Consider the following 121,896-nt stretch of genomic DNA (forward strand, 5'->3'; position numbering starts at 1 on the left):
TTTGGATGGGGAACTCACTTTTTGGACAAAAAAAGCGGATGGCTTGAGGGAAGGGGGGACTTGAACTTAATGCCTCCCGGAAAAAAAAAACTGACGCAACACTCTTCTCCTCTTCACAAAGCTCTCCAGCGCTTTCATGCTTGAGTGTCACTGTGTTCCCACAACACACACACACACACACACACGCACACACACACACGCTTTCAGCATCCCCACTGTCATTCCCACTTCTACTTGGACACTGCAGAGACTCTCGGAGAAGAGAACCAAGCCGGTGCAACATGGAAGAATCAGCACAAAAAAAAACAACAACAATAACAAAAAAGCTTCTTGTCGTCTGTCTTTACACATCCACGCACACACTCCAAAAATGCACATGTTGCACCAGCTGATGTGACGTCTTTTTGGGTTGAGATGACGGCATCGGAGCAAGAACAGTGGACTTGCTGTGCAAATATGAAGATGACAGCTTTAAAACACATGGGGGGGGGGGGGATAAAAGGGAGTGTTAATCACTGTTTCAGGATGTGTGTCTGCGTGTGTGTGAATTGTTGTTTCTGAGTTTCTGAATTTCTTTCGATTTGATTTTATTCTCCCATCATGTGACGCTCGGGGGGGTATTGTTTTTTTGTTTGTTTGTTTTCGAAGTTTGAGTTTGACGCATGCGCACAGAAAGCATCTTCGTTAATCGCGACGCGCACCATTGTGTGTTTATATTTTTTTAAATGAATTTTGTACATGTAAAACAAATTCAAAGTGGCCGAGCTTTGACTCCAATGGATCGGGCTGATGTACACACATGCACACATGTTTGTACTCCTCATGTATTATTTAAAGTTTCCAGCCAGCCAGCAGCCTCCAGCACTCTGTCACACGTTTTAATGCCTCTCTGGTGAGTGAATAAATGGTCATTGTTAAACTGTGTGCCTATGGCCCTATTTTATTTTATTTTTTTGTACAGCAAGTACAGAATTAAAAAATATATATGCTGAATATTATTGTCATACTAAGTACATATTTGCACGAGCTGATATGTAATTTAATTTAGGATATAAAAATGTATTTGGTCTTTATTCGATAGAAATACAAGAATATTCTGTTTTTAAATGAAATAACATCAAGCATTTTACAATCTGTTAATTTCATTCATTTTTAAAAAAATTAATTTTCCAAACCGCTCATTGACATTTTTGGTAAATAACCATTTAAAATATTTTGTACATAAAACCATTCATTGTAGTTACACACCGGAGCCTCCAACAAATTCGTCAATCTCAGTTGAACAGCGAGGCTCATTAAAAGTAGTCTAAACTTTTCTAACAATTTAAAGATGAACGAAATTAGCCACGATAACAATGGCCATTGGGAAACGTGAAAAATGAAGGGAAATAAGATCAAACGGGGGGAAAGGGACAAGGAAAAAAAAAGAACCGTGGCACGTTGTCGAGAAGTATCCTGGCCACACGGGGGCACTGTGGTTCGCTCCACGTCCTTAAGATAACCGGATGTAAAGAGCGTCGACATGGCGGATTTTCTACTACCGTCGTAATGGCTTTTTTGTATGTGTTCAACGAAAGCAAGTATTGATTCGGAAATTAATTCAAAAACGTGGATGTTGTTTTGAAAACGTACAGCATTTCTGGCACCGGAGTGACGGTTTTGCCCAAGCCGATCACTGTGCTGTCCAGTTCGGTGTGGTGAGTTTACATCTCCTCGTTCTCCATCGTATGGATTTGATCTTATTGACCCAAGCACCTCTTTCTCTCTTTTACATCCTAGTTTGGACTGGATGATTTTGCAGTCCCCTATTTTGGTATATGATTTCACAAGTATCAATCGAATTGCTGTGTTTGTGGATTTAAAGAGGTGGTTCAGCAAATCGCGGAGTGAGGACACAGTGCTCGTGGGCACTTTCAAACGAAGAGGCCAACCATTCCTCAAAAATGTAATACACATTACTGATTTTGCTGTGACGTGCAATGATGCTACTGATAAGCAACTACTCAGTGCAATAAACAAGGATTGTGGGAACATATGACAGGCTTGGACTGGGGCAGGGGCTGGGACCTGGCATTTTTGGCCAAGCCTGGCTCTTGAATAATTAGTGGAGCATTGGGTTTTGTCAATTCAATATCCTGAGGTTAAATGTTATGTAAATAAAAGGCTCATACTCATGCATGACACCACCCAAGATAATTTAAAAAAAAAGGGGGCGAAGTTGGCTTCAGCCATGCTTAGAAACAAATGAATAATAGCATTTTCTTATAGTGTTTTTTTTAAAAGAATTATTGTAGTATTATTGTCATGTAAAACACTTCAAGGTTAAGGAGGCTTTCTCAAGTGCTCTCAGTCTGGATGTGAAGTCATTCGTTTATCTAAATTACTTTAATTTCCAGTTTGCATGTTCCCTCCGTGCCTGTGTGGGTTTTTCCGGGTACTCCGTTTTCTTTCCATATTCCAAAAACATGCATGGCTGGTTAATGGAACACTCGAAATTGTCCTTCGGTGTGATTCTGAGCACGAAGAGTTGTTTCTCTATGTGTGCCCTGCGATTGGCTGGCAACCGGTTCAGGGTGCCCCCCGCCTACTGCCCGAAGACGGCTGGGATAGGCTCCAGCACCCCCCGCAACCCTTGTGAGGATAAAGCGGATCAGAAAATGGATGGATGAATATACATTATACCCACATTTGCAATAACTTAGTCTAGTTATTTTAAAAAAGTGGCTGGGAAGTGTCGTTGACAGTGCCGAAAGGTCATCAGGGGTGATTTTACTGATGTCTCCCAGGTTTACAGTGCCTTGCATAAGTATTAGTCCCCTTGAACTTTTTGCTACAATTCCAAAACCAAACTGCCATTGAACATTTTGTTCCGATTCTTCATCTACTTTTCTTCCTTGTACTTCTACGACTACTACTTCTTTTATTCTTTGACTTATTTTTGTTCTTCTTGGGCTTGTTTTGTTAACATGAATCAACTTTTTTGTGTTTTGTTAGTGTCCTGCCATCAATCCGACTGCGAGGAGTCGTCAGCAAACCAGAGTGGAAGTTGTATTGTTGAAAAGCTTCAAAAAGGGAGCAGTAAAGATGTGTGAAGTGACTCCCGTGGATGAGTTGATGAGGAAAGTCCTCCTTCCGGAGCCACAGCTCATCATTTTGGCCCTGCCACCCCCTTTTCTGCCAACGGCCGATGAACCGAGCATCGTTTGGCCCAAGTGGCTCATTGCCTTCGAACGCTACCTGGACGCACTCGACGACGAGAAGCTGACTGACGCCAGTAAATGTATGCTTCTGCACAACTGTCTGGGCCCAGAGGGTCAGCGCGTCTTCGCCACGCTGGTCCCGCGGGAAAAGTCGTACGTGTCGGCCGTCTCGGCGCTGACCGCCTACTTCAGCGCCGGCCGCAACACTCGGGCGCGTTTGCTCCGATTCCACCAAAGGACTCAGATGGACGGTGAGAGCACGGATGACTTTGTGGCGGCGTTGGAGGCGCTGCTGGCGCCCGGCGACCGCACGGGCGAGGAACTGATCCTAACTCAGCTGACTGAAAAAACCAATCTGCCGCAGCTCAGGGAGCGTCTGCGCTCGCAAAGGGAAACCCTCACGCTCGCCGCCGCCCTGCGCATCGCAAACGAGGTGGAGTCTGGAGTCGTCAACGGGCCTGACTTCGAGCCTCTTGTGCAACAACGCAAAGGAGGAAGGCCTCGGCGTGGGGAGAGAGTTGCGGTTGCAACCCGAAGGTCCAAACGCAAAGTCACCTGTAGCCCTCGCGAAAACAACCCGACGGATGATAACGTCGATGATGATTGCGATGATGATGACAACGGTCGCGCCTCATCGTCGCCCTTCAAACTGGAGGAATTCTTGGACGAGCCAAGTACGGAAGGCAACGCAAAGATGCGTAAAACGTTTGCCTGCGCCATCTGCATCGACAGACACTTCGTCAGCGCGCACAAGCTGGCGCGACACATGAGGACGCACACGCAGGAGAAGCCCTTCCGCTGCCCCGTCTGCCCCACCGTCTTCAGCCAGTCGTACCACCTGACGCGGCACATGCGAGTGCAGCACAACGCCGCCCAGCACGTGTGCTCGACGTGCTGCGACAGCTTCGGGAGCGCCGAGGAGCTCAAGAGCCACAAGAAGGCGCACGTGGCGCAGTTCCTGCTGTGTCCCTACTGTCCTGAGAGGTCGCCCAACGACGCGGCTTTTTTACGCCACCTCGCGTATCACGAGGAGCACCGACGGGGAACCGCTGAGGCAACACCGGGGAAGGACGTCCAAGCCAATACGGAGGAAATCCAGACCGACACGACGGAGTCATTGATGGACTATGTCGGAAGCGTTGCCGGTGGCGGCTCCGATGAAAATAAGGAATCCGACGTTCGCGTCGAGACGGAAACGACGCCGACTTGCCGCGAAGGGGTAAGCGGCGCGAGCGTCCCCTGCAAGAAAACCCACGTGTGCCCCGTGTGCAACGTGACCTTACCCTACGCCGGCAAGCTCAAGCGGCACATGCGCACGCACACCAAAGAGAAGCCCTTCCGGTGCACGGTGTGCTCGCTGGCTTTCAGCCAGTCGTACCACCGCAACCGCCACATGAAGAAACAGCACGGCGTGCGGCAGCTCGGCTGCCGCAGGTGCGGAAAGACAATGGCGAGCTGGGCCAAGCTGAAGCAGCACCGGAAGACGCACGCGGGCAAAGAGCTGACGTGCCCCGCCTGCAACAAGAGCTTCAAGGAGAAAGCCCACCTGGAGAGCCACCTCAAGTTCCATAAGAAGATCCCGCGCAGCCCTCACTCGCTCATCTGCGAAGAGTGCGGCAAAGTGTTCGGACGCAGGTACCACCTGAAGAGGCACGTTCTGGTGCATTGCCGGGCCGCCAACAACGAGCGCTACACCTGCGCCGAGTGTCACAAGAACTACGCCTCGGCGGAGGACCTGAAGAAGCACCTGATCAATCACGCCAAGGAGAAGAGCGGAACGTGCCCGCGCTGCGACCGGAACTTCGGCAGCCGCGAGGAGCTGGAGGCGCACGCGGCGGCACACAGCACCTCCTACCTGTGCAGCGTCTGCGGTAAGAAGTTCAAGGTGGAGGCGGTGCTGAAGAAGCACGAGGAGAAGCACAAGGGCCAGCACTACCACTGCGCCGTGTGCAGCAAGCACTTCGGCGACCTGGCGCAGTACCGGCGGCACGCGGAGATGCACGACCGGCGCGAGAGCAAATGCCCGCACTGCGAATGCGTCTTCCTCAAGCACACCACCTTCAAGTATCACCTCCAAACGCACACCGAGGAGAGACCCCACCGGTGCGACTACTGCACGGACACCTTCGTGGACAACGAGGAGCTGGAGCGCCACCGCCTCAAGCACAGGAAGTTCCGCAAGGAGCGCCCGTACAACTGCACGCGCTGCGACGCCGCCTTCGCCGCGCTGGCCGAGCTGACGGCGCACTTGGAGGGCCACAAGGGCGAGGCTCCGCACAGCTGCGACATCTGCGGCCGCACCTTCCTCAACGCCGGCAAGCTGGAGAAGCACCTGAGCATCCACACGGGCGAGCGGCCCCACCTGTGCCCGCACTGCGGAAACGGCTTCCCGACGGCCGCCAACCTCAAGCAGCACATTTACTCGCACACGGGCGAGAAGCCCTTCGCCTGCTCCGAGTGCAGCAAGACCTTCCGCTCGGCCAGCGGCCTGCGGCTGCACGGCCGGCGGCACATGGACGCGCCGCCCAGCTTTCGGTGCGCCGACTGCGGCAGGACTTACGGCCGCATGACCGAGCTGAGGATGCACCAGCGCTACCACACGGGGGACAGGCCCTACACGTGCGTCAGCTGCACCAAAACCTTCGTCAGCAAGCACAAGCTGATGGTGCACGCTCGCATACACACGGGAGAGAGGCCGTACTCGTGTCCCTACTGCAAGCAGACCTTCAGACAGACGGGAGACAGAAACAGACACATCAATAAGTTCCACTCGAAAGATTCGGAACTGCTTTCGACTCCGGGGTGGTGATGGCTGTGTCGTTTCAGGAAATGGCGTCATCCTGCCAGTGGCGGTTCTGGGGGGGGCCAATGGGGGCCCAGTGCCCCTGTTGCACCGATTCTGGCCACCCCTGTGCCCCCCCCCCTCCGAGCGTAGATTACGCAGTCGTGCCGAGTCGCTGATGCGAAAGGTGGAACCAAAGTGCGTGATTTAACATTCTAGTCGGACCCTTTAGTGCGCTGCGCCACTTAAAAATGAGCGGGAAAATGAGAAGCAGTCCGCAGAGAAGGAAATTACCACGACACGAGTGCTATTTGCGTGTGTGTGTGTGTGTGTGTACCTTTTTTTAGTCTCCCTTTTTATTTTAACTTTTATTTAACAGGATCAATATATAAGACATTGCCTCTTAAAATTTGGATAATTATATGCATGTAAAACATCTAGCTTCAGTGTATTTGCATTTTTTGTCCCCGGCAGGCTGGTACCATATCATCCCCTGGCTTGAATATTCTCAACAGATTGACACGGCGTATTGTTACGCTTGCAGACATTTTAGCCTTCCTAATACTGTTTTTTTCTCATCGCTGTAATGTTATGACTACAATTTCAAAGTCTGAAGAAATAAAAAGTCAAATAAGATTTCAAATCTGTCTTTTTAGCCCTGGGTTGAATGTGCCCCCCCCCATCAAAACCCCTGGCCCCAGCCCGGCCCCCTCAGTGAAATTGATCCAGAACCGCCACTGCATCCTGCAGCAGCAATGACAGAATCGGCCCAAAGCCATGTTTCCACCCAGCGCTCCCATTCACTCACGGTAGGGTTAAGATCAGTCAAACAAGAAGATTTTGGTGGTCTCGTTTTCAAATCCTGTTTGTCAGCAGACTAGGGTGTCTAAATTTCACTCTCTGTTTTGTGATACAGTGAAACTCCTCTACAACGAAATCATGTTTGTGACGAGATTTTTCACAACAGGGGTTTTTTCACTGTAGCAAATTTGATCTCAGATGTAAACACACACTGACACACACAAAAACGTACGTGTATACACACACACACACAAACGTATGTGTACTCTTTATTTTTATTCCAATAGCTCGTCTTGCAAACCACTGAGCTCAGCGAGCCCCCATCGCCTGCCTCGTTGCACCTTGAGTAAGTACGAGCGATAATGTGATAAAGTATGACAACAGTTGTCATATCAGTTTTATTTTAAAACTTGTGGTGTTTTCAAGAAACAGGCTTGCATTTCTTTATACTCACTTTTGTTTGTATTTTATTTGTTTTTTATTTTTATTTTTTTAAGTGAAACGAGGCAAGCCTGACAAAAAAGGGCAGTTGGGTTTTGGAACGTTGGCCGTAACAAGTTGTTACCGGTACTGTAAAAAGTGTTATATTTGAGTGAAGCTTATGCCATAATCAAGAGAAGTGTGTTTTTGAACAATATTTGCTTGGAATGAAACATTCAACACAGTCTCAAAACGTACTGGTATTATTCAGTACACGTATTAATAAAGGTTTTCTTATCTTATCTTATTCAATATTGGCGACTACTCAAATGTAAATACTTGTGCTCGGCCTGAATAAAAAGTTATATCATTCATCCCTCACCCAAACTAAATGTGCCAAGCATTCAAGTGTTTTTTTACTGAGACAGGGATTGAAGTGTGAATAAAATGTCAAATAAATGGAACTCGTTTATATTATGTACAGTCGGTTCAACAAACGTCATTGTAACATTGAGATTGTAAAAATAAACTGTTGTCTTGTAAAAAAATACGGTTTTTTTTCATTAGTTTGTATATTGTATATAGTTTTGTGTCAAATTCGGAGCGCGATGAATTTGACGCACTTACAGTAAAGCAGCAGTTTTAATGAACGTGTATCAAAACACGTGTGGGGGGGCGTGAATAATAATTAAAACTAGATTTATATTTCTAATTTTTTTTGGGCAATTTGGTATTCCTACGTATATTCATATTTTTTCATGTGTATATTTTAATTTTGAAAAAATAAAAATGTGCTTTTCGAGTGTTTGTACACGTGCTCGTGTGTTGAATTTGACACGCTCATTGCAAGTCGCCTCTAATCCTTTTTGGGGCAGCCCCCATCTGTGTTGTTACCACGACCACCTTTATTACTTTAAGAAGAAGAAATTGTTCAGCGTGATGATGTTTATGTCCTGCTCTCAACCAATCACGAAGGCATGACGAAACATTTCTGTTATTTGGGGGATTTTGTAATTACATTTTGAGCACGTTTTGCTCTTCCTCGGTAGGGGGCAGCACTCAATATTGACCAGCGTAACGCAACTACATTTTAGTAACCTACGAGGAAACAAAAACATGCAAACGCTCGTCAACAGCTTCGCGTTGCGGGTTTCTTCACTTATTTCCATGCTAATATGACGTTGACGTGTGTGAATATCGTAATTTTGGCAGTAAATTGACGTCTTTAAAAACTCATTGAGTTTAGAGTACTCAGTGTTAAGATAGATCAGTAACATCGCTTCTTTACGTTAGCGACGCATTGTCGCTTTCGTTGAACTACAGTATAGCTAGTTTAATCGTACAAATCTCGAAAAGTGAAGAGTTACACGCAGTGTCATTCAACGACGCTGTCTAAAAAACGACTCTTAATTCCCGAGAAAAGTGTTAGCTAATGCTATGTTAGCTTGTTGTCAGGCGTAACGTTCGTGTCATACTTAATAACATGCATAACAAATTGTCTCACGGGGTATGTAAAATCAGATAGTGGAGTTATTCCGTCACAATGGCTGCATTGGGTTTTACCCTTGCCAGAAAACAGGACATTTTCAGCATCGAGGCGTTTGAGTCATCACCTTCCCAAACAAGCAGCACCTCTGGCGGACAAGAGGCCAGACAATTCTATGAAAACCTCCTCAAAGATGATCAAGTGACTTTGAAAAGACAATGTGAACAGAATCGTCGAAATAAAGAAACGAAGAGGCGATCCAGCAAAAGGGACAGTAGAAGGAGGACTGATACGGATGCCGTGGTGGCAGAAAGAGCGGCCGGAGGAGGAGAAGGCACCCGAATAAGAGAGACGTCAGGCGGGTACGTCAACTCTGAAATGTCGTCAGAGCTTCAGGGTCTCAAGCTGCTGCGCTTTGCCCAAGATGGAGACCTCACTGGGCTGAAAGACTTGCTGTCGAAGGGGGTGGACATCAACTTTCAGGTAGGTTACGTTCTTACTAGTGACGAGCGAAGTAACGATATGAACATTACACAAATAACCAACCAGGTGCACGCTCTGATTAAGATTTTGACCGGTTTTGTTTTGAATTTAATAAACATTTTAACCGTATAGATTTTTTTGTTGAATAAATTCTAAACAGCAACAACCAAAGGGAAGCACAGCTGTTTTTCTATGTAGTTAGCTTTAATTCGTTTTTTGAGCAACGTTACTTATTATTTCAGTACATGCAATATTTGGTGAAGTCAAAACTTTACTCAATACTGTGTGATAAAGTAAACTACAAGTCTCAAACGGTTGCTGGACGTCCTTCTTCTGGACACAGGCTTCTTCTGGTGTTTCTACTTGAGAGTCAACAAGACCCAGCTCTGTCTGCAACCTGAGTGCTGTCTTCAGCAATAACTAAACTTCAAGGCTAATTGCCCATTTTTGCTACAGTTCAGGAATAAGTGGACACTCTTCATTGGTTTTCCAGGATACCTTTTTTTGGACAGGTCTGATGTGCGCAAGCTGGTCTGGACAAAGAGCCGCTGTGAGGCTCCTGCTGGAGCAAGGCGCCGCCTGGGTGGGCGTTGTCGACACTCAGGGCAGGGATGCCAAAGATCTCGCATCGGAGGGTATGTAAACATCCGCCTCATGTTGATTTCATGACATATTGGTCAGGTGACCTATCACTCGGCTCCTCCTCAGCGGGCCAAAGCGGTGTGTTGGAGGAGCTGGAGAACTACTGCAGGAGTCCAAAGAGACAAACTGACACCAGGTTAGTTAGCCTTCCTTACTGATGTGCGAGAGCTGACCCAGACATCCAAAGTTAGTGTAGAGCCCTGCACAAAGGGAGGTGATGTTTGTGTATTTTCAAGTGAACCGTCCACAGTGAAAATTACTGTAGAGTGGAGGCGATTGTAACGTTGCCTTTTGTGTGTCCGCAGCTCGGTGCAGCCTCAGCGGTGCGGCGTGTGCGGTGTGGACCACACAAGCAGCCCATCATCACACCTCTCCTCCACACTGCATCAGTTCAATATGAAAAGACCCCCACCAAGCCCTTATTACTGTCTCCCTCCCTCCGCCAACGGTTACAAGATGATGCTCAACTGCGGCTGGCAGCCCGGCAGAGGGCTGGGTCCGGAGGGCCGGGGTTCCAAGCGACCTGTGACCACAGTCCTGAAGAGGGACCAGAAAGGCCTCGGCTACGGGGCGAGGGTGAGAGCCAGAGTGACTCACTTCAAAGCGGGGGATCGGAGTGCGGTGAAAGCAGCGCATACAGAGAAAGCGGGGCAGGGACAGAAGGGAACGACCAAAGAGGAAAGTCGGAGGAAAGAACAACAAGAGAAGGACTGGGAAAGGGACTTCCGTGTCTCTTTTTATCTGTGACGCCAACAATGCTTGTGTTATTTCACACTTGTAACACATACAAGAGCTGAAAATGCACATGTGAGTGAGAGAGAGAAAATAAAATTTTATTTTATGCTAATTTAATTTTGGTTGTAGAGTACTCTAATTACAATAACAGGTTTGCAAAGCAATGCTCCGGAATTGGGTGGCAACCCGTTCAGGGTGCCTGAAGTCAGCTGGGATCGGCTTCAACACACCTGCGATCCTCATGGGAATGAAGCGATTCAGGTAATGGATGGTTGCTCACGTCGAGAAATTTTGCTGAACAGCGTGCTAGCTGAGTTAGCTGCAATGCTCGCTTGTCAAGAACGTGCTTAGCTGTCGGAAAAGAACATTCTGGTAATATGCATCACAGGGAGTAGGAGTAGTAATATCTTAACCATGGATCGATCACCTTTATTGGTGTTTGACTTACCGGCGCCATGTTTGCAGTTCCTCACTTGGCCGCAGAAACAAGATGGCGTCAAAGTTCCATATGGTGTAAAATAGCGAGCCAACTATGTTTTTTGGTGTAAAATGGCTTGTCATAGCCTTGTATCCATACTCTTGAACAAGAAGACACCCAGTCCAGGCATATTTCAGCCTGCATTTCCTCTGTCGAAATAACAGGTAAAAAATTGATGTTTCTTCACTGTCGCCGGCGTCTATCCTTTTCGTATTTGCTAGCTAACTTCCACTCTTGTTTACTTCTCACTCGTTCCAATGGGAGATGCTAAAATGGCAATCATCATCACGTGCGTGGCAACTACGACGATTCATATGTGATATGTGGCTGTTCCTGCGGATTACTGTGCTCGATGCTCGCTGTCGTTTAGCTTTAGCAACATTAGCATGCTAGTGGATTAACCTTCAGACCATCTACTAGGAACTAACGCGATGCTTAAAATCAATATTGTGCGCTTGCTCTTTGCATATTCTGAATGTAGTTGCTGGACAAAAACGTAATTTACAAGAAGTAAACTTCCAGCGTGTTGTCAAGGTCATGTTCTTATACAATCAATATCCGATTAAATACTAAACTATCAATACGTTAAACACGTTTCGGGAATGAATCGATTGCATACATTGTTTAGTGTTTTTAGCTTTATTCACCACGTGAAGCCTCATAAAAGAAATTGAATGGCTGTTTTAAACATAACGTATGGCAGTGGAGTGTGCTTTCTCTTTTAAAAAAAATGTTACAATTACATACATATTACGTGTACATTAATATTTGAATCCTGTAATGTACATTTTCTATCCTCTACTAGGTGGTGACACACCACGTGATTAGCGGAAAGGTTGGGCAGCTACTCAAGAGACTCACCATTTGTATACATACAGCAAGCAATTAACAAAGAGACGATCACATCTCCCCATTAATACTTACGAGGCATTGTCATTTCACCTCGACAGGACTGTACCAGACTTTGGATGGAGTCAGCATCCCGTTTGTCTTTTTGTGCCGTCACAACAAGTGACTGCACGTTGACGCATCAGTGGGACCACAGACAGGACAACAATGGTCAAGTACTTTACTACCAAATGTGACATTAATGCCGCCTGGGATCATGTCGTGTCGGCATTTTGGCAGCGCTATCCCAATCCCTTCAGGTAACACAAGACACCGTCGTATCAAGTCACGTTTGTACGTCTAAGCGCTTGAAGCGTCATCGTTGTTGTCCAGCTCTCACGTTCTCACGGAGGACGTCGTGTACCGCGAAGTGACCACAGACCACAGGCTCCTCTCCAGACGTCTGCTCACCAAGACCAACCGGCTGCCTCGATGGGCCGAGCGCTTCTTCCTTGCTGGAATGTCACGCTCCGTGTACATTGTGGAGGACTCCATCGTGGACCCGATCAGCCGCAGTCTGACAACCTATACCTGGAACCTCAACCACACAACTCTCATGGTCAGAAGGCCTTTCTTGCTTTGTATGCAAGATCTGCGTTAATATTGTAGAACAACTTCATCCATTTGTCAATTTAAAATGTGTCCCAGACACTGAAAAAAAAAAGTTAAAAAAATTCGGCAAATCAAATGAAGAAAATAAAAACAAGTGTGATTTTGAAAAAATACTCGTCTGCCATACCAAAGAAGGAAGGTCAGTGGTTTGGTTATTGTCGTTGACTTAATTGCACAATACTTATTGTGACCTTATTTTAATGTTTCACTCAACAAAATACCGGAACAACAATGATAAATTATTTTGATGTACTGTATACTCAAATCATTAGGGTTTCGTGTCAAAAGATGAGTATGAGACAAACGTTCAGAACTCTAGCTTTTATACAATGGTATTTACATCGAGATGTGTTTATTTTTTGTCTTTTCAATTGAGCAAAATTATTGGAACGGACATTGTTAAATTAACTTAAAGTGACTAACATTTAATATTAAGTGGCATAACCCTCACTTGCATCAAGCCTGCGACCCTTTTGACTTCAGCAGAATGTTGTATTCTTCAGTTGAAATGCTTTTCCAGGCCTTTACTGCTGCCCTTTTTCAGTTCTGGACTCTTTCTTTTTTTTTATTTCAGTAACATTTGAATTTCAACAGTCATATCTAGTTCTAGGGGTCGCGGGGGGTGCTGGAGCCTATCCCAGCTGTCTTCGGGCAGTAGGCGGGGGACACCCTGAATCGGTTGCCAGCCAATCGCAGGGCACACAGAGACGAACAACCATCCACGCTCACATTCACACCTAGGGACAATTTAGAGCGTTCAATCAGCCTGCCACGCATGTTTTTGGAATGTGGGAGGAAACCGGAGTACCCGGAGAAAACCCACGCGACCCTAGTGAGGATCAAGCGGTTCGGAAAATGGATGGATGGATGGATATCTAGTTCTCAAGTTAATTAACTTCCATGAAACTTGACATGTGAAAACCTTATCTTACAGGGAAGATTTCCAATAGTGGCCTCTAGGTGGCAGTAATGGCCTTTTTTACAGGTGCATGTTTACAAAAGTGTTTTGTCGGACTTGTCTTTTTCTGTGTTCCCTCGCCAGTCCGTGGAGGAGCGATGTGTTTTCCGAGACTCGGCAGAACAGCCGGGCGTCACCCAGCTGAAACGAGAGGCCTGGATCACCTCCGGCATTTACGGCTTCTCCAGACCCATCCAGGTGCCTCCGTGTCTTTTTGTCCCTTTTATTTACAGCGAGGTCATAAGCACGTGCGTAAAACTCCACATCTTATTTGGGTTGTTGACACGCAGTCAACGGGTTTGTGCAAGAAAGTCCAAGTGAATTGTTCTCCGCGGGAGAACAATTCACTGTTCAAAACGGGAAGTTGTGTCCTTCATATCTTTCTTCCATGTAAAGCCGTTTCCTGTCGTCCCCCCCCCCCCCCCCCCCCGTCCGGCGCACTCAGGAGTTTGGATTGGCGCGCTTCAAAAGCAACCAAGTGAGAGCCATGAAAGGACTGGAATACGCGCTGTCGAACCTTCAAGGTGGGTCCGCGCAACGAAATGCAGTTAAAAAAACGACACACAGCGTCTAATTGGGAAACATTACTGGAGGAAAAGCTCCTCGTTCGTCCAGTCGACAAGTGAGCGATTAGTACTAGTGCAAGGGTGTCAAACTCATTTTTTGTTGCGGGCCACTTCGGAGTTACGGCTTCCCTCGGAGGGCCGATGCAAAATCTCAATGTTATTTATTACCCGTGACAGTTTGACATTACGGTACAGATTTCAGCAAGGACCATGAGAGTTGACGCACATGATTTGCTCCCGCGGGTCACATAAAATGACATGGCGGGCCGGATCTGGCCCCCGGGCGTTGACTTTGACACCTGTGTTCTAGTGAGTACAATTAGGTAGTTTCACACAGCATTTTTTGGACGGCGCAAACGTGAATGTGAGGATATTTCCTAACCGTCAAGTCAAATGTTCGATGCGAGTGCATGGAGGAGGCGGCCAGTGAAGGGCAGCGCAGTCAACCACAATTTCAATCACTTTATTTTTTTTTTTTGTCATTCATCCACTGTGTATTAGACACTGTGCAAAACACCCGAAACAAAAGCGCGTGTCGGGATAGTCCAGTGAAACATCCCTGTGAAATGTCATCGCCAATTCATTCATACTGCTGGGTCAAAAGTAACCCAAAATTGGATGAGATAGCTCACCCAGTGCTAGTCAATGCTAATTTATTGGGTCGAGGATTTCACATTGGGTCAAGGTTTTGAAACAATGAAGCGTAACCCCCCCCCCCCCCCCCCCCACATACACACTTATGAGTTACCGTGAGCAAAAAAAGCGGGTGAGCCAGTTGTCAGTCTAGCTGTGGTGACGAATCATGCTAATTTAATCGCTGACATTTTCAAGGAATATTGAATTTACTTAAACATAGTCAGGGATGGCTCCAGGTTTTTTTTTCTCTTCCAGCGCTAAAGTGGCTTGACTGATACACGGGGGAGGAGATGTTCTAAATATATTTTTGAATCTCAAATAAGATGCTGGAGGGGTTTAACTGAGGCTAAACAGATTTCTGACGCGGGTGTCGCACCCCTAGCCCCGGTGTAGTGCCTGATCTGCATTCCATTTATTTATTTAAGTAGCTTGTGACTAGAGCACATGTGACCAATATTTCCTGACACGTAGCTAAAATGTATGTGTGAATGTGGTACGCCTCCGTATTATTCAGAAAAACAAATACAAATACATGTTTTTTGAACTAGCTGTTTGGGACCCAACCAAAGTGGGTACCTGATCTGTTGTAGCGGCATGTTGTCCAACATGGCGGGTGCTTTCAGGTCAGGTCAGACACGAATACAATGCAACGTGTCTGAAACTGGCGTCAAAGTCACACCCAGCGTTTTTGGTTTTGTGCATTTGCGTGTACGCAGGAGAGACGCTGCAACGGCTGCTCCGGGGATCGGTGAAGGAAACCTCCGACGTGGCGAAAGGAGCCCCTCAGAGCCTGGCCTCCACCGCTTCGACCACGCAGAACCCTCAGCATTACGTTTGACGGAGGAGCGATTGAATGATCACAACGCTTCTCTTCTTCGTCATCATCCAGTTTGAAGGGTCTGCAAGGTTTGGACCAGCAGCGCATTTCACCGCGGCGACCATCATTTCAGCACAGTATCATAAGCTACAATTATCTCTTTTGATGGTGAATGATCATATTCTTCCTTCGTACTTTGTGATATCGTTTCCCCACTTTTGAATGTCTTAAAAAAACAAACCCATTTGACGTCACAAAAGCATGCGGCGACGGCAATCAACCCGCAGGCAAAGCTCATTATTTACTTATGCCTGAAAAAAACACTTTCGTCGAGTGGGTGTGCAAGGCTGGAATCCTGTTTACACAGCACAAGAAAAAAGTGAAAAATGACGCACGCGGGCGACGGTCCTGGTGCATCGAGGCCTGCTGATGTCATTACGATGGCACATATCAATGACTGCAAAGGTGTAATGGTCACAGGCAAAATTGTTGCTGGTTATGACCGGTTTTGCCAATTAATTATGTTTGTGTAGGCTATTTAGGGTATTGAGAATCTACTGTCGATCGACTTGGTCTTTTCTTTCATTTCGCCCTTTATATAAAAGTGGGTTCTTTTTGTAGGCTTCGTGTGGGGGCTGAAATGCTTTAAAAATGCTGGAATTTCAATGTTGGTCAATGTTTAAAAAGATGTTCCATTTTTCACAAGGATTAATGTCATGTATTTCTTTCGCAGTAAAAAAAAATTGAGGGAGAAATTGAATAAAATGTGCATACATATGTGTTTTCTTTACATTCCCTACACAGGACTTAAATTATATAAAACACTGATGGAAAACGTCATTTGTTTTTTAAAGGACCTTTTCTAAGAATAAAGGCATGGCAAAATAAGTTATATTGTGAGGGGAAACAATATAAAGTCACGGAAAATGACCATTTCTAACAAATCCGTGAGAAGTGAGCTGTGCAACCAAGTCTTGTTAGGAATGAAATTGGAATTTTTATGAAAGAATAGCCCAAAATATTAAACAAAAAAAATCTAATAAATTGACACCAAGGCAATAATGAAGCGAGGCGATGTTTTAAGTATAAAACATTGTAATTATATCACAATGAGAACGTACACATTATACCTTCAAGTGTTTGCTCAAATGTAGCCAGCACCAGGTACTCGTGCACACGCACACATTCGCGCGCACAGTCAATCATGCATCCACGCACACACACACAAACGTTTTATAACATCTCGTTGAACACGTAATACACATCTGCTATCAGGAACATCCTCACAGGTCTCTGACACAGAACGCTACCCCGACTAGCCAGCCGCCGAAACGCTCCTACGGACGAGTGAACTGCTAGTGCGGAGTCAACATTTTGGGACTTGGCGAAGTCGTTTGAGCGGAGAACGAAGTTGTTTGAATGTATCCGTCGGGCAAACATATCTGGTCAAACATCAAGTAAATGCTTCAAATAAAGCACTTCTGTTCCTACGTGTTTTGCCAAACGCGTTCAACCAAATTTTACGAAATGCATTCCAACAATTATATCGTTACGTTAAAAGGTTTCATGAGGACGCTCGAATGACTTCGCCAAGTCGTCCAGTCGACTTTGCACGGTGTTTGAGCGGCAAGAGTCAACTCAAAAATATTTACTCCACTTTGGCGGTTTCATATGGAAGCGTGGAATCAAAATCTTTTGACCGGAAAATACATTAGAACGCACTTGCGAATAAATACGTTCAAACGTAGTTGCAGGCTAAATGCTATCACGTTGCCGTAATGCTATGATGCGCATTTTTTTTCTTTTTAGCATTTGGCCAGTGCGTTCAAAAATTAAATAAGCGTTCGTTCATAGTTTCACGGTTGTCTGTAGGGCCTGATTCCTGTTCAGCATGTTTTCGCATAATGCATGCGCAAGTCAGTACTCCACGGGATTGTGGGAAAATTCTACGTTTGTAGCATTTAGCCTACAAGTACGTACAAACGTACTTGCCGGTCAACATTTTTTTAAACGCCACGCTGGCAGCTCCAAGCTTCCGTGGTTTTTCACGCTCGCGCGTGCACACCCCGTCTCCTCTTCTGTGTCCTCTGTTCATATTTCAATCTACTCGAAAGGCTTTAAAGCTACTCAGAATTACAAACATTTGACAAGCTACTCGAGCACGGCGAGGGTGTTCAAAAGTGACTTTTGTATTTGGCAGGAATATTGATTTTGACAGCACGGTGCACAGGAGACGACGAATGTTGGTCATCAGGGTCACACTGTGTTTTGCGTTCAATCTCTGTGCAAGAGCGACACCACACCAAGCCGTCACAGCTTCCAATTTGCATTTCCAAGCAGATACAGTGGAGAATCGCTGGCTGATTATGACCGGCATAATTTCTATTTTTAAAATTAAATCACGCGAAGAAAATACTTTTTTTTTTTAAACAAGGCACGTCATGAAAAGGGTTTTCCCTCGCTGCTGACAATGGGGATCACACATTTTAAAAAGATGAGTTTTATGTAGTACTTTTACAACTTCTCGTCCTAATATTCTGACTGCTGTGATAAAACTGCAATGAAGTTTATTTATTAGATTTTTTTAATACAATTGCTTTTTTGTCAGAATTCCCTCTCCAAACTTTACAAGAAAATTCCCCAAAAATGTTTTTTTTTTCTTAGAATGCTTTTGGTCCTACAATTTAGAATAGATTTTCCTCATAACATTTTAACTTGAAACAACACAGGATATTTCTTCAGCATAAGTTTAGGACTTTTTGAAAATGTTGGGGTTTTTTTCTTTTATCTTGCCTGTGGTAATTGTCTTTGGCAAACAATCACCACCGAATCATCTTGGTCTAATGGTCTTATCTCACGTGTGGCCCACAAATCGCCTCGCTCACTCCATCCTCATCCCGACAGGGAGGTTCTGTGCAAGAGATCTTTTTTTAATCAAAGTGTATCGCTGCCACATGAAAAAAAAAGGCTCAGTATTTATTACAAAAAATTCAAAGAATCTGAAAATATGCTCCTTCTGGTAAGCACACCATGACCACCTGGGGGCAGTGTAAGACAGACAGACGGCTGCACTGAGGCGTAATGAAGAATCCCACTTAAGTTCTCGGCATTCCTTGCATCTTTGCAGCAGCCAATGATACTGCAATGCCACGTATCCCACGATTCATAGTAATATATCAATTACGCTTTGAGCTCATCAGTACGGCACTAATATTGGTCGTCCTACCCAGAGGATAAAGAAAACATGATTACTGTTGTGTTGTCAGGCATACAGTTGCTGAAACATTTGTGTTTAATCTGTTTCTTAAAGGATTAAAGCACAGCAACATAGATGCTAATTAGCTTTAGCATTATGTTAGCGAGGCCTAACGATACAACGGGACAGGTGAGCCTGGACGGGGAGTGGGGGGGTTCCAAGAGACGGCTGCTTATGGTCTATATCAGCGAACAATGACAGGTCGAGATTCAGAAATCTCCCTCCCTACTGCTTTGTTTGTGTCAATTATTTGAGAGGCAATCGCTTTACTCATCCATTGTGCTTGTTTCTGCTTGAATGGCGGGAGGTCTTTCTTGTTTAGAAACTCCACAGATTACCACAAACGTTTCATGTCATGATTTGATACTGAGCCTTTTTTTGTGTGTGTGTATGTGTGGCAACAATCCACAAGCAAACTTTTTTTTACACTAACAGACTAAAAAGAACACTACAAACAGTCGTGTTTAAATTCTCGACATGAATGTAAACCGTCAAAGACGACAAAAAAAAAAGCTTTTTTTTTTGTTTCATTTTAAATCTCCATTTTTTTTTGTCTTGGCCCTCCTGCAGTGTTTGAAGAGAGTGCAGATAGGAGGTCGTCAAGAGTTGGTCACCATTAAATGCACCACAGAGTCATAAGCGAAAAAAAATACAACAAAAAAACCACCTGCTTGTCTTCCAAGAGAAAACGCAAGTGAAAAAAAACAAATCTAAACAAAAAACATAGAAAACAACCCTGGCCGCCCTTGCTAAACGCACACGATGGTCATATTGCTGTGTCAGGGTGGAAGCTAACAAACAAACACTGATGTTGGGACGTCGGGGAGACGATCACCCCGCAAAGCTGCCATTGGGTCAATTATTCTTTGAAATCGCTCCGCTCCCGGCCACGCCCGCTCAACTAACACAAAGTCTTTGAAAATAAAACAAAACCAAAAAAAAGTATTCGCATAAAACAAGCTTCAAGCCTGAAAGGTTCCAGCCCCCGGTGGTGACCATTTTTAGGGGGGGCCGACGAGAAGCTGCCGTGGGGCGTTACCAGTGTGGAGGATGGGAGCGACAGGGGTCGGAGGTCGTGGGGGCGGGGTGGGGTGCACGGACCTTTTTGGCACGCCCCCTGCTGGTTGGAAGTGTTTTTGGTTGATGTTTGGAGTGGATGGGTGAGAGGGGGGCAGTGGCAGGGGAGGCAACCTGAGTGGGGGACCGGGCTTTGGGGGCAGGGGCGGGGTCAAGGCACAGAACACAGCAGGAGAGTCTGCCCCCTTCCACAAGTCTCTCTCGACATCGATCCATCTTTCCATGACTAAACAAAGCGATACATACACGCGGCGGCCACTACATTAGGTACACCTGCACAATCTAAGGAGACTGCATCCACGAGTTGGCCTTTACAGAGATAATTGCTCTCAGTTGCCGGCGGTTTTCATGAAGCCCGATTGCACAGTATCATGTTGGGAAACTTTGGAGTGGTAATAGTACAAGAAAAAATGGCATTTCAGTATGACATTTTAAGTGCGTGAAGTCATTTTTTTAGGGGGCTGGGGGGTCAATTTAGAAGAAAACTCAGGGAGGGGAAAAAGTGAAAAATGACAAGGAAAAAAAGTCCCAAACTTATTAGAATTTCTGTTCAATGTTCGGAAAAGGTCATAACATCATTTGTTGTGAATTTTCTTTTCATATCATGAGAGTTATTTATAGCCCAATTTTGAAGAGAGAAAATGGATGTCTTTTTTTATGGAACTAAACGAGATAAGCGATCATAAAAACATGACATTTTATGGGACAAACAAAAAGTCTGTGCAAGAAATTTTGTGCCATTTCACCAAATAAAACCACTTGGAACAACATTATCATCTCTGTAAAGGCTTTTGTATTGTATTTGTGTATACATCCATACCGAGTCAGTTTTGCATATTATATATACAAACATTTGTATGTACCGTATTTTCCACACTAAAATGCGCACTGGATTATGAGGCGCACCTTCAATGAATAGCCTATTTTGTCTTTTTTTTTCATATATTGGACACATCCCATTATAAGACGCAATCTACAATGCATCCACTAGATAGAGCTACGCTCAAGGAAATGCCAACATAACACGACACGACACAACACCCTGATTTATATAGCGTTGATCAGATGTCAGTAAAACTTATTTAATAAAGCAGCGACACAGTTCACGTTACCAACAGCAAGTTATAACATTGACTCGTTAACGTTGAACTCTCTTGCCACTGCTCTATTTCCGTGTTCAACTGCAAAACCGATCGCCTTAAGTTTGAACTCTGCGTTGTAAGCGTGTCTCTAGCGAGGAGCCAATTTGGGGTTGACATATTACCGTAATAACCACACACAAGACGCAACGGATTTTAAGGCGTGCTGTGAGCTTTTCAGAAAATGGAAGGCTTTCAGGTGCGCCTTTTAGTGCGGAAAATATGGTATGTGCACACACACACACAAAAAAAGTGAGTGTGTGTATATATTTTGTCCATATGTAAATAAATATATATATATATATATATATATATATATGTGTGTGTGTGTGTGTGTGTAACTCACTTTTTTTTAAAAGAGCACATGTAGGAAAATAGAATACAAAATGTAATGCAAGAAATAGACTACACTGGCGAATATAGTGATTTTTTGTGTGGGTTTGAAATATTTTGAGCCTTTTATCTCATTTTTTGTTCTTTTATTTATCATTTTTTTTAATAAGGCCTAACATAATGGACCTTTTTTTTTTTCCACAAAGATGTTGCCTGAAGTGGCCAACAGAAGCGCCTCGTCCGTCAACAGTGACTGTCGTTCGTAACCTTCACGTAGGTTAGGAAAAAGATTGTTCTTACAAATGTGAGTACTGTGAAGAGAAAAAAAAAAACGATGGGAGTTGGCCATCTTGAGGGGATGTTCAACACAGAGCTGCTGCAGAGGAATTCCGATTCTGACATTTTGGTGGTTTGACATTAAGAAAATAAAATAAAATGTGAGGCGCAAGTCTCCGGTGGCGCCTTGCGGTCCCGTAGGAACCTTTTGAAACACTCGGGAGGAAGCACCCTCCTCCTGCATGCTCTGCTACATCGCTTCGCTACTGAGCAAATAGAGTTGCGAAAAGGCCATAGTAGTCCATCCACACCATAGGGTGTTATAGTGTAGTGGTCAGTAGTGTGGAATAGTGGTGAGGCAAAAGAAAAAAGAAAAAAAAGGGGGGGCGGGGACAATAAATAATCAAATTGCTCATTTTCTCTGCGGCAGTTCTTTTTGAACTTAATTTTTTTTTTTTTAACACGCTACTGTTATTTTGAACACAGCTTTAGCTTCTATGATGAATAGGCAGTATACAAAAGAAACGATATTTCATGGAAACTTGCGGTGCCAGTGCACCGCATTTTCCGTTGTTTCATTGTTAGAACCGGGCCAACTGGTTCTCCTTCCCCAATCCGGTGCTAAGACAAAAATGTTTCCTGATTCTGGCGTGGGAAAACTATTGATCTTTTCCTCACCCACAAGTGTCTTGACTATTGCTTGTACTGTGTGGCAGGCTAATGAGGTCCTAGTTGTGTACAGACTGCGGAATAACCTGCGGAGGTGGTTTGCATACTTGAAGGCCTTTGTCTGCGTGTTATTGCCATGTGGAAATGACACGGAGCTTTTTTGTTGCGTTATTGTCTGACGCGCGCACACACACATACACGCACATACACACTGACTCCCAAATCCTGATGAACAAGTTAAAGCTATCCATCTCACCACAGAAGTCCCCCACTGCTGTGAGCCTGCAGCGACGCGGGCTAAAGGGCCGGCTGGTTGGGTGGGTACTTACTTGACTGGTTGTTGATTTTTGTTATTTTTTGATTGGTTGCTTGGTCAGTTGGTTGGCTCTTTGTACTCATTGATTGGCTGGCTGGCTGCTTGGTTTGTTGGTGGGTTGGTAAATTATTTGGACTTTTGTTTGTTTGGGACATGACAGATGAGGGTGAAGTAGGGTCAGGGAGGGAGAGCTGCGTGGCGTCCATCGGGTACCGCCTGTGTGGACTGCTCTGATGTGGGTCGTAGTGGTGGTCTGGAGGTGAGGGCGGGTCGAAGAAGCTGTATCGTCTGGTCACGGGAGTCTAACAGTGGTGCGGCTGCAGTCTGTGGGAATGTGGTGCCGTGTAGCTGGTGTCGCTGGAGCTGCTCTGGAGGCTGTAGTGGTCCTCCTCCTCCTCTTCCTCCTCTTCCTCGGGGTCACTGAGGCTCCCCACGCTGTCGACCTCGACAGGGGTGAACTCCATACCCTCAATGTCCACCTCTGCACACACACACACAAAAAAACAAAGAACGCAAACTCATATACCAATACGCCATCACAATCCCAATAGGTTTGCCACGTAAAGTGAGGATTTGCCAAGGTGGGACCGAATGCTTTCTTAAATATGTTTCCACCTGCAAAAGACCAATGAGGAAATCCACCACACGAATGGGCTTGAACCAGAAATTCAGATTTTTTTTTCCCATACATATGTTTTAGGCGGATTGCAAAGTGGTTTTGGCATCACCTGAGGATAGATTTGAGCCTAATTATCATGTGGTTTTCCATTAAGATCACAGTGAGGTCCACGGGACAGAGACTAGGCAGAGGAATACAACTAAGTTGTTGAAACAAACAACATGGGGTCAAGGGTTAGGGTTGGGTGTGGGTTAGGGATGTAGTTGGGTTTGGGTTTAGGGTTAGGGTCAGGGTCAGGGGTTAGGTATGGGGTTGGGCTTAGGGTTGCGGTTAGGGTTGGGGTTAGGCTCTGGGTTCGGGGTTAATGTGAGGGTCGGGTTAGCGTTGGGGTTCAGGTTGGGGTTAGGGTTGGGTCTGAGTTAGGGTTGGGTTAGGGTTTAGGGTCAGGGTTAGGCCTAGGTTTTAGGGTTGGGGTTTAGGGGGTTAGGGGTTAGGGGTAGGGGGTTAGGGGGTTAGAGTTGGGGTTAGGGGTTCGGGGGTTAGGGTTAAGGTTAGGGGTTAGGGTTTGGATTAGGTTTAGGGTTTAGGATTTAGGGTTATGGTTAGTGTTTGGGGTTAGGGTTAGGTTAGAATTTAGGGTTAGGGTTCAGGGTTCAAGTTAGGGTGAGGGTTTAGGGATAGGGTGTGAACATGTGTGTCAGGCCTCTCTAGATCATGACCGAGTGGAAGAGCACACGGAGTTGCGGCTCAGACCACGGTTTTGCTGAATGTACAACCAACACTGCTGCCAAAAAACTTTCTCTTCCAGCTTTATGTACAGTGTTGCTGAGTCATCTTTAATCTTCACACACAAAGTCGCTGTTCCTGGATTGCTCTACTGCACGGGTAATAAATTAAAGTAAATTTACCAATTATTTCGATTTTTTGTGTGCGTGTGTGTGTGTGTGTTACTGATTGTGTCGGTCTACCCACACAGGGTATGTGAATTGTTGTCTCATTGTGTGATTGGTGAGGCTTATTTTCCACCATCCTACATGCCAGTCAGCAAGTCCGTCGGTCAGACACCCCCGCTGTTTGAAGCACAGCAGTAATGTATCCTAGGTCAGCGTACCTTGCTCAGAGTCGGTGGAGATGGTGGAGCCCATGCTGTCAGTGCGAATGCGCTCCACAGAACCAGAGACCGAGAGTTGCTCGAGGCGGCGTTTGAGGTAGCGATGCTCTCTCTGCAGCTGCTCCTTCATGTTTAAAGCCTTCCTGTCCTGCTCTTCCAGCTTCTGCAAACATATACAGACAAAGGCCACTGATGTTGGATCCATGCTAATTTGCATCAGAAATGGAGGCAAAATTTCACTCGGGTACTCATCTCCTCATCTCATGCATGTGATATTCAATGTAAGCTACTAACGACACAAGAGATACGACCGTACAAAAAAAATGGTTGCCAGTTGAGTCATCCCACAAGTCGAACTCTCAGTTTAAGATGGTGACCGATAATATGAAAAATATTCAAGCGAGAAGAAAAAAAAAACTTGGCAGAAAAACCAAAACTGAAAGTCTAGCAAACCCGTTTTATTTTCACTCCAACTAGGCCAAGGTACAAAATGTTTAACAAGTGCATTTCAACATCTATGAAGGAAGTGGCCAGATTCTTCTCTTTTTTAGTGTCGGATTAACGAGAAGTTTCACACCAAAGAGGCTCTTCTCTGGTCAGACAACATGACACGAATCAGACTGTAATGTTTGCACAGAGACGGCTTGCACAATAAATAGGAAATGAAGGGTTAAAACGGAATTTTCCACCGACCACATGGCACTGCTTCGGCTGCTCATAAACAGAACAAACATTGTTACTTCAGCTTTGCTTTGAAGGAGACATCTGAAAATTCTCACCCCCCCCCCCACCCCAAAAAAAACATGGTTATTTGGAACTCCTCTGTTTGAAGTCTTACTACCTTGACTTCCCACTTCATGTCTCCCAGGACATGAAGTGGGAAGTCAACACCATCTCCATCCTGAAAAGGGCCCTGCAGAGGATGTACTTCCTGAGGCTGCTGAGGAAGCATGGCCTGCCACAGGAGGTGCTACGACAGTTCTACACGGCAGTCATCGAATCAATCCTGTGTTCTTCCATCACGGTTTGGTTTGGGGCCGCCACAAAAAAGGACAAAATCCGACTTCAACGGACAGTTAGGACGGCGGAAAAAATCGTTGGCACCGCCCTACCCACTCTTGAGGACTTGCACACTGCAAGAATCAAGACAAGGGCACGGAAAATCCTCCTGGATCCCCCGCACCCTGCCCACCACCTTTTCCAGCTACTCCCCTCAGGCAGACGCTACAGATCCCTGCGCACCAAATCCAGTAGACACTTAAACAGCTTCTTCCCTCTAGCCATTAACTCCTTAAACAGTCACTGACGTAGTCACTCTTCTTGTACTACAAATACTGCTACTGGTTACTCTAAAATGGTTCAATGATTTGTTGTTTACGATGATACTAATGCAGCGTGTTATACCGGAGACAAATTCCTTGTGTGTTCTACATACTTGGCCAATAAAGATGATTCTGATTCTGATTCTGATTCTGACCTTGAGCAAAGCTCCAGCTAAAGAAAAACAAGCTCAAAGCAACATGCTTCACCCTGGGCATGGTGTTGTTCTTGTTTACGCTTCTTGTGGAAGTGTGTCATGAAGTTAGTCCTTCATATCGTCAACCCGTAAGACATTTTCTGCAAAAACAACACTGTGCATCCCCAGAAGAACCGACAAAATCAGATCGAAGGAAGGGATCTAGCCAACCTTTGGCTGACAAACTAAAAGGATCATCTTTTGCATCTCGTTTGAGAAGCGTCCTTGAATACCTTGATGTGCATCTTGGCCCTTTTCAGCAAGCTCAGTGTGGTGTGTCTGGTGCTGTCTGGACCCAAAGGCACCAACTTCTTCAACTGCTCCAAGTACAGCCGTAGTTTGGCACGCCTGAAAGCACACAAGTGGAGTGTGAGTGGGCGACTATCCAAAAGCAGTAAATTGTGAGACGTCGTGACCTTGAAGGGCCTTTGCAAATACTTCTGTTCCAAGACTCACTGTTCTTGTCTTGGGAGAGAAAATTAAATTTAAAAAAAACATCCACGGAGAAAGAGAGACTCGTTACTACACGATCAGGAATGATTCCCTGCGGATTTGCATGCTTGTCATTAAAATGCATGGACCTCACCTGCACTTCCCGACCTGTGTTAAGTGTGCTTTTGCGCGCCTGTACAATGGCACCTTTACTCACGAAATTAATTGGTTCCGGAAAAAATTTCTTAACTAGAAAATTGTGTAAGTCGAGACGCGTTTTCCATGTAAATGCCCTAATCCGTTCCAAGCCCCCCCCCCCCACCCCAATTAAGACATAAATATTTTCTAAAGCATAGAAATGCATCAAAAAATGGAACAAATACACGTTACAATTAGATTAGTGCACAATAAATGAGCGTTGTGCATAATGTTAAAAAAAAAAAAAGAATAAAGAATAAAAATGTTGGTCATTTAACTTTTAACTGCGTCCTCATCGTCTCGTTTTTTTTTTTGTTTGTTTGTTTGTTTTGTTTTTGCCCTCTTTAGTTCATGTTCTCGCTCAGAAGTGTTTTTTTTTTCTTGGCGTTTTGTAAAGAACTGATCCAAGGATGTTTGCTTTTGTCGGCTTTTAACAGTCTTTCGAAAATGTCTAAGGCAAACATCAGCATCGTCAGCGATCGCCGGACTGGTGAACACTTTTTCTGGGTGATTAACATTTACGTAAAACTATCGGAACGCCACATGGCATGAGGGGCGAATGACGAGGACGCTGCATAGACACATATCTATTTATCTACACGCATACACATACGGTAGAGGTCCCTCTTAGCCAATGGGATGCCAGGAAGATGATCGGTAATAGCCAATGGCAGAGCAGCTGGAAGTATGTTGCGTTCAGGAAACTCTGAGCTGCAGTGAGCAGCCCATACTGTATTTTTTCCTTTGGTCTCTTGAAATTTCTTTCGCAAGAAGAGGCAATATTTTCCTGTTGAGGCATTTCGTAACTTGAAAATTTCGAATAAAGAGACGTTCGTAAGTAGAGCTAGCACTGTATCAGACGTTCTTTGGTCAGAATCCGTTAATGGGTTTGTAAACCTGATCCATTTCCTCCCGTGATTCATTTTGTCCTGTACATTTACCAAAATGTGTCACGACAAACTACAAGGCAGCTCTCTCTTTCTTCTCTTATTTGGTCAGCGGCAGATGCAAGGTTCATCTGTTTGCACATACCTTTGTGAATTCACTATTCGGCATCATTTGGTTGTTTACGTTCATTTGTCACACGCATGGCTGTGAATGATGAACTGTGTTTAAAGTGTTTTCTCGGCACAATCATAGGGAACAATAATTAGAATTCAATCATTGGCTTCATACTTGGCAAAAGAAAAACAGACCAAGCCAAGGGGGAAGCAAACTCCATTTCAACAAACTAAACCGGGCATAAGTGGGAAACCACGCCATGGGTTCAGGGGCCGCCTTGTTGAACAGCTAAAAGGATCTGTCGTAGGCTCCTGGAGCGTCGCGGCATAGAGAAACTTGGAGCAAATGTTATTGTGGACTAAAATGACAGGCATGGGAAGTTCCCCCTCGTACGAGCTGAACTCGAGAGACAAACTGCGGCCTCAAAAAGCCTTGCGTTGGAGCCAAGTCTCCCCCTTGCCAAGCTAATGTCCCTGAACCCGTAAGTCAACATCTCTGTACATGCACATGTGCAGGTCTAATTCCACGATGGTGACAAAATAAAGCATCACCGCACAGATGGGCTTGTCTGTATTATCCAACGGGCTACTTTGATGCTGAAAAAAAAGATCTCGGTGGATTAACTCTCTGTCTGTCCTTGGTCCGTTCTAATTTGTTCATGAGGGCCTTTCAATCCTCCATTAGTCAAGCTTGTCCATGAACCATTTCTTTGTTCTGCGTAACCCCCCCCCCCCCCCCCCCGCGCCCAGCCAGTCCCTCGTTCCTTTGGCTAACTCCTTCTGAATAGTAAGCAAACCCCAACAATGGAAGGTCTCCACTGAACATTGCTGCAACCACAATAAACCTTATCAGGGAGATGAAGCTCTCTCCGAAGGGCAACATTTGGACGAGCTCTCACTCCTGACACAAGCACAGCCCTTTTCCCTATTTCGTCTTCAGGAAGGGCGTTGCCAGTGCGTTGTACACAAGACCTTCTTAGAAGCCTGTTTCATCTTGAGGTCAGCCAGGGACCACCAGCTAGTCTCGGCGACCTCCTACCCACATCTCAAGTCCGCTCCAATTTTAAAAGGAAATGAAAACTTGCTCAATGTCCTTTAAACAGACTTTACCTCTCTACAGGTGCATTTGGCATTCCCTGGAAAGGGCGTGTGAAAGTTCTCTGGTTCTTTTATTTCCTCTTGTCCCAAGGGGCAGTCGCAATCCCCCCCTATATCCGCGGACCCCACCGCCTCACCCCTTTGCTCCACTCTGCCAACACCAACACATCCTCGTCCCGTCGGAAAACAAGTGTCTTCAGAGGACAAGGGCGGGGACTCCACCTCCAACCTGCCCCAGTCACCAGCCACATGAAGCACTTGGACCTTGTCCAGGGGAAGCAGGCAGGAAAGAGCTGGGGTCTGCAGCAAGGGGGGGGGGGGGGGGGGGTATTGGTGTCTTTCTGGAAGGGAGCGGGCTCCGAGCGAGTGGATGACTTTCTCTCGGTTTGAAAAAAAAAAGGGCTCTTTGAGCGCAGTGTGCTCAGCTGCACCAGGCAGCGCTCCACACACATCATCCAAAGGGTAACTTGAGCCAATGGGCAAGATTCTTGCACCCCACTTCCCCCGTCTGCCTCTCTTGTTCTGAAAAACAAAAACAAGGCGTTGCCTCGTACACTCGCCTGACTACCCGCTTCTGCCCCCAAGAAAATGGACATTTTTTGACGACTTACTCACTGAAACACCTAATCGGTAACCGCATAATTTAGCTGGCATGTAACAACTAGAAATGTGTATACAGATGCACTCCCTTCATTACTTTTAGGCACAGATGGGCAAATGGCGGCTACATTTGCTTGATCCACGACAGGATGAACACTCTTTGTGGGAGGATCACTCTTCTCTTGTTCATGGAAACACCAGTTTTCATGCAAGTGTCGCCCTGAGCAGATTAATGTTGTGATAGTGGAGCTATGAATGGAGCTAGACATCATGTTGATGTTCTGTGCAGCTCCCGATTCAAGAGATAGAGTGAGCCAGAAAGCTATGGATGATGCCAGCCACTGATTCGTTCGGAGGTACTCGAATGGGATTCCTGTATGTGAAGCCAGTGACTGAAAAATTTTCAAGGTCAATTTTTTGGAAAAACTGGACATCACTTGTCGCGGGCTGGCTTGTTTTGACACAATTAGGTGTTCATTCGCCACTTACACAGTGGCAACAACTAAGTAGCCCTATTTTCCTAAGTCGAGCGCTAAGTGCAAACAAATCCAGACGTCAGCGTACAAGATTTTGAGCCAAAAGAGATGGGATGCTATTAGAATATTTTAACAATGGTAATGATTGTAATTGGTCCAAAGAGTTGATTTGTACAATGATTCAATGGAAATGTTCAACACTGATGTCATAATTATGAATGAAATCCAGTGCTTTGCACCACAAATTTCAGCAGAGCAAAGAATCTGTCATCCAGCACCTCGATTAAAAACACCAAAATCCTGTTAGACCAACTGTGCTGCAAAAGAAACTAGCTTTTGAAAAATCAAAAATGTAGTCTTTTTTTTTTTTTGGTGACCAAATTTGCAGATGCGCTGGGGGCGAGGCAGAAACGCCCACTATCAAATTCACAAACATGCTGAATTAGTCCATTGCCCCGACATGAAAATGACGAGGCGCCCGTTTTTACGTTGAGCGCAGACTACTTTCTGTTACCAAATTGTTGGATGATTCAGAGGCGACGCCACTACGTGTGCCGAAACGCCCAAATGGTCACAACGCGGCTGGCTCCGAAGATGCTAGACTAGACTTGCATTGCCACGAAAATGAAGTTACGCCCGTTTTTAGGCCGAGCGCATGAGAGCCAGTCTACCGAAAGAGGGCCCCTGGAGTTGAATGTTGTAATGGAAGATAAAAAAGTTGAATTGCTTCACAATTCTAACGTAACACAACATAATCAATAAATATAAAGCTTCTTCTAGACGGGGGGGGGGGGGGGGAGACATGGTGCGACAATAAACCACATTTACAGTGTCTAATGGGAGCACTAAAAAGACACCTTGACAAGACATTCGGGTTAGAATTTGTTTACCCTCCACGAAGAAGTGTAAAATAACGAGTCATAATTAGCCCCACGATGGGCAGCAGTGGTTCAGTCTGGAAGGTGTTGGTTTGGGTGCCGGAAGAACATAGACTTGGTTAATAGCCCAAACGTCTGCTGTTGAGGTGTCCTTGTGACATCTCTGCACGATGGAGCTTTATGGGGTTGCTGTTACAGTGTGCTTTTTATCCTGTGTGATTATAAAAGGAGTAAACATCGAAGTATGCCTCAGGGGGGCCAGCCTCTTCTCAACAATCTCGGGCCCAATGCTGTTCTGCAGCTTTAAATAATATCACACGATCTTCATCAGCAGATCTGGCCAAGTCGTCATGGTAATATGATTGCTACGTTTAAAAAAAAAAAAAGGAGAGACTGCAAAATCTACCAATAATCTGAATGTTCATTCTTAATGGAAAATGAACTTGAAAAAGAGTTGAATGATTCTGGTAAAAGGTTTAGCATTTTGCCTTTTTCAAATTTCTTTCCTGCACTTTTTCCTTCTGGAAAACATGAAACCAGTTACAGTGGAAACCAACAATCAGTCTCCTGGAGTACCTTAGTGGTGCAGATTGTCTCTTAAGGCTCCAAGTGTAAGTCAAAAGATGTCTTCCTTTACATCCAAAGAGTTGTTTTGGGCCTCGCATTACACTCTTGTTTTACCATTGACATTCTGCATCCTGACTTCCAACAGGTCTGGGCAAGACCTTCCTCAAGCACTACATGTTTTGTTTGCGGTGTTATTGTGACTGTGTCGAAGAAAAGCTCGCAATGCATCAGACAGGGCCAGGTCAAAACTGGCGAAGGATCACCGAAGCACGTGCTTACCCAATGAGGAGACGCACACTCGTATTTAGCACAGTTCATTTATAGGGGGATGTGACTCCGACTCCCTCCCACCCTGCCTCACTCACTTGTGTTATTCCCAAGTCAAGCCCTGGTCACGCTATGTTTATCAGATGGCCCAAAACAGCCAAGCAAAGTGTGGCACCACAAAGTTGTGCACATGAAGGAGAGCGGACAGATTGCAGCGTCTGGTATGTAGGGGTCTGAATCACATCACATTTTCCAATTTGTCTGGCTTCAACAGTGGATGCTCTTTGATTCGGAGGTCATAAATACTGTCGCAGTCAGAAACGGCGTTTACAAGAGTTAGCGAAAGATGTAATAGGATAAGAATTTCTTGGGGCTTTTGTTTGAAGAAACATTTGAAAATGGTTCCCGGTGTGGTAGTTTTTAAAAAGGATAGGGGTGTCGTCTCATTTGAGTCGTGGGCCAATTTGGAGTCATGTCTTCCCTCAGAGGGCCTCTATGACAGTGAAACCACAAAATTATTACTTGTCCACAAAAAACTGATGACTAGTTCTGAAATCAGTCAAGTCAATTATAATAGTTTGTTCGATTATTGTTCAAGTGAGTGTAAACTGGGGAGCAAATTTATTGCAAAATCTCAACGTTATTTATTACACATGACAATTTGACATTTCGGTACAGATTTTAGCAAGTTGACACACTTGATGATTTGCTTTTGCGGGCTACATAAAATGACCTGGAGGGCCGGATCTGGCGTCCCGGGCCTTGAGTTTGACACCTGCGGTCTAAACGCTAAACAACAGTTGCAGAAGCGTGCATTGTTTCACCTGCAAAAGAAAAATCCAAGACGTTGGCTTAAGTCTGCAATTCAATTTGACGTGGAGTCACGTCTGCAGGGAGGCAACCACCTGACTGCTCTCACGTGCGTAGTACCACGGGATGAGTTGTGTCTGATCTCTGGCCTTCCCTCACCGCCTTCCTCCATGAGAGGCTGAGTGCCAAAACAAAGCCAAAGCAGAGAGCGGAAAAGGAACTTCAACAAAAAAAATTACTGAAACTGGAGCAAGCTATTTAAACTGCTGACTTGCGCTCCAAGGTTACGCGGGTCCGGCTCGGGCCGTTCTCACAAGATTCCCTTGGTCGACAAACAACAATGACTATTTTAAGTCAACGGCAAATGCTGTGTTTGTGTGAGCTGTACCAGAGATGTCACGTGAACATGGCTGGTCTGACACTATCCTGGAGACAACAGCTCTTTCTAGCAGGGACATATGAGTGCACAAAGGGGGGGCAGGTTATGAGAAGGCCAGCCAGTGCAAACAACAAACCCTCAACCCTCACTCGCTCGTTCGCTGCGCCGCTAATGAGGCTGCTGCGGCCCAGCAAATTCCTCAGGCCGTATGCAGAGGAATGAGTGGCTTGATTGGCACACAGCCAATCCGGCTATATGAAGGTCAACAGTCATCAGGAGACCCCCACCCCCACCCCACCCCACCCGCCCCCCTTTTCCAGTGTTTCCTCAAACCGCTCGCTCTTGCGGAGAAAAGAAAAATTCCAGGTCTGTGGGGTTTGAGCCCACAAAATAACATTTTAGTATGAGGATCATCTTGGCAGCTGTAAAAGCACCTGAACTTTACACCGTCATGGCACGAGATGCCAGTTGGGCTCAGCTAATAATGTTATGATTGGCCACCTTTATCTGATTAAGACAGAAGAAACTGCATAAACCGCGTAACATCATAGCAGCGTGACAAGGTCAGCCCCGCCAATGGATTCAACAAAGACAAACATAGAATCTGTTGAAGAAAAGGCATCGTGTCGTGTGATAGTTCTGTGTCAGGCAATCAGCGAAATGCATGTCCGCCCCATCGATAACATGAAGTCAGTATCAAATCACAGGATGACAAAAATCCATGGATGTGCTGAGCAGAATCGTACCACCGAGGTGAACATTTTTGTTTTGACAAATCATCCATCCATCCATCCATTCATTTTCTGATCGGCTTATCTTCACGAGGGTGGCGGGCGTGCTGGCTTCGGGCAGCTGCTATCCCAGCTGCCTTCGGGCAGTAGGCAGGGCACACCCTGAACCGGTTGCCAGCCAATCGCAGGGTACACACAGATGAACAACTATGCAGGCTCACACTCACACCTCCGGACAAGTCACAGTGTTCCATTAACCTGGTGAAAACATCCCTCATGATATGCTGCCACCTATTGGTCTGGAGGGGGAAATACATAAAGACAGAGTGTAATTACACCGACAATGGAAAACGAATTTGTAAAGAAGTCGGAAGAGAACGGAGGTATTCGATCATAATCATCTGCGAATGCAGTTGTGAAGTCCTAATGACGGTAAATATTTGATTATGCCATAAATATACAGTACAACAAGCAAATGAAAAACAGCAGGTATGGGGGTAACTCTGCCTGCCTTCCAGTGCTGCGTGGCAACCTATTCTTACGCCAGTCGGTAGTCTTCACTAAACTGCGGCATAATTCAAAGCCGGACTTCCTCATTTGATGAGGCAAAATTTGCTGATGTCTTACTTAAGATGAACCGTGGGAAAGAAAATATAAAGCACGGTACTTTGTCCTTGAGGCTTTCTTCCAATCATGTTATCCTACTGCGGTACGAAAATGTTGTTTTTGGCTTTCAAACAGAAACTGCTCCGCCTCCCGCACCCCACCCCCGCACTCGGCCTCCTCTAGCCTATTTAGCAGTCAAAGTGAATCACCTCGCGTGAGTGTGAATCACCACGGTGCGACTGGTGTGATTTAGGCTAGCCTAGCTGTGGTGGCTCCACATCTGGCCGGCTGGTCTCCGGTGTGCACGCGGCACATTTGTGCGGAGGAGGGCTCAGGGCTGGTGAAGGAACCTACCCCGGGGCCAAGTAGCCAATAGCCATCCAAACACGTATACAGTGGGCCTTTCAGCAACTCCTCATCAGTCTCCCTGTCGCCCTGCCCTCAACGTGTTTACATTTAACTCACATCACATGTGCTGCCTGTGAAAACAAGCGTGGACGTGAGAGTGGCCATGTATCCCACATGCACGCGAGAGGTGCAGCGTGAGAGGCCTCTCTCGCCTTGATATGAAATGTCAGTCACACAGGGACAAGACGTGCTTGTTTTCTGTCATCCGCGCCCTCCCCCACTCCCCCCCGCCCCCGCGACCATCTCTCAGACCAGCGACAACTGCAAGACGAGACAGACGTGTACGCGTCCCCCATAAACACCATCTCTTGACGGCGGCAACATGACGCCGGCGTTCTCACATGACTGTGCGCTGACACGCAAGAGGCGTTTACTTCACTCAGCACTCGAAACTCGGCCATTGAACAACAGGAAAGCGAAGCGTGCCTGTGTTTCAAAAGGAGTATTTCCATTGCCGCGTGCTTGGGAATGCCATGTGAGCGCAGATCATTTGACTTATTTTTTTTTTTCCACCTTGAACATACAATCCCTGTGTGAACACGGATCATGACAAAATCCCTTCCTCAGCGCAGGCTGCTTACACTGGTCTTAAGAGGAAAGCAGATGTCAAATAGAAGCTAAAGAGGAGCGCGTGCAAAGCAAAAAGAAAAGCAGATCAGAAAGGAGAGGAGGACACTAAAGAAAGGCTACCCTGTGTGCCTCACAATCATTTCAGCACAATGTCAAATGACAGATTTGGACGGTAATTGCCTTCCGCTGTGAGCTCGCAGGAGGTACATGTTCCACATGTCGGGACGGACTAGCACGGACAAGTTCCGAGAGCTCAATAAACACATTCCCCTGACATGGACGCGCTCGGCTTTTTCGAATGTAGCCCTGTCAATGATTAGCACACAGGAATCCTGTGGCATGACAGAAGAGCTCAGCATCGATGTTTACTGTAACGCAGGATTAGGAACAGTGGTGTGGGCGCCACCCAACCGAGCGGAGGAGCGGAACAAATTTGGAAGGTAAAGCGAAGGCACAGTACATACAGCCACTGAAGTTGAGTGCACTGAAGTTGTATGAGTAACCTTTTTTTTTTTTTTAAAATATAATAATAATAGCCTTTTGAAAATAGCCAAACATTTTGAGCCCATTATGAAACCTCAGTTCAGCGAGCATCAGGGGTGTGCCCCTCTCTAGTAAAAGATGATTCGATACGTAACTTTGATACATATACATGACATTTAAAGAACGCATCGGGTCCATTCGGCGGGATTGCAATTAGATTGGATTTGGGACGGCTCAGTTTGAGACGGTCTAATGCGATGAGTTTCCTGTTATCTCACAGACGACTCAATTCATATCGTGATACATTTCAAAGTGGAACAATTCGATTCGGAATCAATTTGATGCGCTTGTATCTTTTAAGTCAAGACCGATTTTGCGATTCATTTTGTTTTTTTGTCACATTCGTATGCATTAAAGACTTTGGCCTTATTTGATGGCGTTTTGGTTTTGTTTTGCCTCAGGTATTACAATAAAAATGGAACGCCATTCTTTTCGAGACCTCTACTGAGTATCGTTTCCTGTATACTTTTGTGTTTGTGGACCACCATCATGCACAAAGTCAGGCAAGATTTCAGAAAATCTAGAAAGACCATACCATGCCTCATGAGTTTGTGTTTCCTTTTTCCTTGGCTTTTGGGGGGGGGAAGACAAGTATGCTTCATAAAGACGTTTTAACCGGAAACACATTTTGCTGTTTTGACCTTTGCAAAACACAAGAGCTGCAAACAAGTAATCCGGAAGAGATTGCGTTCCACCTCACAAGGTTCACATTTCTTTTTGTGATTTTTTTTTCACCTTCCTGAACAACAGAAAACGTTCTGTGGCCATCGAGTTTTGCAGTAATTGTCAGCCTTGGTGACTTCCCGCAAAAAAAACCTCTCCCTGCTGCAAAAGGCCCCTCTTACTTAACACTGCATTCTCGCGTCTGTGTGCATACTCTGCTGACCTAAATTTCAGGCTGGCTGCTCCACACACAGCGGCCACATCCCTCCCTATGGCAACGCTCAAGAATGTCTCAGCCTCCGCCTGCATGCAAAGCAGCCAGCTTGCTTTCCTCCCTGTTGTTAACCTCATGTGTTCTTTCATTGTTTTCCTGCCACTCCAACACACTCCTATGCAAAGCTTGCGCCTAATTAAAGTAAAATCACTTTTACCCCCTTTTTTACAAGCATCAGCTGTTTGGCGAACGTTTTGCTACCCGCACAGCTAAAGTGCTGTGCCATGGAGCGGTTACACCTGAGAAGCACCAGGAGCGGATTGCTGATTTTTTGCAGATTTTGTTTTTGTTTGTTTACACTTTGGCCTTGTGCCAGACTGTCCTCCAGGCTTTGACCTGACAAAACCAATGAAAAAAGTCTTTAAAAAGATTTTTTGGTGATGAAATTCCCAGTAGCATGGATAAGTGCATCGCACATCTAAGACTTAACTTTGCACGTATAAGCAAGATGACAAAAAGAGTTTACAGAAGCGATAGGCACGATGCAGCGCTAACAGGCTAGCGCTAGCTGCTACCTGCTACTGTACATGCATTGTCATATGTGTCAAAGGTGAACAGCTTTATTGGTTTTATAATTGACTATTCATATTGTGCAACCTTTGACGCAGCAAATTACAGCGTGACTCATAACATCACTTTTATGATTCCTAGATCAAGTTGAGTCTCAGTGTTACGCTCTACCAATAGCAGGACTTGTGGTTAGCATGTCTGGCACGCAGCTCTGTTGTTCAGGGGTTCAAGTCTCAGCTCCATCCTTGTGTTTTTCAGTTCTCTTTGGGTACGCTGGCTTCCTCCCACGTTTAAAATACAGGCGTGTTATGCTAGCTTCCTCAAGGACTTTCTATTGTCCATCAATGTGAAGGTGAGGGTGAAAAGGCTGTTATGTGATTCGCTGCAACTTGTCCAAATTCACTTGGCTGTAGCTCACCTGCAACCCTAATCAGGACAAGTGCTTTGGAAAATAGAAGATGGATCAGTACATTCCTCATTTCATAGGTGGCGAAGTGAGCAAATTGGAAGTGGGCCAGTCTCCTGCAGCAGATTGCATTTGGCCTCATAGAGTCCATCTGTTTTAAGATTTAAAAACAAAAACAGGAAACACATATTGAATGTGTCACTATTCATTTCATGCATTTTAGCCCTCTGTGACAGTACACTTGGATATAAAAATCAACCTAAAGACAGCCATCTTAGCCTCTGGGAACGCAACCAGCACGTACGAAATGTTTCTCAAAGGCATGTTTTTTTTTTTTCCCCCCCAAACAAGTGCGTGCAGCTGCATTTCTTTGTTGTGTGCGCAGCTGCATGAAATTTGAAGCAGGATTCTCCCACTGTTTAACCGTTCTTCGTCGAGCTGTCACTCACAGTGACTTTGATTGTCCATAAATCTGTGGATCATACCCTTGATGAATTGTTTGCCGTGTAGAAAGGAGACGGCGCATATGTTTCTTTTCTCTTCCCGGCTTATGTTTTACAATGTCCACAAATCATTTGCCAAGTGGCAGACTTTACATTTCAACCGACGAAAAGTAGGGCCAACTATTTATGAAGCTGTTTTTCAGTGCAATGCGATGCATCGTAAGATTGGGGATGTTTTGCGCATAGCACATGACTTTGTCTGCGGGTCACTACACCCTCATGAGGAATGTATGTGACAGTGTGGCATTTTGAGGAAGTTAAACACAAAGGCCAGATGCAGTAATGAGCCACATAAATGTTCTCCCCTACCCGCCCCCCAAAAAAAAGAAAAAGAAAAAAAATGTCTGGAATATCACTGTGCTGCTGTAACATCTCTTCATGACACAAGTCCTGAAATGACCTCGACTGCATTCCCATAGCGGGATGCAATCTTCATTTAAACTGTCCGACCAGCCACCTTCCACATCAACAGTGGGTCACAAGAGAGGATTTATAACTTCACAAGAAGAGCGACTGGCACAGATGAGTGTTGGCATAGAAGCCGGATAACAGCGATAAAGGCCCTCTGTGAGAGAAGGGAGGATTGAAGGGTGTGCGGGGTGGGGGTGCTGCTCTCCCTCTCCATACCGCCTCAGGTTTCTGCTGACTCAGTGACTTTTACGGGGTGAAAAAGTAGAGGTGGAATGAGGAGAAGGTAACAGAAAAAGCAGATGTGGCCTGTAGAGATAGAAAAAGAGCACAAATGAAGGCGGTCGAGTAGCCATCACGCCATAACTCAAACACATGCTTGCATTCATGAGGCCGGCTTCACTCAAGAGGAAAAGAGCCCCCCATCCCCTCTTCCCTCCCCTTCCCAAAGCCAAATAAGTCATTTATCACAGCTGGGAGCGCAGGACACCGGGAGAGTAAATTTAATTAGAGGGAAGCTTAGAGCGTGGCCAAGTGCACTCAAAAGTAAATTTAAATTGAAAGCCCAACAGTTGCTGCACAGTTGCTGTGGCGGGATGTACAGTGGTACCCTCGATTTGTGCAATTCATAAACTGAGCAAAATACATGGGGGGGGGGGGGGGCTTTAAAAGTCACACAAATACTTGGAGGTCAAACTGGCATCATGAGTGATGTCAAGTGATAAGTCAGCATCCATTTTTCCATCCATCCATTTTCTGATCCGCTTTATCCTCACAAGGGTTGCGGGGGGTGCTGGAGCCTATCCCAGCATTCTTCGGGCAGTAAGCGGGGGACACCCTGAATCGGTTGCACACACAGACGAACAACCATCCACGCTCATACTCACACCTAGGGACAATTTAGAGGGTTCAATCAGCCTGCCATGCATGTTTTTGGAATGTGGGAGGAAACCGGAGTATCCGGAGAAAACCCACGCAGGCCCGGGGAGAACATGCAAACTCCACACAGGCAGGCCGCAGCTGGAATTACCTCTGCACTGTGAGGTCGACGCGCTAACCACTGGACCACCGGCCATTCAAAATTTGTTGAAATATTGAAAGACCACAACTTTTTATCTTTTATATCTTTTATTACGGGTATGAAGTGAATCCCTTCATGTTAATGGTACAGTAAATATCGCAAAATCACATTAACATCCTTGTAAAATTAGAATGAAAGTATTTCTGAATATTTCTTTAGCTAAGCTAAATTGAGAAAAATTAAGTTAAAACAACAAGGAAAAACAAAGATTTGTGTCATTTTGAGAGCATTTATTGTACAGATCTCAAAACTCAAAATTAAAACTCAGCAGTCTAGCGTGCAAATTATTGCAAACACAAATAACCTTTGTGTTTGCAATATATAATATTAAATATTTATTCTAACCCAGATAGAATAAATATATAATGTACTATTATTATGATTATTATTATACTTTTGATTATATAAGCTTTTCATGGCTGATGTATGAGCTATCTTCTTGATTAACTTCTGGTTTGCTGTCGTATGAGTGCTTGCTAATTAAGCTGTGGTATTATTTTCTCTCTCGACACTTATTATTTTCTCTCCCAATTAACTGTTCATGCTTGACTAGTCTCCGCTGTAATGCGGCGACTTCTTTTCAACGTGTGCTGTACAACCAAGGCACTCATTAATATGTGACGTGCCTCTCCGTTTCGCCATAGTTTGGCGGTTAGCATGGCTTCTCTGTCTTCTCCTGTGTGTCACATGAATAGCTACTCCTTGTCCTCCTTTCATGATAATGATATTTATCACAAGTGCATCTTATTTGTTGCCACGGAAGCGAGGATTCGTGATTTAGAGGAAGAGAAGGCTTCGTACCCTGGAAGGGCAGGCTTTAACTGTACTAGCTAGCCAGCCGTAGCTCCTAGCCGGTGGCGCAACTTTGCTTGTTCCTGAGCCATCGGGAAAGCAGGGAGGATCCGTGACTATTTGACATGGACACACCGTCTTTTTAAGCAGCTGGTTTAAAAAAAAATTTAAAAAACAAGAGCTGGAGGAGGTGCTGCCAGCGAGCGTTGTTTTTTTGGGGGGGCAGACATGCATGAAGCATGATGCGACACAAATAAAAAACATTGGTTTAAAGTACACGTTGAAAGACACGCTACACTTGAGTGGCGATTGTCATGTGAGATGCTAGCATACCACAGAAAAAAAAATACCTGCATGTTTTCATTTTTCCAACCAGTCCCAATGTCAAATTTAGAGTGCTTTATTGTTTTCACGTTTTATCTTACATTGGTGTAATAATTCATTTCAAATCACAAGATTACTCATTTAAATTCAAAGAGCGTTTAACGAGTGTTTACCATACAGTATCAATGTAACTGAGGTTAACTTTGTTACACGTTTATGCCTTTTATAGTTCGATAAGATAGGAGTAATATATGATGGTATGACATGAGAACAGCTTCAGGTCAACCAGTGTCCTGTCACGGATTAGGTTCAACCTTTAAAAGGCTCGAGTGTATACCCAGAGGATAATGAAACTTGCTGGACAAACTTTGGACATCCCGCTTGTCATGTGCGCTGTGAGAAATGAAACCAAGAGCAAACATGGGCGGAGATAAAAATAAAGGCGTAAATCCGAGAGTCAATTGAGGGAAGCATGCACAAACAAAGCAGACCTTCAGCTGCACGCGAGTGGACTCACATTTCCAGTAAACAGGTGACATATTCGAAAACAACCTCTGCAACTTCACCGTGTCTTGATGTCACAAGAAAAAAAAAAAAAAAAGGAAGCATGCAGGGAGGACAAATTGTCAGCCCAAGTCAGAAATAGGAAGGAAGCCAACCAGTAGAGACAAGCCACATGGCATTTTGGTTTCACAGCAATATGTAAGTTCTTGCTCATGCAGGCCTGTTCCAAAAAAGAAAAAGCAGCAGCAAAGTCACAGATGAGAGAGTCTAAAGCGAGAGCATCACAGCTGCACTCGGGCTGCAGCAGATAAGCAGGTCGCATCAGGACACAGGGCCCTGTCGGACGCTGCTGGCACCCACCCAGATAACAGGACATAAATACAAGCAGCCCGCCTCTTAAACAGCAGACAGCTTGGTGAGAGCCAGCCAGTTTGCTATTAATAATGTCAAGAAAATATTTGCAGAAGCACCTTTGAAGGGGGGGGACCACACTTCCGCGAGCATAAAATCTTCAAGGAGTGCTTTCAGTTGAATGATTGTTCAGTTATAAATGTATCCTAAATTTAAGATGAATGACAGGTTAAAACTGAAAGGATAGCTATCTTCCAGAATTGTATCATGGGAAAGCAGATAAAAATGTCACATGCTCATGGCAAAATGGACAAAATCCCCCAACAATTCAAATTGAGCTTATCATCTTCCTTTGGAGGCTCACTTCCTGGATCCATCCATGCAGCCATCCGCCCATTCATTTTCTATACCGCGTGTCCTCCTTTCGGGTCATGGTTAACCAGAGCCTATCACAGCCTGGCTTTGGGTGAGAGGCAGAGTACGCCCTCAACTGGTCACAAGCCAACTGCAGGGCACATGAGGACCAACAAGCAATCACACTCACATTCACGCCTACAAACAAATTAAAGTCTTTAATTAACCGAGCATTCATTTGGGCATTGAACCACTACTACCACGACTGCCTTGTGGCATGTCAAGTCGATCTCCAGTTGTCACCTTGCCAACCACGTGAACGTCGAGTACAAGGATACCTCAATGTGACCGAACAAAGGCGGTGAGTCAGGACTCAAATAGCAACGCCACCCTGGAGTGCATCCGAAAGCCTGAGGGTCAGGCGATTGAGGTTTTATTTGGAAACGATACCGGCCAGGCAGCAGATTAATCTCGGGTGGCCAAATACTTATGGAGCACGTTGAACAGGAAAGCTGACATCTTACAATGTGTTTATGAATCAACAACTGACTGATAACATCGACGGAGGCATTACGTTGATTTGTTTTATTATCTGCGAGACTCATCAAAGACTCATTCTACTTTGTTTGAGTCATTTTTGCTTCAAAGGTATATTTATTTATATATGTATATCAAGTCAAGTACAACTTTATTGTCAAATGTGATGAAAGTTCCTCCCTCTTAAAAAGACAACAGACAACAAGCGGAGCTGCTGCGGGTGCCAAACTGAATAATGCAATAATCAGGTCAATAATGCTTCTGACGCAACACAGGCTTTTACAGCTGTCCTGTCAAATAGTGGGCTTGATTTCAATTTCTGCCTGCATGTTGGCCACTGTTGTCTGAGGTTACATCTACAGACAGTTGGATGAAGAGCGTTAGGAAGTATTTGGACAGGACTTCCTTTCCTAATGCTCTTGATGTGAAGAAAAATACAGAGGCAGAAGGAAATTTAAAATGAAACACATTTTTGGTCTTTTTTGGGGGGGGGGGAAACAAAGGTCAGGCTAAAGCTATTTCATTTTTACTGAGTGTGTTGACTGGCAAAATACAGCCTTTTTTTGCAGGTGAGACCGATTACCATTTTTTTGGTATGTTTCTTCGTTATTTAGCAAAATTACGCAAAAAGTACAACATAACCTTTTCACAAACTGAAAAAAAACAAACATTTTCTTCACCTTGGCGAAGGTCTACAGATTCCCAAGTGCCTCTGATTGGTCATTTCAGTTTGCTGCTATCGTGCCACCTGTTACTTTGGCATGTCCTTAATACTCTACGGACTTTGAACTTTGTTTTGGACTCTGGAGTGGGCATAAAAATAACATTTTAATAATACCGATGTGCATGTCGTCAGAGCGATAGTGACGATAAGGAAAATGTTTCAAGGGGGTATTACTGGTATGCGTTGGCTTGCGTGTGGACGTCATACAGCTTTTGTCCATAACCACACCCGCGGTCGGACATGAGGTAACCCTTGTGTCTCAACATCTGCAGCGTAATCACACTTCTCTGTCTTGTCTCGAGGTGGAATATGCCCATGCATGTTCTTCTCCGTTCAGCACGTCCACTCACAGACATGTGACTTACTAATCCTTCAACGTGCATGACTGTGCTTCACATACGCGCACAAACACTCGACCTCACACACCCATTGCTGCCTCGGCTCACATGTTGATAGTCACATCAGCTGTTTCCTAAATCCTCTTGGCCAGGCTTTTTTTTTCTTCTTAAGAGTCAATGAAAGCAGCTCGGGGTTGACCTTGACACAAAAGAAAAAAAGCAGCACTAATAGAGGCAATTTCATGACTTCATTTTTCTCTTCAATGGAGCAGCATTTCGATTTACACTCATTACAGGGTTACCTTTATTTCTATACAAGGAAGTGAAACCAAGACATATCTTATCAGTATGACAGCCAACTGTTTGAGAACTTATGATCTGTTTGTTTTTCTGCTTCACACAAAAAAATGGAATTCTTTGAAGAAGACGTCTGTGGCACCTGCAGCAATCTACTCTACTGGAGTGTGTGGAACTTGCAACTGTTGGCTGAAGAGACGCACGTACGCACGCACACACGTGCACACAAACACACAACACAGTCAAACCTGAAATGCAGCCATACCTGTGTTTCTCCAGCTCGTTGTGTGACGATCTGAAAGAAAAGAGACAAAAGATGAAGATGAGTCTCAAAATACGATGTGCATGTTTTGGCAGACTGCACCCTGAACTGAAGTCAGTCAGTCACAGTGTGACTGTGAAAAAGATATTGATTGGGAATTGATTCTGCACTAGCTCGGTAAATCACTATGTATGGTCAATATGGACCAATTCAGAGTCGTAGAAAATTTGGACTGATCACGCTTTATGTTTGGCCATTGCTGTTCCTGTTAAGCACCGTAGAGAAGACACCACCTGTCCATCTCTGACAACATAAAAGGCTTCTTTGAATATTTTGTTGATCATCTGACCCAAAGACTCTAAAAGTCATCACAAGTGAAGTGAGTTTGGAAAACTGAGCCCCTACTTTGCTTTCAATTGACTTTCTTATATAACAGAAATGCATCCACGTCCCACTCAATTTGTAATTGGACCCAATTCAAATGTGAGTAAAACCACTCCCCACACTCTTGCAACAAAATGCAAGCTCGGTGAAGACAAAAATATCATAGCTCAGTCTGATGTGGCATGTGTCCAAAAAAAAACTCATTTCAGGATACCCCTGCCTTGCCCACACAAACAAATGGCATGCATGCTGATCGTACAGCAGTGTGGATAACAACACGCCCCTCAAACGTCTGGAGGCCTAGACGCTGCAGAATTCCACAGCGTGAGGGTTATTCCGAGGAGACCCCCCCCCCCCCCCCCCCCGTTATGATATGCAGACCCGGGAACAGCAAGGACACTGCGGGGCCTCTTGTTGATGCGGCTGTCATGGATACCGTGGCAATAAAAACAAAAACAGGGACAACAAAAGTGTGGAGTGGGAAGGGGGGGGGGGGGGGGCGGGAGCAGGCACACAACAAGCCCTTTCACATTTCGCAAACGGTTTGAGGGCCCCTGTTCTGGCGAAGCAGTGGTTCCCACAGCTGTGTCGTCGTGCGAAAGGCATCTGTATGGCGACGCACCATGGATGCAAGTGACATGTAGAAAAAGTAGTCTGTTGAAAGGGGAAGTCGACTGAAACACTTTTTTCACAAAAACTTGTTCTGAGTGGCCCCACTCGTCTAAACACACGATTTGGATGAATATTATGTTTGTGGAATATGAATTAAGCAGCAAAATCCACCTGTTTTCATCCATCTCAGGGGGCGGCCATTTTGACACTTGGTGTCGACTGAAAATGACATCACAGTTGAGCAGGGCTCGGGTATTGACCAATCACGCCTCCGACTACAGTGTTAAGGCTCGTGGATCCGCATAAAACATATTGTAAAAAAAAAAATCCTTGACTTCCTCTTTAAAGTCATTAGCAAGTCCCATCGCTCACACATACCTTGAAAGGTTAATACACAGATAGTGTGACATTTTATGTAAAAAAAAAAGAATTGGTTGCAAATGGACAAGTGAACTGCTGTCATAAACCTAGATCAGTCAGCCCCCATTTTTTTCATGTCAGGCATTTCTGGTTTTGATTCCACAACCAGTGCGACCGAGATGGAGGTATGATTTTGTCATCGTTGCATTATGGGGAACAATAGCCTCTTGCGCAGCGATCCCACACAATTGCAGCATCAGAGCCTTGATAGAAGATCTGGAATTGATCTGTGTTACACAGAACCCGACAAAGGTGGGATATTGCTGCAGCTTATTCGTATTTCATAGATCAGAATGGTATCAAAAATTGAATTTTAGTTTTTCGCGTTTCCCTTTCACATTGGCGAGGGACGAGTGGGCTGGTGTTTGCTCCCAAGTGCGTAGGTAGGTGTCTGTTTCAGCCACCACACCCACCTGCCACTTTGCCATGCATGCCCCTCACCCAGCTGCGCACATAATTGTGCTATGTTGTTAGACAGTTCCAGAGGAATGTGGAAGAGCATAGATTGTAAGACAAAGCTAGCGGGTTAAAGTGGACGAAACTACACTCCTCCGAGTGCAACAGTAGAGTTGTGTGCGTGCATGCTTTGACACAGGGTGACGAGAGAATGCTAAATGTCAATACTAAAAGCAAAAATACTATAAATAACAATAATAAATAAAATACAAACAATAAAGCATATCCCAGCTAACTTTGGGTGACAGAAGGCATCAACAAGCAGACCAACAGCCATTCACAGTCACATTCACACCTATGGACAAGTTAGTCAAAAACCCTAACAAGCATGATTTTGGAACGTGTCAACAAGTCGGAGTAACTGGAAGAAACCCACACAAGCACAAGCGACGGCATGCAAAATCATTCAATATTTTTATAAAAGCATTGCATTATAATTCTCCACCAATCCACTTTCTATACAGCTAATCCTCAACGTATGCCAGCTGATGTCAGGTGAGCAGTGAGGTACACCGCGGATGGGTCGCCGACCAATCACAGGACTATAGACAAACAACCATTCACTCTCACATTCTCATGGACAACTTAAGAGTCTTCAGTGAACCTAACATGCATGTTATTAAAATGCACGTACAGTTGTTCTAATACTTGACACACCCTGACAGAATTTGAGAGATGTGCACCATTATTTAAAGATAACCCGAGTGGTCGGGCAAAACACAATAATCTTATCAAAAATGTGTCAATATTTCACAATTCTACAGAAGTATGTAAATTTTGGAGCACATATGGATATGTGAGAATTTTGATGTGGGGTAAGTTATGATCTATTTTAAGTCAAGTCAAGTCAAGTCAAGTCAACAGTATTTATAGAGCACTTTCAAACAGCCATCGCTGCATACAAAGTGCTGTACATGGAGCAATTTAACATGCACAATAAACAGTAAGACAAATCGGTAATAAAGGCGGTAGAAAGCACCAAACAGTAAAACCAAGAACAAATCTATGTCATGCTGAGTCGAATGCCAAAGAATACAAGTGAGTTTTGACGAGGGTTTTGAAGATGGGCAGCGAGGAGGCTTGCCGAATGTTTAGTGGGAGGTCATTCCAGAGAGAGGGACCAGCAACAGAAAAGGCTCGATCCCCTCTGAGCCTCAGTTTAGTTCTTGGTACTTCTAATAAAGTCTGGTCCACAGACCTGAGGCAACAACAAGTGCACAATCAGCATCAAGGGAGGACGGGAGTCCCTACCGTCGGAACCCCCAATCGCCGAACTCGCAACCACCCCCAACCCCCAAAGGACTGTACAGTACTTGAATTCAGCCTGCACATACAGTAGAACCCCACGTGAAAGGAGAGGTGCGGAAATTAAAGGATTGCAGGTCCTCTGCATGCGGGGGTAGGTGTGCGTGTATGGGTGTCTAAAAAGAAGGGGGCTGCAGAGAGCCTTTTAGCCCATTTTGAGTTGACAGTGTACGCGTGGCAGTGTTTATTAGAAACCAAAACAGAGAGCCCAGCCCAGCCCCAGGCAGCAGAGAGATGGCAGTGTGCAGGAAAACAGCGACTCCTCCCCTCCTCCTCCCCCCGGCCTGCAGCAGCAGCCCTCACACCGACATGCGAAGAAGAAGGAGGACAAAAAGAAAAACACAGAAGAAGAGGAGCGCTCAGATGTACCTATTGTTCGGACTTTTTCTGCTTATTGTTGAGCTTTTCGTCTTCTTCCCGGAGTAGTCGCTACTGTACGGTACAACCGAGGCATATCCGTGTTCTGCCTCTGTAGACACAAACAAATACAAGCGTGCATTTTTTTTTGCAAAAGTGATGCAGAATAGAGTAAATACGTGAGCTGTCAATTAGTCTTGATATTGTCTTACTAAAACACAAACACACGCGCACACAAACGCCCCGTCATTTTTGCATCTGTCATGATGTTACAAGCTGATGTCACTGTTGTTTACCCACTTCTCCTCCAAAATAATAGAACTCTGCAACACATAATACCCGGGGTTTCTGAGAATATAGGGGGAAATGCTTATATAAGTACATGCCCATTTAAAAAAAAAAAGCAACAACAACAAAACTACACAGTTGGCACCCATCGTTTGCTTCACGTCCCATTGTCCATACACAGTGACATCATACTTGTACCACCAAAATGTCATCTCAAACTTCATTTTAGTGCCGAGCATTAGCCGCTACACAAGTCAGCACTTCGTCCGGGTTGCAGTTAAAACGTGAATAATTGCTGTCATCGCTTCAATTTGGCTTCAAATACCTCTGTCTCTTCTTTCCAAGTACTCTGCAGCCTCCAGCAGAATTAGAAGCGAATTAAGTTCCATCTTGTTTTTGTCTCAAAACCAAATAGGAGACAGTAAATACACAAGTTTACATAAAGTGTTGGAATGGAAATGTTAACCCCAAAAAAATGTTTCAGTCCGGTGTGTGTACGAGGGTATTAACAGTTCTGAGTCTTGGCGACTCCAAACTACAGTAGCAACAATCGACAGCACCTCACTAACTCGGTGAAGTGAATGATGTCATTCTTGTCCAATCGGGAAAGAGCTAAGGCGGGCCTTTTTGTCTCGATTTCAACCAGTGAGCGAAAGGAAAGTGTTAGCGTGGAATCTGATTGGCTCGACACCGTTTAAAGTAACCGGGAACATACCCTAGCAACAGCCCGCCTTCTTCCACATGGTTGGTGTGACGTAGACATAAGCAACACATGATTGGTTAGAAGCGCACACATGGGCGTTTCTCACAGCTGAACTGGCCACCGTTGTTTTGGTTACCAAACTTCTCAGGAGTTTGAGCTTGACCGGAAGTAAACCGCAAAGGCCGAAAAGTTACAAAAAAATATGAATAAAAATCAATCTTTTCCGTGTTTGTAGTAAGGTGGAGTGTTAGAGGGAATAGTTGATTCATTTCCGGCCCATGTTATTTTGAATATTTTGTGTGAGGCCAGTGGAAATGGAGCTGTGGTCTTTATGAGTGCTGTGAGCTATATGAAAAGCATGAATTGTTATTTTGCTTGATGCCTTGGAAGTACTGTACAATGAAAATGGCAAGATGCAGAATCGGTCACTGTGTCTCTCACTCCTGGTCCTGGCAGAATGCTTTTTAATTGACCGCACTGTAAATTTTTCAAAATAGTCTTGGATGATTGCTTAAATTCATCCACAAACAAATTGTGTTTTGCTTTTCTTTTTTTTCTTTTTTTTTAATGTGGAAAATGACTCCAGATGACATAGCATTTTTATTTTCGGATACTTGGTTGATTTAGGTCTCAAAATAATGAAGAGGTCAGGAGCCACTGTAAGCCGAGGGCAATGTTTTTGTCTAGTTTGGATTGTAGCTCACATCTTGTGCGCAAAAGCCTCAGATGTGTCACAAGCATGCAGAAGAATGGTGGGAGTTTTCACAAACGACCCCCCACCTCCCCCACGATGATTGAAAGAGTAGGAACATCTCAACCACGAGAGCTTGTTTGAATGTGGGTCGCTCTGGGTGGCAGATGCTTGCGGTGCTTCACATTGTTGATGTACTGTCTCAGAGAATCTCAGCGCTTCGTGTAAAGTGATCAAGAAAAAAACAAATTAGGACCACATATTTTTAGATTGTAGCTTTAGGCTTTTTGTCCAGACTGTTCAGATGCCAGGGATAATTGCATGTTGTTAATCTTGATAAATGTGAACATGAGAGGTGTGCAAATGTTAACCGCATCTCTTTATCATGGCTCTGACATTTTTGGCCCACTGTCATTTGCGTTGTACTCAATGTACAGAATTTCAGAAGTAGGTCACATTATGCAACTATGCAGCGCCTGTCTTCTACATGACATATAGCCGCATTTATGATGATGTAATAGCATTAACCCTAAAGGAGACCACTACTATGGAAATATGGATTTTTATGTGCTTGTATACACACAGTTGGGAATCTGGAGTAGCTTCCCAACAGTCAAGTGTGAAATCATGCGGTAAATCTTTATAGTTATTTGCCTAGTTAAAAAAAGGCGACTTGTATCGTCACACATTGTATTTAGCACATCATCTAAGCTCCGGGTGAGTAGTGTATCTTATTATTATTGGCTAGCATGATAAAGTAGCGATTACAACAGGACGATTTTTTTTTCCGTGAAAGACATTGCAATTGGAATTCTTCAAATTGAGTTTTTGGGTGAAGGGCTTGTGTAACACTTTATACACTCAACAAACAAACAAAAAAAGTTGTAGTTCAACGATTCAGGTCACTTCGCAATAGACGATCGTTCAGTTCCAGTTCACAATCACAATCGGTCAACAACATCCATCAGGATTTGTGATCGTAAATTTTGAACAGGTTTAGCATTCGCGATTGTCTGCCAAAACCATTTTCCAAGTAGATCTGGAACACAAACCGTTCTTAAAACATCACATACCACAGGACAATCACTCAGGATAATCTTGCAGAGATGTTGAATAACTTGGCTTTTGCTGACTTTGAACACAAGGGAGAAAAGTGATCCAATTCTCTCTGATTGTCAATATGGGTTTACTCAGCTTTAACCGAGCCTCACAGCAACAGAGACACTCATACGCATATGCGCACATCTGCCAAACTCATTGCGCTTCAAGTTGTCAAACCAGATGATTTGTTTGCCCTGCATGTCAAATGCTATTCCAGCCGTAATTATAGACAAGTTATGCAACACGCAACCCCTCTCTTATCAAAGGCGCACATATGCAGTGATGTGGGCACAGTGTGTCGTTGAACTCTGCACATGCCTTGTTCCTCTAAGATTGCGGGAGGCCACAGGTTCACAGCGTCACGCGAGGCGCGGGTCCTCCCAGGTCTTGCGCTAGGCTGACCTCAGCGTAATCGAGTGTTGCCGGCATCGACCCCGCATGGATTGTTTATGTAAGCAAGCAGTCATCTTGTTTGAGTTTACTTTTTTTTTTTGCCAACCACTCCTCTTTTTGTTAAAGCTGGATTTCTTCTTTTCAAGATGTGCTACATGTGCTGAAGTTAGGTGAAGACACACTTTGATGATTATCTCAGTCCCCGTGGAAGCCATTGCCAAGTGTGTTTTTGTGGTCAGCAAGTGCTGATCGAGCAGACAAGAGACCTCAACTTTTCGTTCTTCAGTCAGAACCTTTCACAAACTTCCCATTGAAATTATATTGAATTCATTAAATATTTTTTATTGATAGAGTCACTGATAGTGCAGTGGTTGACTTGCCTGACAATAATGACCAACATTAAAATACAGCCGTGTAGCAGGTCCAAGTGTTTATGTAAATAATTAATTATGCAAGTCACTGTAACATTATGCAGTTTGAATACAGTCTAAGACTCTGCCGAAACATAGGAAAACCGTACTAAAAAGTTAAATACTACTGAACTGTACTTGGGCAGTGATTCTTTCAAGTACCCCTTTAGTGAGTCCGAGTACCACCATTGGTACCAGTTCAGTCGAACCTCATTACAATGTACCCGTGTATGTTTTCAGCCTTATAACATTCACATTTCATCATTGCAATTTCACATAATTAATTTTCCATTTGCTGATTTTGCTTATGAGGATAAGCGGATCGGAAAATGGATGGATGGATGGACACCTTTATAACTTTAAACTTCATTATAACGACCAGATTTTTCCCACATAAATTGTGAAAAGGCCTTCGTTACGACGAACCGTGGGAAGCTAACGGCCACCGCGACCTTGCTTATGGACGAAAATATACAGTGCGGGATTCCCCTCCGTTGCTTAGCAACACTACTAATCCACTCGTACATTGTTGTACTCCCGGGGACACGGTGCGGTCCTGAGTACAGCGTATGAAAAAATGTCTGGTAAACGGAAGCATATCTCGCTGTCTGTGAAGGATAAAATTGTCCCTCACTTTCGAAAGGAAGTCTCCCAGACAAAGCATAGCCGTGACTACGAATTGGCAAAGTCAATGATTTCGGCAATCATCCGTAACAGCAACAAAATCATGGGCAGTTCGAGGCCAACAGATTGAAAGATGATCGTAAACGGCTTTGGGGCGCGGCACATCCATTGAGAATCACTGGTCTATATCTATCCTGTGATTGAGTGTAGACCAGTCCAGGGTGTAATTTTGACTCCCTTCAACCCAGAATAGGATAAATGGCACAGAAATAAATGGGTGGATGAACAACAGCACACTGTGATTCATGTTGTTGATGTGTCTCGCACAACTCACTATATTCATATCTTTAATTGCCACAGAATTTTCAAATGAAATTAACAACTGCAAACATAAATAAAACCAAACACTCATGACATGTATGCTGATATTTCATCTTGCATAGTTAATGCAATGCTAACATGCTAGCATTTACTTTGGAGGCATATTTATTCCAATTTTTGTTAGAGTTTCACGACTGTATATATTCATGCTATGGCAATTCATGCTATACTGTATTCAACTCAGTTTAACTCTTTGAGAGTCACAACATTTCCTGAGCTAAAGAAATGATCCATTTAGAAGCAAGTTTTTCCAACCGATAAAGACAAGTCTTCAAATAGGCAGTTTAGCATTGCAGTTTGTGAGTCAAAATTAGCATTTCGCGCCTCATCAAAACATTCTGACCACCATAACTGAGAACCAACCACCAAGATGGTCCTCAAAAGCTTGGCTGGGCTGAACGCAGACACATTAACGTGGAGCAACGTGCTCACATTACCCACGTGCGGGGTGTCGGAAGTTGAGGGAAGCTCGATGGTACGTCGCAGCAGCTAGCTGGCAATAAATTTTAGCTGCCTCGCTAGTGCGGCTAAACACTTCAACAACGTCAGCTATCATCACCTCCATGGTAGCAAATAAGCAAATTTTTTGACAAGTATCGTTCTTACGGATGAAGAAGAAAAACAGAGAAGCCATGCTAATTGCTAAGCGAAATTAAAATCGACACACAACAGGCAAATTAGTAAGTAAAGTAGAGAGAACCTGAAATTGAAAAGAAAGTACGTGATAAAGGTTGTTATTTTTGAATTCTAATCATGGTTGATGATCATGGATGATTGTTTTTATCAACAAATTTCCCATTTTGGGATTTTTTTAAGCGCTCAAAGGAGTTCCAATGCAGTGGTAATTTTCTGAAAAGGTTGCAGAAGTCCAAGCAATTTTTGCAATATTTGAGAGGGAAAACCTTTATCCCTCTCCCACTTTAATGTTTCTATTTATAGGCTTTATCATCTGAATGCACTCTGATCAGAGTGGCTCAGGCCTTGCACTGTTTCTTGCCCAGGGCCTGGCTGCGAAAGGACTGCACCCTCTCTCACCCTCTGTCTCTGTTTTCCTCCTTCTGTTGTTCAATCTTTACCTCTAAACCAGTTGGGTTGCCTCTCCTGCGATTGGCTGGCTACCAGTCTTGAAGTGTACCCTGCCTCTCGCCAAGATTCAGTGGGGATAGGCTTCAGCTCAGCCTAAAGAGGACGAGCGTTCTTGAAATTACATCGTTAGGTGGGCTGCCATTAAATTCAGATGTGTGCTTATGTTTCTTGTATGCGCCAGCTGGGATAAAAATAAAAATAAAAACTGAATGGAAAAATTAGCCGCTGTACAGTTTGCTTTATGACTCCAGTGCGGTCTATGTTTCAGGTACCTCAGGAATGGACATTGTGAAATTGTTTACCGACATTTCTTCCATCTGCAGTAATTCCTCTGGTCAATGGATGAGCGTATACTAAACAAGGCCACGTGCTAGCATGTTAGCATGAACGGTTTTTCTCAGGTCTTAAAGGGAATGTCACTTTAACTGATGTAGCTTGTGTAGTTTCCCACTTGACATCATCAATAAGTCACAACTTTTGTTTCAGCGTTAGTGTGATGCAATCCACCACAAAGTTTCCTCAGTCTACTAATGGCAGTTTGTTCGTCTCCGTTCGTCTCTCGTAGGATTTTTTTAAGCAACCTGTGTCTCATACATGGTCATGTACTAAAGAAATACCAGAGGTGTAACTGTCTGGAAATGTTCCCACAGGCTGAGTCAGTCAAGGTTTGTCCACAGTGAGACAATCTACACCCACACACATGGGGCCCACGGTTTACCATGATCCTGACATATGCGGTATCAAGATTACTGAGTGGCGTGCTATGAACGAGTGCTGCGTTATAAGATTATGTTGTCACAGCGCAAGACATGCTCAGTTACCACCGGGCTGACTGTACTTTATATATATATATATATATATACCTGCATATATATATATATATATATATATATATATATATATAGATATATATATTTTTTTTTCATGGCCTAGAGGCGTTATTTATATAACTATTTACTGTAATCACGACTGTTCTGATGTTTGGTGACAGACCTAGGGCGTGTTCTGACTTTCATAAAACATTGTATTACGATGCTACCATAGCAATGGAACGCCATCATAAACCGAGGCTTACAGGCCTAACATCCAGTTGCGTAGGTTTTGTATTGTAAAAAGCTTGGAAGCAATGTTGAACCAGCCTCTCAACTTGAATGGACGCATTGTATATGCTGGTATATTGTTATATGATATTTTTACATATTCTGAAATGAAGTCAGTCTTCATCTGTGTGTTTGGTGCACCACATCTCTTATCAGACTTCAGCAGATGAGACATATTTTGCATTTCTGTGTCATCACATGACTATAGTTTCTTACTTTCATGAAATAAATATATTATCAAATCAATGAGTGGATGGACTAGAATTTTCTCCAGCACTATCCAGACAAGACAAAAGTGATTTTGATTGATTTTGGGCCCAAAATCAGCGCTCACCTTGACTCTATGTAATTGAAAGCTACAAATCATAAAGCCCGGGGTCTTGGTGGAATTATTTGCTGAGACTCGAATTTTAACCACCACTTAGAAGTCATTACTAAATCTAAATTTTACCACATGAGAAACTTTGCTCAAATTAAGAATTTTCTCTTTGAACAAGGCACAGATATTCTTGTTCATGCTTTTATTTTCAGTAGGCAAGATTACTGTTATGGTGTCTTTCCAGGTCGTATATTAAAAAAAAAATCAATCAGGTAGCTGATCCCAAAAACCTCCTAAAAACCAGAGGTCTGCTCAAACTGTCATGAAAAAATTATTGTTTATTGCAGCATTCTCATGAACCTGTCCTTTATTCTCTTGTTTTAATCCCCATTTGCACATTATCTTTTAATTTATATCGACTGATGCATGGCTTTAAGATTCCAAGTTGTTATGTTTAAGTACTCTTTCATCTGCATGCCGCCTTCACCGAGTTCTGTGTGAAAAGCACAAGTCTGCTTATCGTTGGATCTTCTGATGTGTCTGCTATGTATGAAATGATTGCACCGGTTTTCACCAAACCACACATGTCAAGCGTGAACAGACCCAAAAAGTAATGCTATGAAGAATAGTTTCAATATATAAACTAGAACAAAGTGAAAAATCAAGGTTGTTTAACTGAAATATTGATCATCCATGAAATCTACCTCTGTGCTTCTCAGTGGACGAAGCTGACGTCTGCTCACGCTGTACCCATCTCCTGAATAGGCCAACTATTTTGTGTCCCCATTATATCATATGGATCCTGATCCCGTCTCCATGTGGTAACACCTGCGCTGACTTCCTGCAGTCCCCAACCCCCCCACCTCCTTCCAAGTCCCTGCATTCCTCACCTCTTTTACTCTTCAGGTCAGGGTGCCGCAGTGAACCCACAGTCGCTCCATCCTGCTTCCACCTGTGCACATGACAAACACCATGTTGCATGGACATATGTCTTGTATCCTGTACGCCCTTTTTGGAGGCAGGCTTGCAGATGTCTTCTCCTTTCAGAGGCATTTTATGTTGAACTTTGGTGCATGTGAGGGTGGAGGGGGGAGGTGGGGGCGGTTGCCATGTTGTACACTACCAACACCAAATAAAAGACAAACAGCCACTGAGGGTGAAGGAAGCCTCGGGGGGCAGGCTTGTGCATGGACGTGAGGTTGAAAAGGCTAAAATAAAACAAGCATATCTGTGACCATGACAACTGGCGAACTTGAGCTAATTCATACACTCAAACAGCGGGTCTCGAACAACAAACATTCTCCCTGTAAATATGCAAACCAGGCCTATCCTCATTTGTGGGTGGGAAGCGGAGAATGATAGTGACAGACCACCCACCCGTGGATGTGAATCTACACTTTAAATAGATGAATAGGAACTATTGCAAGGTCCATGTTCTGATTTGATATGCTCTGTTGTGCACGTCAATGCAATTAGCTGCGGCAGGCCTGTGCCAAAGGCTTAACAGTTGTTTTTAAAATAGTTTTATGCTGACAATTTCTGAACAACCCTACGACTAAAATTGCTTTTTTTTTCAATATTGCAAAATATAAGAAGAGTCCAATGTTTGCAAATGAACGAACTGAAATAAACGTATACGGTGTTTGTAACATTGTGACTGAGTGATGGTTTTATGTCTGATCATTTCATTGCAATATTGGATTATTGACTTTGGAAATGTGTGGTTTGGCCTTTTTAATTGTAGCATATTCTATTTACATTTTATGTTGATCCAATGTTGAGCCCAACTGAGGACTGGAATTTAGAATTAGCCATAGCTGTCAACTCTGCATCACATCAGTTGCAAGCTTGTAATTATACTTGACTGAAGTGTGGAAGTCAAATAAATATTTCTTCTTCTTCTTCGTATTATTACTGTTAATATTATTGTTATTAACTGAAAGAACCGGTCTTTAAAACATTAACAAAAAGTCTAAATTTACCTTTTGAAAAGGTAAATCACATGCGCCCTAGCAAACCTCCAAGTAAATCTGTTTATAGTCCTTTTTGGTGTTGAAAACAGGAAAATTAAACCGAAAGATAATTTTAAAGGTTCACTATGCTAATAATAACAGTTGCTTGAAGGGTTCTGAAATCCCCTCATCAATGTGAATCGCTAGCATGTCAATGTATTCTACTGTATTTCTGTTTTACTGTAAAACTCAACTGGGAGTGGCATTAAACAACTACAACCCCTCCTCCCCCCAAGAATTGTTCATGATTTGCCGAAGTGCTGCTGCTTCTTGTGAAGTGTGCTGAGTTGGAATTCAATTTCCACTGTACAGTGCTGGTTTGTCAAGTTTGAACTCACAAGTCAAAGCAAAAGGGCAAATATTAGACAAACAACCATTTGCGCTCAGATTCACACCAATTTGGACAATTTAGAGTTTTGTATAAATCTAGCATGTTTTGGGAAGCCGGTGCAGGAAGCCGGAGTCACCGCAGAAAACACAAGCAAACAAGTGGAGAACTTGCCAGCTCGACAAAGGAAGTCAAAGAGTCGAAACTCCAACATCAGAACTGTGAGACAGATGTACAAACCCCGAGGCTGACATATTTTGAGTAACATTTTGTGAACTATGCTGTTAGTCTTTGAGTTCAACATAAACGTTTTATAAAGAAAATGCTGATGCCTGATTATTTTAATTTGGGGCGGGGGGGGGGGGGGCACTGAAAGAATAATGCAAATGTCTTCTTACTAGACCAGAACATTTTTAATCTGTGAATAATCTGATCCATTATCAGCCATTTAGTTGATTTATGAACAGGAAAAGGCCTTTCAAGCCAACCGCCCTGTGGTTCTGCCTTCAATCAAGTGTAAGAAAATAAAACACACACACACAAGTTGAAAGCCACATAAAGTGTGCTTAAAAATACATCATTCGCTCATCTTTTCCCAAGTAAATTGCAAGTGTGTACATTCAAATATGCGTGAGCGGGGTGAATTGTGAGTGGTACTTTGCGGAAAAGTCTGCTTTTTTCGACAGTTTTGCACCAAAGGGCGTGGCAAGGGACATGGCATGAGAGGCGTCACGGCACCGTAATTACTGGCGCCTCTCGAGACACGACATACAATACGACATGTTTTCCCTCAGTGATTTCCTGCGCCTTTGGCGATGCACTTTGCAGCCTGGCACGCATACTTATTATTTGCATTGTGAACATTTGAAAAAAATAAAAAAGGGGGGAAAAACGGCCACGTGTGTTTGGGTGTCTGTGCACATTATTTTGCCCATCTGGCTTTTCAGAGCCACAGCTGCAGGGCTCAGGGTTTGGCTCATATCCGGTGCTGAGCTGGCAGTGGAGGGAGGGCTGTGAAAGGGTCTGAGGGTGTGCGAAAAGTCGCCACGCCGCTCCCTTCCTGCTGTACTATTCCACAACTTCACTTCCACTCCCGAGATTTTTGTCTCGTGGCTTCAGAAAAGGGGTCTGTGTGTCAGTACTACACCGTGTGTGTGTGTGTGTGTGTGTGTGTGTGTGCGTGCGTGCGTGCGTGCGTGCGTGCGTGCGTGCGTGCGTGCGTGTGTGTGTGTGTGTGTGTGTGCTGTTTTTAACCCTTAATAGTCAGTGGAAAACTCGAAACCTCAGCCTTTGATATTAAAAAAAAAAATTACAAGGCATTTTTCAACAGTAATATGTAAAAGGCTACACAGCAATCAATTTGCACTGTCAATGCTGTTTTAGCTAAAGTAGGCCAAGGTATAAACGATGACGGGTGGTTAAGTGAAATAATCTTGATTTTATTGCCGCTTGTTTGAAATGTGTAAGAATTGTAGTTGTTTATGACAATCGCGTTGCCATTGCCATCATCATGTCGCTGCATTCAATGTTTCTCGACTGTCAACATTTTAGCCCTGATTTTAGCACACCTGAATCTAACATAGCTGGTATTAGTGGAGTGTTATTGAGGGAAAAAAAAAGAACAACATAAAAAACGAACACGTTTCAAACCTGGTTTATCCACCCAATATTGACCTGGAACACAGAGGACAAATAAATACCTATCATGTTGACGAAAACTACAGTATAAAAGATGACTGTGTCGTTACTGTTAATCTACGGTGCTCCTGCCTGCAAAAATAGACTCCCAAAAAAGGCCCCAGACAGGTGGAGTCCACCGGGCCCACATCAGGTAATTACCCCCAGGTGCTATATGCATGTGTGTGCGTGAATACACACGCATGTGTGTGTTTATAACAACCGGTTGCTGCCAGCGAGGGGCAATCCAGACATGTTAGAATCAGTGTCACCTTGGACTTGACTTCAAACACTTGGCTGGCGCACAACAGCAATTGTCCACAGCAACAGGAGGAGGCCACGTTGTGCGCTGGAGAAATGTTTTCACAGAGAAAAGCAAAAGACAGAACTACCCTGACGATACGCGCGGTTGATTTTAGGAGTAATGGTTTTGCTTTTTATTTCTGTCTTTATGAAAATGAAAGATGAGTCATCATCTTTGTTGTGAGTGCAGGGGGAGCAGTTGCCGATCACAATGTTATGTCTTTTGCCCGTCAAACCAATCTGAGGACAAAGAAATACTTGACGTTTTAGTGGGCAAGCTAGCTGGCAAGCTTTCCTATTGCTAATATAATGACATGGGCCACCATTACTGATTGTGAAAACCCAAATTAGATTGACATCGCGGCAAAGAGAGGCTGAAATCTGATTGGACCAAAAAATAAATAAAAATCTAAAATGTTCCTCAGCTCAGTTCCTCTTTCATCTTCTTACAGTACAGCAGCAATTCGATGCAGAGAATAAAGAATATATACCTGTGAGTATGATATGATCGTCTGAACCTGTTGCTGTATAGATATCGACTATTTATAGGGTAGATGAATGCCACGTTGATGCTAATGGTAAACCTGTGTGCCGATGACATTTCACATTGTATGTTAACGTAAAGGTAGCGGAGGCCATGTTTTAAAGTCACAACATGAATTGTCATTGTTTCATGTTTAGTTTGACAGGAACCCTGGAGCCTCTTTTTTGAATTTACTAATTATATCTCCCTAACTGCTGCTTGTTTTGAAGCGAGTTCAGTCATCTGCTACCACATAGCACTTAGCGCTCAGGCAAGTCAAAACAACAACAAAAAAATCAGTCAACTGACACCTGTATGTTGAAAAACTTCTAAATTCGGTCACTCATCCCATTTTATTGGAATTTTGGTTGTAAATGTAGGTCAGTGCTTGTGTGTGTCGGCCCTGCAGCAGAAAAGGTCTTGCTGGCCCTGACCCCTCACCACACGATTTTATTAACGCGGGACTGCTGAGCATGACTCATGAGATTTGTTTGCACACAAGCGGTAACACTCGCCCCCGTATTCGATCGATTCAACGCGTGAGTGTGGCGAAGTTTTTGCCCACAGATGCTCGTTGGCCTCGACAGGCACGGTGAAAGAGCGGCCCACTAAAGTACAGCTGTTTCTAATCGGTAACTCAGCCCTGATGGTTGACCTACATTCTGGTGCGTGCGCGTCTTTGAACCCGTGGCCCTGCTACACGCAGCCATGGGGGGAAGGTAGAGGGGACCAGGAAGAAAAACAAGAGGAAGGATTGATGATGAAATGATGCCAAAGTAAAGTATGGAGTAAGTACTTTATGTTACAATATCCACCATGCTGTTTTCCTCGTGTGTTGTGCAAGTCGATGTACGATCCAGGTTGTATACTTAATAATAGAGCATATGTCCCTGTAAAACAGCCACAAAGTGCAGCTGTCTAAAACAGAAGAAAAAAAATCTCATTTAAAAAAAAAAACAAAAACAAAAAAAACATCCTAACCATCAATTTTCTGTTCTTGTTACACTCAGAAAACACCCCGGGTTTTTTTCTCCCCAAATTGCTTTTCTTTGTCAACACCTGTCCCTGGCATCCATCAAATTTCATAAAACCGTGTGCTTTCTGCATTTGAATGAACCTCTCCTTTTCATTAAGGCTGGAAGTGCATGTCAGCAGCATTCCTTGCATGCAGGGGACGGGCGGGTACTGCCAAGTACTCGGGGTCTCCCCCCCCCCCCCCCCCCCCAAGTAATGACTCGTGGCAAAGATCCTTATCCTTTTCCCGCTCCTAATTAACTTGCCTGGGCCGTGGAAGGTAGAAAGACGAATGAAGAAGTGGAGTGCAGGTGCTGGCGGTGGTGGGCGGGTTCCTTTTCAAAAATCCTGCAAAAAAAGAGGTGTTAGCTGTTTGCATTAACGTTCGCTCGCCCTGCTTTACAGAGTGGGCGGAACTTAAAGTGGGTCACTGTGGCTCAGGATTGCGGGGTGTAAATGAAGAAGTGAAAAATACAAGGAACTGCAGAGAGAGGGATTCAACTTGGCACCAGATGACTAAAGTCAAGTCTTACTTACTAAATACACGCATAACGATTTTTAAGATGTGAGACCCCAGCTCTCAAAGTGTGTGGTGTCCTTGCGATGACCAACGCAGCACATCTGCCTCACAGTCAGGAAATCAGAAAATCACTCTGGATGAATATTGAATAATCAGGCCAATGCTGACTTTGATCAGAATTGGTGGAATTCTCCAATTCAACCTGATTTGCGTGCGTGTGTGTGTGTGTGTGTGTGTGTGTGTGTGTGTGTGTGTGTGTGTGTGTGTGTGTGTGTGTGTGTGGTCACTGCTTTACATTCTGTATGGCAGCAGTCCCCAACCTTTTTTGCCCCACGGACCAATTGAAAGTCAGACAATATTTTTAGGGACCGGCCTTTAAGGTGTGTCGGATAAATACATCAAAATAATATGATATGACCGGCATGAAAACTGTCGTATTTTGTAAATACAAAGTGCGTGAAAAATATGACTCACCATCACTATATATTATGCAGAGTGGGTTAAATCCGTATTTTAAGTAGGAATCCTGATACTGTATATTAAATTTCGCCTTATTTTTCTTGAAAGTCGTCGTCTCCTCTTCTGTCTCCTGGCCTGGCCCTTTCCGCTTCCCAAAGAAACTTTCCAAAGACGTTTGTTTTTTACAAATTTTGCTAGCTCCTGGGTTTCATTTTAGCAGTAACCTATCACGTGGCCGAGAAGCGCACCTTAACCTGCGTCAAGAGTGGCAAGAGTGGCATACTGGAGACGGATGTAACAGAGAATCCGGTAATTTTTCAAAATAAAACATTTTTCAGATTCCGAAATGAATAAAACAGAAGTAAAGTAAATGATTTATTCTCTCTGTGCGGCCTGGTACCAAACGACCCTCGGACCGATACCGGTCGCTGGCCCGAGGGTTGGGGACCGCTGTACAAGCTCTGCTTTCCATGGCTCAACTTGAAACTCGAAAAATGTGAGTACATTGTACGATGGCTAAATAAAATACAACGGAACTCAGTTTTCCGTTGCCTTTTTAAAAACGTGTTTTTAGCTTGTATCTGTATGTCTTGGCATGCTACCGTACGCTACAAGCTAACGTGTTTTTAGCGTGCGCGCATGCATGCCGTATGTTTAAGCTGGCGTATGTTTTACCACTTTAAAATTGCGCCCAATAATACAGTGTGTTTTGTCTATGTGTAAAATACAGAAATAGCACCCATTAATGAGACTGCGCCCAACCATACGGTGCGTCGAATGGTCGTGAAAATACGGTAAGCTGTTCTCTGATTCACTGTTTCGATTTCACATGTGCTATTATTGTATTCAAAAATAGGCCGAAGTATTTTGCACTTGACTGTGCTTCTGATCTCATTTTTTTAATTATGAAACGGCATAATTTTACAGCTGATTACAATAATATGAAAAAAAAACCTCTGCCTCCTTTTTTATGAACAATCCTACTCTATTATAATGTTGGTCATGATGGCGGTACTTTGTCAATTAAGTCTACATTTTTTGGGTGGCACTTGGGTTTGAGAACCACTGCCCGAGAGGATGTGTGACACACATCAGTGCAAGTCGGGACAGTGTTTGGTTTTTTTGGGGGGGTTTTCGCCATTCCCTTTTCGGACAATGACAGTTTTCACGGCTGGAATCTGTCTTCATTTTGTTTGGAAGCAAAACATATGGTTGCATTGTCATGTGTTTTACATGTTACCGTCCTCCGTGGTTTTACATAAACAAAGAGAAAGAGTCACTATGAGGCTTTGAATCGACGCATTCACTTTTAAAAGTGTGTCACTAAACTCAAGCGAGGCAGTCATGAGGAAATGGATCACAGACACGACGGTCAGCCTTTTTTTTTGTGCTTCTGCCTAAATTTCCACTGCAGCGAGGAACCCATCAAAGCATTGCACATCCTCACTCGGACTGCCCTCCTTCTAATGGTTTACTGTTTGTTTGTTTTTTGTTTATTTTTTTAAATATAGAACAACTTTTTGCAGGAATCATGCCTGGAAAAAGACGTGGGCAGTATGCATCATGTTGCATGTTGTGACTTTAAGCATTCGCCTCCACAGATGTGCACACATGCTTGAGCGGGTACTCACACCCCCTCCAGAGTATCGCAAGTGCTGACTCTCAGGTTGCCTTTGACCTGATATCACCCAGGATGACTCTATTACACCACAATGCCAGTTATAGCATTTAAAACATTTATAGTCGGCGAGTAAGTCAAAGTTCCAAGACTGGCAATTTGATTTACTGCTTTAACATATGACTTGTTTGTAAAACAGTCATTGCAAGGTCGCGTATGAATCAAACAATCCTTCACGTGACCCCGGTTGACTTCCGAGTTGATTTCATTTTAGAACCGTTTCCTGCTTAGAGGAATAAATGAATTCAGCTCAAAAAGTCCCTGTTATTAAATTTGCATTAATTATAACTTTAATGTAACGCAGGCGGCTCGGCGGTTGACTGGTTAGAGCGTCGGCCTCACAGTGCAGAAGTGGAGGGTTCGATTCAGGCTCCGGCCTACCTGTGTAGAGTTTGCATGTTCTCCCCGTGCCTGTGTGGGTTTTCTCCGGGTATTTGGGTTTCCTCCCACATTCCAAAAACATGCATGACTGGCTGATTGAACACGCGAAATTGTCCCTGGGTGTGAGTGTGAGTGCGGATGGGTGTTCGTCTCTGCGTGTCCTGCAATCGGCTGGCAACCGGTTTAGGGTGTCCACCGCCTACTGCCCATAGACAGCTGGGATAGGCTCCAGTACGCCCCGCAACCCTTGTGAGAATAAAGCGGATCAGATAATGGATGGATGGATGTAACACCTTAATATCGCCAACTAATAATACACGTGCAAAGAAAAGTTTAATCGCTATTATATAATCTTTGCCATCAGTGGCACCCTTCTGTGCTGTTATCACAATGATATAAACATATAAACAATAAAATCCAGTGAATAACATATTTTAAGCCACCTTGTCTACCTGACATATGGTGTAAAGTGACTACGTGGTAGTCGGTGACGCCTTCTCAGCATTGGACAATGATTCACCTTCTGCTCGGCATTTGGAAATTGTAGGGAAGTTCAGTCCAGTTTCCAGATGACGTCACTCCTCGAGGCGTGTGACTGTAATTTTGACAGGCAGGTTTCAAAATACATGCAGACATTCCTTTTTTGCGGTACAAGAACTTCTGTTTTGACAACGCTGTCAAAGTATGAGCTCTTTGCCGTCCAAAGCTTTCGGCAATCTCGCAATGTTTTGTCATGCCACCCACAGCCTTAACGGCACTTCATCGGCTATAAATATAGATGGATGACCCAAGTGAGCTGTATTTTGCCAAGCGTGCTTCCAATCATAACAGCAATACTGCACAATAAAAAGTCCATTACGGGTTCAAAAGGCCTTCGACTGTATCTTACTCACAATCATAAAACAAGAATCAGAGTGTGTCTCAAAAAACTCCACTGGCCTCGGCATGCCACTGTAAAACATAAGTTTCGTTTTGACTTTCTGCCTAATTTGACCACAGTTCTCGTAATTAGAGTCATTAACACCCAAGCACCACCACGGCGTTTTCGTTAGCAAGAGCTCTGAAAAATATTTTAATTTGCTGTATTCATTCAGCTGACGATACATTTTATTCATTGATTGACACTCCAGTTGTGTTGTGTTGTGGGGTCAGATTGTTAAGGGATTTCATTTGTGAAATCATATTTTGGAAATGGGAAAACATGTTTGAGAGAAATCATGTATGTGCACTGTGTGTGTGTGTGTGTGTGTATGTATATATATGTTCAAATAACAGGTTTTTGTGATATGAAAAAAAAAGCAGAGCAAGATTAATCATTTCCATTTTTTTATGTGATCTCTAACCCGTACCACTAACTTAAGAAAATACACCCTCTTGTGGATGTGGCTGTGCTCACATTTAAACACATGTTTCTGCCGCCTTGTAAAGTGGCTGTGAATAACCCGAAACAAAGTTCAGCAGTTCAAGTTGCCCTCTTCTTGTCATTTTGCAGTCGCATCTTCCACCACAAGCCGCTGCAAAGAGCGTCCAGAGCGTTATAGGGACTTCATTGTTGGTACAAAACTATTTCCAGGGTACGAAATGTCACACGGCTGAAAGTGAAGCCAGCCATCATCAAGTGGAGAAAATGTGCCACATGGGTGACATTATCAAGAATGGGATGCGTATCAAAAATGGATGAAAAGGTGAGAAGAAAAGTGGTCAGGTAGGCTGCCGAGAGGCCAACAGCAACATTGGAGGAGCTGCATTTCTGGCAAGATAATGTGACAACAATCTTCCTTGGCTTTGGGTTCATTTCAAAATAAAACAGTTGATGTCCCAAATACACGTGTGTAAAATATGTTATGGTCTGACTAAGCAGAGGTTAAACCTTTCAGGGACAGCGGTTACTACAGTGGACATCTTATCATGTTATCAGGTTACAGGGTGCATGGAATAGTTCAACTTTTTGGTAGTGATTCTATAAGGTGCATTTGGGGCAAGTACAACTCATCACTAAAAGAAAATCAAACCTACAGTGAGGCATGGTGATGGCAGCGTCAAGCTTTGGGGCTGATTTTCATCAGCTGGAACTGAGGCCTCACACAAGCTGGGGAAAATTTCAACAGTTCCATACAGCAGTTAGTGTTAGCGCAAAACCTTCAGAAGGTTTCTACTAGAGAAACAAAATACCCCATGAGAACAGTTGATATTTATTCTTTCCTGGCCTGGCCCAAGTGCCAATTTTAAAACAAACTGAGCTAAAATATTTGACCAACGCTGCACCTGGCATGTTTCTTTATTTGACTTTTCATATTTTGTTCTTATGAATCAACTCAAAACATCACAGTGAATTGACTCGGTGCACTATTTTTAAATTGTGTGCCGTGCGTGAAGACACACGTTTGAGTGTGTCGCATCGATGAGTCAGCGAGAGGAAGTTTTGACATATTGGAGACTGCGCAAACAAGCTTTTTGGGAAATTTACAGAAAATCTGATCATGGCATCACGGGGAACACGCCTTAAATGGAAATGTTTGAGGCCCAAGTGAACGTGAGCACTCTCACCAATTCCTGTTGAGTGGGCTGACACTCAACACAATTATTATATCGTCCTCCTTTATAGGGTGAGAAATCGGATTTGCTAACATAAAGTTGAAATGGACACTGCACGGGTATTTCTAAAAGCCAGCAGTTATTTCTTCCATCCAATCAACAACAAAAGGTATGAATAAAAATGGATGAAAAAATAGAGAAGTGTGTGGTTACATCATCTTTAGTCCATTTTTAAAGAAGTTACTTCAGTGAGTGTCAAATATCGATTTGAACTGAAAGTTGTAGGCTCGAACTTAATAAATGAATCACATTCTATTCAGATTTTTATATCAACACACATATACAGTATATGTATATATATATATATATAGAGAGAGAGAGAGAGAGAGAGAGAGAGAGAGAGAGAGAGAGATTGCAATGTCTTGTGAAATTTAGCATTTTCAACGTGGCATCTGTCCATTTACCAAACTGGTTTCATAAAAAGCCTAATCTTGCTCATCTGGGTTTTCAAGTAGGGACATAGGAAATACAGCATAAACTGCAAGCGCTTCAGGCCCTAATAGTTTCTGCTTTGATTCACATACAAAAGTGCACACAGTCAATTTGAACAACATGGAAGGAGGTGGGGACAGGCAAACGGGTCTTCAGTAAGCACACACGCTTTCATAGAAGCATACCATGAGATAGGAAGTGGAGAGTAATCTGAAATGGACAAATGTAACAATATTTGAAGGTCTCCAGCACAATTAGAAAGCATGATAAAATCAATTTGATTAAATGTGATACAGTAATCTGTGCTCTCAGGACTAGAGCCTTCATCCAAGGACTGCATTCTGCTGCCCTCTTGTGAAGACGGCTACAATATTCGGCACGCCCACACGTTTATGAGATCCAATACAAATTTGCTTATAGCAAGATAAGAATGGTTAGTTTTGATTGACATTTTCAGACATACATTCATTTAACAATATGGCAATTACTGTATTGTGTTTGTTATTGCATGTCTTAGACTGTAAAAGTAATCAAAGTTTTAGAAGTACTGTACATATGAATCAGATTTTAAAACTTATTATTATTACTATCATTATTTTAGTAACAAGTTCATATGACCTGGAAATGAATTTACATGAATCGAATGTTTCATGATAACATCACAATTTCTCTCCAAATTTGATCTGGTTTCTGGGCTCAATCCTGACGAAAACTGTTAGATTGACTTCGGAGTGCACCAACAAATCACCCCCCCCCCCCCCCCCCACACACACACACACACAAAATATTGCTCGGGTTGAGCCAAAATTTGAGTTACGAGTGAGTTATCACTCTTCGAGTGCAGTTAAAGAAACAAACAACAATCACCGTATGGTTCTGTAATGTCATCGCATTTATACTAAACTGCGGAAATTGCAAACATTATTTATTGATTTTCCTTTACTGAGATTCCTCTTTCATCTACCTTGTAAACTTGGTAAAAGTTAATTCACAACCTTCATGGGGATATTCCCTCTTAGTTTGAATGTAGACTTACAGTTGTATTAGCTGTTTTGCTACTTGTGGGTGAAACTATTGTTGGTTTCACCCACGTCATTCAATGAAAAGTCAAAAGTCACTTGAAACCCCTCAACTTACACTATTAATAATTTGTCGTCTTCAGCGCTTTAAGCCGTTCGACGACGTTTCCCCCAGAAATATTCAACGAGGACTGTTGGCTAGCAAAGTGAGTGTCATGTCAGCACTACCACACACCAGGGCCATTTAAGATGAAGAAAAGTTGCTATGGAAATGCCGCCATCTTGTGGATTTAGTAAGGAACCGCTACCTCTATTGACCCAACGACATTTGCCCAGATAAAGTTCAGCTAAAAGTTGTCGTGTGATCATTTCTCGCAAGGTGAAGTCACCATGTGTCTTACTACATACACCCCCCCCCGCCCCCCCAAAAATGCAGTTGCTTCCCACCGCTGCTCTTAATTGGAAATTGAAGGTGAACGATGCCTGGATCAAGTGTGTTGGACTGTTGCTGGGAGCTCAGGCCAATCAAGTCGGTCGTGGGGATGGAAGGAGGGGTGGGTGGGTGCTTTTAGACTGTGGAGGGGTTGCGAGAAGCATGACGTCACCCGCTGCATCCGCGACCCTCTCTGCCAAAACAAAGGGGAACCAAAACATACATTTACATCGCCACATAAAACGTCACTCGAAGACCGTCTCGTCTTGCGCAACGATTAAGTCGAGGTCACACAACCTTTTTTTTTTTTTTTTTTTTTGCTTGGCGCGGGTTGGTGATGGGAAGGGGTCTGTTTCAATAAGCTGGGTCTGTGGAGAGTCACTGAGAGAGAAGGGGTCCGGGAGGGGCATCCTTCCGTCTGTCTGTCCGTGGGTCCGTGTGAATGGCGGATGGGGAAGCCGCGGTGTCTGTGGAGAGTGGTGCGGCCGCTGTGATGGAGCGCTAAGCCCGAAGCAAGAGCTCACACCTCGGCCCGCGTTTTGTGCACGTTGTCACTCCGATCGGACGTCCTCTTCTTCTTAACATGGATCCCCACAAGACGTTGACGTTCTGTCTCGGGCTCAAGGCTGAGGAGGTACACCCACACACGCATACACACACGCACTGCTATCAAAGAGCAGGCATGCATTGCTGCAGAGCAACATGCTTCCATGTTGACAAACACTGCAGCCTCTACTAGACTGCACTCATGTCTTTATCTCCTGTTTTTTTTAAATTGATTTCCCAATTCTGAATTGTGTATTAAATTGTTTATCTCCTATTCGTCATGAAAGTAAACGCTATAAAATTCAAGATTTAAGAGCGTGAAGAAAAATATGGATGCTGTGTTTTGTATCGAAGCTGCTGCCTCTCATCTGTGTACAGTGTACTGTACGTGTTCACTGCTTTGTTTCCAACGATGCTTTATGCATGACAAATAGTTGTACAAGTGACTAAATTGCTGATTCAGGATGCTGACAGTTCCACATTGTGGATGACCTTCCATGTTGGTGCGCTGAAAGCTTCTCACCACTAATCAAGTTGCACCTTGTTGCATGAGTATTTGGATGTTGACATGAAAACATATATATATATATATTTTGCCTTTACGAGCTACCACTATGAATTTGAAGTAAAAGAATCAACTTGTGACTGATGTGTAATAGTGTAAAGTATTAAGTTTTACCTGTCATAGGTTTTGCAAAAATAGGGCATTTCACATTAAGGAATTATCCTACAGCGTTTTTAGTTTTTTTGAAGCCGTGTGGACAGTACTTCCAGTTTCAGGGTCCTAAACGCATTTGGATAAAGTGACATAATTGTAACCATCATTAACCATCATCTAATCCTTGGTCAAAAGTCCTTTGCAGTCAGTGAAAGCTTTTTGAAGTCAAATGGAATATTCTCCAATGGCCAAGCCGATGCTTTGCACTTCCTGCAGACACACGTGAAGGCAGCAAGAACAAACAAGCAACAAGTGAACGAATATGCATTAGAGACACTGTGCATTAATGTCGATCGTTAAAGAATGGTAAATGCCACGTTAAAATTTTTGTGAAACCAATTGAAGCTCTCAACCGCATGGTGCCAAAAATCCAAACAATGTCATAATTTCCCAAATACGTTTGGTAGATACTGTCGGTGACTTGCTTGCTCTGATTATCTCTTTTGCTCACATAATGTGACATTTGTTTGCGTTCAGACTACTTTTATGGCACCTGAAAAGCACAAATCTAATTGTTCCTGCCAACTGCCTCAAAAAGGCAGTCCAGCATCATGAAATGCTTTAATGCGGACTCTTTCGACTTCAGTGAGCTCGCTGTGTTTTACCAGAAGTGAATTCCGCTTTTTTATAGCCAAATTTGAAGTTATTTAAGCATAACATTCAATGACTTAAGCATTTTTTTCTGTTGAGGGAATGCAAGAAAAATAATTATTGCATATTTTTTAAATTTTATTATTAAAATATAACAACAATGTAACAACAGATACTGTTAGGCAGATAGTGGTGGCTTAATACAGTGGTCTGCAACCTTTTGCCCACCAGGTAGTACAGCTTTTTTGTGTACCGGCAGCCATTCGTTGTTGGGAGCTGCTGACGTACATTCCTGATCGAGATGTTGATGTTCTACTACCGCCCCCCCCCCCCACACCCACACTCCTCCACCACCACCACTCACACACACAGACTCACATACACACAATCAATCTCTGCGGCCGGTACCAAACAGCCTGCAGATCACTATTGGATCATGGACCACTGGCCTAATAAATGTATTTGTTAGACACTATACGTATTCAGATTCATACCAGATTCATATTAGACGACGATGTGTGGGACACATCGTAGTTGTGTGTAATCGTTGTTATCATTGTAAAGTCAGAATGTAAAAAAAAAAGTTATTGTTTTGGGTATCATTCGATGTTGTCAGTGCACAATGTTGCCGTGACATTTGGGGCTTGTTGCTAGTTGGATTTTGGCTCATCATCACTTCGTGGGTGGACGAGGTCTTTGTGCGCATTGCATTGTACGCACACTGCAGCAGAGCGCATACATTGTTCCAACCCATAAGGACAAAATATCCATCAGGCAGTTAACAAAAGATTGCCAAACCCAACCACGGTGTTTCTGCATTGTGGCCTCTCACTTTCACTCGCAATTTGTCACTTTCCTCACCGTGGTCCTCCATGACATTTACACGGGCATAACTATACACTCATTTCTGAATTTCTGCACACGCTGAGAAGACAACATTCAGACGAATTATTCTAGACGTTCGGACACTGTGCTGTATTATTTAGTTTGTATTCGTTACCTGTGTTGTTCTGCTTTACACACTCAGGGGTTGCTACTGTATTGGATGGAAAATTGAAATATGAATTTATATCAGATAAGCGTGATAGTAAATTTGCTGGAAAAGTACATAGAAAGTCAGAGGGGCATCTATGAGGGCAGTAGTACAGAGGTGAGGTGTGCGTAGGTGTGATAGAGGAGTTTGAGGTGGAGGCGGGACTGCATCAGGGATCCATTCTGAGCCCCTTACTCTTTGCAATAGTGATGGATATGCTGATAAATGATCTTAGACTGGGATTTCCATGAACCATGATGTTCCGAGATGATGTTGTAATTCATGTAGAAAGATGGAGGCATGCGCTGGAGAGGAAATGAATGAAGGTTAGCCATATTAAACAGATTATGGGTGCATAAATGGGAGAATGAGACTACAGGGAGAAGAGATAGCGAGAGTGGAGGACTTGTAATTCGGTTCAGGTTAATAGTCTAGACCAGGGGTGTCCAAAATCGGTCCTCAAGGGCCGCTGTCCTGCCTGTTTTCCAGCTCCCAGGAGCAAGGCACCTGATTCAAATAATCTGGATTGTTCTAATGCTGGTCTAGACAAAAGGCAAGTTTAAGGAGTAGAAGGAATGGATACAACCAGGTTGGAACTGGTGGAGGAAAGCATATCAGGTATGTTATGTGATCGAAGAGTCTCTGTTAGGATGAAGGGGAAGAGCTATAAGACAGCGGTGAGGCTAGCCATGATGTAATGCATGGCTCAAAGACAGTGGCACTGAAGAGACACCTGCAGGTGGAAGAAATGAACATGTTAAGGTTCTCCTGGGTAGGATTAGAAACAACCTCACCAGTGGGACAGCAAAGGTTAGATGTTATGGAGACTATAAATGTATTATGGCATGTCAAAATAGTGGACATTCACCAATGAGGTGTTTCCCTTAATTGTTGTCTGTTTTTCTTTCACTAGATGACGATGTCCCTGAGATACTTGGATGGGACCACCGAGGCATCCACGGTGAGCAGCTCGACCTTCACTATTCATTTCAGAGCGCTATGAAAAATCAGGCCTCCGAGCATAACCACAGTGGTCGCCATGGTGACGCACTTATTTGTCTGTACCGCTCGTGTGGTTACCATGTGCGCGGCAGATATCATTGCAGCTCACTCCGGGCTTTCCTGCACTTATGGAGGCACGGTAAAATAATTCCGCATTTTATCTTGATTTTTTTTCTTTTAAATAGTTGTTTATTTCACTCCATTTGCTACATATTTCATCTGACAAATTTTGAGTTAGGAAAGGGCATTATAGCGGATTAATTGCTTGTTAAGAATTTGGTTGATTGTGTGGAATCTCTTGAGCCAAGCATCCATCCAGCTCTCCATTTTCTTCATCGTTCATCCTCGGGAGAACTTAAGCGAACTGACATTTTCGATGAGAGGGGCGGTACACTCTGAACCGGCTGCCAATCGCAAACAACCATTTCACGCACACTTTTACACTTACTGACAAGTGAGAGTCGTGAATTAATCAATGGAGGCCAAATGGAGTGTATTTGGCTGCAGACGTTCTTTTGATTCACTCGAAACTAGTTTGGTGTAGAAAAAAGGAAAACAAGATGCAATCTATCTATTATTTGCAGCAACTGTCCAAAAATGCCATAAAATGCACTCAATTCTTCCTGGTGATATGAAAAATTCTAAACACAAAAGTTAGCTTTTTTTTTTAAAAGCTCCAGGGAGAAAGTTGAGTCGTTGGGTAATGAAATCAAAGGAGAGTTATTATCTCCTTTCATGAAAAACTGCTTCCCCATAATCATAATGTCAGCTATCAAAGGAGAACAACATAAATGCAACAGCACAGTGCTGGAATAACATTGGCACTTTGGAGATAACATAGTGTGTTGTTTTGTCCACCAGGTGGTGAATCAACATGAGGGTTCTGGTAGCCAGCCTGTAGTCAGTCCCAAGTACTGTCCTGGTGTAAACAACAATCCAGGTTACCTCTGTGAGACAGGACACTGCTGTGGAGAGACGGGCTGCTGTACCTACTATTACGAACTCTGGTGTGAGTCACCGAACCGCCTTCGTCAGTCTGCATTCAACTAAAAAGCAAACATTTGAGAGGAAAAATCTCAAGGTTGGATGTTAAAAACGGTTGATGTTTCCATGTAATCTCTTGAAACAGATTTCTGTGGGCATTCGGTAGTATTTCTCGAGCAACTACTACTTCCTCACATGGACCTAGTAAAGTGACATTGCCATCTAGTGGCCCGGCACGCATATTGCAGAAGGGCCTAAGTTTATAATTCTGTTCCAATGCCAGCGAAGAATTTGTGTGCGCCATCAAACCTACAGTAACACGATGCGAAAAGTCAAACCTGGAGTAAATATTGACGCAAAGAAAAACAAAACAATCAAATTAAAAACAGCAAGTGTCTTTTAGTGCTGGGTGACCACATATTCTTATCACGAAACTACTCTATGCAGTAGTCATTTCATAATTATAGTAATGAATATTTTGTATGAAGAATATTTCTAGACCATAAATATGAAAACAATACAATGGCAATTGTCTTTGTGAATGCTGGTGGGTCAATTTGATGACAAAAGGTATCGTACTACTGCGGTGCCAACAAATTAGTACTGGTTAGTTCTCTTGGCACATTGAACAAAGTTTGGGGAAAAAAATCACACAGAATAAAAAGAAACTGGACTGCGTGGTTAAAGTGCTTTTCTACCTTGTTAGATGATATCAATAACTTGACATTGTAGCGACTTTTTTGTTAACATTGTGTGTAAAGTGGATTGCATACACTTTTGCCTCACCGTTGGAAATTTCTGTGTTTGAATCTCTCGGGTTTAGTGAAGACTCCACATTGCTTAGACGTCTAAATAATTGGATCTTTGTCTTAGCCTCTGTTTGACGGGAATTTATATGGAAAAAAAGGATGTATCCAGTTTTCAAGTGATGTTTCTTGTTGTTGTTTTGGGTTTAAGATCGGGCTTGTTTCTTTCTGGCAGGGTTCTGGCTGCTGTGGACCATGCTGATCCTCTTCAGCTGCTTCTGCGCTTACCGCCATCGCCGAGCCAAGATGAGGATCCAGCAGCAACAGAGACAGAGGGAAATCAATCTTATCGCCTATAATGGAGCATGCAACTACCCATCCTCCATGCTGGATCTAAGTATGTTTATTTTTTTTAATGACATATGATTCATTGTTTTGCTGTAGCAGTTCCACTATTTAAAGGAAAAGCTATTTGTAAGAATGCAAAACTTCCTTCAGATTGTTTGATAGTATTGGATAGTCTAGGGGTGGGCGAACTTGATGGGGCATTGATTTTTAAAATGGACGGATGGTCCAGGTCATTCATACAGGAGATGACATGAAGTTAAATTGTACACAACTGTTTAAAAAGTATGCAGTCATTCGGAAATGTAAAAGGAAGAAAGATTTTTTAATATTTATTTGTAGTTTGGACTCTCATGTCTAGGTGGCAACAAAAGTGAGTCCACCCCTACGTGAAAATGTCCAGATTCAACCCAATTCGGACATTTTCCCTGTCTGGTATCATGTGACTAGTTTCGTCAGGTTTGATGATGATGTGAGGCGTGAATAGGAAGCAGGCGTGTCAAATTTGGTGTTATCGCTCTCACACATTTATATGCAACACAGGAAGTGCAATATTGCACCAATGCTAAATTATTTATTAAACATACCTGTAAGTCACTCATTTTTAATGTTCAATAATTAATGTAGGGCGGCCCGGTTGTCCAGTGGTTAGCGTGCTGACCTTACGTGCAGAGGTACCGGGTTCAATTCCAGCTCCGGCCTCCCTGTGTGGAGTTTGCATGTTCTGCCCGGGCCTGCGTGGGTTTTCTCCGGGTACTCCTGTTTCCTCCCACATTCCAAAAACATGCATGGCAGGCTGATTGAACACTCCAAATTGTCTCTAGGTGTGAGAGTGAGCACAGATGGTTGTTCGTCTCTCTGTGCCCTGCGATTGGCTGGCAACTGGTTCAGGGTGTCCCTCGCCTATTGCCCGAAGACGGCACGGATAGGCTCCAGCAACCTCCGCGACCCTCGTGAGGAAAAGCAGATTGGAAAATGAATGAATGAATAATGGTGTAAAAAATGTGCACTGTATATGTAATTATTTTCATTTTATTCATTTGAAGAAATGTGTTATGTTTTACATTGATGAAAGCCGCATTGCATTGTGGGATGTGTCAGCCATTACATGGCTAGCAGTATCCCTGGAGAAAGCAACGTGTAGTCACGCAGTGAGACATGATTTTAACATACAAGGAAGGGAAAGAGATTCATTTTGACCACAAAGCTAAAGGTGTCCGTCGGTTGAGCGTCGACTAGCCTGAGTACGTATGCGTTCTTCTTTTAGGTTTTCTGGCCGCCTTCAAGTTACCCTCTTACGATGAGGTGGCAGCTCACCCCGCCACACCCCCTCCACCTTACAGCTCCGTCTTCGCCCTGCAGGGAGGCGCCATGCTAGAGCCGTGCTCCTCCTACCCCCATCACCACCTCCACAGTCACCCCTGCCCCCCCTACCTGGGGCCGGGCCCCAGTGGCTTCACCTCATCCCAGAGCTCCGACAACTACACCAGCTGTTCCTGCGAGTCCTGCTCCCTCACCTCGCCCTGCAGCACTTCCTTCTCCGTCCAGGTGACGGACGAGACGTATGACAGCAGCCGCATGTCCACGCCCAGCGAGGCGGGGGGCGACGGAGCCCCTTTGCCCGGGGTGGGGGGCAGCCGCTTATCGACGCCCTCGTCCTCGCCACCTTCGTCGAAGGTTCCACCGGATGTTATACCGGTGCTCGCTCCGGATGTCGTTCCCAGTCATTCCTATCATGGCAGTGAGGGGATCTCACGCCCGGTTGCCCCTCTCTCACTTCCCTTGCGCCCCCTCAGTAGCTATCACCCCTCACCTCACCCTCGCCTCCCTCTTTCACCCCTTATTCTGCTCCCTTCCCTTTCCTCCGGGCATGTCCAGCATCTCGTATACTTGGACCCCCTCCGTGCCACGCTCAACGAAAATGCGGTAGACGGCTTACCACGCTCAACGCCGTCCCCTTCTCAACGGGCTGTCCTTGACAAAAATATGTCTGCTGCAATGCGCCCCGAAGATGAGGACGAGGACGAGGAGGATGACGAGGAGGATCATTTCCGCCACCGGCGCCTGACGGGTGATTCTGGCATTGAGGTGTGTCGCTGCCAGGTCAAGCGCAGAGACCGAGAAGAGGAAGCGGGCCTCAAGGAAAGTGAGCGGCGCGACAACGTGGACTGCTCTCTGCGGGCCAAGCAGGGGGTCCTCTCTCCCCTGCTGGACGACCAGCAGCACGGCGATGCTGTTGTCATCGTGGGGGCCTCGCTAGTCTGACGAGCAAACATGGAAGGAAAATATGAAGCGTTTATGGTTAGCGTCATCCTCGTAGAACAAGACTAGTAGGTGAAAAGTTGCGTCACTGAAGTTAAAGTCTTGGAGGTGAGTGGATGGACAGGATGAGCTTTATCTCCTCTTGTTTTCATCTCAGAGGGAAAATGTTACCCGAGCCTTGATGATTTGTTACCTCCACCAAGTAAAAAAAGCGCAAAGGTGAGAGGTATCATTTTAATTGATCAGTGTATTGTTTTGAAAGTTAGCAGGATAACACACACATACACACACACACACACGCACTATAATACTGGAGAAGCGTGTTGACATGAATTCCAGTATTTTCCCATTTTGAGTCATCCCTACTCCATGGTTAAAGTGGTAAAGTCCTTCCAAAAAAAAATCACTTCTTTAGTCATTTTGGTCACAGTAAATTCTGCTAGCACAAGTTTAGCACCAGAACCCCAAGGTCGAGGCCAAGTTTAGGACCAGAACTTAGTACATTTGGCCCATGTTTTGCCCTTTGAGAAACCTGCTCCTCAGTTGAAGTTGGCGAAGTCCCCTCCACCCTTTTGCTATGAGCATGTGACGTCCCAAAAAAAAATTGTGTGAGGATCTGAATTTTTAAAAGAAGTATTTTCTATAGTTTGAGCCACAATGGCAACAGTTACTACTAACAAAAATAATACCACTTACCTACTAGTAACACATCATCACATCATCCTCCAGTAGGTAGACTGCTAGCTAGCAAAGAGTTGAATGAACAACCACAAACAATGTACTTTATGGAAGAAGAAAAAAAAACGTTTGCCCTTGATGGCCATTCAACTTTATTTGGCATCTTCCTCCCCATGGATGAAAAACAAGAACCCACCATATTCACATACGTTAATGTGTTTGCATCATATCATTAAATGCTAACCTACGCCACACAATCAAGTTTGGTGGAGGTCGCAAATTGACCTTATGCATTGTATATTGTCCACCACGGTTAAAGTACAAATCAGTGTGATCAAATCCCTTGACTGAACCAATTATAAAGTGCATGGGAAAATAAGCATATGAAGCAGGAAGGAAGGTACAACAAATTGACTAATGAGAAGTAAATTCCCTCAGTTCTGATTTTCGAAGGAACAGCTCCTCTGTACAAGTGACTCAAAGACTAAGGTGTCCTTTCACCAGCTTCTTGTTATGTCCATGGTGTGCAAAGCTTTATATGGGTAACACTCTTATATCGTTAGAAACCATAACAGCGTTAAACACACTGGCTCTCAAGTGTGTGTTAAGGCTGTTACTGTTCAAAGGCAATGAGCATTTCACCTGACTCTCACACACTGATAATGAATGTAAAAAGCACAACAATGAGCTGGAGTGCTTCTTCAAGAAATCTGGACATTTTTATAGCGCGGGAAAAAAAAACATGCAGGGAAATGTATGCAGCAAGGCAATACAAGCGCTGATGAGACGTGTTTAGTTTTTCAGTGTTCACAAATATTTGGAGGCAGTTTAAATGTGAGGTTTAGTCACTGTTGTTTTGTACTTCAAAGTCATTAGTTGTACAGTACAGTCACCATGTAGAATGCCCGCCTCAGTGGGTGGGTGACTAAGGAGCCCTTGACTGAAGTACCCCCGTGGGATTGAGGGAGGTTACACTGTCCTGGTGGTGTCGCCATTTTATGGAAATAGCACACACACATATACACATTCACACACAAAATCTGTGTTTGAGATCAAACTAATGCACATTCTTGTGCAACTGTACCATGGGGGACATGGTTTATCAACAAGAGACCACTTTTGATTTTATAATGGCAGATTTGATGTTTTTATGTGTGAAAGTGATGCTCTCAACCGGGAGCATAAAACATGAGATGCTTTCACCAATTAGCATAAGCTACAGGAAGACATGAAGATGAACCTGACTTAAGTTTGTGATGGCCTTATTTTTTTAAAGGCCATTATGACACACTGTGTGTCTCATTGGGATGGATCTTGTCACGATGCAAGGTGGTGGTGGACCCCAAAAAGCAGGCAGGAGGGAGGAGCAGGGTGTACTTGACGAATTGTATTTAAAACAGAGAAAACTAAACTAGTCGGGCTGGGAGTCCTTTTAAAGCACTAATTACCTAATGACCAACAGGTGTGCAGCTGCAGGGGGAGCCCTACAGTGCCACCTGTTGGTCCCAAACCGAATCATGACAGTAAATGAATCTAAAGTAACAAACAAAACCCATGGCAGAAACTAAAAACTCTCAATAACAAAAACATGACCAAAACATGACTGAACAAACATGACAGTAGCAAAGAGCAGCAATGACCCGACACTGAGTGTTTGGGCTGGGAGTCCTTTTAAAGCACTAATTACATAATGACCAACAGGTGTGCAGCTGCAGGGAGAGCCCTACAGTGCCACCTGTTGGTCCCAAACCGAATCATGACAAATCTTTTATGGCATTTGTCATTTTGGGAATCCACGCCATTTTATGCGACCCGATGTGGTATGCTTTGATGTTCACACTGAAATTTCACCGAAAATCGTTAACACTTTGGTGCCTTGAAATACAAATGTTTGCCGTTCGGGCTTACATGTTTTTCGAGATAGCAGCTGTCATTTGGCCGATGATTTATTTATTTATTTTTGCTGCGCGCTGTATGGTGGCAGTAAAATCAACTCGACAATAAGCAGCACTATGGCAGTTGCTGAAAATGTCTTCAAAAAAGAGGCTTCAAACGATTTAATGCCACCCTTAGTTGAAATTTCCTGTAAAATAAAGATAAAATTACAAGTATATAAACAACAAAACCTCATTGCTTTAAGTCGGACCCCCATTATCTAAATGTTAATAGAATGGAAAATGTCATTGACATGCTAACGGTTAGCATTGAAAGTGGTGGTTTTACAACCCTGTCAGCAACGATTATTTAATACATGTAGTGGAACAACATATGTAGACAGATAATAGGAGAATAACCGTTTTACCGAATGCAGAAGTTGGTTGCGTATAACAATTATTAACATTATCCAACAGCACATTTGTGACTAGTGAAAATGCAGAGTGACTCGTAAGCCTGGGAAACCACGAGTGGCTGGTGAGCAAAAAAATTTAGGTCAAGCCTTGCTCTCAGGCATAGATTCTTTCTCTTCTATGAGAAATGACTAATATTAAGGCAATTTACTAAGTAGTAGAAGAACGTCTCTTTGTTTGTGTCTGTATGACTGTATTTCACAGTACTGACGCCCCGTGGACAAGGCGGCCATAACAGAATGAGCAGCAAAAATGAATTGGACATTATTTAATGCTTTACATTCTGTTTAGTTGTTTGATTACGTTTTTTATGTTTGTCATGAAGTACTGTACAGTAATATTATGTATTAAATCCAGAAACACAACAATTGGAAGGGTTTTTTGGGGTCAGGGGTTTTGGAACGGATAACAGTGGACGCCCACCGATGACTTTTTATAATGGGCATTGAGTATTTGCAGATTTATTTATTTGCCACTTGACCTGTTTCCATCGTGGTATTTCTATAAATTTCATTGCGAAAAGATGATTGGCGAGCGTGGTCATGGAATTAGTTGTATCTCAAGGTACCACTGTACTTGGTAGGTACTGTAGTTGACTGGCGACTGGTCCAAAGTCAGCTGGGATTGACTTTGCCTCACCCGTGAGCCTAATGAGAAAAAACACTACAGAGAATGTCTGTGTAGGTGTAAATTTGGCGACAAATCTCTATATTTTCTTTTTTTTTGGGGGGGGGGGGGTAGTGATGGTCTCCTTCACTTGTATCACCTTGTCCAAGTACTATTGAGCCCTGGGAAATGGAGGTACTCAGCAAAAAGTAGTTGTAATTCCAAAATAGTAAATGTCAACCCCTTGAATTGCAGCTGAAAGTTGACACTTCAAATCCATTACAGTGGTGTGCAAAGGTAAAGTCGTACAAACCTTCTCAACCGAACTGCTTCAAGTGTTATCATACATTTCCGCCATCTTTAAATAATGTCGTTGATTAGCACGAGCTTATGTGTGATTTAAAATAGCCTGTGGTGCCTAGAAACTCTTTAGGCAGAATATATTTCCTTGCTGCTACATGAGCGTGTGCGTGTGAGCCCGTTTTTTTTTTTTTCGTTGTGTGTCGTACTTGAAATGGGTTTTAGCTGTGCTTTTAAGCGGTCTCGCTCTGAGAAGACTCCGCACACACGAGACTCGCGAAAGTAGTATTTAGCAATAGTGTTCACACTGTTTTTCCTGACTCTGGTAGAGGCTGGTTGATGGGAAACGAACTGTTGTGAAAAAAAAAAGACTTTTACCTCTTTCGTACTGAGCCGTGAGCTGTGCTGGGCCGAGGCCCTCGATTGTACATACGCAGTATATATACTGTAAGCATTTGAATTGCCTTTGGCTTAAAGGCGTCTCCCAAGTGCAAACAAAAAAGTGGCTTTATTGAGGCTCAGTTTGTGGCCTTCATGTGTTACCAATATTCATGTCAATCGTACTATGAAATATTTTAAATGATGAGTTCCTAAATTTTCTTCAAAAAGTTCCCTTAAATTTGTTGTTTGTTTGAATCTTTGGAAGGAAAGTATCCGAGTTTGACAACCTTGAAATTTAACACTCTGGTCAACAGCAGAATTTAAAATGAGGGAGTTTAATGTTTCCCCAAATTTATTTTTGACACTGATTTCAAACATATGTTTACTTTTTCTAGCACTTCAGGATTTTGAGATATTTGCATTTTTTTTCTCAACTCAACTGTATATATAGAGCACTTTCAAACAGCCATCGCTGCATACAAAGTGCTGTACATGGAGCTTTTTTTTGTTTGACCTACAAAGGCCTGCACAATGCAGATTTTACCAAGTGTTGTAATTTATAGCGATGATGTTTTAGAAAATAAAATCTTGTTGCTAACCTAACCCTTAATTTGTAAATATTACTAAACATACGACTATATTCATATTATTATTAATATTTTTATTATTAAAATCCGGAGTGCTTTAGAAAAAGAGCGAGAGCAGATTTGGAATCAGCGCAAAAAAAAATACCCTTGAAAAATGTACTTTCATTTCTGATCTAACGAAAAAATTATTACAAAAGAAAATTAGCAGTGAATATTTAATGTTGTTTGAATGCATCTGTACAGCTGACAATGATGAGGGCCGATAATTGCTTTTACATTTTTTTAATTTGTATTGAAAAATAATTTGCAGCCCTACGTAACACCTGGCGTTGGAGTCTTCTTGAATAAATATATTTTGAATCAATGACCGATGGTATGTTTTTTGGATGTATTTATGAATCCTGTCATTAAAAATATATATTTTTACATCATAAGACTTTGGACATAATGAAACATTCAGGTGAACATTTTTAGCCCCCCAAGATACTGTACAAATAAGGCTGACAGGCTATGTCCATGCTGAATATAATTCAACATTTGCCCTTTGACCCTACCTACAGTAATGGTAACACATGAACACCACCGAGCGTTGATTTCACCTTGAAGCCGAGCTGTTGTGCGTTCATTCGCTGTACATAGAGAAGACATTTTCATTTTGCCTTCTGTGCAACTGTTTTAGATTAAACATGGCCAAACTCTGCCCTCAACGAAGGCCACGGGCCACCAAGACTGTTACTGAGTTTTGACTGCAAAGGACTGTTCATTGTCTCCTTATTGAGAGAGCATTTCCTCTATATTTTTTACTTGAGTGAAGCAGGGAATTGATAGGGCAACTTGCCAGGAATACAAAAACACATGACTGATCGCCTAAGACTGTTGATCCTTTCAAAAACAACATTTATTCTTGTGTTTCGCAGCAAGCAGGATTTGTAGAAGTATACGTGATTCCTTGTGAACTAGTTAAAACGAATATGACTACAAGCTGTGGTGTTCTTTTTAAGCTATCAACTATCTGTGCTGCTTTCTTGTGTTGTAAGCATGTGTGAGAGACTTACTCTCGTGCAGTTGGAAAAAACCCCAAAACAAAACACTGTCGTTTATCATGAGGTCAAAGTTGATTGTCATGATATTTGTCTCTATGAACATCCAGGCACGTTTATTATGTCTGGCAACGATTCGAAATCGCAGTGTGTATAGCATAGACACTTGTGGTGCATACTCTGATGTGAAATGAGATTCTCGTACTTTAAAACACTTTCATACATTTGTATATTTATTGGGTGCTGTTTTCCAGGAGGTTGGTTTGGATATCGTCCTCTCCTGACATTTTTTTTTTCGTCATTGCTTCTTCTGGAAGCCTATCATGTTGGATACAGACACCTACGCTACTTTAGATCAAGGACGACTGTGCATTTGGTGATAAAATAAAGTGAACTTAACTAGCAAAGGTGTGTATTCTTTTGCTGAAAAGTTGGTTTTTGCAGATCATTCTGCTTGGAAAGGAAACACTTTTTAAGACAACAAGAAACTTACTGGTAATCGAGATTAATTTGGCTGAACTCATGAGGTGTGTCCTATTGTTCCTTTGTTGTAAAGACCAACACATTTACCTTTGATACACCCTGCCTCGGTGACTTGTCTGGTGCTCCGTCCTCCAAAAGAAATGCTGTATAAATATGTACTATTATAAATAAATCAACTCATAATAGATAATATGTATGCTTGTGGGCCAGCCTGGAATACTGCTGCTCACTCTTGGATTTACGATCCTCAGAATATACATTTTAATCTCCATATCACCTTTCTGACTAAAAATCAATAAATTAATAAATCACACGTTTATTTATATAGCACTTTACGTACTTTAAAAGCAACACAAAGTGCTTCACAAAACAAATCATAAAAGACACATACGCATTCCCTCCAACCTGCAGTCAGTAGACCCCTGGGATACCCAACATCTGTGCAGTTTAAAAGATTGTCAAATACAAAGGACGGGTGCCGAGGCCAGGCTGAGCACAGAGTGGACTGAAAAATCCTGAATTCATTCAAATTTGCATTTATTTTATTATTATTAATGTAATCACACAACATTCTTTCATAAAAGAATGCAAAGAATAACAAATTCATTTTTAATATTATTTTAATTGCCAGAAATCACAAACTACTTATATTATATTATATATTATTAGATAAATGTAATAATACCTTTTAAATTACGGATTTTTAAGGGAAATGTCTGAATATATCAAAATGCTGTTGGACCGTTCGAAAGAACAAGACACATGTGGGCCGCGGCCCTTAGTTTGACCACCTGCAGTCTTCATCAACAAGACCCAATTTGCTTTCATGCTGGCGAGAAGTCGAACTACAACAACACGTCACGAACGTGCTTTATCATCATCTCGCACAATTAAAGCCCACTTTAATTTGCCGCTCAATTTTTTTTGTGCAGTTAACTATATTTGAAAAAATGCTACGTCTGTTATCGTACAATACTGGGTGGGGAGGGTTAGACATACAGTCCTAAAACCAAACAGGCTGTAAAAGTGAAATATCGTGCGTTCTTTTCGACACAGCATTTTCCCCCCTCCTGGTGATTGGTCCGAAGGGCCCAGCCCCCACCCTCTGCGCGCCCACGTGACCGCGCTCGCTGTGCTCCAAGTTAAAAACAGACTTTGTTTATCTTGCTGCTCAAATGTGCTCGGCCTCGAAGAGCCCACCTGCTCGTCTGGTGTCTTTCTCGCCACAGCCACTGCTCAGCGCCAAGAGAGTTCCTCCTTTCCGATCTTGAGTTGTATTTTTTTCTCCCTGGTGAAACTAAGGAAGGAACATAGACTATAGAACCCGCGTGAGGGGATTGTTATCCCACTTATATAGCAGACTCTCGCCATGGCGACCGAAGTGGACGCTCGGTCTTCGGCTCAACAGGCAGACGGTGAGTCAGTGCTTGGGTCGGGGTTTCGACCTCCACTCCGCCGGGGCATGCTCTATCCGCCCCACCACCATTGTGCACGCATGAGATGGGCTGGACGGCTAACATGCTGCACCATGTGCTCCGGAGACTCCCCCCACCCCCAACGACCACCACCACAAGCACGCTTCCAGTCAACGCTGTTGGATGACGTAATTTTGCACGTTTTACGTTACAACTCACATTTGTGCCCCAATTGACTTGCTTCAGCCACGTTGTTTGGCGATTTTCCCGTATTTAAAAGTCCTCACGTCGTGATTGGACGAGCTCGGAGCGCTGACTTCCGCCTTGACAAACATGTCTGCCACGCTCGCGCCACGATGTTCCGAAAGCCAAAACAACGCTGTTTTTTTGCGAGTTAATGTACATATTACGTCACGTATGGACCCGTCCGTGCATCGTGCGTGCTCGTGACGTCAGAAGTGTAGCCTTAAAATAGTATCCAAAGGGATTTCTTATATAATCTCTGCGTTGCTAGTGTGTGTGTTGAAATGTTACGTAAACTGCCGGAATGTGCAGTATTTTGCAGCATAACCAACAGGTTGTGCGGTTAATCAAACACTGATTAATCATTTTCTCAGGCATGGCTCCAGGATTTTTATTCTCTCTCCCGGGGCTCAAGGAGGGCTTGACGGACACATGGGGGGGGGGGGGGGGGGGGGTTGAGAAGATAATTTATACATTTACGGTATTTTACAAAATAAAAGGAAATTGATGGAGGGGTTTAACTGGGGCTATAATAGAGTACCCCCTAGCCCAGGTGCTAGCGCCAACCCCGGCATGTTCTAAAAACAATATTGAACGCTGAGACACACACATAACCTGTTGTAGGCCGCTATAGTGCAGGGGTGACTCCGTATGGTGTTTTTGTTTGTTTCTTTTGTTTTTTTTTCCGATGTATGTCAAGCCAAACTATTGTACCAGATTCACAATAGGACCCTCTTGTCCACTTGGGGAGAAAAGGGCAGAACACAATTCATTTGATCTAATTCAAGTTTAAAATGTCAATTCCAGTAACTTGACTTGATGGCCTGGCATGTGCTGTAATTATTTATTGGACACTCTGTCTGATCACTGGGTGCAGTTGTCTACTTTATCAAAGAAACGAAGCACCTCATGGCCTTGTCAAGGGGCAGTCGTTACTAACCGCCCTACCTCAAATAGATATCTGAAGGATAAAGAAAGTAACAGTTGAGACCATCAGGAGATGTTATAGTATGGGGGGAAATGGCAAAAACATGCACTCTTTTATTTTGACATGAGCGTGCATAGATTTTATTTGTGGTTGCCTGAGCAATGTCCAATTGAAGTGAACTTTAAATGACCTAAATGGAATCCTTGGGATGAAAGAAAACACAACTTCACATAATGACAAACATTACTCATCATTGCCATTTAACATCCTGGGGATGAACAATAAAGGAAATTCAAATTGTCGTGGTGAACACTGCAAGTCAAAGTGTTTAGTAAGTTAACAACTCGTTATTGAACGTAGGAATTGAACCGTCTTCCGGATGAAGTCACAGTTGAATTGTGTTCAGTCACTGGTGACTACTTCTGCACAATAAATGCCTTTGCATCCGGGCCATGTAGCGTGTGTACCGAAGATGTCGGGTTTGCACAACACTTGTACCATTAGCCCACTGGAGTTTACGAGTTTAAATTGAAATGTCAACCTCTCATAAATTTGTGACGTATAGTCGAGTCGACTAGCAGTTATGTTATTTGAAAGGGGAGTTGTTTGTGTCTTCTGCTCCTTTCCCCAGCGCTGCAACTGTAAAAGTTGTTTGGAAAAAAAAGCAAACACGTCAACAGTGCTGCTCTTTCTCCCTGGCTGCCATACAGCAAATGGGGAAGAGGTCATACACGAATACGACGTGGTCACATGTTATCTGTTAGAAATTGCACTCGTGTTTGTGGGTAGCCGTCGGTAAGCTTTTCTCAGTCAAATTCATACTTGGACTGAACAATTAATGGAATTCAAATAAATTTTGCACTGTAGTAGAATGCAACTTTGAAATCACAAAGGCATCATTTCGGTCGCTCGTTAGGCTTTATTTTTAACATATTTATGCTTTATGTGTTTGCAGTCCTCATGTTTGCGTATCATTGTTTCATAAAAAAACATGAAAAGTTGAAGTGATAAAGCCACACATTTGTTTGCTTTATTGTGCTACAATGACTTAGGACATATTGGCTTATCTTTACAATTTGTGAAGCTGTTGTGAACACGTTAAAGACTGTGGGTCAAGGTTTTTGGTAAATTAACAACTCTATTTGAAGTACCGTAGATTACCTCTTTCATATTAATTTATGCTTCGTTTGCCTTTATTTTAACGTTCGCCTCACTTATAAATCAAAAACATTTCTATTTAATCAATCTGATATTGTTTATTGTAATGCAGAGTAATTTATTGTTTGTGTTTGTTAATGGGGAGAGGATCTTGGGGGGGGGGAGTCACACAAGTGAGGATTAAAAAAAAAAAGATCATCATTTGAGAAAATAATTTTTAGAGTTGTGTAACAACATCAATTGTTCTTGCCCTACAATGGCCCACATTGCTGCACGTTGCCTGTTCCCGTTTTAGGCTAAACAACAACAACAGCAAAGTTTTTAACAGCTGCAGAAGTTGCCTGACTTGAATACTTGCGCAACTCCCATTTAGGCAAAACGTTTTCTTCTTCCTCCCCCGCAGCTCTCCGCTATAGCCTGATTGGTTGGCCACAAGTTTTGGCACAGGGCAGTTGGTCGAGTCCTAATTTACAGCTAGTGACAGGCCGCTTGACCTACATATGGGAGGGAAGGAACAAGCGAAGGGGAATGTGCTTGTATATGCTCGTCTGAGTCGTCGGGTGTGGCCGTAAAGCGTTTCTGCAACATTGCTTTCTTTTCATTTGTTCCTGGAACTACAATTCTGTGAAACACACAGTTGGCTTTCAATGAAATTTCTTTTGGGATGAGTTGAGAGTCTGGATTCAGTTTGATTGCGGTCTGGACTTCTTCCCACCCGCCAGTAATATATAGCGCAGTGAGGGCTCACACTGTCATTTGGGCCTCTCCATAAGTATTCATTACCCCCTCCAGGCACGCCTGAGCCAGTCATGTGACCCGCAACCATGCCATATGTAGTCAAGTCCGCTGCTGTGAGCCGACGTTGCAAGGACGGGAGCGACATAAGAAAAAAACAGGCGTCAGCATTTCTTTACCATGTGTTCTCCCTTTGCTGTGCCCCCCCCCCCTCCTCCTCCTCCTACGCCTGCAGGAATACACCAGTCCCTCCTGTTGTTGCAACTCACACTGATACAGTCATTACTCATAATTCACACGTTTAATTAGCACGCAGGTCACTTGAATGCCAGTGCACAGTACAGTACATGTACAGTATGCAGTGCGCAAACTGAATCATCATAGAATATAGAGTAGGCCCACACAGATGGTGTTTTAAAGTCCCTGAAAAGTTAAAATAAACATCCTCTAAATTTGATGCCAGCACTGCATGGTGGTCGAATGGTGAGCATGTCGACCTCACAGTGCAGAAGTGCAGGATTCAATTGCAGCTTTGGCCTTCCTTTGTGGAGTTTGCACGTTCTCCCTGTGCCTGCGCGGGTTTTCTCCGGGTGCTCCAGTTTCCTTCCACATTCCAAAAACATGCATGGCAGGTTCATGGAATACTCCAAACTGTCTCTAGGTGGGATTGTAAAACAAATCATGTGAGTGATTGAAGGCGCTTTCGATTTGAGGTGAGGTGCTTATTCAAGTGGCTCCTAGCGGTTAAGTCTGCAACAGCCTCAGTTGGAGCCGCAGTCAGCTACTACTTGAGGAAATGCAGCATGAAGCTGGATCAGCCAGTATCGCTTTCGGTGCTATCTGCACACTCCATGGTTTAACTGAAATGTGGCAGTTGGCCGCCTCCCCGCCGCCATACAGGCAACCTCAATAACATTCGTGGTGTCCTTCCCACTCACAGAGACGTTTCCTCGTGATGACAAGCTGGAAGAGGCGGAGCGTCCCTACGCCGATGACGACGACGACGAGCTGAATGAGGCGGAGGTGAACGGCAACTGGACGCCTCAGGAGAAGGCCCTGTACGAGGCGAGGCTCAAGGCCAAGGCCAAGCGACGACTGCGCAAGTCATCACGCAACTCCACTAGCGAGTCCCTCTCAGAGTCGGGGGACACCGCCGGAGCGGACCCTCACAGTCCAAAAGGCAAAGTCACCGCCAGTGACCGCAAATCCAGAACGGGCAAAGGGAGAGGCCTTCCAAAAAAGGGTAAATCTTGGACCAGACTATCTCGTGTTTTTTTTTTTACTTGATACTTTGTTTGGGATTTGCCCCAAAATTATTTGAACACATATGGTGCTGCAACACATTTAAACATTTGAAGTAACAGTACTAACAGTCCCATATTCTTTATCCCCTGCAAGGAGGCGAGCTGAGACATCTATGCTGTATAGATGTCTGTTCTGCCTATCTTATACTGCCCCCAGGTGGCCAAGGCGGTGTGTGACAAAGTGTGACAAAAACTGTTCAGTTGTTTTTGTTTCTATTTTTGCCATCACTGTATATTTTTATAAAGTAATATATAGAGTGCTATTTATCCACATTAAAACCACATTCTTTTTTTTCCTGAAGGCTGAATTAGATTAATGGCATATCTGTTCATTTCAATGGGGGAAAATGTTTTTGAGAGATTAGTTGTTTAAGTTACGATAGTGGTCACGGTACAAATGTAACTTGTATCTAAATGTATCCAAAAAGTGACTTCAGTAAATCTAACAGAGTTAAATGTTAGCATTTACACCAGAGTAAAAGCATTACCACACACCTCTGCCTGCCATGTTGCAAACACTCCATTTTATTCCTGTAAATGATCACAAACTCGCAATGTTTCATTAGTTGTTTTTGTTTTTTTCTCAGGTGGAGCAGGCGGTAAAGGTGTCTGGGGCGCCGCTGGGATGGTTTATGAAGACGAGGAACCTGATTTGCAGGATCCCAACTACGATGAATCTGCTCAGGTTAGCGTGAATGAATGTATTTACACTACAGCATATCTGCAAAAGTCTTGGAACTCTTACCCACCTAGTTGCAAATGCAGAAATTGGTGTCCTAATAATATTTCTCTGTAGTACAAATCTATTAGTCAAATGAATGGAATTAAGTTGTACCACTGTCGCCATGCTTGAAATCAATGTGTGCCACACAAGTTGCTCCATGGTAGAAAGGCTGTTTTTTTAAAAAGAGTCACTTAAAGCTGCGTATTGCCACTCCCAGTTGACGTTTACAGTAAAACTAATGAGGAGAAAATACACATATATTTGAAAAAAATCATGTGTTGCAGAAGTCCTCTCGTGTTAGCTTCATGCTAACACCAAATGCAAAACACCGTTTAAGAGGCTAACGAATGGCATTAATGTCCCGGTTGCCCCTGAGATGAATAAAAAAAGATGGATTTTTCTACATAATTCATATTCCAAAGAATACCATGTTTAGACCAGATATGTTATGAAAAAAATTGTTACCTGACTTCTCCTTTAAATCAAAAATGTTTCAACGGAAACAACACAAACATACACAACAATAGGGATGTTAATATTTAAATGTTATCTGATTAGGTTACAATACATTTTCATCAAAATTGCAAGCCGCAATGGCATTATCAAGTATCAGTGCACTGCATTGGCACGTACTGAAATCGAAGCACTTGTACTCGTAGTTGGTCTGAAAAAAAAAGTTGTATCAGTGTCTCCTTAGTCCAAGCATCTTTTTTCCTCCTCGGCGCATGCCATGTGATCCCGTTATCCAGATGGCTGTGTCACAGGTCAATCAACCGAACCTTTCAATCTTTAACCTCCTTATCAAGCAAAGAGCTCACTTTGCTGGGGAGAGAAAGTAGAGTGGGAATTAAGCTTCTGCAGTGAAAAAAAAAAAGTTGATAACAGTGTAATTTCGACCTTGATGTTGGAACACAGTGGAACCGGAACAGGGTCAGTGGGGAACTATGACATGCCGGAACCGACAAACGCGCTGAGCAAGGGGATTGCCTGACACACAAGGTCACAGTGTCCTTGGGAAGATTCCAAGTAGTAAAGATAAACATCAGGGTTAAATTTGAAAGAGTTCAGGCAGTTCAGGACCAAGTATGAAAGGAAGGCCGGTCAAAGCGAACAGATTAATCAATTAATTTATTATTTATGTACTTTATTTGTATTTATTCTGTTGTGATTTTTAAGAAAATTAGCACTCTACAATATTATACTTTATCAAAATATGGGGTAATATCGTACATAAATAGAATTTAAAGCATAAAACAATTGGTGATCACGATTTAATGCTGCAGTCCAATTCATTGTGCTGCTTCTTCTGTTGTACCCGTATTGGCCATTGGGGGCAGCACTGTGTAATAGCCAAGAAAAAAAAAATAGACTTCTACGACTGTGACACAGTAAGTGGCTATAATTTGAGTCACTGAGTCATAAAGGACAAAGAATATATGCCTGCGAGTACTGATGTGATATATTTGCACATGTTCCACCAATTTTGTTCATAAACCTGTTGTTTAAAGGGTTGTAAATTTGCAACTATCACTGCCTAAACATTAGCATGTCAGTCAAAATTTCCATTATATGTTGGCATGAAGCTAGCTAGCAGCGCTGTTTTTAAAGCAATACATTTGGGTATACAGTATTTTCAACATATGTGTAATTTTCATTGTTGAAGTTTAGTTTGACAGTTCATTTAAACTGGCAGTGGCATGACACAGCTTAAAAGCTCTTTTTGTGATTTTTGCTGCTTTTGAAGAAGTGAGCTGAATTGTCTTTACTGGCTCCATAAAGTGCTCGTGTCTCAAGTTTGTGCTTGCAAGTCAAGGCAAAAAAATCAGTTGACTGACGGTTCAAAACCTGAAAGATGGGTCGGTGCTTAAGGCACCACTGTATAATTATGTATATGTAAATACATTAATTTACAGTTATGGATTTGATGTACAAAAAACCCCCACCTCATATTCACGTGAATGTGTTTTGCTATTGCATAGTTGCATTGGGTCTCTCTGATTTTGCGATATTAAGATACTGCACCCTTTTGTCATTTAAAGGGAGCCACGGTTTATGCAAAAGTTGTTCCGGAGGTGGACGAGAGGGACCTGGGGAAAATGGTCAACCCAATCGTCCAGGAATACTTTGAACATGGCGACACAAAAGAGGTTCAGGTTCGTGAAAACATGATTTGAGTGATCAATAGAACTTTCATTTGGTAGCTTTGGTGTATATGCTGTATACAGTGTCATAATCAATTAACACAATAACACAAAAATTTAAAGGCTCTAAAATGGCTGACGTTGAACGTTAAATGAATATCTCTTGCTTCTGTTACGTTTGTATAGGCCCGATTCTTAACACAATGCCTCCAAGTGTACCGAATGTTGTGTCTAAGTGGATCGCTAACACAGTGATATGTATTTTACACAAAGATGCTGCTGAAGGAACTCAACTTGGGCCCCCACAAGTACGAGTTCTCCTCAGTGGCTGTCTCACTGTCCCTGGAAGGCAAAGCCAGCCACCGAGAGCTCACCTCCCGCTTGCTGTCCGACCTGTCCGTCAAGGTGCTAACCCAAAGCGACATGGCGCGGGCCTTTGACAAGATGCTCAAAGAGTTGCCCGACCTCATACTGGACACGCCCGACGCTCCGCAGGTACACTTACATCCCGTAAATTGAGCCCTGCATTGGTGTCTGGGGTGTGGGGGCGAAGCAAATATTGGTGTAATAGCAGGACTGACCTGTGAGAGACAGTTTGGCGCCCCAGAAAATACATAGAAAGAAGGAAGAGTAATAGTCATAAAATAGAAGTTTTTGTTGCCATGCACTTAGTCCGTCACTGGAGGGAGGATTAAAAATCGCTTGTCATTTTGCTTGCACCTCTGCTGAGGAAATTGGTAATAGGCTTCTGAAGTTGGTTCTCTCTGAGGTGTGGTAGTGCGAGTGCTTCAAAATGAACCCGCTTCGAGCCGAGGTCGTTACGTTCTGTTAGTTTACCGCTAGATGGCACCAAAATCCACATACCCTACCTTTAAAAAATTGTACGTCTGTACGTGAGGAGGAAGTGCATTGTAAAGAGTTTAATTGTGTGTGATTAAAAAGTTAACCTATTTCTGAATTTTAATTGACTGCTTGAGCATCTGCTTTGTCATTTGACTTATTTTTTTATTTTTCTCTTGCATATGCCAGATGTTGGGCCAGTTTATAGCCAGAGCCATAGCGGATCACGTCCTTCCAATGTCATTCCTGGACTGCTACAAAGGCAAAGTGGACTGTGACCATGCCAGGTGAACATTCTACTCTTCAAATTATTATTTGATATGAAAAATATCTGGGGTTTTATTTGCAGATGGTGCAGCAGTAAACACTGTATATGGGACAAAAAAATGTACCTGGTCTTATTTTGTGCTGCTTTTTTACTCCAACCCGATTTACGGTTGTGGTCAGAGTGGCTTTGGACCGCGCCGCCGTGCTGCTGTCCCTGAAGAGCGCCATGGTGCGTCTGGATAACGTGTGGGGCGTGGGCGGTGGCCTCAGACCTGTCAAACATCTCATCAAGGAGGTATGATCAGCCCAGTAACTGGTATTGGCTTGCGACCAGCCCAGGGTGTGCCAGACCTCTTGCCAAAGTTATCTATGACCAAATTATGCTCAACCTTCCCTTGACCCCGAACAGGATGCCAATTAAATATATTTGAAAGCTGTCAAGCCTGAATGAAGTGGTTTGGGTTTCCCAATTTGCATACACACACTAATGAGAAAGTACAAGTGTGCGTGTGCGTGTGTGTGTGTTGCGGGGTACATATCCGGTAAGTGGGTGGGGCAAGGAAATGGAACAAGTCTGCTGTCTCGTGAGGCTCGAGTCCTTTACCTGGTTTGCCAATCTGGTTTGGACGCCCCTAAACCCTTGGTGTCTGTGTACGGACTGCCACGGTCCAGTGTGTGAACATTTTGTAAGACAAACAGAAGGCGTTATGGCCTCTTGTTTTGTGCCTTCCCCATAGGGATGTGGGCCTTTTCAATGCGGGGGCGTACACACCCACACACACGCGCACCGTGGCCGTGTTTTGTATTATTATTATTTTTTCACTGCTCACTGCTTGAGCTGTGTGTTGTCGAATTTTCGGTGCTGCAAATTTGGGTGTTGCCTCGTGAAGTAGATGGGTTACGCAAGAGTGAGAGTGATGTTTGTACAAAAAGAGCACTTTGACAGTTGGTACTCATTGCAGCATTGTGTAACATCCCAGGCTTCAGGCGTCCTTGCATTTCGCTGTACTTTACTATCTGCACGTCTTTGAACTCACTGGGCTGCTCCCTCCCCGTTTTCTTTCTGTATCACTCCCCATATTGGTCCTATGCCTCCCTTTAGAATCATTTGTTTCAAGTATTCTGTTTAAAATTGAAACAGAAGCCCTTGCTATTCTCGCGATATAATTTGTCATTGGATGTATCAAGAGGTCACAGCTTGGTGGGCAACTGGGCATCTATCGTTAGATGTAGACTCTTGACCCTGTGATTGACTTTGACCAACATAGTTCATGAGTGACGTATCGAAAGGTCAGTGTGTAACAAAACACTGATGAGGGTTTTGAAGATCTATTAATATTCTAACGCGATATCCACATCTAATAAACACAATAACCGGGAAAAAAGCTGTTGGTGGGGGAGGGGGTTTAAATTGTCAATATATTCCCATATTTAAACATGGTGACCCAGGATTTATTTATTTTATTTGTTTGTTTGTTTGTTTTTTTGCATGAAAATATTGGCAAACTAAATGACCATAAAATCACATGAGCTTCACTCTTTGGACTATTTGAAGTTTTAGCTTTTTACAGGTCAAAGCCAGTTGGACATTGACTTTCACCTGCTACGGTAGCTCCTAAAGCCCATAATTGACTCTTAATAAGGTCAAAAAAACATTTGCAACAAACCTTGTATGACTTATGCATCCCCCTGCTGAGGTATGCCCAGAGTGAGAATGTTTTTGTCGAATTCCTTTCATGTGACCGTGCCGTGACCAAAAACACATTTTTGCTTGAAAATCTCCCGCGATAAAGCCACCGGGCACATTTTTTTTTTTTTTTTATCCTAGATGAACCTTCTGCTGAAGGAGTACCTGACTTCAGGAGACGTGATGGAGGCCGAGCGCTGCCTGCGGGAACTGGAGGTCCCCCACTTCCACCATGAGCTCGTCTATGAGGTATCAAACATGCCCCTCGCTATCGACAAATGACACTCATATAGAGTGTGTTGCAACATGGCAATCTTCATTTCCTAGCTTAAAAAAAAAAAAAACGAATATTGGATTTCACAGAGGCACCTGGAAATATCCTCTTGCATTCTGCCAAGTGCAAAACAAGAATTGGAATAAAATATCCTTTGATTCAGTTTTTTGATGCCAAGGACTGTTTGCTGTTTTTGGCAGGGTCTACACTTTCATTTGTCATGTAGCAGTCCTAACCGATCAATCCAAAATGAATAAGAACATTTTTGTGGCAGAGCCTCGATAGAAATAAATGTCCCCGCCCCCTCAGGTTCTGGAACGATCACGTTGTAGCTGGCTGTTTCTCAATATTCATTTGTACAATGTTGAATTTCTATGGTGATGACATGAAATGTTTCACAATGCACACAATCTTCTTATTGAAGCAGAAAGCAGCGTCAATAATATCGAAACGAGGTAAAATGTCAAGTGTTCATCGGTGAATTCCCACCCCTGATGCTGTAGCACATTCCATGAGAGATCTTTGGGTCTGCTGTGGGAAAGTATTCAATTCCACACAGTTTCTCAGCAAAGTATCTTTGATCATTTGTTTTTGCCAGTGACTTATAGTGACGAGCAGAATCATTAAATAGTGTTCCACGTGATGGCCGAATGTACAGAACTAACCCCCTGTGCGTTTTTTGTTTTTGCATTTTTATTTTTGGTGTGTTGTGAGATTTTTGACTCAATTAAGGTTGTGTCTCTCTTTCTGGACATAAGGTTGATGGATTCATGTGTCCTGAACATATGTGGATATCTTTTATTGCTACTGCTTTTGCTGAATAATCCGCCGCACAATGTAACGTCAATAACTGAAAAATTAATCGTGGAAAGCTAGGTGGGGAATTTCGTGCAAATACAGATATCGAAGGCAACCTACTAATACAACCGAATAATAATTTCTTCACTTTTTTTTTTTTTTAGCACATCAAGATTTGAGATTTCATTTTTGTTTTTTGTTAAACCTAACTCTTAATTCCCAAATGCTGTATTACTAAATACATTACCTTATTAAATATTACATTATTGTTTTGATATTAATGGTAGGATGAAAACCTGACATGCCAGAGAGAAAATAAGGACCGATTCGGAATCGGCGCCAAAAAAACCTTTTAAAAATTACTCTTCTAAATTGAACCAAGACACTACGAACACGATCAACATAAGGATTGTAATTGAATAGTCCATTGCAATCAAATAAATTACTAATAATTAAATAATTAAAAATCTCTGAAATATTTTTTATTGAAAAATCTCAAAATTTGATATACACATAACTTTTTTTTTTATTATTAATTTAAAATCTTAAATTACATCACAGACTACAAATGTCCTGGTCTGTCTGTCGATTTCAAGAATCAAATGTGAGCCCAAACATTTGTGTTGTATTTTCAGGCCATTGTAATGGTGCTGGAATCCAAAAGAGACACGGCCAGCCCCATGATCATCAAACTCCTGCAGTCCCTCTGGAAAACGGGTCACCTCACCGTGGATCAGATGAACAGGGTCGGTCGGCCTCTTTGTTTTCTGGGAAAACGATAATAACTGTAATTGACCACAACCCGTTAACTAAGACTTGTTTGTTTTAATTTTCCCTCTGCAGGGCTTCCAACGGGTCTACGACGAGCTCCCCGAAATAAACCTCGACGTGCCACACGCCCATACGATCATGGAGACCTTTGTGGACCACTGCTACCAGGAGTCTGTCATCACCAAGCAGCTAAGAGACGCCTGTCCCTCCAGGTTGGTCGTAGTGGAGTTCTTGTAGGCTGAAATGTGGACATTTTTAGTTTCAACCATTGTTTCTGCCATGTTTCAGGTGAATTAGTCACTTTGGAAAATTTTGTTTCTGCGTGTGGTGGTTTAGTTGTATTGGTTGAAAGAGTCACCTGGTAGAACCAAAGCGGGGATCACACAAGCAATAGTAGATGATTTTAAATCGAGCAGTCGCAAGCAGCATGCAGACAAATGTCATCCTAACAAAAATACTCAAGTAAAGGTAAGCATTACAACTACTCTGACAAGTACACGCTATCCAAAAACTCACTTAAGGAAATGTAACATTTGGAAATTTTGGCATCTTGCTTCCACCCATAACGAGTCATATATTGCCTCACCAAGTTTTGAATATTAATGAAAGTGATTCATTCCACCCCATTTCCTCCAAATCCACGCTCTGCTCAGTCATCAAGAATGTGACCACTTGACCAAAAATATCCCTCACCTCAAATTAAGATATTTTATCCACCCCTCCTGCAGTAAACGAACTACCGTGACATCAAATGCTGTCGTTTATTATGCTAGATGTCACAACCAAATTATTATCACAAAACATCACATTTGTATGACATATTTTTCTGATATTGGCAAAATTTCCCCAACATACTGACCATGATACAAAATAGAAAAATCTCGCACCTATTATTTGTAATATGCTTTTGTCCCTGTTCAACTGAATCATGGATTCAAGTGATGATTTATTTAATTTTTTACCTGAGAGATTTTTTTGTTTTGTTTTATGAATGGTCCTATTTTTGTTGGGTCGTGAGAATGTGTTATATTATATCACATTGTTATTGTAAAATACTATTATTGCAGTCAATTTTATTATTAATCTAATTTTTGGTGCTCGACTGCTATACTGTATATATTTTCTTGTGCCAGATGCAGCTTGCAATATTTGGTCAAATCAAACCCAAAAATAATTCCAAGTCCAATAACCAATTAATTGTCAGATTATTAATAAACAATAACAAATTGTTTATGAAATGAATGAAGTAACTTGTTTTTTTGGTCCTTTAAAGCTTACAAAAGTAAAGACATGAATATAAAGGCAGAACTTTTCATTGTTTTAGAATCCTTTTGCCTTTAGTCTTTAACTTTACAACAGAGAGCAAAAGCGGCAAAAAAAGGTCTATTTTTTTGAACGGAGTTTATATTTGAATGTCTTATGTTGTAATGTAAAAAAAGCGATTTATGTTCATTTATTTTTGGGGGGCTGCTAATATCGGCCAATTAAATAGGCTGGCTGATTAATTGGCCCGGCCCTAATTATTGCAATTTTTAAAAAATTACCAGTGCATATAATATTCATTCATTCCTTTTTAACTGCTTCTCCAGTTCAGTCATTGGTGAGCTACAGCATATACCTCGTATTAAACAGCATTTAGAAATACATTTGTGTAAATAAAGGCCATGATTAACGCCATGCCTCTTTGCACTAGCTATTTGAGGGAACACAGTCCTTCCATTATTGCCCATGTAAAATGCAGGATCCACTGTCCATGATTTCACCAACGTGTCGTTGTTTTTTCTCCACTAGAGGACGCAAGCGTATGGTAAGCGAAGGCGACGGTGGCAAGATAAAAAACTGAAAATGGTCGATGAAGAGGATTGTCAGGAGGAGGCATGCTGGTTTGGTTTTGTGTCCACGTTTCTTCTGGACATCTTGGCAGTTTTCACCTCCCCTCCCAGATGGCATCTTCACATCACCATCATCACAGCAGCAGTGGTGAAAGTGACACCAGTTCCCTTCATCTTGGTCACCACTGTTGTTGTTTTTGTAAGAATGTTCATTGTTTCTTGGGTTGATCCACCCCTTTCGTCTTAGCTTTTGTACTCCCCCAAGCCCCCCTCAAAAAACAACAAAAAAAACCTCACAGCTGGAAATAGAGAGGGGAAGTGGACCTGCTATTGGGGTGTTTAGCCTCTTGTTTTGCTTCACCCTTTCCATAAATGGACATCTCTGTTCAGTTTTTCCTGAGATGGTTTTGTTCAACATTGACACTTCATTGCTTTTCTGTCCGTTTTACATGTTGACCAAAGTTTGAATATGTATAAAAAAATTATTTCGTTCATTAAAAAAGGCAACATGACATTGGTTTCTGTTTTGTTTTGTTCTTGCCAGCAATATGTACTGTATAAGCTGTGCATCAAAACATATTCTCACATATAATCACATTTATTGCTAGTAGTCATCAGCAGTCTCTGTCAGTCAAATAAAATATGTTAGGGGTTTGGAAGTATAAAATAAAATAGTAACACAACAAAAGAAAGTGAAGACAAAACTAAAAATTGTGATGCTAACATATAGAGTAGACAGCAGAAAATAATGGAACAGTGTTTGTTTGTTTGTTTGTTTGTTTATTGAACAGTCACTCTCATGTTGGGTCGAAAGCCAAAGAATAAAGATGTTTCTTCAAACGAGTTTTAAAAATGGATGGATGGCAACAGACAAGGCTCAATCCCCCTCTGAGGCTCCGCTTACTTTCTTGTAAAGTCTGAGGGCCACACTAAACCTAAAAATATGCGGTGATAGATTCACTGTAAGAATTTGCACGTTATGGTTTTTTAAATGAAGTTTAAATATAAGATTACATTATTTTCCTCTGAAGTCAAATGATTTTATTCCCTTTCACAACTTTTAATTCAACTAAATTATGACCCAACGCCTATATGGAGGTTATTTCTTTTTATTTTCTCTTGCCAAACTTAAACCACAAAGGCAATTAAATCAGTTATTAATGAAATTGTATAGTGTGGTGGAAATATATAAATTATTTTATTGAATAATGTGTTACCTTATGAACAGTTCATACACTGTATTCATGACACTTCGAATTAATTAGTGGTATTTTTATTCATTTAGCATTACCGATTTGTTTTACTGTTTATTGTAAATGTTAAATTGCTCCATGTACAGCACTTTGTATGCAGCGATGGCTGTTCGAAAGTGCTCTATAAATACAATTGAATTGAATTTTAAAGCACAAAAAGCCGTGAAAATGATATGACGTCACATTCAAGCGCGCGAGAACGTCATCGAACAGGGACATGAACGCGGAAGTAGCCAGCCGAATGAGTGACGGACAATGAATAGCTGAGACTGAACATTTTTGACTGGTGGGTAACCATGCACTATATGAACAATTATCCGAGTCTATCTTAATATTATCTGTGAAGAATTCAACAGCGTACTTTTGTGATTACTGGCCGTACGCGAGCATGATAGCTTTAAGGCAGGACTAGCAGGAGGCGCGAATGCAACGTTGCATTAACGGACTGACGTGTGATGAGACCCAAGTGGTTCATGGGCAAGTTATTTTTAATCGCGGTACTTTTCACACAGACAAATCAAAAATTGATTATCGCCTTCAAAACACCAACAAGACGCATATGGTCGTCACGACCAGAATTATGAATGAGCAACGTCAATGCGTGTCAACCGACAGAATGTGAAGAAAATGTCAAGTTGCTCCAAATTCCAAAGAAGAAACTTGTTCAATTTGAAAGGGCTTGGAAAACAATTCATCACAACTGAAACGTGATATGCAGAGAAACCTTAAGTAACAAGGAATTTATACGCTTTAAGGGCGTTTTGAATATATCGAAATTTGACGCATTTAAAATGGTAATTAATGAGCCCTTTACGACCTTTGCAAGCTTGGTTGACACCGTCATGATTATTGGCAATATTATACAAAACAAGAAAAAACACAAATAATGCACAACACCAGACATAATACTATAGTTGGAAGGAGTTGACGCTGTAATTCCCAGCATGCCTGGGGGTTCGTTTATTTTGTGTGTAAATGATTAGTAATTACAGGAATATTGTCTGTAAGTTGTTCATTATTTCCAAATGTTAGCAGTATTTATGTCTGTTCACCCACCTACCTATTTGTTAACTTTCATTTTTTTGTTAGATTGAATTATACACCGTTGATTTGTTTTGTGTGGCGGTTAAGTGTTCAGTAAGCCCCCTGGTGGCAGTTGTGTGGTATTTACACTGTCAGTAAAATTATCTCCAGCAATTTGCGTTGCCGTCGTCATTATCGTGCATAAGAAATATAAATAAGTGACACGATCAAAACTTTTCTATCGTCTCTGAAGGGAAGCATTGGACAGTTTGTCCTCGTCGTATTTTGTGAAGGGACATGAAAGAAAAAACGGTCAGCAGACTGAATCCATCTAACAGAACGGAAAATTGACCATTGAGGGCTGTTCAAATGAAGTATTGTATAAAGCGACTTGCTTTTGATTTTTTAAAAATAAAACTGCACAACTTGCTTTCGGTGCTTCGTTTAGTCAAAAACGTCTTGTATGAGCACATACAAAAGCACTTCAGCTTGACAAATAGACATATCATGGATTACACTGTTTGATCCGTGCCACTGAACTCTGCACATTTCTCATGCTCAGGTTGACACGGGCAGGATGGGCAGGCAGCGAAAGAGGGTGGTGACCGGAGATGCTGCCCCCCCTCTTCTAAGAAAAGATGAGAAGCCCCCTGCGTTTCACCGCAAGGAGAAGAAGAAGAAAATGGACATTGGCAAACTCTTCATTAACATCTCCATCGGCCTCTGCGTTGTCAGCCTCATCTGGTTCTTCTATGCCCTGTACATGCGCTCCAGTCTGGCCAAGCGCGTGGTGACGTTGCACCCGTCGCCTCGCGTCCTGGATGCCAATTCCAGCAGTGCCCAGGTCTCTCCGGAAAGGTTTTGGGGTTCTTACAGGCCTCAGGTCTACTTCGGCATGAAAACAAGGAGTCCAAGGTCGATTGTGACAGGTAGGCACACGCAACCACTAGAACCAGCTTGTGTGCAGTGTCGCATCCCTCACCCCTCTTTCCTTCACATTGCGCAGGTGCATGGCAGCTACAAAGTCAAACAAACAAACGTGCCTGCCGTGTGAGACTTTGATGCCATTTTATTTTTTTTTGCACTTATTTCAATCTGTTAAAGAATGTGTAATTAAAAGATGGGAAATTGAAGCTAAACTTTTGACTGAATAGTTGCGGCATCGTGCCAGCAAGGGTTTTGTGTTTATTCTTTTGGAAAATAAATATGTTTTTGTCTAAATTAAGGTGACTATACAATTTTTTTCCCCAGCCAATAGCACTCACCATAAATACAGCGAGAAATTCACAGTTAATCGCTGCGCTCGGAATCTGTATTAGCAGATGTCACTCGTGGGTGATAAACTGGTGCGCGTATTCAATCGATGCTCTCTCTTTCTGCGCCATCAGGTATGATGTGGATGAGTCAGTTTTCCGACATGGACATGAACCTGAGGCACACCTGCGAGCAGGGAGATCGCTTGCAAGGTTACGGCTGGCTGATGCACGACGGGCTCACCTTTGGTGTCCAGGAGATCCGAGACAACGATTTCACACTGACCACGGAGTTTGTCAAGAGGGTGGGAGGTGATCACGGCGGAGACTGGACCTGGAGGGTCACCGCAAAGCAACATGTGAATAGAAACCTTTTTTATGTGTGACAGTGTTTCCATAGCAACTGCTACGAATGAACTGATCATTGTCTTTATTGTTTTTTACCCATCAGAGCTCTGCCTCCAAGGCTCCAGTCATCTCCCTGATGTTCTACGCTGCGGCAGATACCCAAGGTTCACTGGAGGCTCACGTGGAGGAGAAAAAACGCCTCGCCTCCATCACGGGTGTCTCCGAAGAGCTTGGCAATTTCAAGATCACATTCCGAAAACCAGTTACCGGGGATTTGACGAGTCCGAAATATGCCAGGTAAGCGTGAAAATTCACAAGGTAGGATCAGTGGTAATCGCAAAGGAGAACCTATACCATGAATAGCACAAAATAAGTCTTTGGCTGTCTGTCAGATGCACTGCAACATATTGATTGGTTGACTACAAACCGGTCACTTGTGTGTTACAATAGCTGTGGAATGGGAGTGTATGTGCGAGGGCCAAGTACATGATGATGATGAGTTTTTAAAACGGATCCCTCCCATGATACTTCATGAAGTCACGTTTCATAGCTGCAACCACTTGATGGCAGTACGCAGCAGGTATTTCAGCCCGTGTTTGAGACAGTTCTTAGCCTTATTTCATCCAACAGTATATTTAAAACCAAGAAACCAATCCCTGAATGGTGCAAGTGGTCAAAGATTGATGGAAATATCCAATGTTTAAAAACGTAGTCTTTGGACGCTGCTGACACTGTTGACAAATAGCGACATCAGTTCAACATTTAATGAAGTCCACATAAGAGCATGACATAATCGAAAGCTGGGATGGACAATTTAAATGATGGAGGGGGATGGGGGGCATAATTTTTTATCGGCGCTATTGCTGGGCCCACATAGGACCACACGTTTCCCAATCTGGTGTCTGGCAAAAATGCCATTTGAAACATGGACAAATTAGCATATCTCTTTTTATTTATTCAACCAATGTACTTCACACTATCTTAATCTATTTCATGCTTACCGGATATATCAAAAATCCAGCCTTCAACAACAAAGGGGCTGAACAATCAAACATCAACTACATACCGTGAAGTGTTTTTTTTTTCCCCAGTGCAAAATGCCCTCATGTATCAAAATTCCCATTCAAGGATGGCACAAAACTGCTGAACTGCAAACCATCATTAAGTGCAAGAACTCATTTTATGCACCCCCCCCCCCCCCAAAAATAATCTCACTCACAGTTTGAATATGCTTCAGGTACTATGTTTGTCCTGTGTGTCGTTCAAAATCCCCAAATTATTTGGGCTGCAGACCAAGCTGCAACCGTCAGATGTGTTTGGTGTGCAATTTATAAAATGTACATATCATATATGTGGTCTCATAATCATGCAAAAATCCCCAGTGTGGGACTAATAAAGGTTATCTTATAACTGTGGTTCATGTTAGAAGGTGGTATTTTTTTATTTTTACATTTTTCAATGACTGCTGGATTGCGCCATTGTTTGACCAGTGACTGCCCTGCGAGAAATCATTCAGGTTTGCCACAGGAGATCTCATTTCACTCAAAGTGTTGATTATGCTCCAAATAAGTCTTTGCTCCTCTATCTCTGTGAGCAACACGTAGTGACAGGCAGAACAAAATCAACGCTCCTACACTAGATGGCAGAATGCACAATGAACACGTGCATCTGCGTTTCCATTCATGCCGCAGACTAATAGCGCTGCGTTCAACTAAGAACCCCGAGATTTCACGCTGTTAATTGGTGAGCAATTTGAGACGAGCTCATCATGATGTCAGTCAGCAGGTACTTTTTGCGCCATATTTTCGTTTGGTGGTGTGCCCGGAGAAACTTCCAACATGAATTGTAAATTGTAAATTTCCCCAGTGTGGGACAAATAAAGGATATCTTATCTTATCTTGAATTGTTTCCCCGGCTCAATAAAGGTTGGAAAACACTGGTCCACGCTGTGAAAACGCAAGGATTTAATTAAGTTTCCTGCCTTTGCAGTTACAACTACCTTCAGACTCGTGCTCCCGGCTTGGAGAAGCTGACTGACATTGTGAAGCACAGTCTGAACCACAGGTTTGTCTTCAGCCCGCCGTCCGGGGAGAGGAGGCATTACATCGCCGTGGATGCCTACAAACCCCCGTATCACCCCAACCAACAGAAGAACCCCCCCGACGCTAGGAAAGAGGGAGACTTTGTAGTGCACCAGGTCACCGTTCAGACACCGTTTCAAATGGAAGTGCTCTTCGAGTCGGCGAGCTTTCGCGGCCGCCACGACCAGCTGGTGGGCCCCGTGATGACTCGGGAGCTGGAAAAGAGGAAGGCGGAGTTCGATGCCAAGTTTGAGAAGACCTTTGAACTGGAGCGAAAAGGTTACAGCCGGGCGTACGTTAAGTTTGGCAAGGCGGCGCTCAGCAACATGTTGGGCGGAATGGGCTACTTCTACGGCCAGTCGCTGGTTCAGTCCGTCTACAACGAATACCCGCTCCTGTACCCCGAGGGCGCGTTATTTACCGCCGTCCCGTCGCGCTCTTTCTTCCCCCGAGGTTTTCTTTGGGATGAGGGCTTCCACCAGCTACTGCTGAGTAAGTGGGACCCCCAGGTGACGAGAGAAGCCGTCTCCCACTGGATAGACCTGATGAACGTCGAGGGCTGGATCCCTCGTGAGCAGATCCTCGGAGACGAGGCTCACAGTAAGGTCCCTGCCGAGTTTGTCGTTCAGCGAAATGAGAACGCAAACCCGCCTACGCTCTTTTTAGCTCTCCAGGGGCTAATTGAGCAGTTGTCGTTAAATCCAGACAGCGTGGAGTCGCATCCCACTCTGCCTTTCCTCAGACGACTGTACCCCAGACTCAAGACCTGGTTTGAGTGGTACAACACCACTCAGTCAGGGCCGGTGCCCAACTCGTACCGCTGGCGTGGGCGTGACAAGGACTCCAATCTGTTCCTCAATCCCAAAACCTTGACCTCGGGTCTGGATGATTACCCGCGGGCTTCGCACCCGTCGGCGCAAGAGCGCCACGTGGACCTCCACTGTTGGATGGCCCTGTCCTCGGGTATCATGGCTCGGATCGCTCGGCTTTTAGGCCAACCTCACGGGGACTACGAATTCACCCACCGAGTGCTGACGGACAATAACCTCCTGAACGAGCTCCACTGGTCCGAGCAACTCCGCGCCTACAGCGACTACGGCAATCACACTCAGGACGTATCCTTGCAACAGGAGAAGGTGTACGTGCCCCCCGGACAACACCGCCACCAGTTCCCCGTCACGCGACTCGTTCGCTCTGTTCGCAAGGCTCCCAAACTCCAATATGTCAACGCTCTGGGTTACGTCAGCCTGTTCCCCTTCCTACTGCACGTTCTTCAGCCGGACTCGCCCAAATTGGAGCACGTTCTCAGAGACATGAAAGATCCCAACAAGCTGTGGACACCTTACGGCCTGCGCTCTCTGTCCAAAGCCGATCCGTTGTACATGAAGCGAAACACGGAACACGACGCTCCCTATTGGAGAGGACCGGTGTGGATCAATATCAACTACCTGGCGGTGAGAGCCCTCCACCACTATAGTAACACGCAGGGACCCTATCAGGAGCAGACGGCCGCGCTGTACGAGGAACTCAGGACTAACATTATCAGTAATGTATACAGACAGTACGCTGAAACGGGTTACGTGTGGGAACAGTACAATGACGCCACCGGTAGAGGCCAAGGAAGCCACCCCTTCACTGGCTGGTCGGCCCTAACTTTATTAATGATGGCTGAACAGTATTAATATCATCTCATCAGAAAATGACGGCAGTCCAAACTTGACATTGAGAGGGCAAAGAAAAAGAATGTATAAAATCAGCATTCAATTAATGTGATGTAAAAGTAATCGTGTTTTGTATGAGTAACCTGTTTTGACGTTTTGACTGGCGGGAATCAGAATCGACTTTGGCATTGATCATGTTATGTTTGCAAACAATAAATGTTTTTAACAATATGCTTGCATAAATCCTGTGCTCCCTATCTCAACTTGGGACAAGTTTTGAGCCATTTGGGAGGCTTGAAAGAACGATATTGTGGGAAAGAAAACCACACACAGAACATACCAATTTTTGAATTTGTACGATCGCCGTTCCAATTTCTCCCACCTCCAAAGGGAATTTTTAGCTCGACCAACAGTATAAATGTTTAGAACGTTGTGTGTTTTTATTCGCCCCGCCTTCCAACTCCTCACCTGGTATTTGTCAGCACTCGCTCTATCGTAGCTCACATTAGCTTACGCACACCATGACCTGAAGCACAGCCTGCCGAGCATTTCTCTCTCTTGTCACTTTTGAGCCCGCAACTGACGTCAGTGTTTTGCAGGTTATTTCATTTGATTTATTTTTTAAATTTTTCTTGGCATGGTTTCCATGGAGCCTGGTTGTTGTGAGGGCTCCCTATTTAGCTGACATCAAAAGACATCAAGTTTGACTCCTGTGCGCTCTTTGCGACAACGTGACATACATTCACACTGGGATGCATCTTGTGGCAACGTTCTTATTAATACTTTGACCCCACATATAAAAGCCCGCAAGTCAGAGCGGCGATGCTGGCTGTCTGTGCGCGCGTGTGACTCCGACCTCATGACTTCGAGCAACCCATCGAATAGACTGAATGCGGTTGTGAAGTTGGGAGGCTTGGAGCGGTGCAGCGAGGTTGCATCGCCTATAAATTGTGGCCTCTGTCGAGTAGCGCGCCAGCATGCAGACTGCGAAAAATGCACATTTGCAGTTTACACATTTAGCAGAAGATGACCGTTTATTAATTAGCCGTTAATTAAAAGCTTTTAATTGGACTGTGGTTGACAAATTACAGGAAGTGACGTGTATGTAAGACAAAATATATTACCAATGAGAATATGAGTTTTAATGGACTGAAAAATGTGTCAGTCACACCTTTTTCTGTCAAGTTGATTGTTTTTCCTCGGGTGCAGTGATTTCTTTCAAGTTAAATTAGAGATACAATGTGGGCCAGAGGGGTGGCCCGGTTGTCCAGTGGTTTACCCGTCTACCTCACAGTGCAGAGGTACCGGGTTCAATTCCAGCTGCGGCCTCCCTGTGTGGACTTTGCATCTTCTCCCTGGGCCTGCGTGGGTTTTTTCCGGGTACTGCGGTTTCCTCCCATATTCCAAAAACATGCATGGCAGGCTGATTGAACACTCCAAATTGTCCCTAGGTGTGAGTGTGAGCGTAGATGGTTGTTCATTTGTGTGTGCGCTGTGATTGGCTGGCAACCGGTTCAGGGTGGCCCCGCCTACTGCCCGAAGACAGCTGCCCCCTGGCTGGGATTGGCTCCAGCATCCCCCGCGACCCTTGTGAAGATAAAGCGGATCGGAAAATGGATGGATGGATGGACGTGAGCCAGAGTGGGCAATTTTTCATTTTTTTACTGATAATTTTACGTTTCAGGTCTCTGTTGACAGTTAGCAGGACGTGAAGTTTTTTTTTTTGAGAGGCACGTACCTTTTCCAATTTATTCAACTCTAGTACATTCTTTTGAATATTTGCTGTTTTTTATTCCAATGCATTCAGCACTTTGGATTGTGAAACTTGTCAAATGACTTTGTCCATGTCCAATGATTGCCGGTGGGATCTGTCGCGCTGGCTATCATTTGACCTTTTTAGCTCCGAAGGCAAAACATGGAAGTGAAGCATTTAACGCAGATGAGCCATATCCTGTCCCTTTTTGCAGTGTCTCGCAGAGGAAATGGATTCCGCGATCCCTTTTATGCGGCTCCAAAATGCATGAATTTCTTTGAGGGTGTAGACAATGCGTGTGACTAAGGCACTCAGTGTGCCATCCGTCCCCCTCACCCAAGACCCTTTTTTCCCCCAGCGCGGTGATGGGATAATAGGAAAACAGCATCAGAGCTAACTAATGTGACTGCATAATAATCAGATGAGTCAGAATGTAGTCATTTGCATCTAATTTCAACTTTGCCATGGTCTATAGGCGATATATTGATTATAAGCGATGATCGCTCAGTCCTGATCAAAAAAAAATGTAGTGCACGTAGTCATGTAATTGTAAGGGAGTAGAGTGGCCTAATTGGTTGATTTCAGTCATGAAAATCCGTAATTAGACAGAAGCCTCATTGCTGGAAATCATAATTGGCATATAATTATTTTTTTTGAATGTGTACAATTAGCAAATGTATTTATTTAATTTAACTAGCTTCAAATGATCACAATCAGGACTAATGTTTCTTTTGAAGTCATTTGAATCAATTTTGAACGACAGTGGTACTAAATAATAGAACAAATAATTTTAATATTTCATTTAAACAAAATAGTCTGTTTATTTGCTCTTACCATTCTACATTTTAATTTTTTAATTACTTTTCCTGCATTTACAAATACAAATGATTTTATTTCAATGTATGGGGGGGCGGGGTCATTTTTGTCAATCAATGAAGTGATTTTATTTTTGATTCAAATCTTTCACGGTGAATTTCTGCAGTGAATGATGAATTACATTTTTGCATTATATTTTTTAAAATCCATCTCCTGTGTATGTCCATTAAATGTATGGAGCAAAAAGCAATTGGAGCAAAGTGATGATAGTTTTGCATGCAGTTACTCAAAAGGTTTGCTAGAGGGAGCTACTGTAATTATAAAGCCATTCATCAGGGGGGCAGAGGCTTTTTCTGAATTTCTATGAACCTTCTCAGAATTGTTTTTTTTTTTCGTTTGTAAAATGTAAAAGACAACTATTTTAGATTTTTTTTCCATTTGGAAAGATTCCTATTCAGTTCTGATTTACTGTACTTTGTTTGACTCAGACAGTCCTGTGCAAAAATCTATGTTCAGGGGAGCTAATTAATAAGGCATTCACCACAAGAGGCTTCTTGAATACAGTACAGCCTGGCTCCCATTTTACTTTACTATGGAGGGCTACTTAGAATTAAAGCAGTGTAAGTGGATAATTATGCTAATGATCAATTTACATTGAAGATCTGGTGACAGGCTGTAATTTTTAGAGGGACTTTTTTTGGCGGCCGGAGGTGGGTGGGCTCTTGGCGCTCCTCTCACAGGCTTTTCAGGTCTGTAATGTTTATCCGATGTGAAGCTGCAGCCACCCGATGTTCTGCACGAAAACAAACACGAGGCTTCTTGTGCTTGATGCAATCTATATCGCCGCTTAATGGTTGGGGCTGGCGGCCATGAGCACTTTCTGAATCAGACAACTGTGTATATTCTCCTTGACATCAAAATGAGCAAGCCTTCCTGCCTCCATTTGTTGCATTAGCCGTCGTCGTGCATGCCGCTCCATGTCTTTCTACTCTTTTTTTTTTTTTATGCTTTCTATGAAAATCTTTGCCCCACACAGGCTTTGCTGTGGAGCGGCAAACTTGCCTGAGCCAACATAGGTCTATGTATGTTATGTAAGCCCCACTATAAATAGGTTCACCCGGGATCTTTTGTCTTTACCTGATTCGCTCTTGGCCCAACATTTCTCTTTATTTTTTTATTTTTTTATTTCTGGAGAGAGCTGTGGATGCTAGTGCCATGTAGAGCTGCCCGTTTCCATAGTTACTTTTGTTAGCTGCGAGCTCTTAACATTCTTCATCTGTTTCCTCGCGTGTCTGCCGCGTCGGGCTATTTGTTTGGACCTGTTTGCGTTGCGCCGTCCTCGCTAATGACTGTGTCGACAGTGGCGTGGTTGATGAAGATGAAGGCGTTCTCTAATTATCAGCAGTCATGTGCTCGCATACGCGTCGCTGCATGGGAGAAAGAGCAACAAATAGAAATCAATGTGGGTGCCGATGAGTCAGAGACCACAACGCCGAGACCTATTAACTTATGCCAATCAAAAGCACATGCAAGTAGCCCCACATTGCACGATAATGATTGCATGTGGTTATTGATCCTTAAGTCCGGTGGAACCTTTCTATTGTCTGGGGCAAAACGGGGGATACCTTCGGAGCATCCAGACGTTTGCCGCTAATGGCTGCCTAACTAAGGCACACATTTGACTTAAAAATAAAAAGTCACGGTACGCTAACTAAACAAAAATGTCATAAGAAGTATGAACACCCCTAAAAGTTAGAACCGTTCCGAATAAAATTCAATGGACATGTTTATCATGATAGGACATACAAATAAGTGACAAGGAAGTATCATTTTGGTTCAAACTATCCATTTTGGTTGCGTTTATGTGGAACTCTGCACTAAATGAGACCCGATCGGAAGCAGTTTTCCCCAGATAAAGGGTTACGCTTTTTAGCCTCCCCTCTCGAATGTGAGCGGAGCATGACGTCAAAGTTTACTTATCATCAGGTGGTGCTATGCACTGTTGATGGCCTGCTTGGGACTTTACTTTGGTTTCAGAATTGCACCGCGGTTGGATCATGTGCTGTGAACCCACAGGCCGTAGGTTCCCCACAACTTTCATTCATTCATTCATTTTCCGATCCGCTTTATCCTCACAAGGGTCGCGGGGGATGCTGGAGCCTATCCCAGCTGTCTTCGGGCTGTGTGCCCAGCCAATTGCAGGGCACACAGAGACGAACAACCATCCGCGATCACACTCACACCTAGGGACAATTTGGAGTGTTCAGTCAGCCTGCCATAGATGTTTTTGGAATGTGTGAGGAAACCGGAGTACCCTCAGAAAACCCACGCAGGCCCGCGGAGAACATGCAAACTCCACACAGGAAGGCCGGAGCCGGGATCGAATCCACGACCACTGCACTGTGAGGTCGACGCTCTAACCACTGGCCACCACTGGCCCTTCCCACAACTTACTTTTTTTTTTTCTTACACCTACTCCAGCACAAAGTCAACTATTTTGTGCCCCAAACATCTGCAATTAGCGTAGAGTGCAATTAAGACAAGCGTAGAGTTGTGTGTCATGGATTTGCAACCTCACAGTTAGGTAACAGCAGGTGCAGGCTTTGGATCGGGTCCAAGAGAACTGCTCTTGCTGCTGCTGCTGGGAAAATGGATCCAGCAAAGAGGGCAAGGTGCAAGCCATGCGTGGAGGAGTCTGGGGGCATGTTTAAAGAAACACCAGGGGCATTCCGCAATCATAATCGGAGCGTTCAGTGTGTGCCAACCTCACCCATCCGCGTTGTAGAAACCACAGAGTACAGGCAGCTGGGGACTGTAGTGGGCGAGCGGGAAAGTATTTTTGGAAGCAGCGGGAAACCTGCCGCACCGACTGTAACAGCAGCAGCAGAAACAGTGGCATTGGGGCCTGGTACCGACCGGGCTTCCCTAACCCACTCCCACTCTCACAGGAAGTGCAGGATGTGAGAATTCTCTCAAAAGAAGCACCACGCTTCCGTCTCTTTTATTTTTCTTATTTATGCCCAACATTTGAATGATGATGTAGTATATGTAACTGTGAGGAGCCCATCACACGCATAGGAGAGAGACAGGGAGAGGGGAAGGATGTATATGTGTGAGCGAGAGAATCTGGCAGCTGATGCGAAATAGCACGTATTTATAGAAAGTCGTGTTTCCGGCAGAGGTTTCTGTGGTTTTTAAACTCTCCCAATCCATTTTGTGTGGTGTCTTACAGGCCCCATTGTATCCAGGTTTAGATTGAAGATGTTCCCTCAGCTAACGCCTCAGGGGTGAGACTTCTATGTGAGACATGTCACAATGTGGTTCAGAGGAGGCGGATGGATTTCACCGGCTCTTGTGCAATCCTAGATACGGGTATGCGTGTGTGTGTGTGTGTGTGTGTGTGTGTGTGTGTGTGTGTGTGTGTGTGTGTGTGTGTGTGTGTGTTTTATTTGTAGGATTGCTCCCAAAAAAACAGCTTTGCATCCATAAAATCAAAAAGGGTTTCCTCAAAAACACTTAAGGCTGAATGTTAATGTGTTTGTCGGCTGATATGGAGGTATTTGATTGATCTGTGGATCCAGGCAGCGTTGTTCCTGAAATGAATGAATTTCCTGAAACCTTCCCAAATTGTTCTTATAAAGGGCTTTCTGAAAATAATTATTTTATGTGGCATGATCGGTCAGATTTTTGTGATTTATTTTCATCTTCTGAGGGTTGTCAGGAATGCCGATTTGAATGTTTTTTTTAATGGAATATACAAGGAAGTTGATAAGTCTTAAAGTAAATCGCTAGCTAGGTAGCTAGCTCGCGAGATAGATTCATCTGATGACGGAAAGTAGATTTGGTAGTTTCCTAAAGTTTTTAAAACCTTTCCACATGGCCAGTGTTTGTTGTAACTCGTAAAAGGTAGAAAAGAGAAGTTTGCTTCACCCCCCCCCCTGCCCCCCCCTGCCCCCCACCACCACCACCACCACCACCACCGCCCGTCTCATACAAACACGTTCAGTAACTGATACGTAACGTTAGCCGAGGGTGGGGGTGGGGGGGACGTTTCTACTTTTTTATTTCATGACAAATTTAGCAGAGGATATTGTTAATATGGCTTTTAAATAGTCAAGCCGTGGATGACGTATTTAACTCACAAATTGCAGGCATACAGCTAGCATGCTAGCGCTTAACGCTTCTCCATATTAAGAAACAATCTGGATGATTTTGACAGCTCGCTCACACGTTTCTTTGTCAATGTTATTTAAAATGAATAAGTCCTGCAGTGAGTACGAATTACCATCTATTCGCTTTGTGTCAATTTTGAAACGTAACTGAACGAAAATCACCATGGATCCGGCAAGCCCTGACCTGTCTCGGTCATTTTATTGTCGGCCAACAAAAACCAAGAGAGGGGTTCGAGTTTTTCTGCATTTCCCACAATGCCGACGGATATATTGAAAGGCAAGCCTCAATAATAAAGCGTAATTTGCTTTTGTCATGCCATGTATGTGTATCATCATTGGCCCCAGTGCTGCTGTTCGACTATGGCTGCAAGCCACAAACATTATCGTCGGATAGCATTCTGGAGACAGCTTCACATAAACGCAGATTTGCTGTTGTTTAACCTGCCCTCGTTAATAGTTATCGAGCAAGAAAATAAGTATAGAACAACCTGGGCTCCTTACTGTCTGGTTTTTGAAGGTTTATGATTTTGACATAACATCGGTGCTAATTTTGATAAGGGTGTCTGCTTTTTTATTATGGAACAACAGCTTCGAGTGTGTAATCAACAAGTTGAAGTAAGAACAATTTGCCTCTTACTTGCAGAAGTGGTTATAGAGTGTCCTACCCCAACAGATAGTCTGGATTGTACAAAAAATGGGAACACCTTAAGTATGCACTTTGTGTGCTGTATGTATAAGCGGCGGCCCTGAGCAGTTTTGTGTTTGTGCCAAATGTACCTTTAGAATTATGCCCAAAAGGTTCAACCTTGGTCTCATCAGATCTTAATACATTTTCACAACATGTGTTTGGGAGATTTTGGTCTGATCGAATTGCAAAAACACTCTTCACATTAATATGTGAATGTTCACATATTATAACGACATGTTTTTATCAGCGTTACAGATGCCACATCTGCTCTGCAGGCAGTGCGTGCATTTCTAAAGACGTCTAAAATGAGCCTCTGTTTACAGTAGAGTTTATTTATTGAAGCAGACAATAAATTGAGCACGGCCGATCGCGCTATTCAGACAACTACAGGACTGGCATCGTCGTTAAAGGATTGCAAAAATGGAATGGTTATGTAGTCATGTTTTGGGAGTAGCAGATTTCACCCAAATGACTGATAAAAATATCCCAAGTGTATAGCATTCACTTGTGACATCCTCCCCTCTAAATTTAGAACGTTGTTGCAAATCCACGGATGGACACAGTGGCTACTGATTTTTAACAGAACAGGGTTGCTTGACGTTCTTCTACTTAGGGAAGAATCACATTCACAAAGCGCACGTACACCCAAAAAAAATAAAAATAAAAAATAGAAGTCAAAGCAGCGAGTTGGTGTAGAACTCAAAATAGATGCGTTTTATGATTCATTATTATGCCTCGTGTCAGTATAGTTTGGTCGTTGCCCATCGTCGTGCAACACCATCAACCTAGCATCACTCAGGCGCTTCGTCCTTTAATGTTTGGCACTTTCATGTGAGTTAGAAGGTGGAACGCTGCTCAACATTGTGCTGTTGTCCTCATGCCGCTTCGAGGCTCAACAACAAACATCACTCATTTGTTTGCTATTGGAGACGGGAAAAAAAATCATCTGACAAGGCAGTATTGTCCATCTAATGTACTTCATCTCACAGGCAGAGATCCCTGAGGGAAGTCACTCCGCAATGCCTCTTCAAGTGTAAAGCAGGCACCCACCTGCAAGCGCTAACGCCCACACCCTGTCCAGGAGAGAGCCTTAAAATAACACAGGTCTACATTTGCAGCGCACAGAAAAAAATATATATATTTACCTTTCTCTGGAGCACAAAGCAAACCCCTCCAAGTTCTGGAAATATGATGGAACATAGCGCCAATCATCAACAAAACACTGGTTATGTAATCGGAAATCAACATAAATGTGGGTTTAATATGCGGTTTGCAGAAGCATCTTCGAGAAGGCGACAGGCGCAGTATTTTTTTGGACCGAAAGAAGGCTTTTGACACCACAAAATTCTACTATCCAGACTAAGTCGCTTTACTTTTTCCAGAAAAACCCATTAGCTGGAAGAAATCATACGTCACCAACAGAATGCAGGGTGTTGTGGTGAACAGTGTCAAATCGTCTTATAGGGGGTGTACCATGGGTGTCCCGCAGGGTTCTATTGCAGGACCAGTTCTTTTTTCACCTTACATCAGTGACCTTCTAAACGCCTTATACGGTGTGTACCATGGGTGTCCCGCAGGGTTCCATTGTAGGACCAGTTCTCTTTTCACCTTACATCAGTGACCTCCTTCTAAGCGCATGCAAAAACAAATGGATGAGAACAATGCTGTAATATACACCCCAGCAAAGAAATGCAAAGGAAGCTGATCATATCCTCACAACTGAATTGGCCCACATTCGAGATTGGCTCACAAAATCATGCCGGAGCCGGAGTTGTTTTATTTTTTCCATATATACTTTTTACAAATGTACTACTGTCAGGTCAAACTCACAGTTTCAAGTAAATGTAATGAAGTACTTAGTACACTTAACTACTCATTTCTGGCCGATTTTGACAAAGGGGTAGCAAGTACTGTATATTCAAGTAAAGTACAGATACATGAACATGTTTTTTTTTTTTTACATCACTGCAGAAAAAAATCTGTTGTATTTTGGGAGACTTGATCACACAAAAGACAATTTACACCTAGCTAGACTTTGCTTTCAGAGATATCCCCTTGCAGTCAAAGTGCCAAGAGATGCGTTCATTAATAAACGTTTCCTCCTGGCCAGTACATTTGGAACTTTGTTCCAAGTCTTTCCTGTTAAAAACGCAAAAGCAGCCTTAAGAAAAGGGAACATTTGGTCGAATAGATGCCAGCGGATTAATAAACAAAAAGCTTCCATTTATCATTAATGCACAGGTACGGAGTCAACCCTGGCACTATACTGTAATGTCAGTAAGTGCTAACATTACATAAATCCATTACGCCGTTCCCTCCGCCGCGGCATTTTGATGCAGTCGCGCGAGGTTAGCCAAACTGCTGCTCTGCTCCAAGCCCTCCTGTGAGCTGAACTCTTGAGTGATCAGATTGGTTTGAATAGACTTGGGATGACTTGGAGCCTCTCGCTCCAAGCGAAACATCTTGCAGGCCCTTGGAATTAGAGCACACATCTGAGGGTGAAAGCCATTTGTTCCGGAGAATGTCAGCGCTGCAGCGAAAGAGCTTATAGGCTATTATCATACGCCACCTTCCAAAGATGACAGCATTGTGCCACTCGTACACCCTGATACCTCGTCCACCTCTCAGCGTTAAGGGAAATGACACGGTTTGAGTGAACGTCTATTATGATGTGTATTGTGTTTGATTCCGTGTGACTCACGCGTTTCATTATTTGCCTATGTCAATCCTTTTCGGCACAAAGACATTGCATTGTTGATTACATCTTTATGTGTGTGTGTGTGTGTCCCCCCACCCCACCCCTCAAATGAACTACTTTAAGGCCATTTAGCTTCTGTTCAGATTCGGCAGCTACATGTGACTTATTCTCATTGAAATGATTCATAATTTAATACATTTCAGCCCTCGTGGATGTTTCTTCATCGCCTTACGAGGAAGCATGATGATTAAAGGTTAGCACAGCCAGCTCACAGTCTGGTGTCAAACTCACGGCCCGGGTGCCCTATCTGTCCCGCCAGGTCATTTTATGTGGCCCGCGAAAGCAAATCATCATCAAGTGTGTCAACTTGCTAAAATCTGTACCGAAATGTTCAAATTGTCATGTGTTATAAATAACGTTGACATTTTGCAATACTTCTGTTACCGAGTTTACACTCACTTGAACAAAAATTCAACAAACTATGATAATTGACTCGACTGATTTCAAAACTAGCCATCTATTCATTTGAAGTTTACAATTAAAAATATTGTGCTTTCACTGTCATAATGGTCCTCTGATGGTACCGTATTTTCCCCACTAAAAGGCGCACCTAAAAGCCTTCCATTTTCTTAAAATCTCACAGCGCGCCTTAAAATCCGATGCGCCTTGTGTATGGTCATTACGGTAATATTTTGACCCCAAAATGGCTCCCGGAGACATGCTGACAACGCAGAGTTCAAACTTAAGGCGATCGGTTTCGCAGTTGAACACGGAAATAGATCAGCGGCAAGAGAGTTCAACGTTAACGAGTCAATGCTGTTGGTTAAGTGAACTGTGTTGCTGCTTTATTAAATAAGTTTTACTGACATCTGATCGTTCTGTTGGTGTTTCCCTGAGCGTAGCTCCATCTAGTGGATGCATTGTAGATTGTGTCTTATAATGCGGTGCGCCCAATGTATGAAAAAAATTAACATATAGGCCATTCATTGAAGGTGCGCCTCATAATCCAGTGCGCCTTTTAGTGGGGAAAATACGATGGACATAACTCCAAATAGGCCCCATGATTAAAATGAGTTTGACAACCCTGGTCAAGAGGTTCTGGCTTACAATTTTGTCTCAGGCCTCCTATACTTGTGCTCCCTCATTCCAAAAGATTCACTGAAGACTCAGGTGGGCCCCGCCCGGGTTGCCCCCCCCCCCTTCAATATGTCAACTGGGTTTTCAGATTAGAAAATGTGTGTGTGCGTGCGTGCGTGTGTGTGTGTGTGTGTATATGTATATGTATATATATATAAAACTCAACCATATCTGCTAACTGGGTCATTGAGTTCCAGTCTGTTCTGTGGTGATTATAATTTAACATCATCCTCTGAGGTGTGATTGGATGGATTTCTTGACAAGAGAGCATCCCATTCATATCAATACAGCCGTGAATTAAGCGTTTTCTTGTTCATGAAATAAAGAATAAATGATCGGGTCTGTGTCTTTATGTGTCAGCACGGCCACTCTTCACCATCCTGATGCGGCAACCCGAACGAGAGGTCCTCCGCACACCGCGACGCCCTATCAAAGAGTATCGACTTTGTGTTGCAGGAAGCGTGACCGCCTAGTTCACCCGGCAACCATTGCCGAAAGAGAGACGGCGAAAAAATAAAAATAAAAACGCTTTGGGGGTTGAAATGTCACGTGAACGGTTAGGTTCAACCACTGAACACATCAGGGGTGTTATCGACTCCCTCCGATGCTTTCAAAGGCCAAGGGTTCGTTTTCGGATGGGGCCTCTCCGTGATGGTGTGAGCGACCCGCAATTTACGGCAAACACAGTAGAGGGAGGAAGAAGAGAGTCAATCACTAAAACTGCTGAAAATGTGCAGTCTGGCCTCAGTTTGAGAGCGATCCTCAGAAGAGAGTAAATGGCTAGAATGGGCAACAGACGTCTGGCAGAATAGCTTGCTCTCTATCTGCATTTTGGTCACCTTTATAAAATATCAACGCTAATAATCATGCTTCATGATTATCTGCAGTTAATTTGCCCATCCAAATAATCCCTCCATCTCTCTCTCTCTTTCCATCCAATCTATCATTTATTACTCCGTCCATCCGTACCTGTTAGCACACCCAACAAAACTTAAAACAGCTTGACAAACTTTTGCGTGCGCAGGAATAACTACGGCATGAAAACCAGGGGCTGATGAAATAACGCAGTTGGTAAACCTTTGGTGATCTGTTGAGTTATTATTCAAGGGCATTGATGAAAAGATAGAAGGGAAGTAAATTGCTCCTCCGTAAGAATTTTTACAGTCAGTAATTGATTTTAAAAAAGGAGATCCAGTGTTTTATGCCTGATGTTTTTGTGTTTCAATACATTTACATGAAAAAGTAAAGCGGAATAATTAATCAATTCAAATGGACATCGCATTGTAGAATACAATTTTCTTATTGCAAAGGCTGCAGTTTGGGGGCAAGGGGGAGGTTCCTTTTGGTCGGTGTCCCGTTTTATTATTATTTTTAAATCTATATGTATTATATTTCTTTCTTTATTTACATAATGTCTACTTAAGTCCAGTGCTTAAAACTGTTGACCTATCATTGTTTCTTGAAACATGACATGTTGAAGTGATAAAGCCACCGATTGGTTAACAATATCGTAATTTGAATTACGCCACACTTGTTAGAATTTCATGAAGTCGTCAGTGTGAACGCTTAAAAGACTGCAAGTCAAAATGTTTAGTGAGTTAACAACTCTCATGGAAGTAGATACATAAACAGTGCTTCGTCTTAATTCATGGCTCATGAGAATCAGAATCATCTTTATTGGCCAAGCGTGTGAACAAACACCACAAGTCTCTGGTATTTTCAGCCACTAACTATTACTGCAACAAGTAACTCAATAAAATAGGATGTTAGGATGTTCATTTGCCTTTATTTTAGCATAAGCCTAACCTATCAGACCCCAAAAATTTTATGTATAGTCATTTGAGGTATAACTATACCGATATTTTTACGGTCTCTGGCGGACTTTGGCTCATCGCGGGTGGGTCCCGCGATGAACGGGGGTTCACTGTCTTCCTTTTTTATTTGTTTTTTTGTCACCTCTTATCAGTATTGACGGCATCATCTCTCCCCTTTTTTTTCTGGAGGAATTCCTATAGTCACTTATAGTCAGGATGTCGGCCATATGTTCGGGATGATTAACGCAAGGCTTGCTCCCCTCCCGGGCAGCACAGGGGGGCCACTTGTTGCAACGTCAGTCTCCATCCTTGCTGGTTCGGGCGAGGAGGGGAGGGCCGGGAGGGGAGATGATAGGAAGAGGACGGCCTCGTCACATCCTCTGTCCATATATGGGCATGAAGTTTACACGCAGCGGGGAATCCTCTCACTGGAGCTGATGAATGGGGAGGAGGGCCGTGGAGCCGCCAAAGTGTATATAAGGGGAGCGACGTGAGAGCCACAGCAAGCAAATAACGGCGGAGCAACAGACGAGAAGGAATATATTGCATTTCTTTTTTTTTTTTTGGTTATTATTATTATTATTAAACAAGCACATTTGGGGGATCATTTGTCGAACACCATCCAAATACAAAAAACGAAGAGGGGGTCGAAGGAAAACAAGACACCCCGATTTCCCTGCGTATATATTTATCCTCGAGGCGGACCTTTGAAGTGCACCATTATGTTGAACAACATGGATTTGAACGCGAAAGATTCTTTTTACCCTCAGTTTGACAACTGCAGCGGCTCTTCTCTGGGCATGGACGCCGGCGCGAGGAAGGACAACCGAGACGCGTTCGGCGACGCGCAGTTCGGCCACGGTGAGTCCCGCCGCTGCACGGGGACGAAATAGTGCATGCAAGGGAATGTCGAAAGCGGACGATCGAGTGCGGGAAAAAAAACGGCGACACTTGCGGCGCTGGCGTCGACGCGATTAGCGCGGCGGATGCGCATATGCATGTTTATATAACGTCGCGTTTCCACCCCCCCCCCCTTCTCGGAAAGCAAAACAATCGGGGGTTTGACAAAGTTTTCTCCGTTTCTGATTCAACAGAAGGAGCGCCCGCGACCCTCAAAACCGAAGCTTCCAACTCGGAATACGCGTTTAACCCTTGCGAGGGCCCCAAGGACGCCTACACCCCTTCCTCGCTCGCCTACTCCGGCAGCTTCTATGTGGAGGCTTCTCAGGGGGCGCCGTGCACCACCGAGACCCTCCTCAACATGATCACCGAGATCGTGGGCATATCCACGATGCAGCTCTCTGAGACCCAGCAGCAGAACGGCAACAGCCAGGGGGCTTCATACACGCCCCCAGTGGACAGCGCGCATTTTGGAGACGTCAAGAGGCAACCCTTCACCCCGCCAGCGTACCCCTCCTCCTCCTCCTCCTCCTCCTCCTCCTCTTCCGACCACCCGACGGGATTCACCCAGGACCAGGCCGAGCCGCCCTCGGCCGAGCCGTCCACCTCCCATCTGGGCTTCGCCAAGAGCGAGCCCAAGTCCGAAGCGGCCTCCTTCCCCGTCGTGGTCAAGAACGAGTTCGAAAGCTACGAATGGGGGGCGTTCTGCAAATCCGACTGCTTAGAGAGCGGCTTCCACACGGAGACGTTCCCCTTGTCAAACGACTTCCCGCCCGAGCAGCAAATGGACGTGAAGGAACTTTTGGACACCTTCCCCGCCATGTGCCCCAACCCGGACGTGGAGTTCAAAGTGGAGGGAGGCATCAAGCAGGAGCAGTGTTTCTCCGACACGTGCTCCCAGGGCTACGCGTACAACGGCTACCTCCCCCCGCCGATGGGCCTGAAGCCATACCCCGAAGCCCCCCCTGCTTCCAATCAGTGCGACTCCATTTACGCCTCCCCGACTTTACCCAGCACCATAGACTCCATCCTCTACTCATCCTTGCTCCCCGACTCCTTCGCTCAAAGTTACACCACGCGTGCCGCCGTCAGTTCCACCTCCAGCGCCACCCCCTCCAAGCCCCCCAGGGCCCGGAAGAGCACGGCCGCGTCGTCCTCGCACGGCCCGCCCAAGGAGAAGCCCTTCACCTGCCCCATGGAGAGCTGCGACCGGCGCTTCTCGCGCTCGGATGAGCTCAACCGCCACATCCGCATCCACACGGGCCACAAGCCCTTCCAGTGTCGCATCTGCCTGCGCAGCTTCAGCCGGAGCGACCACCTGACGACGCACACCCGGACTCACACGGGCGAGAAGCCGTTCTCGTGCGACGTGTGCGGCAAGCGCTTCGCCCGCAGCGACGAGCGCAAGCGGCACGGGCGCGTGCACCAGAAGCAGAAGGAGAAAATGGAGCTGAAGCCGCAAGTGACCTCCAACGCGTGGCCCTTCACTCTGCCCGAGGGCATTTGAAGACGAGGCCCCCCCCTCCCCAACGCATATTGCACGCACACGCGCACGACATTTTAGGATCTTTCCGTCTCGGAAGACGCGACGCCGTGTCAGTTTGGATGGGGAGCGTAATAGGCTGGAGGGAAAAAAAAATGGAGGACGGAGGTCCTGCTGTGCCCGATTTGACCCACGGGTCGCTCAGACGTCAGGTGAACATTGACGTGTCGCCGTCACTCGTGGAAGCAAAGCCTGAGTTTTGGGTGCGTGACTGCTATTCAGCACCTCTTCATCCGGACAGCTCCTCACTCCCATCCCGCCTCTCATCGCCCACGGATGGATTGCACTTACAGATTTCTATCGAGATTTTCAACTAAGAATGTTCTATTTTTTCCTCTTTTTTCCAGTTATTAGACTATGTTGCTCAATGCATGTTTGGAATTATTATTATTTTTCCCTTTGAATACCTGAAATAACGCCCCCTCCTCCAATCATTCCACAATGGGAGGGGGGTTATTCAAATGAATGTAAGCTAATATACGTATGGGGGGGTTCCCGCTACAAAATGGTCCATTTGGATCAAACTGAGTGTTTGTTTATACTGCTTATCATTTTAGCCGTCAGTGTTTTTTGTCATTGGACTTTGTGTTGTTAAAATTGTGAAAGATATATAATTAATGGCAAATAAATATATTTGTATTCCTGTACTTCCTTGTATTTTTATAGCTGAGTGTATATTTTACATTTATGACATTTGAGCCTCATTTTCTGGGAGGGGGGGGGGGGTATTCAATAATCCGTAATAATGTATTGGTTTTCGAGGGCTATCTTGTTCAGTAACTTAGTATTTGAAATGTCACCGTTTGATATCTGAAACTTTTTTCGCACTTCATCCGACGAGCGTTGTTAGACCGAATGGTTTTACAAACGGGCGCTGGATGTGCACTTGTTGAAAAATGAAAAGTGTGTTGAATCAAGCTAGGACCGACTAGCACATTTTTTGAGTAATCAGGTAGCACACATTGCCGCAAGGTTCGGGGTCAGCGATGAAGGACTTTTGACGTGATGTGTCTTTTTCTTCGACGATGCTGAAACTTGAAAAAAAAATAAAAGGCTGACAGTTTGGTGAAATTGTCACCAACAGGGTATTGCAAAAAAAAAAAAAAAAGACACAAAAAAAAGTAATTTAACTCGCCTTAAGTTATATTAACTGTTCAAATGTGTAAATACACAGTTTCTACAATACATGAACTTGATATTGATGTTGTTATTTTTATGGCGATGATGAACAAAATAAACATTTTCTGCCAGTTACTATTTTTTATTTTTCCTCGTGC

At 43.6% G+C, this 121,896-nt stretch overlaps 9 protein-coding genes and 1 long non-coding RNA gene across 15 annotated transcripts in view; 9 read left to right on the forward strand and 1 right to left on the reverse strand.

The window, feature by feature from the left end:
* sdk1b (sidekick cell adhesion molecule 1b) overlaps positions 1–919 on the forward strand; it is a 231,969-nt gene extending 231,050 nt beyond the window's left edge. For all 3 annotated transcript variants that reach the window (XM_086119285.1, XM_086119284.1, XM_086119287.1), the window contains one exon: positions 1–919. This exon is cut by the window's left edge and continues 335 nt beyond it. The gene's annotated coding sequence lies outside the window, so the exon portion shown is untranslated.
* A 598-nt stretch (positions 920–1,517) lies between these two features.
* On the forward strand, positions 1,518–7,751 carry LOC147200064 (uncharacterized). Of its 2 annotated transcripts, XM_086119596.1 has the most exons (3): positions 1,518–1,697; positions 1,780–1,945; positions 2,995–7,751. In XM_086119596.1, exons 2-3 carry the CDS (start codon positions 1,790–1,792, stop codon positions 6,007–6,009), a joined length of 3,171 nt encoding a protein of 1,056 aa, XP_085975722.1. In that variant the 5' UTR covers positions 1,518–1,697; positions 1,780–1,789; the 3' UTR covers positions 6,010–7,751. The 2 variants fall into 2 exon arrangements, with proteins under 2 accessions (XP_085975722.1, XP_085975723.1); XM_086119597.1 differs by lacking the exon at positions 1,780–1,945.
* Positions 7,752–8,314: 563 nt separating this feature from the next.
* gpank1 (G patch domain and ankyrin repeats 1) lies at positions 8,315–10,666 on the forward strand. The gene is made up of 4 exons (XM_086119598.1): positions 8,315–9,172; positions 9,666–9,807; positions 9,881–9,950; positions 10,120–10,666. The coding sequence occupies exons 1-4, from the start codon at positions 8,747–8,749 to the stop codon at positions 10,559–10,561; spliced, it is 1,080 nt and encodes a 359-aa protein (XP_085975724.1). The 5' UTR covers positions 8,315–8,746; the 3' UTR covers positions 10,562–10,666.
* Positions 10,667–11,040: 374 nt separating this feature from the next.
* LOC147200066 (PRELI domain-containing protein 1, mitochondrial-like) lies at positions 11,041–16,281 on the forward strand. Of its 2 annotated transcripts, XM_086119599.1 has the most exons (7): positions 11,041–11,191; positions 11,833–11,862; positions 11,978–12,175; positions 12,249–12,474; positions 13,570–13,683; positions 13,931–14,009; positions 15,404–16,281. In XM_086119599.1, the coding sequence occupies exons 3-7, from the start codon at positions 12,084–12,086 to the stop codon at positions 15,523–15,525; spliced, it is 633 nt and encodes a 210-aa protein (XP_085975725.1). In that variant the 5' UTR covers positions 11,041–11,191; positions 11,833–11,862; positions 11,978–12,083; the 3' UTR covers positions 15,526–16,281. The 2 variants fall into 2 exon arrangements, with proteins under 2 accessions (XP_085975725.1, XP_085975726.1); XM_086119600.1 differs by lacking the exon at positions 11,833–11,862 and having other exon boundaries at positions 11,043–11,191.
* Positions 16,282–16,568: 287 nt separating this feature from the next.
* Positions 16,569–48,071, reverse strand: mxd4 (MAX dimerization protein 4). The gene is made up of 6 exons (XM_086119895.1): positions 47,856–48,071; positions 47,255–47,354; positions 43,712–43,741; positions 26,050–26,164; positions 24,301–24,463; positions 16,569–23,051 (listed from the first exon to the last, which is right to left on the reverse strand). Exons 1-6 carry the CDS (start codon positions 47,917–47,919, stop codon positions 22,873–22,875), a joined length of 651 nt encoding a protein of 216 aa, XP_085976021.1. The 5' UTR covers positions 47,920–48,071; the 3' UTR covers positions 16,569–22,872.
* A 13,398-nt stretch (positions 48,072–61,469) lies between these two features.
* LOC147200068 (uncharacterized) lies at positions 61,470–64,980 on the forward strand. The gene is made up of 3 exons (XR_015101722.1): positions 61,470–61,670; positions 61,905–61,968; positions 64,726–64,980. It is a non-coding gene; the product is annotated as an uncharacterized LOC147200068 (long non-coding RNA).
* A 3,053-nt stretch (positions 64,981–68,033) lies between these two features.
* LOC147200069 (uncharacterized) lies at positions 68,034–82,286 on the forward strand. The gene is made up of 5 exons (XM_086121036.1): positions 68,034–68,346; positions 71,514–71,561; positions 72,464–72,611; positions 73,568–73,729; positions 74,945–82,286. Exons 1-5 carry the CDS (start codon positions 68,296–68,298, stop codon positions 75,940–75,942), a joined length of 1,407 nt encoding a protein of 468 aa, XP_085977162.1. The 5' UTR covers positions 68,034–68,295; the 3' UTR covers positions 75,943–82,286.
* A 1,225-nt stretch (positions 82,287–83,511) lies between these two features.
* Positions 83,512–97,991, forward strand: pdcd4a (programmed cell death 4a). Of its 2 annotated transcripts, XR_015101858.1 has the most exons (12): positions 83,512–83,777; positions 87,782–88,084; positions 88,733–88,830; positions 90,909–91,022; positions 91,284–91,505; positions 92,040–92,137; positions 92,298–92,412; positions 93,946–94,053; positions 95,512–95,622; positions 95,720–95,859; positions 95,984–96,115; positions 97,439–97,991. XR_015101858.1 is itself a non-coding variant. In XM_086120379.1 (11 exons), exons 1-11 carry the CDS (start codon positions 83,732–83,734, stop codon positions 97,488–97,490), a joined length of 1,407 nt encoding a protein of 468 aa, XP_085976505.1. In that variant the 5' UTR covers positions 83,514–83,731; the 3' UTR covers positions 97,491–97,991. The 2 variants fall into 2 exon arrangements, 1 of the variants encoding a protein (XP_085976505.1); XM_086120379.1 differs by lacking the exon at positions 95,984–96,115 and having other exon boundaries at positions 83,514–83,777.
* A 941-nt stretch (positions 97,992–98,932) lies between these two features.
* mogs (mannosyl-oligosaccharide glucosidase) lies at positions 98,933–105,329 on the forward strand. The gene is made up of 5 exons (XM_086121017.1): positions 98,933–99,018; positions 100,318–100,684; positions 101,144–101,367; positions 101,460–101,653; positions 103,346–105,329. The coding sequence occupies exons 2-5, from the start codon at positions 100,333–100,335 to the stop codon at positions 105,117–105,119; spliced, it is 2,544 nt and encodes an 847-aa protein (XP_085977143.1). The 5' UTR covers positions 98,933–99,018; positions 100,318–100,332; the 3' UTR covers positions 105,120–105,329.
* A 13,407-nt stretch (positions 105,330–118,736) lies between these two features.
* On the forward strand, positions 118,737–121,266 carry LOC147200072 (uncharacterized). Its single transcript, XM_086120198.1, has 2 exons — positions 118,737–119,037; positions 119,271–121,266. The coding sequence occupies exons 1-2, from the start codon at positions 118,899–118,901 to the stop codon at positions 120,581–120,583; spliced, it is 1,452 nt and encodes a 483-aa protein (XP_085976324.1). The 5' UTR covers positions 118,737–118,898; the 3' UTR covers positions 120,584–121,266.
* The last annotated feature ends 630 nt before the right edge of the window (positions 121,267–121,896 follow it).

This window comes from Hippocampus guttulatus, chromosome 9 (genome assembly GCF_054856545.1).
Source record: "Hippocampus guttulatus isolate MCC_2025c chromosome 9, RoL_Hgut_1.0, whole genome shotgun sequence".
In the NCBI taxonomy this organism is placed as follows: domain Eukaryota; kingdom Metazoa; phylum Chordata; class Actinopteri; order Syngnathiformes; family Syngnathidae; genus Hippocampus; species Hippocampus guttulatus.

Bases quoted from the DNA above. Each gene is read 5' to 3' on its own strand.
- LOC147200064 (XM_086119596.1), top strand. From the start codon at position 1,790: ATGATTTTGCAGTCCCCTATTTTGGTATATGATTTCACAAGTATCAAT. The intron at 1,946-2,994 runs GTAATACACATT...GTGTTTTGTTAG, and splicing joins GCCAACCATTCCTCAAAAAT to TGTCCTGCCATCAATCCGAC.
- gpank1 (XM_086119598.1), top strand. From the start codon at position 8,747: ATGGCTGCATTGGGTTTTACCCTTGCCAGAAAACAGGACATTTTCAGC. The intron at 9,173-9,665 runs GTAGGTTACGTT...TTGGTTTTCCAG, and splicing joins GGGTGGACATCAACTTTCAG to GATACCTTTTTTTGGACAGG. The intron at 9,951-10,119 runs GTTAGTTAGCCT...GTGTGTCCGCAG, and splicing joins AAGAGACAAACTGACACCAG to CTCGGTGCAGCCTCAGCGGT.
- LOC147200066 (XM_086119599.1), top strand. From the start codon at position 12,084: ATGGTCAAGTACTTTACTACCAAATGTGACATTAATGCCGCCTGGGAT. The intron at 12,176-12,248 runs GTAACACAAGAC...GTTGTTGTCCAG, and splicing joins CGCTATCCCAATCCCTTCAG to CTCTCACGTTCTCACGGAGG. The intron at 14,010-15,403 runs GTGGGTCCGCGC...GCGTGTACGCAG, and splicing joins CGCGCTGTCGAACCTTCAAG to GAGAGACGCTGCAACGGCTG.
- mxd4 (XM_086119895.1), bottom strand. From the start codon at position 47,919: ATGGAACTTAATTCGCTTCTAATTCTGCTGGAGGCTGCAGAGTACTTG. The intron at 47,355-47,855 runs GTATTTGAAGCC...TTGTGTCTACAG, and splicing joins CTTGGAAAGAAGAGACAGAG to AGGCAGAACACGGATATGCC. The intron at 26,165-43,711 runs GTATGGCTGCAT...GTGTGCTTTCAG, and splicing joins AACGAGCTGGAGAAACACAG to GCGTGCCAAACTACGGCTGT.
- LOC147200069 (XM_086121036.1), top strand. From the start codon at position 68,296: ATGGATCCCCACAAGACGTTGACGTTCTGTCTCGGGCTCAAGGCTGAG. The intron at 71,562-72,463 runs GTGAGCAGCTCG...TTTGTCCACCAG, and splicing joins GGACCACCGAGGCATCCACG to GTGGTGAATCAACATGAGGG. The intron at 73,730-74,944 runs GTATGTTTATTT...TTCTTCTTTTAG, and splicing joins ATCCTCCATGCTGGATCTAA to GTTTTCTGGCCGCCTTCAAG.
- pdcd4a (XM_086120379.1), top strand. From the start codon at position 83,732: ATGGCGACCGAAGTGGACGCTCGGTCTTCGGCTCAACAGGCAGACG. The intron at 92,138-92,297 runs GTGAACATTCTA...GGTTGTGGTCAG, and splicing joins GTGGACTGTGACCATGCCAG to AGTGGCTTTGGACCGCGCCG. The intron at 95,860-97,438 runs GTTGGTCGTAGT...TTTCTCCACTAG, and splicing joins AGAGACGCCTGTCCCTCCAG to AGGACGCAAGCGTATGGTAA.
- mogs (XM_086121017.1), top strand. From the start codon at position 100,333: ATGGGCAGGCAGCGAAAGAGGGTGGTGACCGGAGATGCTGCCCCCCCT. The intron at 101,368-101,459 runs GTGAATAGAAAC...TTTACCCATCAG, and splicing joins GGGTCACCGCAAAGCAACAT to AGCTCTGCCTCCAAGGCTCC. The intron at 101,654-103,345 runs GTAAGCGTGAAA...CTGCCTTTGCAG, and splicing joins ACGAGTCCGAAATATGCCAG to TTACAACTACCTTCAGACTC.
- LOC147200072 (XM_086120198.1), top strand. From the start codon at position 118,899: ATGTTGAACAACATGGATTTGAACGCGAAAGATTCTTTTTACCCTCAG. The intron at 119,038-119,270 runs GTGAGTCCCGCC...CTGATTCAACAG, and splicing joins CGACGCGCAGTTCGGCCACG to AAGGAGCGCCCGCGACCCTC.